General features: G+C 43.4%; 2 protein-coding genes across 7 annotated transcripts; both read left to right on the forward strand.

Moving 5' to 3' along the window:
* Positions 1 to 20,457: 20,457 nt before the first annotated feature.
* MEDAG (mesenteric estrogen dependent adipogenesis) lies at positions 20,458 to 48,969 on the forward strand. Its single transcript, XM_049867700.1, has 5 exons — positions 20,458 to 20,963; positions 37,890 to 37,999; positions 41,539 to 41,651; positions 42,282 to 42,567; positions 44,755 to 48,969. The coding sequence occupies exons 1-5, from the start codon at positions 20,698 to 20,700 to the stop codon at positions 44,877 to 44,879; spliced, it is 900 nt and encodes a 299-aa protein (XP_049723657.1). The 5' UTR covers positions 20,458 to 20,697; the 3' UTR covers positions 44,880 to 48,969.
* A 49-nt stretch (positions 48,970 to 49,018) lies between these two features.
* TEX26 (testis expressed 26) lies at positions 49,019 to 112,371 on the forward strand. 6 transcript variants are annotated; one of them, XM_049867701.1, is made up of 8 exons: positions 49,019 to 49,658; positions 53,539 to 53,806; positions 64,392 to 64,476; positions 87,259 to 87,424; positions 90,613 to 90,766; positions 104,864 to 105,040; positions 107,560 to 107,721; positions 112,218 to 112,371. In XM_049867701.1, exons 2-8 carry the CDS (start codon positions 53,740 to 53,742, stop codon positions 112,277 to 112,279), a joined length of 873 nt encoding a protein of 290 aa, XP_049723658.1. In that variant the 5' UTR covers positions 49,019 to 49,658; positions 53,539 to 53,739; the 3' UTR covers positions 112,280 to 112,371. The 6 variants fall into 6 exon arrangements, with proteins under 6 accessions (XP_049723658.1, XP_049723662.1, XP_049723659.1 ...); XM_049867705.1 differs by having other exon boundaries at positions 53,539 to 53,705; XM_049867702.1 differs by lacking the exon at positions 49,019 to 49,658 and having other exon boundaries at positions 53,445 to 53,806.
* Positions 112,372 to 144,179: the final 31,808 nt, after the last annotated feature.

Raw genomic sequence — 144,179 nt, forward strand, 5'->3', positions numbered from 1 at the left:
CTGTGAAGTGGGAACTATAAGGAACTCCATTTCTCAAGTGAGGAAACTGAGGCAGAAAAAAAGAAGCACGAGCCTAAAGCCACCAGCTGGCAAGTGGCAGAGCCCAGATTCCAAGCCAGTAGGGTGGGCCTGAAGTCCCCGTCCAACTGCGGACCAGGCCACACTGGCCACACAGCCAGCAGGTCTGTCCCGCTGCTCTGCCTTACACAGATAGAGAAGCCTGCCAGGTTTAGCTCTGGGCGAAGAGATTATGGGGGAGGAAGAGTTCCCTTCATTAAATAAAAATAGAAAAATGTTCAGTCAGTATTTTCTGATTCTTGTGTGCTTAACACATATCACTCAGTGGCAAAGAACTCAAAGTATTTGTAAACTTGCATCATTGTCAGATGCACCCGCAATGCCCCGGAGTCGAGTCAGACTCATAGTGACCCCACAGGGTTTCCAAGACCGCAAGGCTCTACAGGGTTTCCAAGACCGCGAGGCTCTACAGAAGCAGACTGCCACGTCTTTCTCCCACAGGGCCGCTGGTGGTTTTGAACCATCAGCCCTTTGGTTGGCAGTCAATTGTTTTCACCACTGCACCACCAGGGCTCCTTATGCTTGTCAGAAACAATGAGGAAATATTCACCACCCCCTACCTTTGTTCCTTTGCTTTGGTAATTCACAGGCCAAGATAGGATTAAGCCCGGTATGGCTCAGCATCCCTAGCCCCAGATCTCTGCTAAGCCCTTGATTGCAGAGTCTCGCAAAAAGACAAAATGTGTTTTTTTCACTCCATTTCTTTGTGAACATTCTGTGCCTGTCAGTTTTTCTTCTGAAAGCTTTACTGGGCTAGGCTCCTGTTCCAAAACTCCGAGAGGCGGCCAGGAGTCCCGCCCTTGAGGGACTCCAATCCCAGGCCTGTCAGCTGTGCTTTGCCAACAGCCTTGTTATTTCTGCTCCACGTTTTCTTAAAATCTCAGAGGGTCTGGGTGTAAGGAAAACTCTCATTTTTTTCAGACTCAAATCATTTTGGCTCTTGAGACTGTAACAAGCACCAAGAGGCCTGGAAATAGAACAATGGTTCCCGGTGACTAAATAGAACACACTAGGGGTTGCTTTTTTATTTTTGAGAAAAGATTTACTTTAATAAAAGTCAGTCATCAATATGGGATCAAATTGACAGTAACTCAAAAGATTAATTTATGTTAATGGGGGAAATAATTTGGAAAAGGAGGGTGAGAATGGTTGTACAACTTGAAGAATGTAATTTACATCACTGAATTGTACATGTAGAAATTGCTGAAGATGTTTGTTTTGCTGTGTGTATTTTCAAAACAATAAAAAAAAGAGTCAATCAGTAACATATAAGTTGAATATGCCACTGGCAATTGCTATCAGTAAATAGACTAAATTATTAGCATAAATTTCAATGTTCATCTGCTAAGATCTATTTGACTTTTTGACTGATTTTATTAACCAATTCTATGTGTGTGTGTTTTTTTAAGTTTAATTAAATTAATTAATTTAAACCCTAAAGAATGTGAAGCCCCTCCCTTCTCTAGAAACACCAAGGGGGAGCACCTGTCCCCCAAAAGCAAATCTTAATTGTTCTTCTTTAATGTGAAGGGAGTCCAGGTAGCCCCGTGGTTAAGAGCTTGCCTGTTAACCAAAAGGTCGGCAGTTCAAATCCACCAGCCACTCCTCTGAAACCGTATGGGACAGTTCTACTCTGTCCTTTAGTGTCACTATGAGTCGGAATTGACTAGACAAGAATGGGTTTCATTGTGAAGGGCACTTCAAACTAACCACAACAAAGGGAAAACCAAAAAAACCTTTGCTTTCGAGTTAATTTCAACTCATAACGACTCCACGTGACAGAGTAGAACTGTCCTATAGGGTTTTCTTGGCTATAATCTTTACAGGAACAGATCACTATGTCTTTCTCCCATGAAGGGGCTGGTGGGTTCAAACAGCTGACCTTTCAGCTAGCAGTCAAATGCTTGAACCACTCCACCACAAGGGCTTCGTAATTTCAGGACTGGGCTGCCACTTATTTTTTATACCTCTGGGGTTCGTTGGGAAGCTGCTGTCCCACTGACACACGTTCTGCCAACAGGCAGGGCCCTATACAACAGTTTGAAATGAAAAAAACAGGCATGTACCACAAATTACTGTTTTTACAGGGTAATACAGAGGTGGCGCTGAATCATTGAATTTTTGGTAGGAAAAATGTGAATTTTGAGTATTTTTATTTGGTACATAGATGTGCCTCCGGACTCTGCGGCAGAATTTGTGTTCATAAAGGGCACACTCACTCAGTATTCATCATGTCCTCCATTGCTGAAAACACATGGTATCCACAAAGAATTAAAAGGAAGGAGAGTGTTGGCCTGTGGGGTTGTTAACCAGTGTCATAAAACAAGATGTGTACTTAACTGTTTAATGAGAAGCTCGTTTGTTCTATAAAGTACAATTAACACAAAGAATTAAAAGGAAAAAATACCTGGGGTCACAAAAGGGTTAAAAAAAAAGGAAACCTTGTCCAACTAATATACAAATTCCAGCCCGATGAGAACTGTGAACCAACTATGGCCAAAATTCTGTCTGCAACAAAAATGACTTTTAACCCAAGCAGTAACAGAGTTACAGGAAATCTCTCTCTCCTCTCACTGACTCATAAGAGGTCTCTTCATTCATTAAGTCCTGGGTTGTCGTTGTTGTTAGCTGCCGTCGGGTCTGCCCCCAGCTCATGGGGACCCCATGTGAGTCAGTAGAGCTGTGTTCTACAGGATTTTCAAAGGCTGTGATCTCTCAGAAGTAGTTCTGAGGTGCTTCGGGATAGACTCAAACCTGCAACCTTTTGGTAAGCAGTTGAGCAGGTTAACCGTTTGTGTCACCTGGAGACTCCAAGCTTCCTGTTTAGGGTTTCCTTTTCTGAAAATCTGTACCAGTTTTACCAGCTCAAAGGTGGGCCTAATTAGATTCTTTAATAACAATGATGATGATAGCAGCTACAATTTTCTGTGCAGTTGTCCTGTGTCCTGCCCTCTACAAAGTGCTTTGCAGGCTGCCTTAGTCTCTTGGGGCTGCCATACCAAAATGCCACAAAATGGGCAGCTTGAAAGGACAGAACTTTATTTTTCTCATCAGTCTAGAGGCTGGAGGTCCAAGTCAGGGCCTCGGCCATGTGGATTCCTGCTGCGGCAGCTGAGAGAGAACTGTCCCAGGCCTCTCTCCTAGCTTCTGGTGGTCGCCAGCAATCCTTGATATTCTTTGCTCCTTTAGCTTCGTCTGCCTCTGTCATTAATGGTGCCCCTCGTCCCCCTGTTTCTGTGTCTGCCCTTTTCCTTTATGTCCCTCAGAATGGGTTAGGCTTAGAATCTACTCAGTATGACCTTGTTTAATTTAAGTAAGAACAGAAGCAAAACACTATTTTCAAACCAGGTCATATTCACAGGTACGGGGGTTAGGATTTCAATGAATGTTTTCAGGAGACACAATCCAATCCGTAGTACACACACACTAACTACTTTACTGACCACCCCTGACAGACACCAGAGGGAGGTAAGAGCATCCCACTATCTTAGTTATCTAGGGCTCTTGTCACAGAAATACCACAAGCGGGTGGCTTTAGAGAACAGGAATTTATTCTCTCACAACTTTGGAGGCTATTGTTGCTGTTGGGTGATGCTGAGTCAATTTAGACTCATAGAGGCCCTGTGTGACAGAGCAGAACTGCCCCACAGGGTTTTCTAAGCTGTGATCTTTACCGGAAATCAAAAGATGCATTGTATTGGGTAAATCTGCTGCAAAGGACCTCTTTAAAGTGTTGAAGAGCAAAGGTGTCACCTTGAAGACTAAGGCGCGCCTGACCCAAGTCATGGTATTTTCAATTGCATCATATGCACGTGAAAGCTGGACAATGAATAAGGAAGACTTTAGAAGAATTCACGCCTTTGAATTGTGGTGTTGGCGAAGAATATTGAATACACCATGGACTGCCAGAAGAACGAACAGATCTATCTTAGAGGTGCAACCAGAATGCTCCTTAGAAGCAAGGATGGCGAGACTGCGTCTTACATACTTTAGACATGTCAGGAGGGATCAGTCCCTGGAGAAGGACATCATGCTTGGCAAAGTACAGGGTCAGTGGAAAGGAGGAAGGCCCTCAGCAAGGTGGATTGACACAGTGGCTGCAACAATGAGCTCAAGCATAACAACGATTCTAAAGATGGCACAGGACTGGGCAGTGTTTTGTTCTGTTGTGCGTGGGGTCGCTATGAGTTGGAACTGACTTGACGGCACCTAACAACAACAACAACAATCTTTACCAGAGCAGATCACCAGGTCTTTCTCTCACGGAACTGCTGGGTGAGTTCTAGGATATGATGGCGCTTCTTGGGTCCACCCCTTCGCCATCTCAATCTACTCATCTTAGAGAAATAGGTTTTTAGAGTTGGAAGGCCTCTCAGAGGGCTTTTAGAGCAGCATCCTGTCCAAGATAAGAATCTTAAAAAAAAAAACAAAAAACTGATACTTTGTTGTGTTTTTGGTGAAGGTTTACATAGCAGTTTAGGTTCCCATTCCACAATATCCATAAAAAATTTTTCAGTGACATTGGTTACATTTTTTACAGTGCGTGAACATTTTCATTATTTCCGTTCTGGTTGTTCTGTTTCCATTAATTTTAGTTTCCCTGCCCCCTTACATTCTTATCTTTGTTTTAAAGTAACTGTTGACCATCTGGTCTCATATAACCAAGGAACCCACTGCTGTTCGGCCAATTCTGACTCATAGCAACCCTATAGGACAGGGTAGAACTGCTCCGTACGGTTTTCAAGACTGTAATCTTTATGGAAGCAGACTGCCACATCTTTCTTTAGCTGAATGTCTAGTGGGTTCCAACCACTGACATTTTAGTTAGTAGCTGAGTGCTTAACCACTGCACCACCAGGACTCCTTGGTCTCATATAGGTGATTTTTTTAAGGGAGCACAGTACTCACAGGTGATATTTTTTATTTTGTGAGCCAATCTGTTCTTTAGCTCCAAGATGACCTCAGGGGTTAGTTTCAGTTTAAGGTTTGAAGAGTATCTCAGGGAGTCCTCCGGTCTCAACTAACCAGTACGTCTTTTATTTTATTTTTTTAAGGAATGTGAGGTTCTGTTTGACATTTTTCTTCCATTCTATCAGGGTCCACCTATTGTGTCCTTGAGTAGAATGTTCGGTAGAGGTAGCTGGCACCATCTGGTTCTTCTGGTCTCAGGGTAGATGAGGTTGTGGTTTGCGTAGACTATTTGCCTGTAGACTAGTTTTTTCTCTGAGTCTTTGGTTTCCTTCTTTCTCTTTTACTCTTGACAAGTAGACCAAGGTAGGAATCTTATCTGCAGCAGCCATTACAGAGCACCACCCTACTCAAACGAGATTCCAACCACACCCAACCTGCGTAAAAGTTCTAGAGATGCCCTTGCTCACTTCTTGGACCACATCATCACTTCTGTCCCTGGGTTTCAGGGCCCTCCATCCTGACACTCTCCCACATACCTGATGTCCTCATGTCCCCCTACTACTCTCCATGCCCTCCTCCATCCCCTCCTCCAGCAGTGACTGAATGCCATAACTGGAGGACTTTGAGGCCCCTGGAGGTAGGGCACAGGTCTACCTCATCTTTGCATCCCAAGCACCCAGCCCATGCAAACATTCCGTCATTGTTTGCAGGATAGAATTGCACCCTTTTTCAACACTTGGTTCTTATCATCCAGAAACCAAACCAAACCCAGTGCCATCGAGTAGATTCCGACTCATAGCGACCCTATAGGACAGAGTAGAACTGCCCCATAGAGTTTCCAAGGAGCGCCTGGCGGATTTGAGCTGCTGACCCTTTGGTTAGCAGCTGTAGCACTTAACCACTACGCCACCAGGGTTTCCAAAAGGGCGTCTGCCTGCCCTTCGGGGAATCAAACCCCGGTCTCCCGCATGACAGGCGGGGATACTCACCACTATACTAACGAGGACGGCTCTCATCATCAGGCTCACTCTTCTCCACATGGTTTTTGCATCTCCTCTAGACTCTCTTAGGAGCCCTGGCAGCACATGGTTAAGTGTTCAGCTGCAAACCAAAAGGTTGTTGGTTCAAATCCACCCACAGGCTCTGTGGGAGAAAGACCTGGCAATCTGCTTCCTCAAGATTACACCTTAAGAAACCTCCTGGGGCAGTTCTACTCTGTCACACAAGGTCGCTATGATCAGAACTGCCTCAACAACACCCAACAACAACAACTAGACTCTCTTCACTTGCCAAATGTTTCTGCTGCAACATCCTAACCCACGTTTGCCTCATATCTTCCCACAGCAGACCAGCAATTAAAGTGGCTTATCCCAACCACCAAAGAATGTACCAGGGACTAGCCAACTGGCTGGGTAGGCATTCATGGGAACTCTGGCACTGAGAGGTAGTATTTATTTGGGCAGGCAGGAAGCAGTGAACTCAGAGGCTAACGCAGCCAGAGCCCAGTGAGGTAAGCAAGAGGGGGGGAAGTAAAATTTTCCATTCTAGCTCAGCCATGACTAAAGTTGTCAGGAATCAGACCAACAACTGTGAACTTGGACTGGTTTGCATGGGTAAATCCCCTTGTAGATCTGGGCTTTTGTCTTCCCGTACTTTCCTATTTTAACTTTACAATTAAAATTGCAGAAAAATGATTCAAAGCATTCTCCGGTATATTTTGCTCATTTATTTACTAAACGTTCAATGTTGTCTGTTGTCATTGGGTGCCTCTGAGTCGATTCTGACTCACAGCGAACCTATATGATGGAGTAGAACTGCCCCATAGGGTTTTCTAGGCTGTGATCTTTACAGAGAAGAATCCCCGGTGGGGCAAAGGTTAAATACTCGGTTGCTAATGGAAAGGTTGGCAGTTTGAACCCACCAGTGGCTCCAAGGGGAAAAGACCTACTGATCTACTCTCATAAAGATAACAGCCTAGAAAACCCTATGGGGTTCTACTCTGTCACATGGGATTCCTATGAGTCAGAATTGACTTGACGGCACCCAACAACAACAGAGCAAAGGCTGGGCATCTGAAGGTGAGGAGACAAGGCTTCAGGTGGGGCACAGATGATGGAAGGATGTTTGAACCTAACCCCGAAGTTTAAATGGAAGTTAACGGAAAGTTACCAAGAGATTTTCAACAGGACAGAGAGAGAATCAGATTGTACCAAGAGCATCTTGGTAACATGGGGAGGAGGGATGGAGAGAAGGAGGTGAGACAGGAGTCAGGAGAGCTGGTATGGGGGCTCCTGGAAAGTGATGGGAGGGAAGTGAATCAAGGTGGTAGGCATGGAAAGGGAGTGACAGACAGATGTGTGGAAGGCAGAACCGGCAGGTGGAGGCAGCCAGGTGGCTCAGAGGACTGGGGTAGGGTGAAGCAGGGGAGGGCAGATGGAGGAGGGAAGTGAGAGGGTAGGTCTAGGGTGATTTCGATGTTCCCTATGGGTGGGTAGTGATGACTCCTTGGGATAAGGCGCACAGGAGAAGGCACGCTTCTGAGGTGGGAAGGTGGCATGGCTAGCAACGGGCTGCCTTAATTTCCTAGTGCTGCCATGTTACAGATAGAATTGTGTTCCCCAAAAATATGCGTTGTAAATCCTAACCCCTATACATGTGGATAAGAAGCCCTGGTGGCACAGTGGTTAAGCACTCGGCTGCTAACTGAAAAGTTAGCACTTCAAGTCCACCAGCTGCTCCTCAGGAGAAAGATGTGGCAATCTGCTCCCAGAAAGACTACAGCCTTGAAACCCTATGGGGCAGGTCTACTCTGTCTTAGGGTCGCTGGGAGTTGGAATTAATTGGACCGCAATGGGTTTGGTGTGGTTTGGGCTTTACGCATGTGGAAGTAATCCCATCTAGAATAGAGCTTCTTTGTTACATGAACGAGGCCATGTCAGTGCAGGTGTACTGTAAGTTGATATCTTTGTGATAGGAAAGGAGCAGATGAGGCACAGGAGTAAGTGAGCACAGATGGAGGAGGAGAGATGCCACACCATGTGAAGATTGCCTAGGAGCCGAGGAACAGAAGCTGCAAAGAGATCTTTCCCCAGAGCTGACAGAGAAAGCCTTCCCCTAGAGCTGATACCTTGATTTCAGACTTCTAGCCTTTTAAACTGTGAGGCAATAAAATTTCTGTTCATTAAAGCCACCCACTTGTGGTATTTCTGTTTATAGCAGCACTAAGAAACTACAGAGCCCTGGTGGCATAAACCAAACCAAACTCATTGTCGTCGAGTAGATTGCAACTCACAGTGAACCTACAGGACAGAGCAGAACTGCCCCATAAAATTTCCAGGTGGGCGTGGTGGAGTTGAACTGTCTACCTTTTAGTTAGCAGCCATAGTACTTAGTGGTTAAGCTGCTAACCAAAAGGTTGGCAGTTCAAATCCACCAACCGCTCCTTGGAAACGCTATGGGGCAGTTCTACTCTGTCTTAGGGTCTGTGTGAGTCAGAACCAATTCGACAGCACCTAACAACAACAATAAGGAACTATGACATGCTGTAACAGAAATACCATGAGTGGGTGCCTTTAAAGAACAGAAATTTATTGTCTCACAGTTCAGGAGGCTAGAACTCCGAATTCAGTGTGTGGCCCTAGAGGGAATCCTGCTTCTAGTAGCGCCACCCATCCTAGGATTTCTAGGCTCGTAGATTCATCTGCCTCTGTTGTTATCAGATAAAGTCTGTCTTCCCTCTTTGTGCTCGTCTCTGTGTCTATTCTGGTCTTTTTATAACTCAGCAGTCATTAGGTCTAGGACCCACCCCACACTGATTTGGCCTCATTAACATAACAAAGAAAACCCTATCCCAAGTGGGATAGCGCCCATGGGAATGGGGGGAGGATTTCAACTCAAATTCTACAGGTGGCGGGGAGGGTATAATACAAGCCACAGCAGGGTCAGAGTCAGGTCTGAACCTCCCAAACCTTTGCACTTTTCACTGTAGTCTGCCTACATCTTCATAAAGTGAGGGAGGAGGGGTTTGCAAGGACTAGTGCGGGCTCGTGAGAGCACAACAGGAAGTGGCCATTAGAGTGGGTGACATGGAGGTCACTGGGGACTTAGTAAGGCCAGGTTCAGTGGTGTGATGGGGCAGAAGTCAAGTTATAAAGTCTTGAGTGAATGAGAAACCAAAACCAAACCAAACCCACTGCCATCAAATCGATTCCGACTCATAGCGACCCTATAAGCAGGGGATTATTTAGACAATTCTTTCAGGGAATTTGAGGAGAGAGAGACGGAGATGGGGAAGTATAAAAAGAGGGGCTATTGCTGGTTGTTGTTGTGTGCAACCCCACATGACAGAATAGAACTGTCCCACAGGATTTTCTAAACTGTAATCTTCACTGAAGCTGATCACCAGGTCTTTTCTTCCACAGAGCTGCTGGGTGGGCTCGAACCACCAACCTTTCTGTTAACAGCCAAACGTTTAACCATTGTGCCACCAGAGCTCCTTAAAACAAAAAGGGTGGGGTGGAATAAAAAATATTAAAAAAAATTTTTTTTGGTTAGCATAAGAGAGACTTGCAATTATTCATATGCTGATGGAAAGTCCACAGATGGGACAGTGGTGGTGGAGAACTGGTGTTCTGGCTGTTGTGAGTTCGGTTTATTTTAATCAGTGTCTTTGAGCCTCATGAACTTTGCACCCCCAAAGCAGAGAAACGGAGCCTGTAAACTGCTGATGTCACCAAAGCACAGTCTCCCCAGTGGGGCCAAGATCTTTACCTGGTCTTGCTTTAGCTGTAAATCCCCAAACCCAGTACAAACTGTAAATATACAGCACACAAGTCACCAATAGCTGATTGATTTTGCTGTCGTTGCTGTTAGATGCCCTCTAGCTGATTTCAACTAATAGCAACCCCGTGTCACAGACTAAAATTGCCATAGTTTTCTAGGCTGTAATCTCTATGGGAGCAGATCACCAAGTCTTTCTCCTAAGGAGCCACCAACCTTTCAGTTAGCAGCTGACCTCTTAACTGTGGGGCCACTAGAGCCCCTTTGGTCTGAGATACAAGGAATGTCACCGTATCCAAGCATAGCACGTGGTCGTTCACTGTTGTTTTGTGTCTGTCATTGAGCCAATTCCGACTCACAGTGACCCCGTGTAACAGAGTAGCGCTGCCCCATAGGATTTCCCAGGCTGTAATCTTTATGGAAGGAGCCCGGGGTGGCACAATAGTTAAATGCTGGGCTGCTAACCAAGAGGTCGGTGGTTCAAACCCACCAGCTACTCTTCAAGAGAAACATGTGGCCGTCTGCTTCTGTAAACATTACAGCCTTAGAAACCCCATGAGGCAGCTCTACTGTGTCCTATAGGGTCGCTATGAGTCAGAATCGACTTGATGGCAACCAGTAAATCTTTACAAGACCACCAGGTCTTTCTCCCGCAGAGCTGTTGGGTGTGTTCAAACCACCAACCTTTGGGTTAGCAGCCGAGTGTTTAATCATCGATCCACCAGGGCTCCTTTATTGAAATGAAGTAGGGTGGGTCCTAAACCTAATCACTTTTGAGTGATATTTTAGAAAAAGGAAAACTAGACACGGAGGGATATTTACACAGAGGGAAGACATCACGTGAGGATCGGTCTTGGAGACAGGTGAGTAATTACTCTGCTATAAACATTATCTAAATTTGAATGGTAACATCGCAGTGAAATGGTTACCCTCACTTAAAATCTAAGGAATACAATTATAAATAACTATGAGGTACTATACCTTTAGTATCAAAGATTTAAAACTATGATAATTCACTTTTGGTTAACAGCTGAACTCTTAACCACTATACTACCAGGGTTAAAAGCAAAATAAAGACTCTAAAATAAAAATCCTACAACTGTGTACGCAAACCAACAAAAGGAAACAAACAAACCAACCTGAAAATATCTTCACTAGCAGTGATTATGTCTGCATGTAGGTAATTTGATAATGCAAAAGAAATCAACCAGGAAAAGAGTCCCTATAGCTCTGTGTTGGCTAGCAACGGCTGACAGTAAGAGGGACACTATTATTTTGTTTTTTTCCCCATATTTTTTCTCTGGCATTTAGTGGTGCATAAATTAACCATAAAGAAATGTATTCTTTACCGGAAATGCATCAAATGAAAGCTCTAGATAACAGGAAAGTATTTTTAAAATATTTCTATTACTCCCTGTATTATTTTTCTGTATAAAAACAATACCCACTCATTTGGAAAATGCAGAAAAATTGTAAAATCAGAAAACTAGGGAAAAGAAAGAAAAATTTAATTTAGTGCTTTTTGTTGTTGTTGTTGTGAGTTGCCGTCAAGTTGGCCCCTGATTCGTGAAGATCCTATCCACAACGGAACGAAATACCGACCAGTGATCCACAGGGTTTTCATTAGCTGATGTTCAGACGTAGATCTCCAGGCCTTTCTTCCTAGTCTGTCCTGGTCTGGAAGCTCTGCTGAAACCTGTTCATCATCATAGCAGCACATAAGCCCCAATGACAGACTGTGCATGAGGTGTGTGGCCAGGAATTGAACATGAATATAATAAAAGATGTTGATATTTTCCTATAAAGGAAACAAATTCTGATGAGAGGGACTACGTTCATCAATAAGTGCCTGTAACTCTTCTCAACAAAGCTAAAAGGTCAATAGTGCAGGTTGAAGAACACTCAACGGTTGTGGAGCTCGGTCAATGCCGGGGCCGGGTGGGGCTCTGTAGTGGGTCTACCCTTAATGCCTTTGTTGTTCTGTTAATGTTAGTTCTACTCTGACACATGGGTTCCGACCCATAGTGACCCTATGTCCAACAGAACCAAACACTGCCCAGTCCTGCGCCATCCTCGAAATTGTTGTCATGCTTGAGCCCGTTGTTGCAGCCACTGTGTCAATCCATCTCATTGAGAGTCTTCCTCTTTTTTGTTGACCCTCTGCTTTACCAAGCATGATGTCCTTCTTCAGGGACTGGTCACTCCTGATAACATGTCCAAAGTAGATGAGACAAACTCTTGCCACCCTCGCTCCCAAGGAGCACCCTGGCTGTACTTCCTCCAAGACCGAATTGTTCATTCTTCTGGCAGTCCATGGTATATTCAAAATTCTTCACCAACACCATAATTCAAAAGCATCTATTCTTCTTCTGTCTTCTTTTTTCACTGTCCAGCTTTCACATGCGTATGAGATGATTGAAAAGATCACGGCTCGGGTCAGGCGCACCTTAGTCATCAAAGTGACATCTTTGCCGTTTAAGATTTTAAAGGTCTTTTGCAGCAGATTTGACCAAGGTAATGCGTTGTTTGATTTCTTGACTGCTGCTTCCATGGGCATTGGTTGTCAATCAAAGTAAAATGGCCTTAACGATTGGGAAGGCAACTTTTGCAGCTGTTATTATTGTCCTTGAGGTGGGATTCCACCAATACCTCAGAGACAAACCGTAACCAAAATATGACTAGATTTCAGCAACAGGTTTGGACGTAGTGCCAGCAGATTAGTTTATGCTGATCTCTGCATTCCTCCCTGTTATCTGAGAAAGGGGACTAACCCAAAAAAGAATGGGGACTATCATCTACTTATCATCTCTGTATCTCCAATGGAGTCCCTGGGTGGTACAAGTGGTTGACATGTTTTGCTGCCAACCAAAAGGTTGGAGGTTCAAGTCTACCGAGAGGCACCTCAGAAGAAAAGCCTGGAGGTCTACTTCCACGTAATCAGCCATAGAAAATCCTGTGGAACACAGTTCTACTCTGACATATGGGGTCGCCATGAGTTGGAGTTGGCACAACAGCAACTGGGTGGAGTATCTCCAGCAAATACTTGGACCTGGAACATAGTAAACGAGCACTAAGCCTTTGTTGAAGTAAACTAAAGGCTTGGGTTCAAATTCTTATCTTACCGCTTAGCAGCTAGATGATCCACTTACTTCTCTGGCTTCAACCACCATCTTGGAGCTTAATGACTTTCAAATCTAATCATTAACCCCATCTTCTCTCCAAAACTCCAGGCCCAGCTAACTAGCTGCCTCCTCGACTTTTCTACCTGAATGTCCCATACCCCTACCCCATTGCCATCAAGTTGATTCCGACTCATAGCTACCCTATAGGAAGGGGTAGAACTGTCCCACGGCGTTTCCAAGGCTGTAAATCTTTATGGAAGCAGACTGCCACATCTTTCTCCCATGGAGCAGCTGGTGGGTTCAAACTGCTGGACTTTTGGTTAGCACCTGAGTACTTAACCACTGCACCACCAAGGAGCAGCTGGTAGATTTGAACTGCTGCCTTTTTGGTTAGCATTCAAGCTCTTAACTGCTACACCACCAAGGCTCCACAGATGTCCCATAAGCAGTTCAAAATTAGTGTGTCCCCACCCTGAACTCAACATCTTCCCTCCTACAGCCTGTTCTTTCTCCCATGACCCCTAGCTTCATTAATGGCAGCACCATCTGTCTAAGCACCCATGCTAGAAACTCAATGTCTCTCTCTACTCCTTTCTTCCCAGCCCTCCCTCTTCCATTTATTTGTTCACTAAATCCCGCTGAATCCATCTCATAAAGGTCCCAAATTCAAATTCATCCAGTCATCTCCATTCCTACAGCTGCCATGTTAGTTCAGACCTTTACCATATACTACTTGGATTATTTCATCCATCTCCCAACTAGTCTCTGCCTCCGATCTATCCTGTTTCAAAACAAATGAGAAAGTTGATACATTGTAAAGACTGTAACCAATATTCCTGAACAATATGTGTAGAAATTGTGGAATGGGAACCTGTTTTGCTGTGTACACTTCCACCAAAAATGCAATAGAACAGTATTTAAAAAATAAAAAGTTGACAGCCGAGAAAACCCCATGGAGCAGTTCTACTCTGTAACACGCTGGGTTGCCATGAGTCGAAATCGGCTTGACAGTAACAGGTTTGGGTTTTTTTGGTTGGTTGGTTGGTTGGTTGTTGTTTTTTTGTATAAGGCTATCACTTCAGGATTGATGTCGCCACCCTCCGTCCCTGAGGCAAAACTTGCCGTTTACTTTAGAGGAAGTGTACTTGGGGAAGGAACACGATGTGAAGCTAAACTTGCAGGAGTGAAGGTGAGCTGGCCTGATACTCAGGGGCTGGAGCCCTTGTTTCCCCACAGAAGACCGGAAGCAAAGAGCAGAGGTAACGAGCTTTCACCTGGGCGTGCCTGCACCTGGCCCCGGAGAAGCCCTGGGTACTGCAGATAGGAGCTCTGGTCCAGCCCACTGAGTCTTGTGTGATGCCAAATAGACAGTCCTGCTGTAATTGTGGAAAAGACAAACCTAATGTCCTTCCTGCCGTGAACTCTGGTGCAATTTTATCAAAGTGGCCCCAGGCTTATGTCTTCTGTAGGCTTTTTTTTTTTTTTTAGGCTATTATTTATTTGCAGAGACTTCGTAAATCATAAATTTGTTTCGAGCTTTCCTTTTCCTTTACAGAGCAGCCTAAGCAAATTCCCCGGATGCCTGGGAGAGCGTCCAAGGTTGATAATCTTCTCTCCCACCCGCCTCTCCCCTAATCCTCTGTGCAAGAAGTAAAGGTTACTCTGCAGGTAAAATAAAACAAACGTATTTTATGTAGCCATTACTACAGGTATCTAACTAAACTCAGGCATCATTATATCACTTTCTTCCTTAAAAACGTTCAAAAACTCTCCGTTGCCTTAAGGATCTAAATTATTTGGACCACTCGGTGGGCTTGATACAATCTGGCTCCAATGTCTCTTCTCAGTGTCATATATTGTAAAACTCAGCCCCCTTCCTCCAAATAGGCACGGTCTGCTTTGTTGTTCTTCTTGGGTGCCTTCCAGTCCATTCTGACTCATAGTGACCCCATGTGACATAGTAGAACTGCCCCATAGGGTTTTCTAGACTGAGAGCCCCAGTGGCACAATGGTTAAGTGCTCATCTGCTAACTCGAAAAGTTGGCGGTTCAAACCCACCCAACAGCTCCAAGGGAGAAAGACCTGGTGATCTGCTCCCCTAAAGGTTAGAGCCTAGAAATCTGGACAAATCTAATTCCCCAGACACGTACTACTCTGTCACTTGGGGTCTCTATGAGCTGGAAATGACTTGACGGCACACAATGCCACCTGTTGTAGCACTTACCACGTGAATTGTTTTGTCGTTTTTGTCCGCATTGCTGCTCCCTGACAGGAGCTCCCTATTGTGTTCAAATTCTCTTGTCCTCTGAGGTTAAGGTGGTGTCTGGTGCTAGTGGTGCCTGTACAAAGGTGTATGGTGGAATGAACTCCCCAGTAGGGCCTAACTCCTGGCCCACATCCCTGCTCTGTGAACCCAACCCCACCCTCTGGTTCCTGCTGCAGGCCCAGCCCACCCCAGACCCTCCTCTGCACCCTGATTCTCCAGCTTCACTTGACAAGCACCCTGGGGTGCTTGTTTCACAAGCAAATTCCCCTTCCTTCCTTGCAAAATATTCTGATCCAGTAGTCCTCAGTACTTGTTTGGGGAATTAGATTTGTCCAGATTGATTTGGGGATTGATCCTGAGGCAAAGGAACCATGTCTAGAGAAAGAGATATGTATGACGCCAGAACAGAGGAAAAGAATGGAGCTCATGTATATTCTGGGATTTCAATGATCTAGGACAAAAGACCTGGACAATATATTTAATTAAACCTATGCAAAGTTTGTACTGAAATAATTTTAGGAGCCCTGGTGGTGCAATGCTTAAGCGCTCAGCTGCTAATTGAAAGGTCAGTGGTTGGAACTCACCAGCCGCTCCTTGGGAGAAGGCTGTTGTTGCCCGATTAGAGTTCATGCCCTGGAGCAGTCGAGCCAATGAAATGTACTCCAAGTCAGAAAGAGAGAGAAAGTTTATTAGGAAGTGACACCAACGGGAAGTCTGGCAACAATGCAGGCTGTCTTGATGCAGTCCCAAAAAGCAATTTCTACATCGGAGCTTATATATCATTCTTGCAAGGATTACATAGTGTCTTCAAGCACAGATGGTCGGATGAGCATATATCACAAGACAATTATAAGAAACTCTTCATCAGACTAAAAGTATGCATGCTGGACATCTGGACTCGGCTAGTGGAACTGGCCTGCCAAGTTTACTCTAACTGAGATAAGGAGCAAGAAGAAAGTTACAGATCAAAAGCTCCAGGCAGCCTTCTTAGCTGTCACCTTGCAGGGTGAAGGCCATCTCCCAAGAGAACAAAGGAGAGGAGAGAGATCAAGGCTGCAAAAGCAGAGAAGGTCCTGCTGGGATAGCTTAGTTTTCCCTATATCACAGTCCATTGGCTGCAAGAAGGGTCAGGTCACCTCTTTTTCAGTCACCCCAACAACTTGGATGCTGCTGGTAGAGGCAGTCCCTTCAGGCTTCTGGGTGAGTACCGAGAAGGCTGTTCCGGTATCAGTGAAAAAGTCTACTACTACCAGGGGGTCAGTAGGAGGGAAGTTAAAATTGTCTCCCCTGATCTCCATCATTCAGAGTCCTCCTTCTGCTCTTTCATAACTCCTTGAAAAAGCTTCTCCCCCCTTTATATCTTGCCTGGCCCTTTTCCGCTCCTCTTCTTCAGACACTCATTTTTCCATCGTCCCTCCTCCTTACAAAACGCACATTGGTTTTTCTTTAGCTGGACCCTGTCCTTACCCTGGGCTCATCGTCTTCCTCCAGTCGATCCTAGAGCAGTGGCTAAACAGATTGGCCTGTTTCTTCATATCTTGGTCTTTTTTCTTTGTCTTGGCCTCTTTTACCTGTTCTCTGTTGGTAAAGACCTTAAATGTCATTTCAACTAATTGAGTTAAAGACAGGGTCTCTAGTCCTCCTCCTACTTTTTGTGATTTTCTTCGAATGTCAGGAGCACTCTGCCCAATAAAGTCATACTGATCAGAGGACTGTTCTGGGGCATTTCAGGGTCGATGTTTGTATCCTTAGAGAACCCTCTTATGAGCAGTTCCAGAGAGGCTAATGGGTTTTCTTTTGATCCCTGAATAATCTCTTTGATTCACTGAAGTTTATCTGTCTAGGTGCCTCATGTTTTAGACCATGCAGAAGGAACCCTCGGTAAGCTATGAGATTCCGTCTGCTTTCTGCTGTATCGGGGTCCCACACTGGCTCCTTAGCCAGCACCACTTCATCTGCTGGTATTCCATCTATAGCCCCTTCCTCATTGTATTTTTCTTCTGTTTTTGCAAGACCACTCATCTTTCTTTTGCTATGAGGAGTGCATCTAATAAAGTATTAGGATGGTGGGTAGCGAAAATGTGGGAAAAATGTTCACTCATGGCATGTGGGTCTGACTGATACCCTGGAAGTTTTGCTTCCAACAGTACAAATCGAAAGCCGGGAACAGGTTATGGACCCACAGGATCTGAGGTGGTCCTCCTGCAGTGGGGACTGGCACCTCCTGGGGTGTGGGTAAAGCCCGCCCAGGGGAACTGGGCTGAATTGTATCCCACCCCTAGTATGGGATGGGAGACCATATCTATCCCACTTCCTCCACCTCCTTTAATGCCTTTCCATCCTCATCCTCTGATACCACCAGGGATGGGTCATGAATAGCTGTCAAGGGGGTTTTTCAAGGTGGGGGAATGAAAAAAACACCTAATCATTCTTCATCTTCATCTTTGGGCTGCATAATAGGGGCTAAAACAGAAGCTTTCTCCTTTTTCTCATGCCATAATGTCATAAAACATTGTACATACAGCTTTTCATCTCACTTGTTAGTTCGAGAACAAAACGGATCAAGCTGCAGAATAGTGTCAAAATCCCTGGAACTATTCATAAGCCATCTGACCCCATCAGGAAGTTGTTATTAAGACCACACTTGATTGCACAAAATTTTAAGACAGCTCTTAGTTAGGGGATCCCCTCTGAAATAAGTCCAGTTAGAAAGAATAAGGCCTAGTGTACTCTGAGCCAGAATCTTATTTCCCTGGGTACCCATTTGCAACAGGAAACCTCACTGGTCTCTTGTCCAACCTCATGGGACCTAGTCACCTGTTCTTGGATGGAGTCTATGAGAACCGATGCCCCTAATAGCTTTTATAGAGGATTTACCATCTAATGCTCAGTTACATACCATGGCAGGCAGAAAATTTCTCCTTCAGTCCAGAGCTCGCTGCCATAGAGCCCTCTCTTGTAGCTGAAACTTTGGGCCACCACGGGTTCAGATACCTCCACAACTCAAGAAAGGGTACACCTTCTCTTTCCCTGGTCCTTCCGGGGGCTCAGTCCTTAGGAAGATGGAACCAGGGCCAGAGTAATTTGAGCCCCACATTGGGTGCCCAAATTTGTTACCTGATTGAGGTCTGTGCTCTGGAGTAGTCAAACCAATGAAATGTACTCTAAGTCAGAAAGAGAGAGAAAGTTTATTAGGAGGTGGCACCAACAGGTAGTCCAACAGCAAGGCAGGCTGTCTTTATGGAGTCCAGAAAAGCAATTTGTACGTCAGAGCTTATATATCATTTTTGCAAGGATTACATAATGTCTTCAAGCATATAGCCCACAGATAGTCGGACGAGTATGCATCACAAAACAACTACAAGAAACTCTTTATTAAACTAAAGCTATGCATGCCAGACATCTGGACTCTAATCTTTATGTTTGTAACAGGCAAAAACAAAACAAAACAAAAAAAAACTTACATAAAAATCTCTCAGCTAGTGGAACTGGCCTGCCAAGTTACTCTGACCAAGATAAGGAGCAAGAAAGAAAGTTGCAGACCAAAAGTGCCAAGCAGCCTTTCTAGCTGTCGTCTTGCAGGCTGAAGGTCATCTCCCAAGAGAAAGAAGAGGAGGGAGACCAAGGCTGCAAGAGCCGAAAAGGCCACACATCCCTCTGGAAAGAGACCAGTGTAGCTGGTATAATAATAATAAAAAAAAAAGGACACTGACAGTGAGAGTGTACAAAATACCAAGCCCAAAAAAACAAAAACTTACAGGTTACTTAGTGTATCCTTATGGTGTTAGTTATGTCAAGCTCTCAGTCTTACATTTTGAAAAGGAGAAAACATGTTGCGAGGTATTAGGGTCACAACGCGGCAGTCTGTTCCAATAATGATTATAGCCTAGGAAACCCTATGGGGCAGTTCTACTCTGTCACATGGGGTCTCTATGAATCAGAATCGACTCCACGGTACACGACAACAACAGTTCATGGGGTCGCCATGAGTTCCAACCGAACAGCAACAAGGGTTCGTGCCGAGGGCAAACAAAGACAAATTAAAGCTATTACCCTAGATTCTACTTACCTTTTAGCTTAGAGTCTTAAGTCATATTACTTCAGGAAGGCTCCCTACTCCTCTACACTGGGCTAGATTCTCCTCCTGTAACATCCAAGGTTTACCCTCAGCAGAGCTTTCCATTACAGTGTATCATAATTGCTGGAGCCCTTGTCTGTCCCTCTCTTAGACTGTAAATTCAGACAAGGCTGTGACATGGTCATGCTAGTATTCTCAGAACTTCTCTTATCCTCTGCCCCTTAGTAGATGTTCCAGAAATAGCTGTTCAATTAAATGAAGTGTTACTCATTTCCAGGAGCCTTAGTGGTGCAATGCTTAAGTGCCTGAATGCTAAATGAAAGGCGGTTCGAACCCAGGCAGTGGCTGCTGGAGAGAAAGAACTGGCGATCTGCTTCCCTAAAGATTATAGCCTAGGAAACCCTATAGGGGCAGTGCTACTCTGTTCTCTAGGGTCACTATGAGACAGAATCTACTCCAGGGCACACAAACAACATTCCTCATTTCACACCTCAGGTGGCCAAGCACAATCATGTCCTCAGAATGAGCACCTCATTCACACTCAAGTATTTATAGACTAACAGAAGGACATGTTGGGGGATTCAGGGGGCTCGCACAGATGGGTGATGCCAGGAGGAGGTAGGAGATCCGGTCCCTTCTATCCACAATATGCGATAAACATGGTTTATGGTGCAACAGGCCCAGTAGAAAATTCGATGAAATCCACGGGGGTTCAAGAAGGCTCATGCAGAAGCGGCAAGATGGTCAGTGGAATTTCTAGGGTGCAAGGGGGTCCAGGGGGAGGAACCAGCTCAAGGAAAGGCTGAGGGGATAGAAAATGCTGGGTGTGTTCAGGAACTGAAAAAGCAGAAAACCGAGACTGGAAGACAGTGGCTTGACAAATGGCTTTGATTTGCTTGGGAACCCAAGCTCCTGCCACTGCCCCCTCACAGTTGCTGGGCCCTAAGTGGAGTGGGGGGGGGTGGGGTGGGGTGGGATGGTGCGCCTCCCTCCCATCAGTTCGCAGAGATGGGGCATCTTGGGTATGGGTGGGTGCTGCCAGCCCTCCTCTCCTCACCCCGGCCAGGCCCCGAACACCCGGAGGGGCAGACGTCCTCGCCAGCAGTGTACGCAGGCAGGGCGGGGACCGAGCCAGGGTGTAGAGCAGGCGCCCCGAGGGGGATGAGTAACACTTGGCAGCGCGCACGCTGGAGCGTGCCAATTCCGAGCGGTTGAGAGCCGGCGCCCAGCGCCTCGGGTCGGGCCGAGGGGATAAAAGGGGCGCGCTCCCCGCCGCGGCGATCCCCGCGCGGTGCCTGCAGCGCCCCTGGCGCGCCGGCGAGCGGGCGAGCACCTGGGCGGCCACAGCGTCGGGCCGGGCGCACAGCCGAGCCCGAGCGGGCGCAGGCAGGCGGGGCGCGCAGGCCTCTCGGGGACCCTCGGGTGCGCAGCTACCCAGCGCCGGGACCCTCTGGACGGCGGGCATGGCGGCGGCGGCGGCCCGGCCGAGCCTGACCTCCATCTCGTCGGGGGAGCTGCGCAGCCTGTGGACGTGCGACTGCGAGCTGGCCCTGCTGCCTCTGGCCCAGCTGCTGCGCCTGCTGCCGGGCGCCTTCCAGCTGCGCGGGGACCAGCTCGCTGTGCCGGGCCCCGGGGAGCCGGGGGCCGCGCGCGGGGGCTTCAACGTCTTCGGCGACGGCCTGGTACGCCTCGACGGACAGCTCTACCGCCTCAGCAGCTACATCAAGAGGTGGGTGGTCCCCGCCGAGGACGCCACCCAGCCGCAGTCCCCGGAAGCCTGACTCTCCTCTCTTCCCTCCATGCGGTGTCTACAGGTTCCCCCGGGGGCCACAGCGTTCTCCCGCCCTGGCTCTTTCTGTCCTTTGCACTGACTTTTTGCAGCTGCAGCTTGGAGCCGCCTAGAGGGTTACCTCGGCCGGGGCGCATGAGGGCGCCCAGGCTGAGAGTGCCGGAGCTTGATGCGTCCCCACCCAAGGCCCGTAACCGGCGGGTGATTTTCTCATCCTGGCTCCTTAACTGGGTCGGATGAACTCAAATTGGGGCACACCCTACAGGGGGTGTTTGCAGCTGAGAGAGCGAGAGACGCACACCCTGGCTTCAGATTTGCGGTGTGTGGGTTGGGGGAGGAAGCAAAATTCTTTTCAGCACTTGGCTGTGTCTGGTGAGAAGAGCTGCTCAGGAGGTGCCGGGGGAACACACAAAAGTTCGATTTCCCATCTTTGGCCTCTGGCTGTGTTTCTAGAGAAATAAACCAAAGGTGAGAAGAGGACAAATCTGAGAAGTCCAGCTCAGGGCTCTGTGGGCTGTTGAGTGGGCAGATAAGTTCTGGGAAAACAAGTGTGAGAGTGTAGTTGCCAGGATAGCCGGTGCAGAGCTGGGACCAAACCTGAAGCTGGATTTGATGGAGGCCCTGGGATGTTTAACTGCTGTGGCCGAAAGCACCGGGTTTTCCCTGGAGTGCTTTCTCAGCAGAGATGAAGCCGGCAGGAACACCATCTATCTGGGCAGGCTTCTATCTTGATCTTGCTTGGGTAGCAGCTCAGTTCCGCTCTGTCCTCAGGCTTCCAGAGGTCACCCTGGGGCCCACAGCCCCCTGATATTTGTGTGGGAATAGGGCAAGTTCAGTCTAAAGTTTGAGTCAGAGATGAGTAATGCCTTTGCTATAGGAAAGACAGCATCGGTGTGGCTCCCTGTGGAAGGGATGAAGCCAGGAGGTGCCAGCAAACAAAATGAGATATTTCAAATGCCTTCTTCAAAGGTGGGGGAAAAGACAAAACAAAACAAACAAACAAAACCCCCAAAACAACAACTTACTCTTCCGAACAAAGATGGTGAGGGCTTCGTATGCCTAAAACCCATTCCGCAGGAAGTAGTTCTCCTTACGTATATGTATTCTCCTTATGTATCTCTATTCTTGTGGACACATAAGAATGGAAACCCTGGTGGTGTAGTGGTTAAAAGCTATGGCTGCTAACCAAGAGGTTGGCGGTTCCAATCCACCAGGTGCTTCTTGGAAGCCACGTGGGCCAGTTTTACTCTGTCCTTTAGGGTCGCTATGAGTTGGAATCAACTCAATGGCAGCAGGTTTAGTGTTTTTTGGTTTTTTTACATAGGAATCATCTGGGGATCTGTTTTTCGTTTGTTTAAGTACCATTTTATTGCCTTAAAAATTTTTATTGTACTTTAGGTAAAGGTTTACAGAGCAAGCTAGTTTTTCATTAAACAATTAATACACATAGTGTTTTGTGACACTGGCTGCCATCCTATGACATGTCAACACTCTCCCCTTCTTGACCTTGGGTTCCCCATTACCAGCCTTCCAGTACCCTCCTGCCTTCTCGTACCTGCCCCTTGGCAAGTGTGCCCATTATGTCTCACTTTGTTTCATGGACCTGTCTAATCTTTGGCTGAAGGATGGACCTCAGGAGGGACTTCATTACTGAGCTATAAGGGTGTTTGGGGGCCATACTTTCGGGGCTTCTCCAGTCTCTGTCAGACTAATAAGTCTGGACTTTTATTTTTTTGTGAGTTAGAATTTTGTTCTACATTTTTCTCCAGCTCTGTCCAGGACCCTCTACTGTGATCCCTGTCAGAGCAGTCGGTGGTGGTGGTAGCCGGGCACCGTCTAGTTCTGCTGGACTTAGTCTGGTGGAGGCTGTGGTAGTTGTGGTCTGTTAGTCCTTTGGACTAATCTTTCCCTTATGTCTTTGGTTTTCTTCATTCTCCCTTGCTCCAGTAGGGTGGGATCAGTGGAGTCATTTGGGAATCTTGTTTGAAGTAGATTCTGATTCAGTATATCTGGGGTGGAAACACACATTCTTAGCAGGGGTTCTAACCAGAGTGAATCTGTTCAAAGCCACGGTTTGAACCCACCCAGCAGCTCCTTGGGAGAAAGACCTGGCTATCTCCTCTCATAAAGATTAAAAAATCCATTGCTGTTGAGTTGATTCCAACTCACAGCGACCCTATAAGACAAAGTAGAACTACCTCATAGGCTTTCCAAGGCTGTAATCTTTGCAGAGGCAGACTGCCACATCTTTCTCCTGAGGAGCGGCTGGTGTGTTCGAACCACTGACCCATTGGTTAGCAGCCAAGTGCTTAACCACTGCACCTCCAAGGCTCCTTCCTGTAAGGATTACAGCCTGATAAACACTGTGGGGCAGTTCTACTCTGTCACATGGGGTTATTATGAGTTAGAATTGACTGGACAGCACCTATTTGTTCAATACATAAAAGTGCTGACTCACGCTCTCACACACACACACACACATTTTCTCCTACGATACAGTAGGACGTGACCTTTTGGAAGCCGATCACCAAGCCTTTCTTCTGAGGTGTCTTTGGGTGGATTTGAACCGCCAACCTTTCAGCTAGTAGTCAAGTGCTTAACCATTTATGCCACACGGGGACTCCTCCAGCCTTTCTGGTCCTTGTCAAACGCCTGCCTGTCTGCCTGGATGCAGCCCCCACTGTCCCCAAGTCTTGGCTAAGCTGTGTCTCCTCTTAGGGTCCCCATTGTTCACCCCTTGGCAGTGTGTTTGGCCCAGCAGGATGCTCTCTTTTCTAGTTCCTGTCTCAGCTCAGTAGGTGGTTCTAACTCCAGGCCCTCTCCCCTTGCTCTATATGTTTGAATGGTTAACTAGTTTGTAAGCTTCTGATCGAGGACCCCGGGTGGTGCTTGGCTGCTAGCCCAAAGGTTGGTGGTTTGAACCCACTCGGCAGCTCTGCCAGAGAAAGAACCGGCGATCTGCTCCCATTAAGATTATAGTCTAAGAAACCCTATGGGGCAGTTCTGCTCTGTCACATGAGATGACTATGAGATAAAATCAATTTGAGAGCACCTAACAACAACAACTAACTTAAACCTTGGCAGTTTGAACCCACCCAGCAGCTCAGCAGGATAAAGACCTGACTCCTGTAAAGATTACAGCTTAACAAATTATACTGGGCAGTTCTACTTTGTCACATGGAGTCGCCATGAGTTGAAATTGACTTGATGGCACACAACAACAACACAACAAGCTCCTGAATGGCAGGACAATGTCTAACAGCAGTGCTTTTCAAACTTAAAATCAATACACAAATCTCCTAGGATCTTCTCAAAATGCAGGATCCAATTTAAAAAAAAAAAGGGCAAGGGGTCCAGGAGTCTGCATTTTTGCAAGGTCCCATGTGATGCTAATACATTGTTTTCCTTCAGAATATTTTTTAAAAATTAATTTTATTATTTTGTTGCGAATATACACAGCAGAACCTACACCATTTGACAATTTCTACACATACAATTCAGTGACATTGATTACATTCTTCGAGTTGTGTAACCGTTCTCATCCTCCTTTTCTGAGTTGTTCCTCCCCCATTAACATAAATTCACTGCCCCCTAAGGTTCCTATATATCCTTTCCAGTTGCTGTTGTCAATTTCATTCCATATAGATAGGTCTTAAAAGGGCTCAGTGCAACTCGAACAAATAGAAGAAAGGAAATAATAAAAATTAGAGCAGAAACAAATGAAATAGAGAACAGAAGAACAATAGAAAGAATCAACAAGACCAGAAGTTGGTTCTTTGAAAGGATCAACAAAATCGACAAACCATTGGCCAAACTGACAAAAGAAAAGCAGGAGAGAAAGCAAATAACCTGAATAAGAAATGAGATGGGTGATATCACAACAGTACCAACTAAAATAAAAAGGATCATAACAGAATATTATGTATGAACCATTGTACTCCAAAAAATTTTGAAAACTTAGAGGAAATGAGCAAATTTCTAGAAACACACTCTCTACCTAAACCAACTCAAACTGAGGTAGAAAAACTAATTGGACCTATAACAAAGGAAGAAATTGAAGAGGTAATAAAAAAAAAAATCCCAACAAAAAAATCCCTGGCCCAGATGACTTCACTGGAGAATTCTACCAAACATTCAGAGAACAACTCACACCAATACTTCTCAAACTATATCAATGCATAGAAAAGGAAAGAATACTCCCAAATTCATTCTATGAAGCTAGCATAACCCTGATGTGAAAGCCAGGCAAAGACACCACAAAAAAAGAAAACCACAGACCAATACCCCTCTTGAATATAGACACAAAAAGTTCTCAACAAAGTTCTAGCCAATAGAATTCAACAGCACATTAATAATAATAATACAACAAGGCTAAGTGGGATTCATACCAAGTATGCAAGGATAGTTCGACAATAGAAAATCAATCGACGTAATCCACCACATAAACAGAATAAAACAATCACATGATCATCTCAATCGACACAGCAAAAGCATTTGAAAAACTCCAACACCCATTCCTAATAAAAACTGTCAGCAAAATAGGAAGAGAAGGGAAATTCCTTAACAAAATAAAGGGCATTTATACAAAACCAACAGCCAACATTATTCTCAGCTGAGAAAGACTGAAAGTATTCCCCTTGAGAATGGGAACTAGACAAAGATGCCACTTATTACCACTTCTATTCAACATCATGCTGGAAGTCCTAGCTAGAGCAATAACGCCAGGAAAAGAAATAAAGGACATCCAAATTGGTAAGGAAGAGGTAAAACTATCTCTATTGGCAGATGATGTGATCTTATACACAGAAAAACCCAAAGAATCCACAAGAAAGCCACTGGAACTAATAGAAGATTTCACCAAAGTAACAGGATACAAGGTGCACATACAAAAATCACTTGGATTCCTCTACACCAACGAAGAGAACTTAGAAAAGGAAATCAGGAAATCAATACCATTTACAATGCCCCCCCGCCAAAAGATAAAATACTTAGGAATAAATCTAACCTGGGATGTAAAAGACCTGTACAAAGAAAACTACATAACACTCCTGCAAGAAACTGAAAGAGACCTACATAAATGGAAAAACATACCATGGTCATGGACAAGAAGACTGAACTTTGTGAAAATGTCAGTACTGCCTAAAGGGATGTATAGATATAATGCATTCCTGATCCAAATTCCAACAGCATTCCTTAATAAGATGGAGAAGCTAATCACCAACTTTATATAGAAAGAGAAGAGGCCCAGGATAAGCAAAGCATTACTGAATACGAAGAGCAAAGTGAGAAGCCTCACTCTACCTGTTCTCAGAAGCTACTATACAGCCATGGTAGTCAAAACGACCTGGTACCGGAACAGCAACAGACACGTAGATCAATGGAACAGAATTCAGAACCCAGACGTAAATCCATGCTGCTGATATTTGACAAAGGACCAAAGTCCATTAAATGGGGGAAAAGACAGTCTCCTTCACAAACGGTGCTGGCATAACTGGATGTCCATCAGTAAAAATGAAACAAGAACTGTACCTCACATCATACACAAAAACTAACTCAAAATGGATCAAAGACCTAAATATAAAACCTAAAACAATAACGATCATGGAAGAAAGCATAGACACAGTGCTAGGGACCCTAATACATGGCATAAATACAATACAAACCATAACTAACAATGCACAAACACCTGAAGATAAACTTGATAACTGGTAGCTCCTAAAAATTAAACACTTATTCTCATCAAAAGACTTCATCAAAAGGGTAAAAAGAGAAACTACAGACTGGGAAAAAATATTTGGCTACAACATATCCAACAAGGGTCTAATTTTGAAAATCTACAAAATACTTCAACACCTCAACAATAAAAAGACAAATAATCCAATTTAAAAATGGGCAAATGATAGACACTTCACCAAAGAAGACCTCCAGGTAGCTAACAGACACACGGGGAAATGCTCAAGATCATTAAGTATCGGAGAAATACAAATGAATGCTACACTGAGATGCTGTCTCACTCCAACAATACTGGCACTAAACACATACCAAAAACAAGAAACAAACAAAAAAAAAAACGGGAAGTAATAAATGTTGGAGAGGTTGTGGGGAGATTGGAGCTCTTGTGCACTGCTCGTGGGAATGTAAAATGGTACAACCACTATTGAAAACGATATGGCACCTCCTTTAAAAGCTAGAAATATAGATACCATATGATCTAGCAATCCCACTCCTAAAAATATATACTAGAGAAATAAAAGCTGTCACACAAATAGACATATGCACACCCATGTTCATTATAGCATTACTTACAATAGCAAAATGATGGAAACAATCTAAGTGCCCACCAACAGATTAATGGATAAACAAATTATGGTACACACACATAGTGGAATAAAGAACAATAATGGGATCCCAGAAACGCCTCACAACATGGATGAATCTGGAAGGCATTATGCTGAGCAAAATAAGTCAATCACAAAAGGACAAATATTGTATGAGACCACTATTATAAAAAACCCAAAAGAGATTTATACACAGGAAAAAAAAAACTTTGATGATTACAAGGGAGGGGAGGGATGGGAAGGGGAAATCACTAAGTATATAGTAGACAAGTGTCAACTTAGGTGAAGGGAAAGACAGCACACAATATAGGGGAAGTCGGCACAACTTTACCAAGGCAAAGTCATAGAAGCTTCCTAGACACATCCAAACACCTTGAGGGACCAAGTTGCTGGGGCTGAGGGCTGGAGAACATGGTCTCAGGAGATATCTAGGTCAATTGGCATAACATAGCTCATAAAGAAATGTTCTACATCCTACTTTGGGGTCTTAAAAGCCATCCAAGATACATCAATATGTCCCACTATGTCCGGAGTAAAGGAAAATGAAGAAAATCAAAGACAACAAGGAAAAAATAGGCCCAGAAGATTAAGGGACCACATGAACCAAAGCCTGAGCCCAGAAGAACTAGATGGTGCGCTGCCACCACCACGAACTGCTGTGACAGGAATCACAATAGAGGGTCCTGGACAGAGCGGGAGAAAAATGTAGAACAAAATTCAAATTCACACAAAAAAGACCAGACTTATTGGTCTGACAGAGACTGGAAGAACCCCAGAGACTGTGGCTCCCAGACTCAGAACTGAAGCCACTCCTGAAGTTCACTTTTCAGCCAAAGATTAGACAGGCCTATAAAACAAAGAAGAACACAAGTGAGGGATATGGTTCTTAGTTCAATCAAGTATAGGAGACCAAACGGGCAACTTCTGCCCAAAGGCAAGACAAGAAGGCAGGAAGGGACAGGAAAACTGGACAATGGACACAGGGAACCTGGGGTGTAAAGGGGGAGAGTGTTGGCACATTGCCAGAATTGCAATCCACGTCACAAAACAACCTGTGCTTAAATTTTTGAATGAGAGACTAATTTGCACTGTGAACTTTCTCTAAAGTACAATAAAATTAAAAAGAAAAAAAAGAGCTCAAGGCTGAAGGCAGACATTCTCTACTAATTAAGCTAATTAGTTTGGTTCAAAAGAGACTTTGGGGATATTTTTGGTTTAAGGTTTAAAGATCATCTCAGGCAATAGTTTCAGGGGTTCATCCAGCCTCCAGGGATCCAGGAAATCTGGATTCCATGGGAATTTGAAATTCTGTTCTGCATTTCCCCCCTTTTAATCAGGATTCTTTTATAGAATCTTCAATCAAAATGTTCAGTAATGGTAGCCGGGCACCATCCAGTTCTTCTCTTCTCCTGGTAAAGTAGGTAGTCATTCATGGAGGCAATTAGCTACACATTCTGTGTGCTCCTCCTATTCCTGACTCTCCTTCTTCCTCTGTTGCTTCAGGTGAATAGAGACCAATTATTGTGCCTCAGATGGCCACTTGCAAGCTTTTAAGACCCCTGGCTCTACGTGATACTAATGCTTTTGGTCCAAGCATCATACTTCAGATAACAAGATCTTACACGCCTATCATTTCATACTGAAATGGTTTATTTTCTTATCTGTCTCCCTAGTAGACTGTATGCTCCTTGAAAGCAAGGCCTTTTCTTTTTTCATCTTCGTGTACTAGGTGTCCAGCGCATAGTAGGTGCTCAGTAAGTGTTTAGTGTATGAATGAATGCGTGAATCGTTCTTTGCCTGCTCACCATGTTTCACACACTTAGCGTCAATAATCACATGGCTGACTGATGGCCTGAACGTATCCTCGATCTGAGCCACGGACATGAGCATGGTAAGTCTGAACAATTTGCTTCATTTTGCTCCAGCTGGGGCAGAAGAAAGAGGGGAGGAAGTGAAAGGGAAGGTATGTGTCATTTGAGAGTTTGGAGTGTGGTTGTGCAAAAGCTGTAAGTTAACACTGAAGACGCATGTCAGGGCCATCCTGTTTACCCCCAAGGGTAGCCTGTCCCTGAAAGCTTTACCTTAGTGTCACAGCTAGGGATTATGAAAGCCACCAAGCAAAGGCTGAGCATCCCACACCAAGACTATGGCCATGGCAGGCCTCTTTTTCTTGCTCCATGCTCCCCTTCTCTCTCTCTATTTATCGAGCCCTGGTGGCCCAGTGATTAAAGAGCTGTGACTGTTAACCAAAAAGTCAGCAGTTCAAACCCACCAGCCACTCCTTGGAAACCCTATGGGGCAGTTCTACTCTGTTCCTGTAGGGTCGCTATGAGTCAGAATCAACTTGATGGCAATGGGTTTGGTTTGGTTTGGGTATGTGTGTATATATATACATATACATATAAGTATTTTATTGTGTTTTCAGTGAAAGTTTACACAGCAAATTAGTTTCCCATTTAACAATTTATATACAAATTGTTCAGTGACATTGGTTACATTTTTCATAGTGTGTCAACATTCTCACCCTTTCCATTCTGGTTGTTCTGTTTCCGTTAATCTAGTTTCCCTGCCCCTCCCCCTGACCTTCTCATCTTTGCTTTAGTGTAAATGTAGACTGTTTGGTCTCATATGGAGGATTTTTTAAAGGAGCATAGTACTCACAGGTGATACTGTTTATATTATGAGCCAATCTGTTATTTAGCTGAAAGGTGACCTCCAGGTGTAGTTTCAGTTCAAAGTTTAAAGGGTATCTCAGGGTGATAGTTTCAGGGTTTCCTCTACCTTCAACTAGTCCAGTAAGTCTGGACTTTTTAAGAATTTGAGTTTCGTTCTACATTTTTCTGCCATTCTATCAGGGTCCATCAGTTGTGTCCCTGGTGAGAACAGATGGTAGTGGTAGCACCCATATTTTTTTAAATGCACACATACCCACATGTGGTAGCCATGGGTTTGAATTCCTATTTGTCTTTGAGCATTAAATGGTCAAAGCCAAGGAGAGTTAGGAGCAGAGGTGATTTGAGACCTCAAGGAGCTCTGGAGAAAGGAGGGATCTCAGCGGGTGGGGGGAGGGTGGTCTTTCAGACCCTCCTGATTTGCTAGAAACAAAATACAGTGCTCTTTTTTGATCCCATCTTTCAGATGCTGCTTTTGTTAAGCTGTTCCACTTAGCCCTCTAAAGTGAAAAAAGGAGGGAAGAAATTGGAGCAAGGAGGGAGAAACTCTTGCTCATTTGTCTTCCAGATTGTTCCTCATTGTTTCCTGGTAACTCAGATGGACACAGCCCTGGTTGTGTCAAAAGCTTAGAGAACTTCACCCCATAGCCAGCAGAGCTTGCCGGATTAAAGATGAACTAATGCTAATATGAACCCCTGGTGGCACAGTGGTTAAGAATTTGGCTGCTAACCAAAAGGTCGGCAATTCGAATCCATCAGCCACTCCTTGGAAACTCTATGGAGATAGTTTTACTCTTCTCTATAGGGTGACTATGAGTCAGAATTGACTCGACGGCAATGGGTTTTGCTTTTTTTTTTTTTTTTTGGTAATGCTGGTAGTTCAGTGGTAGATTTCTTGCTTTCCATGCTGGATGCCCAGGTTCCATTCCCAGCCAGTGCCCCTCAGGCACAGCCACCACCCGTCTGTCAGTGGAGGCTTGGCTGTTGCTATGATGCTAAACAGGTTTCAGCAGAGCTTCCAGACTAAGACTAGGAGGAAAGGCCTGGCAATCTACTTCCAAAAATCAGCCAGTGAAAACCCTATGGATCACAACAGTCCAGTCTGCAATTGATCATGGAGATGGCACAGGACTGGGCAGTGTTTGGCTCCAATGTACATGGGGTGGCCGTGAGTCAGGGGCAAGCTCAATGGCAGCTAACAACAGCAACGTTTACTGAGCATCTACTGTGGGCCCAAGTACATATTACACGTACTGCATTTAATCATGACACTGAAGGAAATACTACGATGATCCTTCTACAGATGAGGACACAGGTTCAGAGGCGTTAAGTAAACTCACTGAAGGTCACAGTAAGTTGTAGCTCTGGGACTGAGTTCACAGAGCCAGTGAATTACGACATGAATTGTCACTGTTATCAGGTGCCGTCGAGTGGATTCCGACTCATAGCAACCCCCGTGACAGAGCAGACTGCCCCGTAGGGTCTCCTTGGCTGTAATTGTTACAGAACTAGATTACCAGGTCTTTCTCCAGCAGAACCTCTAATGGGTTCAAATCACCTGCCTTTTAGTCAGCAGCCCAGGGTGCTGTCAGGACGCCTTATGACATGAATCAGATACATCTTATTTCTAATCCCTGTGTTTTCCACTATATTGTCCTGCTTTTTAATCTGGACTGAAGCCAGGCTTACAAAATTTCACTGTAGAGTCAAGGGAAAAGCAAAGAAGAAATGACAGTTTCATGAAACTGTTTTAAACTGTTTGCTTTTCATCCCTAATGATAACTTCAGTGACTACAATAAATATTCAACACACAGAAGTGTATTTGCCTTAGTAATTCAGAAATATTCACAGTTGAAGATTAAAAAAATAACTTAGTCCCTAAAAGCAGTCCTGATGATGCAACGGTTAGGTGCTCGGCTGCTCACCGAAAGGTCCTCAGTTTGAACCCGCCCAGCGGTTCTGCAGGAGAAAGACCTGGCCACCTGCTCCCATAAAGATTACGGCCTAGGAAACCCGATGGGGCAGTTCTGCCCTGTCACATGGGGTTGCTAGGGGTTGGAATTGACTCGATGGCAACAGGTTTGGTTATAGATAGGGAGTTCATTAAGTTTATTAAGTATGGAGCTTTCTTGACTGTAAATTCTGTTATCAGAGCTCTCCTGTGAGCAGCATCTGCGTACATCTGTGGCGCAGAGAAAAAGGGACACATTCTGTGATGACAGTTACAGCCTTATAACCCGTTGCCATTGATTCCAACTGATGGTGACCCTATAGGACACTGTAGAACTGCCCCATAAGGTTTACAAGGAGTGCCTTGTGGATTCCAACTGCCAGCCTTTTAACTCGTAGCTGAGCTGTTATCCACCGCCCAACCAGGGCTCCTACAGCCATATAAAACCAAAAAGCCAAACTTACTGCTGTCAAGTCGATTCAGACTCATAGCGACCCTACAGGACAGAGTAGAACTGCCCGATAGAGTTTCCAAGGAGCGCCTGGAAGATTCGAACTGCCGACCTCTTGGTTAGCAGCCATAGCACTTAACCACTATGCCACCAGGGTTTCCTACAGCCATATAAGAGCCTAAAAATGCCTTTTGAGTCATCAGAGGAAGATTGTTATGTTGGGCATAGTTTTATAATTCATGGCATTTTATTTAATTCAGACTCCAGAATGGGTCATTCAAGTACAGGTCATACATTGAACTCAGAGTGTGACCACCCAGTAGCCCTGTTCTTGGACCAAGCCAACTTACAGCTCTTTGAGTCTGATAGCACTCAACAAGGCATCTACAGAATTCTGGGGACAACTGATTATTCTCCCAACCAGTGGTCCTTTCTAAGTTGAGATTTTTATCATTTTCCTTTAAGCATCGGGTTCATTGGAACAAAATTGATGATTCTACCATTCAGGTGTAAACTGAATTTGTTGGCAGAGGTAAATAACACATTGTAATTGGTGTCATCAGAAAAAGGAATCAAAATTACAGATTTTCTGGATGCAATGTACCAAAAGCCATGTGCATGTCCTCAAACATGACAATCAGACTTCAGATATTGACGAAACAGAGGAATCGCCCTGAAGAAAATATTAAAAGAGCTTAAATGCCTATTAATTTGGCAAAGTCGTGCTTCAGCGGTAGAATTCTCATCTTCCACGAAAGAGGTTCGATTCCTGGCCAACGCACCTCCTGTGCGGCCACCACCCATCTGTTGGTGGAGGCTTGTGTTGCTGTGATGCTGAACTGGCTTCAGTAGAGCTTCCAGACTAAGAAGGACTAGGAAGAAAGGCCTGGCAATCTACTTCTGCAAATCAGCCAGTAAAAACCTTGTGGATCACAATGGTCTGATCTGCAACGAATCACAGAGATAGCACAGGACTGGGCACTGTTTTGTTCTGCTGGGCACGGGGTCGCCATGAGCCAGGGGGACTAACGGCAGCTAACAGCAACAGGTGCTTATCACGTAGCTCAGTGCTAAACAAGGTAAGAGGTGAATATGAAAACCACCCCACCCCAGCATCACATATCTGTCTTTTTGATATTTCCTCTGATCATACTTGCCCTTTTTTCTTTTCTACTTCTTCAAGGCATTTTTCCCCCTTTCTCCCTCTGCACATCCCTCCTCCCTCCCCGCCCCCTCAATGCAACAGCAGACCTGACCTTGGTTGCCTCTTTTCACCCCCCTCCCAGGACACCTTGCCTGCCCTGTGCAAGGTCATTGTTATCTGAATAGATGAATGGCAAGAGGGATTAGGAGACCGCAGGGGACCCAGTAGTGCCGCCCTTCCACCCCGCCCCCACACTTCCTAGGTCCCGAGTACCTCAGATGTAATAAGGACCATGTGAACACCTACCTGGTGCCTGGTGCCCAGCACACTGTCGTTGTCAGCTGCCATCGAGAAGCCCTGACTGATGACAACCCCATGCACAGTGAGAAGAAATAATACTGCCTGGTCCTGCACCATCCCCATGATTGGCTGTGGGTCAGACCATTGCAATCCATGGGGTCTTCACTGGCTGATTTGCAGAAGTAGAGCACCAGACCTTTCTTCCTAGTCCTTCTTAGTCTGGAAGCTCTGCTGAAACCTGCTCAGCGTCATTGCACCACGTGAGCCCCCAGGGACAGAGGTGCATTGGCTGGGACTCAAACCTGGCTCTTCTATACGGAAGGCAAGAATTCTAGCATTCACATAAAAAACCCTGAAAACCTGTTGCTGTCCAGTTGATTCCGACTCATGATGCCCCCATATGTGACTCAGTAGAACTGTTCCATAGGGTTTTCTCGGCCTTAGTCTTCGTGGGAGCAGACCTCCTGGTCCTTCTTCTGCAGTGCCGCTGGGTTTGAACCTCCAACCTTTAGGTTAGTAACCGAGAGCAAACCCTTTGCTTCACCTAAGGTCCTTTACCACTCCTACCAAAAAGCAAAAAAAGCCCGTTGCTGTCGAGTCAATTCTGACTTATAGCAACCATATAGGACAGAGTAGAACTGCCCTATAAGGTTTCCAAGGCTGTAATCTTTACAGACACAGATCTCCTTGTTTTTCTCCTTCGGAGCCACTGAGTGGGTTAGAACTGCTGATTTTCAGTTAGCAGCCGAGTGCCTAACCACTGTGCCACTAGGGCCCTTACCGCTCACATAAAAGGTGCTTAATGAATAGCTGTCGAAGGAATGAATAAAAAGAGTGAATAACTCAGCAAACGGTGGTCCTCTTTCTTCTTTCTGCACTTCTTTTCTCCAGGACCTTTTGGCAGATCGTGAGCTGGGAAGGGGAGGAAAATCCTCTCTCTGCTGATAGGGAACACAGCACCACCCCCTCCAGGCTTTCGAGGGTCCCCTGCCTCACCCCGTAGCGTTTTTGTTGTCTGATTTTCAGAAGTAGATCACCAGGCCTTTCTTTCTCACGGACTATACTCACACTTAAGTGCTCTCTGCACACTGTTCTGCCCAGGTGAGGGCGAGGCGGGGGAGGGAAGGGAGAACAACACGAGATCCTCCACCTTCCTTCTCTCACCCCATCCGATCCTTTATTACTCCACAGCCTCCCTGCCACCTTGTCTGTTCCTCCTGTTCGTGTTCTTCTTAATTACTCTTGCCCCGCCTCACCACTGGACAGTGACCCCTCGCCCACACCCCTAAACGTCAACACCTCCACCGTGTCCTTCTCTGGAACACTCCAGCCCCCCTCCCCCCATCCCACTGCTGGTCCCCAACACCACCAGAGCAGATGGGCTGGGAGGCAGAGACTGCTTTCAAGGCCTGGTGATCTTGAGGCAAAGAGTGTTGTAGAAGGCCCCTCAGGGGTCAGCTTTTCAAGCTCTCCAAAGCAGGTCTGACAAGCCTGGAGAAAAGATAATGACATGGATTTCTAAGACGCCAAGCTGGGGACAGACAAGCAGAAGCTGTGTTTTTCTGGCTTGGGGGTAGGTATGGCCAGGAGTGCTCTTGGTCTGCACACCTGGGCAAATGTCTTGCATGCTGGCCCCTCTGCGTGCGGTCCGGGAACTGTGCGTAGAGGAGGGGCTGAGGGGACAGTGTGGCCACAGCCCCTGAGACAGTTTGTTCTCCTCTGCTGGGATTTTCATATCAGGCACCATGAAGACAGGTAGCTGGAAAGAAATGCGTGCAGCTTGCTCTGCTCATGATTGCATATAAAAAACAAACACGCTGTTTGCTTAGCAAAGAGCCTCCTGAGCATGGCTCTACACCCCATTCATTCTGTGAAGATGCCCACAGCTGCAACTTGGATAAGCTCAGGGTTTAAGAGGGACTGGTGACCAACCCTGGTGGTGTAGTGGTTAAGTGCTATAGCTGCTAACCAAAGGGCTGGTAGTTCAAATCTACAAGGCACTCCTTGGAAACTCTATGCGGCAGCTCTACTCTGCCCTGTAGGGTCACTATGAGTCGAAACTGACTCAGTGGCAAGGGGTTTTGATTTTTGGTCACACTGAAAACCCTGTGGAGCACCGTTCTACTCTGACACAAATGGGGTCACTAGGAGTCAAACGCTATAGCAACTGGATTGGAGTCCTAGGTGGAGCAAACTATTAACGCGCTTGGCTGCTAAAAGGAAGGTTGTTGGTTTGAGTCTATCCAGAGGTACCTTGGAAGAAAGGCCTGGTGATCTATTTCCAAAAAGTCAGCCATTGGAAATCCTATGGACCATAGTTCTACTCTGATGCACATGGGATCACCATGAGTCAAAACTGACCTGATGGCAACTGGGGAAAAAAAAAAAGGAATTCAGGCAAACCTGCTTTTAAATCCTAGCTCTATCATTAACCACTCCCTGACCGGTGCAAATGGTTAAGTGCTTGGCTGCTAACTGAAAGGTTAGAAGTTCAAATGCACCCACAGGCACCTGGAAAGAAAGGCCGGGAAGTCACTGAAAACCCCATAGAGCACAACTCTACTCTGACACAGCTCCATGAGCTGGAGTCAACTCGATGGCACCAAGTTGGTTGGTTGCAGACCGTCCTCCCACCCACTGGATGCCACTTGATCACTGTATGGCCACATGGCATCTGAGCTTGAGTTTAGTTAGACAATTAGCCATGCTTTTGAAGGAAGCTCATTTGCACTGTGATCTGTCTTTTTATCAACAATGTGGGTAATGACATAGAAAAGCTGCTTGGAAATTCTGTAGGGCAGGGAGACAAAGGGAACTCGCTGGATGACAGGGTCAAGATTCAAAAATCTTCCTGGGCTAAAATAATAAACTAAAACCAAAGAGGCTAATTTTAATAAGGATATGAGTAATTGTGCAACATTAAAAAAAGTTTGTTTTAATTATTTTTAATGGCACAAGCTCCGGGTCAGGGCAGACATGAATTGGCAATAGTTCATATGAATACTGGTTGATTGTAGAGTCTATGGAGGGATTGGAAAGGGAGGGGAAGAAGGGAGGAGAAGGAAAAGAAAATCTCAGACCCACCAGTTAGATAGGACATCTCCAACAGAGAAACCCAAAACCAAACTGGGTGCTGGTCTAGTCAATTCTGACTCATGGCGACCCCATGTGTGTTGAGTAGAATTGTGTTCTGTGTTTTCAATGGCTGGCTTTTCAATAGTACATCTCCAGGCCTTTTTCCAAGGTGCATCTGAGTGGTCTCCAACACCAACTTTTGGCTTAGCTTGTTTTTAACTGTTTGTGCCACCCAGGGACTCACAATTCCACTTATTGAGTGAATGAAATTCATTCTCAATCTAGAGGGACTTAAAGTTCTCTTTTTTTCTTTATTGTGATGCAAATATATCTAACAAAACATATACGCCATCCCAACAACTTCTCCATGTACAAATCAGTGACATTGATTACCTTCTTCAAGTTGCGCCACCATTCTTGCTATCCTTTTCCAAATCATTCCATTACCGTTAACATAAACTCAATGTCCCCTAAGCAAAATCTTTCCCTTCTTCCCCCCTCTTCCATCCCTGGTAGATGCTAGTAATCTTTGATCTCTATATATTTGCCTATCTCATATAAGCAAGATCATTACAGTATTTATCCTTTTGTGGCTAACTTTCTTTGCTCAGCATGATGTTTTCAAGGTCCATGCATGTTGTGGTACACAGGCTTACAGCTCTAACAGCTTCAAATTCACTCTTAGAGCCTCAAAAGATGATGGTACTGATAGAGACTGCTCCTGAGAGCCAGTTATTGTTGTTAAGTCACTCCAAAGACCGTGGCCACTTTTAGGTTTGCCCAGGCAAGGGGGATATACAGTACAAAATATGGAAATGGCAGCCTCTGTGTAGGACACATTTTAGGGGACTTTCCTCAAGGTCTGTGGATGTGGCAAGCACTGATTTTGATGGGAGGGGACATTACATTTGCAATTATCTCTGCTTTTTCATAGATATGTGGAATTGACCAACTACTGCGATTATAAAGACTACAGGGAAACTATATTGAGCAAACCAATGCTGTTCTTTATTAATGTGCGGACCAAAAAAGACACCTTGAAAGGTCGGTAAATAAGTGTTTTTGATGTGGTTCTGCCTTGGTGGGCAAGGTAGATATCAGCTTGTGACAAGGCCAGGAGCAGGGCACCTAGGGTGTTAGGCCATCTGAAGCACAGCACCAGCCTGCAGAACAAACCTGCAAATGATTCCAGAGAAGAAGCCATCTGTCTCAGAGTTTTCTTTTATGCTTCCTGTCTAGGCAGGAAGTGTGCTGATGTTTCATAGTTCCTGTCTAGGCAGGAAGTGAGCTGACATTTTGAGCCTGAAAGGATTGCACAAATGACTGGAGTGATGATGACGACGATGATGATATATAGTATCATGTATCAAAGTTAGTCTTGGCAGCACAATAGTTAAGCAGTCGGGTGCTGACCAGAAGGTCAGTGGCTCAAACCCACCAGCTGCTCCATTGGAGAAAGATGTGGCAGTCTGCTCCCGTAAAGACTGCAGTCTAGGAAACCCTATGGGGCAGTTCTACTCTGTCATATAGGGTCGCTATGAGTCAGAATTGTCTTGATGGCACCTAACAACAACAAAAATCATGCATGTATAGACCACTTAACCACCTACTGTGTGTGAGGCATACTTTAATGTAATTTGCACAACAGCCCTGTGGGGCATATTATCCAAATGTGGACATTTTTAATATGAAAGTAGTGTTATTAGTAACTATGCTGGGTCAAAAGTATAAACTGGGACTAACCGATGTAAACTGGGATATGTGGCCATCCTATGGGGTCACCATCAGTTAGAATTGACTTGATGGCAACTGGTTTGGTTTTTTGGTTTACCTACAAGGGAAGTACTTTTACTTTCCCCATTTAACAGGTAAGGAAACTGAGGTAAAGAAAATAGTAGTTGTAGATGCTTTTATGCTTCATGCTATGGCTTTAGAATTTCAGTTTTAGATGCATCTCTGTATTATTTCCTCCAAGAAATGAGATTAATTAGTAACAACCATGTCAACTAAAATTCCAGTATAAACATGTCTCCCCTCTTCCTGGGCCCTGCTCTCTCAGAGTGATAGATGGGGAATGTTTTTAGTATAACGTTCTATGATAGAGGTTGAATTTGTTACATTTATTTCTAAACGACATTCCTAAAATGAGTCCAAGGTAATAAGGAATGATCTAAAAAGTCCAAATAAATCTCCTCGAGCATTCACTCTTTCTCACTTAGATTCGTGGAACTTTCTCTTGATCATTTCCTAATTCAGAGTCATGACTCCGCGGCAGGGAACAGAATGTACGGTGATGAGCGGGGCTCTTCAGAGAACCTGAGCCCTGATGTTATTTGCCTTGATGTTCTTTGACCAGGAAGCCAGATATTTCTGTAGGCACGTAGTTCACAGGTTTATCAAGGGGCACTTCCTGCTTCTATCAGGAGGAATCTAAAGAAAGAATAAAGGACCTCTCTATTTTAACATTTTAATGGAAGTATAAGGAGTGTGACATAGAGATATTTGTGGGTGGCCTACAGAAAGAATGCAATTGTCTGAAAACTATTGTTATAGTATTGGTTAAATGTGAGAAATGCCATAAAATGAAGAGGCCCAAATATATAGACACTTAAGATGATCAAGCTAATTGAAAATTGTGATTAAGGCAACATATCCAGCCCTACTATTAGTCCAAACTGCAAGTTTGTGCAAATTAGAAAAAGCCACCATTTTCTCCATTTCCTCAACACACTTTATTGATGCTTCCCAGAAACTTGTCATAATACATATACAGATAGACAATGTCCATGAACGCATATGGCAGCCCCTAGAGTTGTACAAATAGACAATGTCCATGAATGCACACGACACCCCCTAGAGTTGTACAAATAGACAATGTCCATGAATGCATGCGACACCCCTTAGAGTTGTACAAATAGACAATGCCCATGAATGCACATGGCAGCCCTACCAAAAAAAAAAAACCTGTTGCCAGCAAGTTGATTACAACTCATTGTGACCCTATAGGACAGGGTAGAACTGCCCCAAATGGTTTCCAAGGCTGTAATCTTTACAGAAGCAGACTGCCTCACCTTTCTTCTGTGGAGCGGCTATTGCGTTTGAGCTGCCAACGTTTCAGTTAGCATCTGGGCATTTAACCAATGCAACACAAGGGCTCCTTATGGCAGTCCCTAGAATTATACAAATAGACAATGTCCATGAATGCACATGGTGCCCCCTAGAGTTGTCCAGTGCACACCTGCCCAACCAGCACAACTGTGGAGTTTGGTGGCCTTGTGTGGAAATGAATTCAAGGTATCAAATAATTTGTTGTCTTTATTTGTCTATCCCTTGCCTCCAAGTGGATATATATTGTTAGTTTAATTATATCTAAAGTGCCCAGGATTAAACATAATTTGGGAGAAAGAAGAAAATAAGATGAATAAGGTTAGTTCCAAGGTTAGTTCAAGATGCATCCCTTGAGGACGTAACACTTATTGGTGGCCCATAGGTTTGGCTCTGAGATCTCTCAAAGCCAATGCAACGTGTTCAGTTCTCAAGGTCACATAATGACTGTCTGTGGCCTTTAACCAGAGGGTGACATGGAGATATGTGTGTCTTCCTAGACAAAAGGTTTGAATAACTAAGGTCACGGAGCTTGATTCTGAGAGCTGGAAGAGCTCAGAAGCACAAGTTAATAACGTTTCAAATTTCCTAAAGAGTAAACAACCTTCTTTTTGCTTAGTTTGCATAGAATTAAGTGTAAAGACCCTCAACGAGATGAACTGACACAGTGGCTGAAATAACGGGCTCAAACATACCTACTATTGTGAGAATGGCACAGGACTGAGCCCTGTTTCGTTCTGTTATACACGGGCTTGCTATGAGTAGGAAGCAACTCCATGGCACCTAACAACAACAAATTTAAGAGGTTACCAAAAAAGAGAAAAGAAAGGAACTGTCTGCCAGGACAGACACAGAATTATTTAAACAACAGAGGGACTTTTTCCCCACATGAGATTGTGCTAGCAGTGGGGGCAGGGAGGCCAATCAACCTCAGATTGCCTTGAGTCTTAGAACCCTAGACGAGCCACGTGGCCGAAGGAGTGCCAGGCCTGCGGGAGGCTGAGGGAGACCAGGAGGAGGGCACCAGGAACCTCCTTCCTGGGCTTGGCTGGTGTTCTGCTTTGCAAATGAGGAAACATCACAAAGAGCAGAGTCACTGCAAGGTGGCGACATGAAAACCAGCCATTTATCTACACTTTTCACGTTAGTGTCCCGTGCTAAAGACATTGGGTGGAGGCCCAGCCCTCATCACGATCATTCTAGAACAGGACAAACTGCAGCCCTGGAAGAGCCGATTTTCCAAGCCGCTTGCTCTAGCTATCCCCCAGAACTCCTGTCAAACCTGCACGATCATCAGGAATCTCATTTCTAGAAATACTATTTAGACTTTGCAGTCAGGGTCAGAAGGAGGGGAGAGGGAGGTTAGAAATGAATGAAACCTCCAAATCGCATGGGAATCACTGTTTTATCGAATCCTAAGGAGCATGTCCATGTCACGCGTGCGCACGTGTTTATCAATTCTGCTTCCTCATTTCTAGAGAAGACATACGCATTTCTTGTGAACACAAGGCACCCCAAGATAAGAAGACAGATAGAGCAAGGGATGGATATGGTGATATCCTCAGTGATTGGAGAGAGCTACCGACTTCAGGTGAGCATTAGCCTGTCTGAATCCAAGGCTGTTAAACCACATAGGGGTGTCCCTGCGTGGTGCAAACTGTTAATGTGCTTGGATGCTAACTGAAAGGTTGGCAGTTCAAGTACAACCAGAGGCACCTCGGGAGAAAGGCCTGATGATCTACTTCTGAAAAACCAGCCATTGAGAATCCTACGGAGCACAGCTCTACTCTGACATGCATGGGGTCGCCATGAGTTGGCGCCAACTCAGCGGCAACTGGTCTTTATCACATAGAAAAGGGCCTGGGCGTTTGATTCAAGAACTGAGTCCTGAGAGCCTTCAGTGAGCTATCTCCAGGCACTTCAGTTCTCCGTTGCTTCACTATTGCCACCAATAAATGCCTTAGTTCTTGGCAGCTTATTAGAAATGGGTTAAGGAGAAATATCATTTTGACCAAGCAGTTCAGCATTCTTAGGTGGAATGTGATACAAATGCAAAGGCTAAAAAAAAAAAAAAAAAATCAAGGAAACAGTGAAAAAATCTATCAGGGTGAAAGAGAAATAAGGAGTATGATGGTGTTGGACATTGGGCCATTGTTAATTCTGTAACGTCAATGTCATAGTTACACCCGTGGAATTAATTATGTATTTCTCTCTTGTTCAGTTTGATTTTCAAGAGGCAGTGAAGAATTTTTTTCCTCCAGGAAATGAAGTGGTTAATGGAGAAAATCTGAGCTTTGCCTATGAATTCAAAGCCGATGCGCTGTTTGATTTCTTCTACTGGTTTGGCTTCAGCAATTCCACTGTAAAAGTGAACGGGAAAGTGCTGAATTTGTCCAGTACAAGTCCAGAGAAGAAGGAGACCATTAAATTATTTCTGGAAAAGATGAGTGAACCTTTAATTCGAAGGAGCAGTTTCTCTGACCGAAAGTTTAGTGTAACTTCCAGAGGTATGTTCAAAATTCTGCAGTATGTGTGGGCAAAGTAGATAAATCAAAGGGTAGAATGATGTGACGGGAGATGTTGTTGTTGTTGTGTGCCGTCAAGTCAATCCCGACTCATAGCCACCCCATTCGACAAAGTAGAACTGCCCCATAGCATTTCCTAGGCTGTAATCTTTATGGAAGCAGATCGCCAGGTCTCTCTCCCGTGGAGCCACTGATGGGTTTGAATCACTAATCTTTTAGTTAGCAGCTGAGCATTGGAACCAGAGGAGAGTGAGTCAAATGAGAAGTCAAGGCCTATTGATGAAAGGGAAATATAATAGCATGTAATTCAGGAAATAAGAAGTGGGAAATGCTTCCTACCGAAAACAAATACAGTGACTTCTCCTTTTTGGCTCCTTTAAGTTTGCTGACAACAGGGGCAGTGGCGGTTCAATTTTAGAATTCACGCCTTCTATGCGGGAAACCCAGGTTCGATTCCCCACCAGTGCACCTCACGTGCAGCCACCACCCATCTGTTGGTGAAGGCTTGTGTGTTGCTAGGATACTGAAGAGGTTTCAGCAGAGCTTCCAGACTAAGACAGACTAGGAAGAAGGACCTGGCGATCTACTTTTGAAAATTAGTCAGTGAAAATCGTATGGATCACGATGTCCCCGTCTGCAGCCAATCATGGGGATGTCCCGGTCTGCAGCCAACCACGGGGATGTCCCGGTCTGCAGCCAATCACGGGGATGTCCCAGTCTGCAGCCAATCATGGGGATGTCCCCCTCTGCAGCCATCCGTGGGGATGACCTCCTCTGCAGCCAAACCAGTCAGCCTTTGGTTCTGTTGTGCGCGGGGTTACCATGAATCAGGAGTAACTAAGGCCAAGTTTTCTAACGTAACAGTTCTATGGTGCAGCACTACCCGATATAAAATTAAATAAATATTAATGCTTATTCAACTATTAGTAACAGTAATTTAAATATTATTAAAGAGTGTTGCTTTCCTGATGTGCCTATTCCGGGCAACAGAATGTTCACTGAAATTATCAGTTGGGGGAGGGGTCTACACGGTTGAGCTATCTACCTTTAACAAAACAGTGAAAACTGTGAGAGCCGGATGACAGAACTGCCTTGTTTTTCTGGATCTGTAAGTTTTCTGCCTTTGGGGGCAGTCTTATCACTTTTCTGTCGCTTGTTTCAGTGGAAAGTGTCTGTGTTTTCCTTCTCTGACAGGTTTCTGCCTTACACAAGCTCCGGCTTTTGCAGGTTTTACTGTATTTGGAAGGATTGTCAAGATTTTTTAAGGCCACACAAGAATAACTCCAGAATGTTTCATATACCCATTGCTGACCAGTCAATTCTGACTCATTGAGACCCTACAGGACAGGGTAGAACTGCCCCATAGGCTGGAAATTTTTACAGAAACAGACTGCCACGTTTTTGTCCCACTGAGCAGCTGGTGGATTCAAACCACCGATGTTTTGGCTAGCAGCCAAGCTCATTAACCACTGTACCACCAGCGCTCCAATTAAGTCTCTCTAGACTTTTTTTTAGACTTAACTGTCTTCTGCCAGCCCGTTCTTTCTGCTCCACGCTAGTCTGGCCTGGAAAACAGCTTCATTAAATCAAGACTCTTGTTGCTGATTGCAAAAACCACTGGTCTCTATGAACATAGAGTTTTTGAAATCCCTGTGGAGCACAGTTCGACTCATGGATAGAAACCCTTATGGAGCACAGTTCTACTCTGATGCACCTGGGGTTGAAACGGGTTGGGGTTGACTCAGTGCCAACTGGTATCAGGCACGCAGAGCCAGCACGCAGCCTTGGAGGGGCACAGAGCCACCAAGTCCGCTGGTACGGTCCCCGCTGAATCAGTTATCTCAGCTCTGTTCCCTTCTCCCCACCTGACTTCTGCCCTAGGTATCTATTCTGCAGAGGTGGGCCTTCTGGACATCCAGTTAGAAAGAGTCCATGCAACGCATACACAAACCCACCCCAGCCCACGGGAAATCTCGGCACCTATGTCCTGCCATCCTAGTCACCTCATCCTGGCAAACAAACAGCAACATGTTTCTGGTTAGCCTTTGAGTTTTCTGAGAAAGCCAAGATTCTCTATTGGTTATTAAAATTATTCTGCTTTATGTTAAAGTGTTAAAGGCATTTTTTGCAGTGATGGAAATAACACATGCCTTGTTCACTGTGTTTTAGGTTCAATAGATGATGTTTTTAACTGCAATCTGTCACCCAGATCATCTCTCACGGAGCCTCTTTTGGCAGAATTACCATTTCCAAGTCTTCTCGAAGCTGAGGAGACACCCAACCAGTTTGTCTGATTGAGTTTCACTTACACTGAAGAACTGGGCCAGGATGGAAGGTGGAGGGGACAAAAAGACATGGGGGCTGGTTCTCCCATCTGCTGGTCAATCTCTCCTCTCTTCTCCTTGGCTCTATGGCGGGTCCATGAGTGTGATGTCCAATGCAGTTGACTCTTGAATTGTGTGGTGACCAGGAAGGAGGGTCTTTGGTCCATGGCCTGTGACGGTGTCCTGGTCTTTCAACCCTTCCCCAAAGAGACAGAGGAGCAGCACAGTCCTGTCACCTGGATATTTTGCTTAGTGTCCTGGTATCTTGGGAATTTTCTGGGCAATCTTTGTGGGGGTAGTCTGACTTGAGGGTGGACCGATGGGTTTGGCCTTCTGCTTGTGAATTCTTGTCTGAGCCCAAATCCAGGAAGCGTGGGGTCAGCACCGCTGGTCTCTTCTCAACCTGGCTGGGCAAGAAGCCGTTGACCTCTTTCGTTGGGAGGCGAGTATGCTTTTCATCCTGCCTATAGGAAGGCCTTATGGGAAGCAGTCACGGTAAGGGCCACTGGAGGGTTGCCAGGCTAATAGGATGGTAACAGTGCCACCGCCTGTCTGAAATTTGAGCTCTCCTGGCCTCTCTCTCAACAAAGTGGCCCATGTACAATGAGGCCAGGTGATAAGGTACCAAACAATGACAGGGGAAGGATAACGGATATTCAGTGTTCTCCTTGCTAAAAGCACATTATGTCAGTTGGGTATTTCAGATGAGCTCTTAGGAATCATAATACTAAAAGCAAAAGGGAAGGAAGTTACCGCATTACCGTAATACATTGTTACATCAATACATTTTTCACCTCGTAGCTACAATGGAATTCTTCAAAAGGGAAGGAAAATCCTGTCTATATATAAAAACCTGCATGAATGAATCACTACATACGCTTATTAACGAGGAAGACTTATGGGTCCTGAGCATATTTTTCTATCCCTTTTTAAAAAGTATCCCTGTATTATGCATTTCGATAACACTACTCGTTGTCCCTTCGTTTATATTTGAGACGTCATGTACTACTTTGTACAATTAGAACTTTTCTTAGTGTTCAACATAGAATTGATTAAAGTTGCCACCGAGTGTGCGTGCCTCCTTTCCATCATGGTTTGTGGGTTATACGTTTGCCTTGTAACCTGACTAAATTAGGATAAGAATTGCAGTTTTTTTCACAGCCTGAGAAGAAAGATCCTTTTGAAGAGCAGAGCTCTGATGTATTTGGAGAAAAGAAACAAGATTTGATATTGATCTTTCAGAAAAGAAAAAAGGGATGCTACTTAATAACAGAAGATAAATATTTGTTATTCAATTCAGTAAAAAAGGAAGAGTGTTCACAATAAAATAAGTTTTAGACCAATGCAAACAAACTACTGCCCATCAAATATCTAATGCTTCCCAAAGGAAATGGTAGAAACTCTATTCACAAAAATTGACCCCAAAAAAGACTTTATTTTACAAATAGATGAATTGAGAAAAACCATAGTAATCACCCCACGAATAGACCAAAAACCTAGAAGGTTTCTTTCATCATTAAAAACTTTTTTTTTCGGGTCAACTCTCTAGACCAGGGCATTTACTCATTCGGTATTCATTCACCAAAGTTTTATTGATTGCCTGTAAGGAATACACTGTGCTAGTGCTAAGAGCAAAGATTTTATTAGCAAACATCACAAAGAAGTCATACTGGGCAATCTTTAAAATTGATGAAAAGTCTATGGGGACAGATCTTTCTAGGTAAAGAAGACCTCAATCTGGGTATAAATCTGGTAACTATGGTCTAACCCAGTTGCTGTTGAGTCGATTCCGCCTCATGGCAACTCCATGTGTTTCACAGTAGAACTATGCTCTGTAGGGTTTTCAATGGCTGATTTTTTTAGAAGTAGCTTGCCAGGTCTTTTTTCCGTGGCACCTCTGGGTGAACTCGAACCTCCAGCCTTTCCATTAGCAGCCGAGTACTTAACCATTTGCACCAACCAGGAACTAATACAGATATTATAACCATTTAAGATCCATAGAAATCTATAGGACAACAGTGATCTAAGCAATTCATTCATTCACTCAATGATTCATTCATTTAACAAATACTGTTGAGTGGCTACTATGTGCCCAGCACTGACTTGGATGCTGGTATATAAAGATGGTTAAAACATGGCCTTGCTTTCAAGGAGCTTTCAGCCTTACAAAAGAAGAAAGGTATATAAGAAAATAACAGTAAAATCAGTGCTATGAATGAAGTTCAAAAAGGAAAAATGTCTAAGACGCTTATGAACTTGTTTTGGAGATAAGATCAGTAAAATACAACTGTAAAATTTAGTTTTCAAACAAGTATGTAAGGGTTGACTTAGCCAAGTGAGTTTTTGCTCTTAATGAAATGGTCACCTTGGAGGCTATTAACTTGTTCCAATAAGAATGCACATCCTGAAATTATCTACAGAACGAGAGAATTTTCTTTTTTTCTCGATGACCTCATAGTGATAGTTTTATTTTGGCTAAAAGAGAGCATTGCCCAACTTGACTGCATACCTTAATTATCAGTTTGAATTTCTTTTTACTGTTTCAAATACCCAATCTACCCTCAGAGAACAAAGTTATGCTCCTATTTAAGAAATTCAAAAGAATGTGGGCCAGTTTCTGGAGGGAGTTTCTAAGGAATTTAAAAAATGCTATGGTAGCATCATTAGAATAGACAATTACTTTGAAGAAGAGGACCTTCTCTTGGATTTATAATAGCTGGTATGTTGTTGATGTTGTCAGGTGCCGTTGATTCTGTTCCGACGCACAGCAACCCCATGTGTAACAGAACGAAATGCTGCCCGGTCCCGCACCATCCTTACAATTGTAGGTATGTTTGAGCCCATGGTTGTAGCCGCTGTGTCAATCCATCTCTTTGGAGGTCTTCCTCTTTTTCACTCACTGTCTACTTTACCAATCATGATGTCTTTCTCCAGGGATTGGTCCCTTCTGATAATGTATCCAAAGTAAGAGAGATGAAGTCTCGCCATCCTGGCATCTAAGGAGCATTCTGACTGTACTTCTTCCAAGAAGTGCCGGTATAAGACATTTAAAATGAGTGTTCATGCTTAATATTCACAAGGCATTGGGAATTACTCAATGATTGGTCCAGTCAGCTTAGTTCTTAAGAGTTCAGAGAAGAGAAAAATACAAGAACCAGGGTGAGCAGGGGTGGACCAGGAGGTACGTCTGACAGATCGACAAGGTTTTGACAGAGGCAACAGGCTGAACTTGTAGTTACGTTTTTATTTGGATGAAACACAAGTGAGTTCGGTGAGCGGCAAGTAGAAGCAAAGTTTAGAATTTATCCCATTAAACTGAACTATCCTAATAAAATAAAGAATGTCATAGAATTCTCTCTTCTGGAATTTTAAATAAGAGCATATTGACCATTCTTAGACTACTTCACCAGTTAGTTAGTGGCAGGTATGAGCTGGATGACCTCAGGAAAACCCGAATCCATCCCAGGAATTGCGACGATGTTTTAAGAGCTACATCAATCAGTTAAAACAAAAAATAAGGGAGGAAGAGCAACATCCAAATAGAACAACCGAGCCAGAAAAACTTCCCTCGGTCCCTTCAGATCCTAAAGAGCAGGCATCATTGTCGTCGTTGTTAGTTACCATGGAGTCAGCTCTAACTCATGGTCACCTTACATACAACAGAACTAAACGTCGCCTGGTCCTGCGCCATCTTCACGATCATTGGTAGGTTCGAGTCCATTGTTGTGGCTACTGCGTCAATCTGTCTCATTGACCGTGTTCCTCATTTTCGTTGCCCCTCTACTTTACCTAACATGATGTCCTTTTTTAGTGACTGGTCTTCCCTGATGATTTGTCCAAAGTAATTGAGTCAAAGTCTCACCATCCTGGCTTCTAAGGAACATCACTGTGGTTCGTCTGTGACTTCTTCCAGGGTTTGGAGGCAGCCACCTGTTTGTTAATTCTTTTACACATCCTTGGTTGGCTTCTTTTTTCAATTTTTCCAACAACTATTTCCTATTCTCCTGCTTGCTCAGTGGATGACCTGGTCTCTCACAATATCTGGAGTAGTGCTTCTCAAGCTTAAATGAGCCTTGGAGTCACCGGGAGATTGTGGAAATGTAGATTCTCGTTCATTAAGTGGATCTGGAGTCAGACCAAGATTCTGCATGTCTAAAATCTCTAATGTTGATGCTGCTGGTCCTGGACCACAAGCAAGGCTCTAGATCTGCGCAGCCTGATCTTTATGGATCACCCGGGGATCTTGTTAGAAATGCAGACTCTCGGGCCCCACCGGGATAACTGAATCAGAATCCACGTTCTCACAAGATGCCCAGGTGCTGGTGTGTACACTAAGCTTGAGAAGCAGTACTTCAGTATATCTGTCTTCTCCAGGCCTGCATCCTATCTGCTCCCTCCTGGAGCTTCAAGCTCTCTCTCCACCTACTCCTTCCCCTTGGCCTATGAACTTGCCAAGTCTCTCCCATTTTAAATAATGAAGTCCCCAAGTGGTGCAACCAGTTAGGTGCTTCATTACTAACTGAAAGGTTGGCAGTTCGAGCCCACCCAGAGCTGCCAATCTGTTTCCACAATAGGGTCTCCACTAGTCAGAAGTGATTTGGCAACAATTGTTTGTTTTTTTCACAGGACCCTCTTTTCTCTTCCAGCATTAAGCCTTCTCCACAGCCCAAATCTGAGGGTTCCACACTGTCTGCTCCCCCTCACTTCCTGCTCCTGTCTCTACTACTTCACATCACATTACCTACCTACGTATGTATTTATGTGTGTGTGTGTGTCGAATGAAAGCTTTTGTAATAATTTTCATTCAAAATTGTCAACATTTAAACCGTTCAATACAACTCTTCTCAATTGTTTTTGATCAATTCATAACTCTGAGAAAGGCATATTGTAACCTAGATGGTTTAATGTCTGAGCGACTACTTTATTTTGGCAAGATGATGTGGAACCTGGCTATTCCTTCTTATTCTAGAAGGAGCCCCAAATTTACTTGAACTTCCATCCTGGCCCCTTCACTCAGTTGCTTAACTTCCTCAGTGAATCCACTTCACACTAGGGTGAAGTCCAAGCTTCCTAGCACGTCCTGCGGGGCCTCCCTCTCCAGCAGTTTCTCAAGTCTCCCCTACCCCCTCAATCTTTACAACGTGTCAGTACCAAACCACTCAGGATCTCTGGAGAACAGTCAACTTAAAGGTTGTCTGCATTCTTTACATACCTCACGCTGTGCCCTCCCGCTGGGTTGGCCTTGTGGCACCTCTCCTTCTTGGTGTTCTGGAGGATGTAATTATCTTAGAAATTAATAGAGAGATACTCAGGTTTGACCTGCATGAACTCGTTCAGTTTACTGCAAGGTAGACAAAAACCAAACCAAACCCGCTGCTGTCGAGTCAACCCCAACTCACAGCGACCCCACAGGACAGAGTAGAACTGCCCCACAGGGCTTCCAAGGCTGCAATCTTTATGGAAGAAGACTGCCACATCTTTCTACTGTGGAGCAGCTGGTGGGTTCGAACCACTGACCCTTTGGTTAGCACCCAAGGGCTTTAATCACTCTGCCATCAGGGCTCCTGTGTAAGACCTCACAACATTCATTTAGAACCTGAGAATCAGAATTAACAACTACAATTACAAGGTTAGTTCAACAGGTAGGAATCCAGATCTTTAGACTTCAGGCTTTTACCTTCAACAAGAGGCCTTGGGAAGAAGGCTTGACTACAGCTAGAACTCAGCGGAGGTCCCTGGTAGCTAGGGTCGGAGGCTGTCTGCTGTGGACAGAGTCTCAGCAGGCTCTTGGTGCTTGCCTCTGCCTTCTCTCAGTGAGTGAGCAGAAATTTAGGGTTTTGTGTGAATTTGCCTTGTGCAAACCTGCTGCAAAGGATCTCTTTAAAGTGTTAAAAAGCAAAGACGTCACTCTGAGGACTAAGGTGCACCTGGTATTTTCAGTCCTCTCAGACAAAAGTGAAAGCTGGACAATGAATAAGGAAGACTGAAGAAGAATTGATTCATTTGAATTATGGTGTTGACAAAAAAATATTGACTATACCATGGACTGCCAGAAGAATGAACAAGTCTATCTTGGAAGAAGTACAGCCTGAATGCTCCTTAGAAGTGAGGATGGAGAGACTTCATCTTCCATACTTTGGACATGTTATCAGGAGGGACCAGTCACTGGAAAAGGACATCACGCTTGGTAAAGTAGAAGGTCGGCGGAAAAGAGGAAGACCTTCAAGGAGATGGATTGACGCAGTGGCTGCAACAATGGGCTCAAGCATGACAACAATTTTGAGGATAGCGCAGGACAGGGCAGTGTTTTGTTCTGTTGTACATTGGGTCTCTGTGAGCCAGAACCAACTCGATGGCATCTAACAACACGTGAATTTGTCATCTTGGCTCCACATGACGAGGGCCAGGGTGACATCAAAGACTAGTATGTCTTTTCTCCAAGGTCAAAGAATAGCCAAGTGGCACATCTTTTCTTCCAGGCTAGAGATTAAGGAGGTTGTTTAGACTTATGTCTCAAGGCTAGTTTACAAGATTAACTATGTTATATCTTCTATTAGCACACCATGCCAGATCACAGTCAACTTAAAGGCTGTTTATATTCTTCACATGCTTCTATGTCTATTATGGATTGAATTATAACCCCCCAAAATATGTGTTGTAAATCCTAACCTCTATGCCTGTGGTTATAATTCCATTCGGAAATGGGTTGTCTTTGTTAGGTTAATGAGGTAGGATTAGTGCAGGTTGTATCTTGAGTCACTCTCTTCTGAGATGTAAAAGAGATTCAACAAGCGAGCAAAGAAGAGATGGGGTAAGGTAGATGCCAAGACATATGAAGATCTATGAGGAAGCAGGAAGCAGAAGCTGAAGAGACAAGGACCTTCCTCCAGACCAAGAGAGAGAGAAAGCCTTCCCCTAGAACCAGCACCCGGAATTCAGACTTCTAGCCTCCTAAACCAGGAGAAAATAAATTTCTGTTTGTTAAAGCCAGCCATTTGCGGTACTTCTGTTAGAGAAGCACTAGATAACTAAGACAATTAATAAAGAATGCCTGCCTTGAGGATTGTGCTGTTTTAAAATCTATCTACATGGGATCGAATTGACAACAGCAACTCGAAAGGTTAGATAGGAAGCTTAGAGGGCAGCGAGTTTATGTTAAAGGATGAAATAATTCAGAAAAGGAGGGTGGGAATGATTGTACAAATTGAAGAATGTACTCAGTGTCACTGAATCGTACATGTGGAGATTGTTGGTGTGTGTTCTGCTGTGTATATTTTCAACAACCACAAAAAATGAAGATCAGAAGAGCAATAAGAGAGCAATACCTCTGATTTGTGTGGCTTTAAAATGAATATAGCATCCTCGGAGTTACCAATCTTTACAGCCCGGTGAGGCGAGGGGGTACTAGTATATTCATCTTACATAGATGAGGAAACTGGGGCTGGTACAAGTATCTGATTTACCCTAAAGGTCCTAGGCAGAGAGCGACAGCAATCTTCTGGTTCTCCAGTGGGTGCTACCCCGCCAATTCACAGCTTGCAAAAGATTAGACAAATGTCAGATGTTATTAAGAATTCACTTTTGAAATTCTATATACTCACTGCTCTATTTTAAAAATATATTTCTCTAAAATGTTGCTACACTTATTAGCTCTCCCATTTCCAGACAGTTATCTGTTATTGGGTGCTGCTTTCTTAATTTAGACGTCACTACTCAATCCTAATTTAGAATTCATTCCTTTTAATAGCCTTGAGAGAAGTCTGTGACTTCTAACGCATTCCACCATTCACCGTTTCAAAATTCGAGTCTCAAACGTGCTATATTCCTTCTGCTGTATGGGTAGACTCCACCCTCAGAAAATTCTAGGTTAGCTCTTCATTTTAAAGAAATTCCTTGGATATATATTTGGATCTTTACTTTGATGCCAATTCTGTCTCCTTTGATAAATGCCTTTCTTACACTTCTCTGTTCACCTAAGGCCCTAAGGCCCTGTGTTAGAATAACTTTTTAAGGATAAGGACTTGTTCTAAATCGTTTTTCGATCATGTTGTCAGCAGTCTCCGAGGTGTACTTACTGTTTTCTCTGTGCACCCAAGGGAGTGATAGCTATATCCTAACTGGGAGGCATTCAGTAGTTATTAAATACCTATTATGTATGTTAACCAAAAGGAAACCCTGGTGGTGTAGTGGTTAAGAGCTACAGCTGCTAACCAAAAGGTCGGCAGTTCGAATCCACCACGCGCTCCTTGGAAATGCTATGGGGCGGTTCTACTCTGTCCTACAGGGTTGCTATGAGTCGAAATTGAAGGCAATAGGTTTGGTTTTCGGTATGTATATGTCAAATGAGGAGCCCTGGTGGCACTATGGTTAAGCACTTGGCTGCTAACTAAAAGGTCAGCGGTTTGAATCCACCCAGCAGCTCTGGGGGGGAAAGACCTGGTGATCTCCTGTAGAGATTACAGCCTAGGAAACCCTATGGGGCGGTTCTACTCTGTTCTATAGGGTTGCTATGAGTCAGAATGGACTCTACAGCACAGAATAACAGCGGCAACAGGTGTCAAATGGGGAGTCACTGGGTGGTGCAAAAGGTTAACGTGCTGGGACGCTAACTGAAAGGTTGTTAGTTCAGGTCCACCCAGCGGTGGCTCAGAAGAAAAGCCTGGTACTTCCTCAAAACCAGCCACTGAAAACTCTGTGGAGCACAGTCTTCCTCTGACGCACGCGGGGTCGTGGAGCACAGTTTTCCTCTGACGCACGCGGGGTCGTCCTGAGCCGGAGTCAACTCCACGGCAACCGGTATGGATCAAGTTACCAGGCAACTGCCAAGAATATGAGGTTAAAAGACCCTCCACATCCTGGGAAAACACTTTGTAGCATTCATGGGGATGGAAAGACAGGTCAGTCTACGGAAGTAAACAGCAATTCAGTCCACACTGGCAATATAATAGGGTGGGGGGCAGAACGGAGCCCGGGGCAAAGAAAGAAAGAAAGAAAAAACCCGTTGCCATCCAGTCCGAATCAACTCACAGCGACCCTGTAGGCCAGAGTAGAACCGCCCCATAGAGTTTCCAAGGAGCACCTGGTGGACTTAAACTGCCGACCTTTTGGTTAGCAGCCATAGCACTTAACCACTGCGCCACCAGGGTTTCCGGTGAAAAGAAAGGCTTGGCAAACTTCTTTGCCCACTGCTATCACCAAGCCCACTCTTCCCTCTCCCACCCGTTCCTAATTTCCCTACCGAGATGACACCTTTGATGGCATGAAACCAACACAGAAACTCTTATGACAGTTTTACTTACATTACTTGCCATCATATCCTCTTGCAAAGATACAACTTTGCCCACATTTGCTTAAGCTAAGTGGAGGAAAACTGGAAGCTGAGGATGACAATACTACTTTCTTTCCAAATCTACTCGCTTTTATAAATACATCTCCTTGCTTTCCACACGCCCACTCCCCTGTCCACCTAGCTAAGCCCAGTGCGCAGGCACACACTCGCCCCCGGCCTGGATGCGCAGACCGGAACCTGCGTCTCCATGGCGACGCGTCACAAAGTGGCCATGTGCGCACGCGCGCTGGCCGCAGCCCTGAGCCGAACTGGAGCAAGGGGCCCCCGCGGCTGCCTACAGGGCAAGAATGGCACAGCTTGGGCCCGAGGCTCCGTGCCCCTTTCAATGCCGCCAGAAGATCCAGCCAAGTAAGACCATCCAGTCAGCCGGGGGAGGGGGTGTTTCCTGGAGAGGGGGCACTTCAGTCTTTAAGGATGGTTGCCCTCCTCTTATGGGTCGTGCACAATTAATTAAGGGACAGCCTGGGAGTCAGGGAGAATGAGAGGGTGTTTATGACCCTGCCCCTTGCTAGACCTTTGCCCTACATGCTGCCAAGCCCTGCCTCCCTAAAACATCTTTTTGTTTTTAACACCCCCAGGAAATGCCTGGCTAGGAGGGAGCAGGAAAAGGGAACCCCGGTGGCACAATGGTTAAGCGCTCAGCTGCTGACTGAAAAGGTTGGCTTTTGGAACCCACCCAGAGGCTCCGCAGGAGAAAGACCAGTTGATCTGTAGAGATTACAGCCTAGGAAACCCTATGGAGCAGTTCTACTCTGCCACAAGGGGCCGCAATGAGTCGGGATTAACTAGAGGGCACCTAACAGCAACAACAGTGCCCTTCTTGAAGAACAGGACCAAAGGCAGAAAAGGTGGGGAAGCTCTGATAGGGTTAGGCCAGCTGGAGTCCTGGTCTCCCTGCCTGATCTGGGAAACAGCAGAGAAATGGGGCAGCTGCAGAATACAGGGAAAAGCCCTACCCCCTTCCTCAGGGGGTCTGCCAGGACACGGTCTCCCCACCTGGCTGTAGCAGAGGCTGGAGGCGCTGTCTCTTCTAATCTGGGCTGATTTTACATCTGTCTCTTCTAATCTGGCCTGATTTTTCTTTAAAAGGGTTTTGTATTTAACAGACGCAGTGCTTTAATACTAGTTCTGAATGCCAATGCAGCAGGTTTCTGAATTCTTTTTGGGACCGTGAAAGGGAGAACAACCCTAGCTGTCACGCTAGTTGCCTGATTACTGTGCAGTCAGCTCCGCCCTTGCCTTTCCAATGGCAATAACACCCCATTGCAGGTATCTGGGTGGGTTACTGCGGTTCCACAGCTACGGAGCAGCAAGGAATTGTCCAACTGCAAATTCCTGAGAATTGCGGTCCTGTGAGAATGAATGGAATGCATATTTTCATTCCATTCATTACTTTTAAGTTAAGAACAGAATATGAAAATAATTAGTACAAAGTACTTACAATACGCCCTTTCTGAGCTTCTGTTGATGGTGGTAGCACAATTTGGAAAAGCAGAGTGGTGATGGTTGAACGACATGATAGATGTAATTAATGTCACAGAACTATATACGCAAAAATTGTTGAATTGGCCAATGTTTTATTTTTTTTTTCTTATGACAGTAAAAAATAAAAAAAAATTTTTTTTTAAGTAGAATGAAAAAGATCAATTTCTGTATTATGTGAAGGTAGACAAGAGAACCAAACCAAAAAACCAAACCCATAGCTCTCTAGTCTATTCTGATTCACAGTGGCCGCATGGGACAGAGTAGAACTACCTCATGGGGTTTTCTTGGTTGTAATCTTTAAAGAAGGAGATGGCTAGGCCTTTCTTCTGCAGCACCCCTGGGTGGATTCGAACTACCAACATTTAGGTTGGTAGTCAAACACAAACCGTTTGAATCACACAGGTGCCTAGCAGGAGAGACAGAGGGGAGAAAGAATTTCTTGCTGTATGCCCTGACTACACTCCTTTTGAATTTCATTCTCACTTTCCGGTCACTCTTTCTTCATTTCTTTCACTGTTTCCTCTTCCCCTGCTCTTCCCGAAAATGTTGGAGTCCTTCAAGATTTATCCTTCTTGGTTTACATCCTCTATGTGAGTGACCACATCACATCCCAGGGCCACGTAAAGGTGCTAATGATTCTCTGATCTTTATGCTTAACTCTGACTTTTCTCCTACATTTCAAACGAAAATACCCAGCTGTCTACCAGAGAGTTCCATTTGGATGTCACAGAAGGGTCTCTAACTCAGCATGTCCACAGTTACAGTCCTTGTCCCTTTAAGCCTTCCAGACTTTGTGAGCTCAGTTAGGAGGCTCCCAGCTGCTCAGATTAGGATGGAAGGCAGCTTCTTGAACGTCTTAATCTGAACACCAGATCTCATTAATTCTACCTCCAAAATTCCCTTCCCCTGAGAGAACTCAAGACTCCCCCCTCCAAAATGAAATATGTGTCCAATCACCTTCATGAACAAATTCCTCCTTTGCCATGAGACCAGAATAACTGGATAGTGCCTGGCTACCATTACTGAGTGTTTAGATGAAGGATTTTACAGCAAAATTCTGATCAAAAGGGAGGAAATGTGAAACAGAATTTCAAATTCTCATGGAATTCAGACTTCCTGGAGCCATTGAGGCCAGATGACTCCTCTGAAATTATTACCCTGAGGAAATCTTTAAACCCTGAAACAAAACTATCCCCTGAAGTCATCTTTGAACCAAATAGTACTTTAGTCTAATTATAAAAGAACATCTACATAAAATTAAATGTATATTAGACCACTGCAACCATTTCAGGAGGTATCACATGATCAAGACCAATGGTACTGAAGGAAGAAGTCCAAGCTGCACTAAAGACACTGGAAAAAAACAAGGCTCCAGGAATTAATGGAATACCAATTCAGATGTTTCCATAAACGGTTGGAGTGCTGGAAGTGTTCACTTGTCTATGCCAAGAAATTTGGAAGACAGCTACCTGGTCAACAGACTGGAAGAGATCCATATATGTGCCTATTCCAAAGAAAGGTGCTCCAACTGAATGCAGAAATAATCAAACAATATCATTAATATCACACGCAAGTAACATTTTGCTGAACAGTGGCTGCAGCAGTACATCAATAGGGAATTGCCAGAAATTCAAGCTGGATTCAGAAGAGGACACAGAATGAGAAACATCATTGCTGATGTCAGATGACTCTTGGCTGGAAGCAGAGAATGCCAGAAACATGTTTACCTGTGTTTTATTGAGTATACAAAGGCATTTGACTGTGTAAATCATAATAAATTATGGATAACATGATGAAGAATGAGAATTCCAGAACACTTAATTGTGCTCATGAGGAACTTGTACATAGACCAAGAGGCAAGCAGTCATTCAAACAGAACAAGGGAATACTGTGTGCATCAGGGTTGTATCCTTGCACCATACTTATTCAATCTGTATGCTGAGCAAATAATCTGAGAAGCTGCACTATATAAAGAAGAATGTGGCATCAGGATTGGAGGAAGACCCATTAACAACCTGAGATATGCAGATGACACAACCTTGCCTGCTGAAAGTAAAGAGGATTTGAAGCACTTACTGATAAATATCAAAGGCCACAGCACTCAGTATGGATTACACCTCAACATAAAGAAAACCAAAATCCTCACAACTGGACCAATAAGCAACATCATGATGAAATGATTGAAGTTGTCAAGGATTTCATTTTACTTGGATCCACAACCAATACCCATGGAAGCAGCAGTCAAGAAATCAGATGATGTATTGCACTGGGTAAATCTGCTGCAAAAGACTTCTTTCAAGTGTTAAAAAGCAAAGATGTCACTTTGAAGACTAAAGTGTGCCTGACCCAAGCCGTGGTATTTTCAATTGCCTTATATGCATGTGAAAGCTGGACAATGAATAAGGATGACCAAAGGAGAATTGATGCCTCTGAATTATGGTGTTGGCAAAGAATATTGAATATATCACGATTGTCAGAAGAACAAACAAATCTGTCTTGGAAGAAGTACCGTCAGAATGCTCCTTAGAAGCAAGGATGGCAAAATTTCATCTTACATACTTTGGACATGTTATTAAAAAAAAAATGTTATTAGGAGGGACAAATCCCAGAACACTTAATTGTGCTCATGAGGAACCTGTACGTAGATCAAGAGGCACTTGTTCGGACAGAACAAGGGGATACTGAGTGGTTTAAAGTCAGGAAAGGTGTGCGTCAGGGCTGTATTCTTTCACCATACCTATTCAATCTGTACGCTGAGCAAAGAATCTGAGAAGCTGGACTATACGAATAAGAACAGGGCATCAGGATTGGAGGAAGACTCATTAACAACCTGCATTATGCAGATGACACAACCTTGGTTGCTGAAAGTGAAGAGGACTTGAAGCACTTACTACTGAAGATCAAAGACCACAGCCTTCAGTATGGATTACATCTAGACATAAAGAAAACAAAAATCCTCACAACTGGACCAAAGACCAACATCATGAAAACGGAGGAAAGATAGAAGTTGTCAAGGATCTCGTTTCACTTGGATCCACATTCAACATCCATGGAAGCAGCAGTCAAGAAATCAAACGACGCATTGCATTGGGCAAATCTGCTGCAAAAGACCTTTTTAAAGTGTTGAAAAGCAAAGAGGTCATCTTGAAGACTAAGGTGTGCCTGAAAAGCCACAGTATTTTCATTCGTATCATATTTTTTTTTTTATCATATGTATGTGAAAGCTGGACAGTGAATAAGGAAGACCGAAGGAGAATTGATGACTTTGAATTGTGGCACTGGCAAAGAATATTGAGTATACAAAGGACTGCCAAAAGAATGAACAAATCTGTCTTGGAAGAAGTACAACCAGAATGCTCCTTAGAAGCAAGAATGGCGAGACTGCGTCTCACATACTTTGGACATGTTGTCAGGATGGATCAGTCCCTGGAGAAGGACATGATGCATGGTGAAGCACAGGGTCAGCGGAAAAGAGGAAGACCCTTAACGAGGCGGATTGACACAGTAGCTGCAACAATGAGCTCAAGCATAACAACGATTGTAAGGACGGCGCAGGACCAGGTAGTGTTTCGTTCTGTTGTGCAAAGGGTTGCTATGAGTCAGAACCAACTCTGCAGCACTTAACAACAACAACAACAAGAGTCCCTGAAGAAGGACATCATGGTTGGTAAAGTAGAGAGTCAGCGAAAAAGAGGAAGACCCTAGACGACATAGACTGACACAGTGGCTGCAACAATGGGCTCAAACATGGCAACGACTATGAGGATGGTGCAGGACCGGCAGAGCTTTGTTCTGTTTTACATCAAATCACTATGAGTCAGAACCATCCTGATGGAACCTAATGACAACAGAACAACACCTGAGGGTGTAGCCCAGCTACAAGACCTCATAAACCTGCTGTGGCCATTTCTCCCTCTGCTCTACTCACGATGGGCCATTTGTCCCACCACATACCCATACCCCATGCTACTTCCTCTGTGTGATGCTTTACTTCATAAACTCCTATGTTCCCCTGTCAAACTTCTAATAAACTCAGTCTCAGCTCAGAGGTCACCTATCCTAGGGAGCCCCTCCTGGACCCTCCCTCTCTGCCTTCTCTCATCCAAGCAGAAAAAACGAAGCCCCCCTCAGGGTGCCCTTGGCACTTTGTACATAAAAAAAGATGTCTGCAAATGCGGAAGCATGTGCTCCTTGGGTATTTGTTATCTCCTCCACTGGCTTGTGCATTCCCAAGGCCCAAACAGGGCCCTCATATCTCCAGACCCTAGGATGCGACTTTGCCAATGACAGGGGTTCAGGACTTGTTTGTGGAATGAACAGAGAATGAGCGAAGGAAGAAACAAACAAGAAGACAGAAGAATAATGGGTAAGAGAGACACCGAATTACAGGCAGGACCCTGATATATCAAGAATAAAGGCAAAAGAAAGCGATGGCATACAGAGAATACACTGGAAACAGATTTTTTTTCTTAGAATACTATGATTGCTGTTGTTGTGTGTCGTCCAGTCGATTTTGACTCACAGTGACCACATGGGACAGAGTGGAACTGCCCCATAGGGTTTTCTAGGCTGTTATTTTTATGGAGCAGATTGCCAGGTCTTTCTCCCTCGGAGCTGACGGTGGAGTCAAATGGCCTACCTTTCAGTTAGCAGCTGAACGCTTAACCATTGTGCCACCAGGGCTCCATATTATGATGGAAGATTTTTAAATTAATATTTAAGCTAGGCTGGATACTAGTTTAATTTAAATATTAATTAAATTAATGACGAGGATTAATTCTAAATCTGTTTTCAGAAGAGTTGTCAACAGAAGTAAAAAGCATACAAATACAGACCTGACAAAATAGCTGTAGTAACCATGAAACAATACGTACGGGACACTGGTGGTGCACACATTTAACGAGCTCAGCTGCTAACCGAAAGGCTGGACGTTTAAGTCCACCAAGAGGCACCTCGGAAGAAAGGCCTGGTGATCTACGTCTGAAAAGTCAGCCATTGAAAACCCTGGAGCGCAGTTCTGCTCTGACACACACGGGGTCGCCATGAGCTGGAGTCGACTGCAAGGTCACTGATGCTGGAAGTGATACTGGAAATCAAGTACGTATCTAATCATTTTAGTCATCCAAGGGGGTTAGGATTACCGAAGAGGGAGGAAGCACCTGACCTGTGCTTAGGTAAAAGGATGGCTTGGTCTCAGGTCCTGGAAGCAGCTAGGCGTACCCCCTCCTGTCTCTACAGCCTTCTGAAATGGACTTTTAGTGATAGGAGGCCATCAGCCACCAGCCCTCAGTATGTCCTCAGAAGGGGGAGAGACTGCGGACAGGCACACGGAGAGGACTGTCTTGTGACGGATGGGAGATGCTGCCTGGGGCCATGTCTTGCAAGGGTTTTTGAGGCTTCTCTGGGCCTGACAGGAAAGTGATCTGGGCTTGATTAGTGATGTCTGCCTCAGGAAAAGGAGGGCAAAGAGGTGAGTGGCCTCTGCACAGAGGATCCATCCTGATGCTTCCAGGAGGCAAACCTGGAGGTTCAAATCAGGTTAAACGAAGGCTTCTTTTCAGAGCAGCATTCCTCACAATTTCTTTCCATTTACTTGTCCACACTTGAAATTTCCTTTAACAAAGAATATTTGGTCCTACTATCAGAGCCCTGGTGGCAAAGTGGTTAAGGGCTCAGCTGCTAACCAAAAGGTCTGCTGTCAAATCCAACAGCTGCTCCTTGGAAACCCTATGGGGCAGTTCTACTCCGTCCTATGGGGTCGCTATGAGTCGGAATTAACTAGAAAGCAAAGGGCTTTTTTTTTTTTTTTTAATTGTAATAAAGAGGCCCGTGGAGTAGTGGTTGAAGTGCTTGGCTGCTAACCAAAAGGTCAGCAGTTCAAATCCTCCAGCTCCTCCTAGGGAGAAAGACGTGGCAGTCTTCACCCGTAAAGATTTACAGCCTTGGAAACCCTATGGGGCAATTCTACTCTGTACTATGGTGTCACTATAGTTGGAATTGACTCCATGGTGATGGGTATTGGAATAAAACACTTTTTAAGCATAAATTGATTCCAAGTAAAGTAGAAGCCTCATAGGGTAATGTCAGATACATTGCTATCTTTCCTGTCACTGAGTGTCTTAGCTTCCTACCGCCGCCATAACAAAAATACCATAAATGGGTGACTTTAAAGAAAAGAAACTTGTTTTCTCATAGTTCAGGAGGCCAGAAGTCCAAGTCAGGGTGTCAGCAGAGCTGGGCTTTCTCTCTCTCTCTCTCTGTTGGCTGCAGGGGAAAAATCCTTTCATGTGTCTTTCAGCTCCTGGCAGACCCAGGTGTTTCTTGGTGTCCTTGGCTTGCAGACGGGTCCTCACATGGTGTCTTCCCCCTGTGTGTATGTCCCTCCGTGTCTGTTTTTCCTTTTTATAAGACACCACTCAGAAACGATTAGGCTTAGGACCCACAATACTCCAGTAGAGGGGCCCTGGTAGTACAATGGTTAAGGGCTTGGCCACCAACCGAAAGGTTGGCGGTTTGAACCCACCCAGCAGCTCCATGGGAGAAAGACCTGGCAATCTGCTCCCGTTAAAGATTACAGCCTAGAAAACCATATGGGGCAGTTCTACTCTGTCACATGGGGTGGCTATGAGTCAGAATCGACTGGATGGCACCTAACAACAACTATATGTCCAGTCATGGCATATAGTTTAAGAATATTGGGAAACTGAAGATGTACTTGAGAAAGGAACTTCACAACAGTTATATATAGAGTGCATGAGTGGGAACACACACAGGCAATGAGGTGGCTACAGTATTTAAGGAGGAGGTGATAGATGCTAGACAGCACCATGTACTCAAGACCTAAAGGCAACATTTCAACCCAGGTTCTACTGAAATGTAAGAAGCAACCGGTAACTGCCTGGATGTGAAGAATGAGAGAACGAGGTGGCTACAGTATTCTAATGGGGAGGCGATAGAACGACTGAATTGAATTTAAAATGTATATTCCCAAGTAACTTGGTGCACCTTTGTTGTCAGTGGGACGTTGGGCAGATAAATTCTATTGTCGTGGCTGTTGAGTCAATCCGACTCATGGCAACCCTAGGTGACAGAGTAGGCCGTGTTCTTTACAGGAGCAGATTGCCAGGTCTTTCTTCCACAGGGCTGCTGGTGGGTTTGAACTGCCAACCTTTTGGTTAGCAGCTGAGTGCTTAACCATTGCACTATCAGGGCTTCTTTTGCCTAATGGTTAATTCTCAGTCCTCGCCCTCCTGGACCCATCAGCAGCGTTTGCCATAGGTGACCCCTCCCTCCCTCTGGAAACACTGTCTTCCGTTGGTTTCCAGGACACGCCGTCTTCCTGCTGTTTCTCTCCCTCGTGGCCCGCTCCTTCTCAGCGTCCTCTTCTGGTAACTTCTCATCTCCCCAACCTCTGAACGATGGAGTGCTCAAGGCCTCAGGCTCTGGAAGCCTTCTCTTCTGTATACAGTCTCTCTTGTTCCTTCTCACAGCTTAAAAGAACATGGACACCACAGAGCTTTCCCACAGTCACGAAGAAGAGCAGTTAAGAGCTGCCCCAGACAGGAAAAGAACATTTTGTGTGATATGAGCTCATTTTTGTAAAACATCATGATGAGAACTAAAACCCCATATGTCTATGCATTTATGTACGTATGATATGTATCTAATAAAGGAGCCGTGGTGGCGCAGTGGTTAAGCACTCTGCTTCTAACCGAAAGGTCAGTGATTCAAATCCACCAGCCGCTCTGCAGGAGAAAGATGTGACAGTCTGCTTCCTTAAAGCTTTACAGCCTTGGAAACTCTATGGGGCAGTTCTACTCTGTCCTGTAGGGTTGCTGTGAGTCAGAATCAACTCGGTAACAAAAATATGGTATAGAGTAAGACTTCATCTATCTTCATATATCAGCATGGATAACGATATGAAAAGAAGTGGGCACACTTGTTAACATGGGCTACCTTGGAGGACGAAGGCGGGGAGGGTGATAGTGATGGGGAGAAGGAGCCAGGAAGGTGTCCAGGATAAAACTTGACGCTCTGGATATAACCCCTTTGTATTTTGTGTATGTGTATATATGATATGAGTATGTATGATATGTGTATGTTGATATTGACATACATGAAAAGTTGATCACTAAACCAGTAATAGTGGTGATCTCAATATGATATTTATTGCCGTCAGGTTGATTTTGACTCAAAGGAACCCTATAGGACAGAGTAGAACGGCCCCAGAGAGTTTCCAAGGAGCGCCTGGTAGATTCAAACTGCCAACTTTTGGTTAGCAGCCAAACTTGTAACTACTACGCCACCAGGGTTTCCAATCTTAAGATGATAGAACGTAAAAAAAAAAAAAAAAAAACCCAATTTACTTATAGTTTTATGCTTTGCTTAAATTCTTTAAAATAGCATGAGGAAAAACAATAGAATGATTTTTATTTGGGGGTAGGGTGGGAAGGAACCCAGGTAATTAATCTTCCCCTGTTTCCTATTAAAAGCCACAAATTGACCTTTACTTCTCTAGACTCGAAAGTTGAGAGTAAAATTGCTATTTGAAAGGTTTTCCTCTTGCAAAATTATTTGGATTTTTAAAACATCATTTGATCAGAGTACTCCGGTTTGCCACACTGAAAAGTGCTTTGTTATACTCGCAGCAGGTGACACCAACTGGGATTCCTACGCAACAACAATGAGGAGGGCGTTCACACCAAAGACGGCAGTGGTGCCCGATTTAATTCGGTGAGATCCTTGTTCAAGTCAGATTGATAGACACACTTTAATTTGTCTGCTTGTGTTCTATTAGCTGGAGCCCCGGTGGTGCAATGGGTAGGAGCTCAGCTGCTAACCAAAAGGTTGGCAGTTCAAATCTACCAGCTGCACCTTGGGAACTCTATGGGGCAGTTTACTCTGTTCTATAGGGTCGCTATGAGTCGGAATTGAATCAAAAACAATGGGTTTTTGGTTTGGGCTGTATTAGTATCTGAAACAAACAGTGTTATCAGAGAAGGCTTGCAGAAGTGCTTCAGGAAAATGGCTGTGGGGTAGGATCTATTGCTTGCCCAGGTCTCCTGGGAGCATCAGATTTCCTCCCCTCAAACAGTAGGGAAAACTCTTACAGGGAAACTAAGAAGATTGACACATTGGTTCTTCAGAGAGTTACCGTTCCATGGTTTACAATAGCGCCATCTACGGGTAAAGGGGATCGCACTACTTAAGCCTGATGTGGGATTTGAATCTATTACTTAACACACTGAAACCTGTGAGAGCCGGAACTCAACGGAATTGCCTCGTTTTTCCGGGTCTTGCAAGTTTTCCACCTTTGACAGAGGTGCAGTCTTACCACTTTTCTATCGCTCTCTATTAAGAATCTTACCTCCTAGGGATGTGCTGTCTCGTTAAGGGGAGAGTGCCTGGGAGCGCACAGCGGGGTGTGTGTGGCTTCTTGCATGAGAGACTGACTTGATTTGTAAACCTCCACCTAAAGCACAATAAATAAATGCCAAAAATAAATAAATTAATTAAAATATGTCAAAATGTTTTACAATAAATAAATAAAAAGAATCCTACCTCCTAAACACCCAGAAAAGGTTTCTTTTCGATTTTACAGGGCTAGAAAAGACACTAAACCATTTTGTATCACTTGCATGTCTGTCTAAATTATGTACAGATACGTGCATATGCTATTCAAAGATATGGGTAAAATTCACTTTTTATTAAAAAAATCTAATGTCTACTGTTTAGTTTGGGTTTTTTGATGAAGTTATTGAAACAAATTTCTAAATCCACAGGCTTATCAAAAAAGCTCTTGGCCTCCTTTAACTGTTCCAAAGTCCTTCAGAGCCTGTATAGAGCCGAACGCTTGTGTTTCACTTGAAGGCTCTGGCCCTCTAATGGGAAGTCTTCATCATCTTCAACTTCAGGTTGCTTGGGGCCACAATTTCCGGCTGGTTTATACCGTCCATTTCTGTGGCAATTTCCTTGTCAATACCAAGCCCTGAGCCTGTTTTCTCCAACACCACTGTAAATGCCATCTATTGTGTCTTGAACCTGCATGACCTTAGCGGGATCCCTAACGGTTCCGTTTTGCATACTGTCCCCACTGCCAGATAAGAAGCCCCAATTCTTAGAGCATTTTCTTAGGGTTTCTTCCTTAATCGTTTTGCTTGAGTACACACATCGGATGAGTTCAGTGAGGAAATGCTTTACTATTTTGGGGGCAAAACAAGACATTTTGAACAAAAGAATTTCAAGGAAATAAAGGAGCAGATTTTGAAAATCGTAATAATGTGTATCAAAATTGCAAGCACACAAAGCGAAACCTAAAAATTAAAAATAAGGGGAAATAAAGGCTGCTTTGCTAGACTTTAATGAAAATAGAGACTTCATTCGTATCTCTTACCTTCTTTGAAACGTATGGATGTTGTTCTTCGCTGGAAAAAATTTACGGGCAAAAAAAAAAACTAAAAGACAAAAATGTAAAGAAGAGACATACTCACAGAACAGTAGGGACGCACAGCACGCCTTCAAACACACAACAACACAAACGGAAGTGGAAGAGTGAACCTTCCTCTCTGACTGTTGCACTTGTTGGAACTATTTCCGGCTTTTGCGTCTGCACTTCCTTCTATTGGGGTCGCAATACCAACAATCTTCTGATTCTGTGTGCATCTCACAGGATCCGGCTTTCAGAGAATATTTATTAGGCTGAAGTAATCATTTTGTTGGAAAAATATTTGTGTTTTCCTTCTCTGACAGGTTTCCCCCATACATAGGCTCTGGCTTTTTTTTTACTGTACATGTTGTTGTTGTTGGGTCCTAGAGTAAGTTTTCAACTCATGGCGACCCAGTGTGTCACAGAGTAGAATTGCACCATAGAGTTTTCTGGGCTGTCATCTTTATGGGAGCAGATTGCCCGGGTTTTCTCCCACAGACCTGCTAGGTGGGTTGGACTGCTGACCTTTCGATTGGCAGCTGAGCACTTAACCGTTGTCCCACCAGGGCTCCTATTACTACATATGAAAACCAAACCAAACCTGTTGCCACTGAGTCAATTCTGACTCATAACAGGCAGGTAATGACTATTGAATGGTTGGGTGAATGGGTGGGTTGTTACCACTACTCATCACCAATGCTAGTCTTGCCAGATATTTATTGTTGGCTGCCATTGAGTCATTCAATTCGTAGCAACGCTACGTTCAACAGAAAACACTGCTCCGTCCTCACATTCATTGCTATGTTTGAGCCCGTTGTTGTAGCCACTATGTCAATCCATCTCTTTGAGGGTCTTCCTCTTTTTCAATGACCATCTACTTTACCAAGCATGATGTCCTTCTACAGACATTGTTCCCTCCTGATAACACGTCCCAAGTATACGTGAGACGAAGTCTCCCCATCTTTACTTCTAAGGAGGATTCTGGCTGTAGTTCTTCCAAGTACAAAAATTTATGGTCTCACAGTTCTGGAAGCTAACTGGGAGATTTTCAACTGACTGTAATGATTACACCAGGTAACTCTTGACTGAAGAAGAAGAAACATTTGGGAGGAAAGCCAAAACCAAATGGATACTCAAGGAGCCTGTGTTGCTAGACTTCAAAGTCACCTATTTTTTAAGTTCACATACAAGTTCTCAGCCTGAATTTAAATAGTTACAAAAGATAACATTTCCAGCACATCCCAAGTATTGACATTTGAAAATAAGGCTGTTAAAACACATCTTTAAATATAGCCACCAGTTTAAACAGAAAAAAGCATTCTTTGATGGTTACGAGGGTAGAGAAGGGAGGGTGAAGGAAACGCGTTAACTAGATAATAGACAAGGATCAACTTCAGTGAAGGGAAGGACAACACACAATACAGGGAAGTCAGCACAACCAGGCCAAACCAAAAGCCAAGAAGTTTCCGGGACACATCCAAACACTCTGAGGGAGAGAATAGCTGGGGCTGGGGCCTGGGGACCATAGTTTCAGGGACATCTAGGTCAATTGGCATGACAAAGTTTATCAAGAAAATGTTCTGCATCCTACTTTGGCGAGTGGAGTCTGGGGTCTTAAAAGCTTGTAATAACCACCATCTAAGATGCATCAATTGGTTCCATCCCACTTGGAGCAAAGGACAATGAAGAACACCAAAGCCACAATGAAAATATTAGCCCAAGAAACTAAAGGACCACACAAACCAGAGACTCCACCAGCCTGAGACCAGAAGAACTAGATGGTGCCCAGCTACCACCAGTGACCACCCTGACTGGGAACACAACAGAGCGTCCCAGACGGCGCAGAAGTGTGGTGTGAAACTCAAATTCACGTAAAAAGACCGGACTTAATGGTCTGACACAGACTGGAGGAACCCCCGAAACTATGGCTCCCAGATGCTCTGTTAACCCAGAGCTGACACCGTGATGGAAGTCCACTCTTCAGACAAAGATTAGACAGAACTATAAAGCAAAAAAACAATACACATGAGGAGTGTGCTTTCTAGTTCAATCAGACACAGGAGACCAAATGGGTGACTCCTGTCTGGAGGCAGGATGAGAGGGTAGGGAGGGACAGAAACTGGTTGAATGGGCACAGGGAACCCGGTCCGGAAAGGGGGAGTGTGCTGTCATGTTGTAGGGATTGCAACTAATGTCACAAAACAATATGTGTATAGATTTTTGTCTGAGAACTTGAGTTGTAAACTCTCACCTAAAGCACAACGAAGAAAGAGAGAGAGAAAGAAAGAAAAAAGAACAGCCAGTGGCTACTGTAAATAGGTACCCATCATGTTCCTTTTTGAAAACACACAAACAAACTCATTAAATGTCAGATAATTTATTTCATCCCTTTTGCTTCTTGAACTCTATTTTCATTCCACTTCCTCCACAGAATTTTACCTGGCTGTAATATATTTTATGTTTGAAAGTAATTTACTGATCCCTCTATTAATACTTCTCAGCAACTACTTTAGTATATTAATTTAAATTAAATTTTAAACATGTTATGTGACCCCAAGTATTGAGTTATCATGCTTATTTTTAGTACACAGTTGCTCAAGACATTACATGCTTTATAAATGTTAATAATCACTAAATATAAAAAGTAAATCTTTTGGAACTGCATCTTCATGAGATAAATAGAGCTGTTTCGTTTTCATAAGGAGGCGTGGTGGTACAGTGGTTAAGTGCTTGCCTGCTAACCGAGGGGTTGGCAGTTCAAACCCACCAGCTGCTCCTCGGGAGAAAGGCCTGGTAATACGCTTCTTTAAAGATTACAGTCTTGGAAACCATGTGGAGCAGTTCTACTCTGCCCTGTAGGGTCGTTGTGACTCTTAATGATGTGACAGCAATGGGCTTAAGTCTTTGATAAAGTGGGAAAAGGAGAATTATGAAAGAGTGTGTGGGAGAGAAAGAACCTGCATAAATAGGCAGCATAAATATGCAGGTTTGTTCTCGGGGAGGTGGACTTTAGGAAAGAGTAGATTTAGAAAGTGAGGCCTGAAACTTGATTTCTGTAAAGCCTGGGGTCTCTGTGAGTTGAAATAGACTCCACGGCAACGGGTTTGGTTTTGTTTTTAATTTGGGCTGTGTCCCCTTTGGAAAATCTTCGTGTTCCTTCAGTCACTCCGGTTTGATTTACGACCACATCCTCCATGACCCCAAACATCCGAAGGACAAAAAAAATAGCCAAAAACCCAAATACCTCCTATTTCCACATGTTTGGCACCTTATCGACATAGCAACCTGAATCTACCCAGTTCTTTAAAAAAAAAAAAAGTATTAATATGAAATATTTTAGACATACACAAAAGGATACACAATAAATCCCCAGCTACCCCCTGGCTATAACAATCAACAACACATGGACACACAAACCTTTCCCGCTGGATTATTTTGAAGCTAATTCCAGTCCTGATCACATTTCAATTTTCAATATTCTGTATGCATCTCTAAAATATAAGGATTTATATATAGGAAGCCTGATGGTGCAATGGTTAAGGACTTGGCTGCTAACTGAAAGGTTGGCGGTTCAAACCCTCCCAGCTGCTTCTCAGGAGAAAGACTTGGTAATCTGCTTCTATAAAAATTACAACCTAGGAAACCCTACGGGTCAGTTATACTTTGTCACATGGGGTCGCTATGTGTCAGAATTGACTTGATGGCACTCAGCAACAACAAATGTATATAATGATATGGTCATCTCACGTTAAAAATTTTTTTTCTTTGATATAAATACCCAATCAGCGTTCAAATTTCCCCAAGTCTCTTAATTAGAAAACAAACAAAAGTTGGTTCAATCCTTTCAATTGGTTACTGTGTTTCTTGTCTCATTTAATCCACATGTTCCCCCTCTTTTCTTCCTCCCTCCCCGCTGACAACTTCTTTCTTGAAAAAAACCAGATCATTGTTTTAGATTCTTCTGATTTTATCTCCATCCTGGTATTTAAAATGTTTCTCTCTTCATTATATTTCCTGTCATCTGATACACTAAAGACTTCATCTGATTCAGGTTCGGTATTTTGGCCAAAATATTTCACAGGTGGTGTTGTGTATGTTCATTCAGGAGCATGTATTACCTGGTGGTCTCTCTTTCTGAACTATAGGTCTCATGTTGATTGTCGACTGGATGCATGATTTCATTGTTGTTGTTAGGTGCCATCAAGTTGATTTTGACTCACAGTAACCCACATTTGACAGAGTCTAACTCCCCATAGGGTTTCCTAGGCTGTGATCTTTATGGAAGCAGATTGCCAGGTCTTTCCGTTTGGAGCTGGCGGGTGGGCTTCAACCAACAACCTTTTGGTTAGCAGCCAATATGGCTCCTTATTATTATTTCATTAGGGGTTTGCAGACAGATATCCTGATTCTTATATTTCTTCCTTTTATTAGCTGGAGTATTTCTGTTGTTGTTAGGTGCTGTCGAGTTGGTTCCAACTCATTATACACCTTATGGACAACAACAAAACACTGCCCGGTCCCATGCCATCTTTGCAATGAGGCTTGAGCCCATTGCTGCAGCCACTGTGTCAGTTCATCTCATTGAGGGTCTTCCTCTTTTTCACTGACCCTCTACTCTACCAAGCATGATGTCTTTCCCCAGGGCTTGATCCCTCCTGGCGACATGTCCAAAGTACATGAGATGGAGTCTTGCCATCCTTGCTTCTAAGGGGCATTCTGGCTGTATTCTTCCAAGATAGATTCGTTTGTTCTTCTGGCAATCCGTGGTATATTCAATATTCTTTGTCAATGCCATAATTCAAAGTCATCAATTCTTATTCAGTAATTCTTATTCATTGTCCAGCTTTCACATGCATATGAGGCAATCAAAAACATCATGGCTTGGGTCAGGCACACCTTAATCCTTAAAGGGACATCTTTGATTTTTAATACTTTAAAGAGATCTTTTGCAGCAGATTTGCCCGATGTAATGGGTTGTTTGATGTCTTGACTGCTGCGTCCATGGTGTTGCTGGTGGATCCAAGTAAAATGAAATCCTTGACAGCTTCAATCTTTTCTCCTTTTATCATGATGTTGCTCATTGGTCCACCTGTGAGGATTTTTGTTTTCTGTTGAGGTGTAATCCACACTGAAGGCTGTGGTCTTTGATCTTCATCAGTAAGTGCTTCAAGTCCTCTTCACTTTCAGCAAGCAAGGTTGTGTCATCTGTGTATAGCAGGTTATTAATGAGCCTTCCTCCAATCCGGATGCCGAGTTCTTCTTCACATAGCTTCTCAGATTATTTGCTCAGCATACAGATTGAATAGGTATAGTGAAAGGATACAACCCTAACACACGCCTTTCCTGACTTTACACCACACAGTATCCCCCTGTTCTGTTCAAATGGCTGCCTCTTGATCCATGTACAGGTTCCTCACGAGCACATTTAAGCATTCTGGAATTAACACTCTTCGCAATGTTATCCATAATTTGTTATTATACACACAGTTGAATGCCTCTGCACAGTCAATAAAACACAGGTAAACGTCTTTCTGGTATTCTCTGCTTTCTGCCAGGATTCACCTGACATCAGTGATGATACCCCTGGTTCCACGTCCTCTTCTGAATCTGGCTTCAATTTTCGGCAGTTCCCAGTCGATGTACTGTTATAACTAGTTTAGAATGATCTTCAGCAAAATTTTACTTGTGTGTGACATTGATGATATCGTTCGATAATTTCCATATTCTGTTGGATCACCTTTCTTTGGAATGGGTACAAATATGGATCTCTTCTGGTCCTTTGGCCAGGTAGCTGTCTTCCAAATTTCTTGGCATAGATGAGTGAGCATTTCTAGTGCTGCATCTGATTGTTGAAACATCTCAGTTGGTATTCTGTCAATTCCTGGAGCCTTGTTTTTTGCCAATGCTTTCAGTGCCAACTTGGACCACTTCCTTCAGTACCATCAGTTCCTGATCATATGCTACCTCCTGAAATGACTGAACGTTGACCAATTCTTTTTGGTACAGTGACTCTGTATTCTTTCCAACTTCTTTTGATGCTTCCCGCATTAGTATTTTCCTCAAAAATCCTTCACTATTGCAGTGCAAAGCTTGAATATTTTTTTCCATTCTTTCAGCTTGAGAAATGCAGAGTGTGTTCTTCCCTTTTGGTTTTCTGTCTCCAGGTCTTTGCACATTTTATTATAATACTTTATTTTGTCTTCTCAAGCCACTCTTTGAAATCTTCTGGTCAGTTCTTTTACTTCATCATTTCTTCCTTTAGCTTTAGCCACTCTATGTTCAAGAGCAAATTTCAGAGTCTCTTCTGGCATCCATTTTGGTCTTTTCTTTCTTCCGTTTAAGAAAGAAAAGTCTTTTTAATAGGTCTTTTTAAAAGGTTTTTATTTTTTCTCCTTGATAATCTTTATTATTATTATTACATTATTCCTTTCGCTACTGAGGTGGTAGGTAGACTTATCTGAAATATTTTACCACACTGAAGTTTGTTGTTGTTATTAACTGTTGTCGTGTCACTTTTTGACTCATAGCCACCCCATGTGACAGAGTAGAACTGTCCCATGGGATTTTCTAGGCTATAATCTTTTCTTTATTATTATTTTTATTGTGCTTTAAGTGAAAGTTTACGAATCTAGTCACTCTCTCATACAAAAATTTATATACACCTTGCTATGTACTCCTAGTTGCTCTCCCTCTAATGAGACAACACACTCCTTCTCTCCACCCTGTATTCCCTGTGTCCATTCAGCCAGCTTCGGGCCCTCTGTGCCTTCTCATCTCCCCTCCAGACAGAAGCTGCCCACATAGTCTCATGTGTCTACTTCAGCCAAGAAGCTCACTCCTCATCAGTATCATTTTCTACTTAAAAGGTCTTTTTAATGACCTTTTGTTTTCTTCACATATGATGCCCTTGACGTCATTCCACTACTCATCTGGTCTTTGGTCGTTAGTGTTCAATGCATCAAATCTATTCTTGAGATGGTCTGTAAACTCACATGGGATATACTCAAGGTTGTACTTTGGCTCTAGTCAACTTGTTCTAATTTTCTTCAAATTCAACTTCAACTTGCATATAAGCAATTGATAGTCTGTTCTGCAGTCCGGCCCTGGCCTTGTTCTGACTCATGATATTGATCTTTTCCATCGTCTCTTTCCACAGATATAGTCAATTTGATTCCCGTGTATTCCATCTGGTGAGATCTACTGTATTTTTTTTTTTTATAGTCGCTGTTTATTTTGGTGAAAAAAGGTATTTGCAATGAAAAAGTTGTTGGTCTTGCAAAATTCTATCATGCAATCTCCAGCGTTATTTCTATCACCAAGGCCATAGTTTCCAACTACCAATCCTTCTTTGTTTCCAACTTTCACATTCCAATCACCAGTAATTATTAATGCACCCTGATTGCATGTTTGATCAATTTCAGGCTGCAAAGTTGGTAAAAATCTTCAATTTCTTCATCTTTGGCCTTAGTGGTTGGCGTGAAAAATTGAATAATAGTCGTATTAACTGGTCTTCCTTGTAGGCATATGGATATTATCCTATCACTGACAGCATTGTACTTCAGGATAGATCTTGAAATGTTCTTTTTAATGATGAATGAGACACCATTCCTCTTCCAGTTCTCATTCCTGGTATAGTAGACATATGATTGTCTGATTCAAAATGGCTGATACCAGTCCATTTCAGCTCACTAATGCCTAGGATATCAATGTTTATGTGTTTCATTTCTTTTTTGACAATTTCCAATTTTCCTAGATTCATAAATTCATACTTTGTACATTTCAATTATTAAGGGATGTTTGCAGCTGTTTATTCTCATTTTGAGTTGCGCCACATCAGCAAATGAAAGTCCCAAAAGCTTGACTCCATCCACGTCATTAAGGTTTTTGAGAAGGCAGCCTTTCCCCAGCTGTCTTTTTAGTGCCTTTCAACCTGGAAGGTTCATCTTTTGGCACTATATCGGACAATGTTCCACTGCTATTAATAAGGCTTCACTGGCTAGTTTTTTTCCAGAAGTAGACTGACAGGTCCTTCTTCCTAGTCTGTCTTAGTCTGGAAGCTGAGCTGGAACCTGTCTACCATGGGTGATCCTGCTGCTATTTGAATACTGGTAGCATGGCATCACAGCAACATGCAAGCCCCCAGAACACAACATACCAACAGACACAAGGGAGGAACACGTCAATAGAGAAAAAAACATTTTTCCCCAACTATTTGGTTGCATTAAGGTATAGTTTGTACAGGAGAGTACTTGGATCCTAAAATATTAATAAATTTTAGATTGCTATTCTTTAGTTCCATTTTATACCTCCCATAATTTTTTAAAGAGTCATCTTAGGATACAGAATTGTGTCTCTTTAGGAAGCTGGGAATTAAATTACTTCTGGAATCAAGTCTTAAGCCAAATAGTCTTTGAAGAACACAATGAGTGGGAGGCCAGGCCACGATGGTGGAGTAGTCAGACCCTTCTGGTGGTCCCTCTTACAACAAAGACTCAAAAAAAACACATGTGAATTGATTAAATATATGACAAGCTAGGAGCCCTGAACATCAAAGGCAAAGTTAAGAAATCAGACTGAGCAGCAGGGGGAGGGAGAGACGGTCCAGAAGCAGCAAGGAGTTGCCATACCTGACTCGGCACAATCATGGCAGGGCTGGTGGTAGCATTCAGGAGGTGGTTTCCTCAGCAAGAGAGCAAGCAGTGCAGGCCCAATCTCCTGGTGCTACCACGCAGGTCTGGCAGTAACATCTGATACGCGCTTTCCATAGCAAGAGAGAGCGAGCAGGACAGAGTCAACTCATGCCTCCAGAATCAGCAAAGAACAGCACTCTTGGTGAAAAATAAGTCCTTACATCTAATCTACAGCGCAGATCAAAAAGTCCCGCTTTCGAAAGAACTCTCTCCAATTAATCTGATCCCTCCTCCCTCTCCCCCAGCCTCCGAGACAGCTTCGGTAGTGGTTGATTTCCTTGGGCCTGAGATAGGTCCTGCTGCGTGCCCTGAGCTATTCTCCCAGCCTTGGAGAAGGAACAAATTAACAAATGGGAAAAAATAATCTGCCTTCTCCCCTTAACTGGGAACTCTGGGCACAAGTGGCCCACAGATTCTGCATACCCTTCATCCCTGAAGAGACCTGCATGGGCCCATTTCAGCACCTTAGGCCCTTGTTGGCACAGTGCAACAGTGTATGTGCCTGAGGTCTGACTTCAACTGTTCCAGTTGTGTGGTGGAGAGGAGGGTTTTTGATGCTTGACACTGCTCTGCCTGTTAAGCAGGGTTCTCACTTACCCACATCAGGGATCTGAGGACTGGTGGCTCCACCCAGGCCACCTAGCCACCCACGAGAGGGGTCCAAGGATAAGTGGTGCCTCCCAGTCCTTACAGCCAAAAGCACTGTGCACCCATGGTCCAGCTGCAGAGCCCATCCACCTGTGCACTCTAGAGAACAGGGACGTACTTTCCTCATAGACACTTGGGGGACAGTTGTCAGCCCCATGCCTTGCTCAGAGTGTGACCCCCTGCTGCAACCAGATACCTGTGCCTACACCAATCACCCCTGATCCTCTAAGACCAAAGGTGAGAGCCTGCACCACACACTTGGTGACTGACTACCTGGACACCTGAGCTGAATCCATGCAAGAAAAGTGAATGGACTTCTAGGCTTATATACCTGGTCACAGCTCTAGCTATCTGGTGACAGGACATTAAAGCTTCAAAGGTGACAATAATCAAGCTAGCTCACTTGAGCAGCCTATTTGGGTATATCAAAACAAAACAAAGCAAGAAGCTAGGATACAGTAAGCAAACATAAAATAAATTAATATAATAACTTATAGATGGCTTGGAGACAATATTCAATATCAAATCACATAAAGAAGCAGACCATAATAACTTCAACAAGCTCCCAAAACAAAGAATCAAGGAATCTTCCAGATGAAGATATTTTCCTGGAATTACCAGAGGTAGAATACAAAAGATTAATATAGAGAACTTGTCAAGCGATCAGGAAGTAGATCAGGCAAAACACAGAACAAGCCAAGGAACACAGAGACAAAGCAGCTGAAGAAATTAAGAGGGTTATTCAAGAGCATAGTGAAAAACTTAATAGGCTGAAAGAAACCTTAGAGAGATAAAAGAAAAGAAAACAAAAAAAAACAAACCCATGCCCTCAAGTCAAGTCTGACTCATAGCAACCCTATAGGACAGAATAGAACTGCCCTATAGGGTTTCTAAGGAGGGCCTGGTGGATTCGAACTGCTGACCTTTTGGTTAGCAGTTGTAGCACTTAACTACTATGCTACCAGGGTATTCTTAGAGAGAAAAAAAAAAAAAGATAGCAATCAGAAATTCAAAGGATTAACAATAAAATTTCAGAATTAGAAAACTCAATAGAAAATCAGAGGAGCAGATTTGAGGAAATGGAAGTCAGAATTAGTGAGAATGAAGATAAAACACTCGGCACCAATATAATAGAAGAAAAATCAGAAAAAAGATTTTTCTTTAAAATGAAGAAACCTTAAGAATCACATGGGGCTTTATCAAGAGAAATAACCTATGAGTGATTGGAGTACCAGAGCAGGGAGGGAGAACAGACAATAGAATTGTGGAAGAGTTGTTGGCAGAAAATTTTCCGATATCGTGAAAGACGAGAAGATATCTATGCAAGATGCTCATCGAACCCCACACAAGGTAGATACCAAAAGAAAGTCACCAAGACATATTATAATCAAACTTGCCAAAACCAAAGATAATGAGAGAATTTTAAGAGCAGCTAGGGATTAATGAAAAGTCACCTACAAAGGAGAGTCAGTAAGAATAAACTCAGACTACTCAACAGAAACCATGCAGACAAGAAGGCAATGGGATGACATATATAAAGCCTTCAAGGAAAAAACTGCCAGCCAAGAATCATATATCCAGCAAAACTGTCTCAAAAATATGAAGGGGAAAATAGGACATTTTCAGATAAACAGAAGCTTAGGGCATTTATAAAAAACCAAACCAAAACTACAGGAAATACTAAAGGGAGTTCTCTGGCTAGAAAATCAGTAACATCAGATAACAACCCAAGACTAGAACACAAGACAGAGCAACTAGATATCAACCCATATAGGGAAATCACAAAAATAAATCAAGATGAAAAAAATGCTCAAAACAGGGTAACAGTGATGCCATTCTGTAACAGATGGCACTAAATCAATAAAAGTACTAAAAAATGTAGTCATAGATTTTTCCTATGGAGAGGAAGGCAAGGCAATATAAAGAGATAAAAGTTTGGTTTAAACTTAGAAAAACAGGGATAAATAATAAGGTAACCACAAAGGAGACTAACAATCCTACACATCAAAATAAAATACAAGAAAGACATAAAGACTCAGCAAAAACAAAATCAACAACAATGAAAAGAAAAGAAAAGACAATATCTAAAGAAAAACTACTCAGCACAAAAACTTAAGTAGAAAAAAGAAACCCAACAATACACAGAAAAAGACATCAAAATGACAGCACTAAACTCATAAAAAAAAAAAATACCTATCCATAAATACACTAAATGTAAATGGATTAAATACACCAATAAAGAGACAGAGTGACAGGATGGATAAAAAAATACTCTATTTGCTGCCTACAAGTGACATACCTTAGACTTAAAGACACAAACAAACTAAAACTCAAAGGATGGAAGAAAATATATCAAGGAAACAACAAACAAAAAAGAGCAGGAGTGGCAATATTAATTTCTGAAAAAATAGACTTTAAAGTTAAATTCACAAAGGATAAGGAAGGATGCTACGTAATGATTAAACAGACAATGTACCAAGAAGATATAACCATATTAAATATTTATGCACCCAACAACAGGGCTTCAAGATACATAAAACAAACTCTACCACCACTGAAAAGTAGGATACACAGCTTCACGATAATAGTAGGAAATTTCTTTGCACCACTTTCGGTGAAGGACAGGACATCCAGAAAGAAGCTCAATAAAGACACAGAAGATCTAAATGCCACAATCAACCAACTGACCTCATAGACATATACAGAATACTTCACCCAACAGCAGTCAAGTATACTTTCTTTTCCAACATACATGGAACATTCTCTAGAATAGAACACATATTAGGTCATAAAGCAAGCATTAACAGAATACAAAACATTGAAATATTACAAAGCATCTTCTCTGACCATAAAGCAGTAAACTAGAAGTCAATAACAGAAATATCAGGGAAAAGAGTTCCAACACATGGAAACTGAACAACACCTTGCTCAAAAAATACTAGGTTATAGAAGAAATTAAGGACAGAATAAAGAAATTCATAGAATCCAAGGAGAAATACTTCCTATTAGAACTTTTGGGACACAGATAAAGCAGTCCTAAGAGGTCAATTTCTAGCAATAAAAGCATACATCCAAAAACAAGAAAGGGCCAAAATCAAACAATTATCCCTACAACTTGAACAAATGGAGAGCAACAAAAGAAACCCTCAGGCACCAGAAGAAAGTAAATAATAAAAATTAGAGCAGAATTAAATGAAATAGAGAACAGAAAAACAACTGAGTTAACAAGACCAGAAGCTGGTTCTTTAAAAAGATTAACAAAATCGATAAACCACTGGCCAAACTGACAAAAGAAAAACAAGAGAGGAAGCAAATAACCCAAATAAGAAATGAGATGGGCGATATCACAACGGACCCAAGCGAAATTAAAAGAATCATATCACATTACTATGAAAAACTGTGCTGTAACAAATTTGAAAACCTAGAAGAAAATGGGCAAATTTCCAGAAACACACTACCTACCTAAACTAACAGAGGTAGAACAACTAAATAAACCCATAACAAAAGAAGAGATTGAAAAGGTAATTAAAAAACTTCCAACAAAAAAAAAAGCCCTGGCCTTGATGGCTTCGTTGGAAAATTATACCAAACTTTCAAAGAAGAGTTAACACCACTACTACTAAAGGTATTTTAGAGCATAAAAAAGGATGCAGTACTCCCAAACTCATTCTATGAAGCCACGAAAACCCTCAACAAACTTCTAGCCAATAGAATTCAAAAACATATCAAAAAAATTTCAGTTGGATCACCTTTCTTGGAAATAGGCATAAATGTGGATCTCTTCCAGTCAGTTGGCCAAGAAGCTGTCTTCCGTATTTCTTGGCATAGACAAGTGAGCACCTCCAGCGCTGCATCTGTTTGTTGAAACATCTCAATTGATATTCCAGCAATTCCTGGAGCCTTGTTTTTCACCAATGCCTTCAGACAAGCTTGGACTTATTCCTTCAGTACCATTGGTTCCTGATCACATGCTGCCTCTTGAAATGGTTGAACATTGACTAATTCTTTTTGGTACAATGACTGTGTATTCCTTCCATTTTCGTTGGTTGCTTCCTGTGTCGTTTAATATTTTCCCCTTAGAATCCTTCACTCTTGCAACTCGAGGCATGAATTTTTTCTTCAGTTCTTTCCACTTGAGAAATGCCGAGCGTATTCTTCCCTTTTGGTTTTCCATCTCCAGCTCTTTGCATGTCATTATAATACTTAACTTTGTCTTCTCGAGACACTCTTTGAAATCTTCTGTTCAGTTCTTTTACTTTATCAATTCTTTCTTTTGCTTTAGCTGCTCGACATTTGAGAGCAAGTTTCAGAGTCTCCTCTGACATCCATCTTGGTCTTTTCTTTCTTTCCTGTCTTTTAAATGACCTCTTGCTTTCTTCATGTATGATGTCCTTCCACAACTCATCCAGTCTTCGGTCACTAGTGTTCAATGCGTCAAATGTATTCTTCAGAGGATGTACTCAAGGTCATATTTTGGCTCTCATGGATTTGCTCTGATTTTCTTCAGTTTCAGCTTGAACTTGCATATGAGCAATTGATGGTCTGTTCCACAGTGGGCCCCTGGCCTTGTTCTGACTCATGATATTGAGCTTTTCCATCATCTCTTTTCATAGATGTAGTTAGTTTTATTTCTGTGTGTTCCTTCTGGCGAGGTCTATGTGTATAGTCACCATTTATATTGGTGAAAGAAGGTATTTGCAATGAAGAAGTCGTTGGTCTTGCAAAATTCTATCATTCGATCTCCGGCATTGTTTCTACCAGCAAGGCCATATTTTCCAACTACTGATCCTTCTTCTTTGTTTCCAACTTTCACATTCCAATTGCCAGTAATTATCAATGCATCTTGATTTCATCTTTGATCAATTTCAGACTGCAGCAGCTGATAAAAATCTTCTATTTCTTCATCTTTGGCTCCAGTGGTTGGTTCGTAAATTTGAGTAATAGTCATATTCACTGGTCTTCCTTGTAGGCATATGGATATTATCCTGTCACTGACAGCGTTGTACTTCAGGATAGATCTTAAAACATTCTTTCTGATGATGAATGCAACACCATTCCTCTTCAAGTTGTCATTCCCAGCATAGTAGACTATATGATTGTCCAATTCAAAATGGCCAATACCAGTCCATCTCAGCTCACTAATGCCTAGGATATCCATGTTTATGCGTGCATTTCATTTTTGATGATTTCCAGTTTTCTAGATTCCTACTTCGTACATTCCAGGTTCTGATTATTAATGGATGTTTGCAGCTGTTTCTTCTCATTTTGAGTCGTGCCACATCAGCGAATGAAGGTCCCAAAAGCTTTACTCCATCCACATCATTAAGGTCGACTCTCCTTTGAGGAGGCAGCTCTTCCTTAGTCATCTTTTGGGTGCCTTCCAACTTGGGAGGCTCATCTTCCAGCACTATATCAGACAGTGTTCTGCTGCTATTCATAAGGTTTTCACTGGCTGATGCTTTTCAGAAGTAGACTGCCGGGTCCTTCTTCCTAGTGTGTCTTAGTCTGGAAGCTCAGCTGAAATCTGTCCTTCATGGGTGACCCTGCTGGTATCTGAATACCAGTGGCATAGCTTCCAGCATCACAGCAACATGCAAGCCCCCACAGTACAACAAACTGACAGACATGTGGGGGACACGAAAGTGGAAATTATAGAACAATATCATTAATATAGGAAACCCTGGTGGCGTAGTGGTTAAGTGCTATAGCTGCTAACCAAAGGGTCAGCAGTTTGAATTCTCCAGGCGCTCCTTGGAAACTCTGTGGGGCAGTTCTGCTCTGTCCTATAGGGTCGCTATGAGTCGGAATCGACTCGATGGCACCGGGTACTGGGTATCATTAATATCACACGCAAGCAAAATTTTGCTGAAGATCATTCAAAAACGGCTGCAGCAGTATATCAACAGGGAACTGCCAGAAATTCAGGCCGGTTGCAGAACAGGACGTGGAACGAGGGATATCATTGCTGATGTCAGATGGATCCTGGCTGAAAACAGAGAATACCAGAAGGATGTTTACCTCTGTTTTATTGACTATGCAAAGGCATCCGACTGTGTGGATCATAACAAATTATGGGTAACATTGCAAAGAACGGGAATTCCCGAACACTTAATTGTGCTCATGAGGAACCTTTACATAGATGAAGAGGCAGTTGTTCGGACAGAACAAGGGGACACTGATTGGTTTAAAGTCAGGAAAGGTGTGTGTCAGGGTTGTATTCTTTCACCATATCTATTCAATCTGTATGCTGACCAAATAATACGAGAAGCTGGACTATATGAAGAGGAACGGGGCATCAGGATTGGAGGAAGGCTCATTAACAACCTGCATTATGCAGATGACACAACCTTGGTTGCTGAAAGTGAAGAGGACTTGAAGCACTTACTAATGAAGATCAAAGACCACAGCCTTCAGTACAGATTACACCTCAACATAAAGAAAACAAAAATCCTCACAACTGGACCAAAGACCAACATCATGATAAAGGGAGAAAAGATTGAAGTCAAGGATTTCATTTTACTTGGATCCACAATCAACAGCCATGGAAGCAATCAAGAAATCAAAAGACCCATCGCATTGGGCAAATCTGCTGCAAAGGACCTCTTTAAAGTGTTGAAGAGCAAAGATGTCACCTTGAAGACTAAGGTGCGCCTGACCCAAGCCATGGTATTTTCAATAGCATCATATGCATGTGAGAGCTGGGCAATGAATAAGGAAGATTGAAGAAGAATTGATGCCTTTGGATTGTGGTGTTGGTGAAGAATATTGAATATACCATGGACTGCCAGAAGAACGAACAAATCTGTCTTGGAAGAAGTACAACCAGAATGCTCCTTAGAAGCAAGGATGGAAAGACTGCATCTTACATGATTTGGACATGTTGTCAGGAGGGATGAGTCCCTGGAGAAGGACATCATGCTTGGCAGTGTACAGGGTCAGTGGAAAAGAGGAAGACCCTCAATGAGGTGGATTGACACAGTGGCTGCAACAATGAGCTCAAGCATAGCAACGATTGTGAGGATGGCTCAGGACCAGGCAGTGTTTCGTTCTGTTGTGCACAGGGTCGCTATGAGTCGGACCTGACTCAATGGCACCTAACAACAACAACAACATCAAAAAATAATTCACCATGACCAAGTGGGACTCATACCCGGTAAGCAGGGATGGTTCAACTTAGAAAAATAATCAAAGCAATCCATCATATAAATAAAACAAAAGACAAGAACCACATGATCTTATCAATTGATGCAGAAAACGCATTTGACAAATGCATTTGACATTCACAATAAAAACTCTCAACAAAATAGGAATAGGTGGAAAATTTATCAACATAATAAAGGGCATTTATACAAAGCCAACAGCCAACATCATCTTAAATGGAGAGAGTCTGAAAGCATTTCCCTTGAGAACAGGAACCAGACAGGGATGCCCTTTATCACCACTCTTATTTAACATTGTGCTAGAGGTCCTAGCCAGAGCAATTAGGCTAGATAAAGAAATAAAGGGCATCCAGATTGGTAAGAAGTAAAAGTATCTCTATTTGCAGATGCTACGATCTTACACACAGAAAACCCTAAAGAATCCTCAAGAAAACTACTGAAACTAATAGAAGATTTCAGCAAAGTATCAGAATACAAGACAAACATACAAAAGTCAGTTGGATTCCTCTACACCAACAAAGAGAATGTAGAAGAGGAAATCACCAAATCAATACCATTTACAATAGCCCCCAAGAAGATAAAATACTTACGAATAAATTGAACCAGAGACATAAAAGACCTATACAAAGAAAACTGCAAGAAACTAAAAGAGACCTACATAAGTGGAAAAACATACCTTGCTCATGGATAGGAAGACTCAAGATTGTAAAAATGTCTATTCTACCCAAAGGGATCTACAGATACAATAGAATCCTGACCCAAATACCAATGACATTTTTTAACGAGGTGGAGAAACAAATCACCTACTTCAAATGGAAGGGAAAGAGGCCCCGGATAAGTAAAGCATTACTGAAAAAGAAGAACAAAGTGGGAGGCCTCACACTACCTGATTTTACAACCTATTGTACCGCCACAGTAGTCAAAACAGCCTGGTACTTGTACAACAACAGACACATAGATCAATGGAACAGAATTGAGAATCCAGATATAAATCCATCCTCACATATGAGCAGCTGACAAAGGCCCAAAGTTCGTTACAAAGGGAAAAGATAGTCTCTTTAATGAATGGTGCTGGCATAACTAGATGCCCATCTGCAAAAAAATGAAACAAGACCCATACCTCACACCATGCACAAAAACTAACTCAAAATGGAGCAAAGACCTAAATATAAAACGAAAACAATAAAGATCATGGAAGAAAAAACAGGGACAACACTAGGAGCCCTAATACACGGCATAAACAGTATACAAAACATTACTAACAATGCCCAAACACCAGAAGAGAAACTAAATAACTGGGAGCTCCTAAAAATCAAACACTTATGCTCATCCAAAGACTTCAACAAAAGAGTAAAAAGATTGCCTACAGACTGGGAAAAAGGTTTTGGCTTCGACAAATTCAATCAGTGTCTGATCTCTATAATCTGCACGATACTTGTCGTGGATTGAATTGTGTCACTCCCCCCCCACACACACAAAATATGTGTCATCTTGGTTAGGCAGTGATTCCCAGTATTGTGCGATTGTCCTCCATTTTGTGATTGTAATTTTATGTTAAAAGGATTAGGGTGGGATTGTGATACCACCCTTACTCAGGTCACCTCCCTGATCTAGTGTAAAGGCAGTTTCCCTGGGGTGTGGCCTGCACCACCTTTTATCTCTCAAGAGATAAAAGGAAAGAGAAGCAAGCAGAGAGTTGGGGACCTCATACCACCAAGAAAGCAGCACCAGAAGCAGAGCTCATCCTTTGGACCCAGGGTCCCTGCAACTGAGAAGCTCCTTGTCCAGGGGAAGATTGAGGACAAGGACCTTCCTCCAGAGCCAACAGAATGAGAAAGCCCTCCCCTGGAGCCAATACCCTGAATTTGAAATTTTAGCCTACTTTACTGTGAGAAAATAAATTTCTTTTTATTAAAGCCATCCACTTGTGCTATTTCTATTATAGCGGCACTAGATGACTAAGACAATACTGCAAAAACTCAACAACAAAAAGACAAATAACCCAATTAAAAATGGGCAAAGGATATGAACAGGCACTTTACCAAAGAAGACCTTCAGATAGCTAACAGATACATGAGGAAACGTTCATGGTCGTTAGCCATTAGAGAAATGCAAATCAAAGCTACAATGAGATACCATCTCACCCCAACAACAACAACAACAACAAAAAAGCTGGCATTAATCAAAAAAACACAAAATAATAAATGTTGGAGAGGCTGTGGAGAGATTGGAACACTTACACACTGCTGGTGGGAATGTAAAATGGTACAATCACTTCGGAAATCAATTTGGTGCTTCCTTAAAAATCTAGAAATAGAACTACTGTATGTCCAGCAATTCCACTACTTGGAATATATCTTAGAGAAATAAGAGCCCTCACAGGAACAGATACATGCATACCCATGTTCACTGCAGCATGTTTGCAACAGCAAGAAGAAGGAAGTAACCAAGGTGCCCATCAACGGATGAATGGATAAGTAAATTACGATATATTCACATAATGAAATACTACACAACGATTGAGAACAATGACGAATCAGTGAAACATCTCATAACATGGAGGAATCTGGAAGGCATTGTACTCAATGAAATTAGTCAGTTGCAAAAGGACAAATATTGTATGAGACCGCTATTATAAAGACTCAAGAAAAAGTTTAAACACAGAAGAAAATATTCCTTGATGGTTATGAGGGTGGGGAGGGAGGGAGAGGGGTTTGTCACTAATTAAATAGTAGACAAGAACTATTTTAGGTGAAGCGAAAGACAACACAATACAAGCGAGGTCAGCACAACTGGACTAAACCAAAAGCTAAGATGTTTCCTGAATACAACCAAATGCTTCCAAGGCCAGAGTAGCAGGAACGGCATTCTGGGGACCATGGTTTCAGGGGACATCTAGGTCAACTGGCATAACAAAGTTTATTAAGAAAACATTCTGCATCCCACTTTGGTGAGTGGCGTCTAGAGTCTTAAATGCTAGCAAGCGGCCATCTAAGATGCATCAATTGGTCTCAACCCACCTGGAGCAAAGAGGAATGAAGAAGACCAAAGACACAAGGTAAACATGAATCCAGGAGACAGAAAGGGCCACATAAACCAGAGACTCCATCAGCCTGAGCCTGGAAGAACTAGTTGGTGCCCAGCTACTACCAATCACTGCCGTGACAGGAAACACAACAGAGAATCCCTGATGGAGCAGGAGAACAGTGGGATGCAGACCTCAAATTCTCATAAAAAGAGCAGACTTAATGGTCTGACTGAAACTAGAAGGACCCCAGAGGTCATTGTCCCCAGACCCTCTCTTAGCCCAGGCCCGGAACCATTCCCAAAGCCAAATCTTCAGACAGGGATTAGACTGGACTATGAGACAGAAGATGATACTGGTAAGGAGTGAGCTTCTTGGCTCAAGTAGACACGTAAGACTATGTGGGCACCTCCTGTCTGGAGGTGAAAGGAGAAGCCAGAGGGGGTCAGAAGCTGGTTGAATGGACATGGGGAACACAGGGTAGAGAGGAGGAGTGTGCTGTCTCATTAGGGGGAGAGCAGCTAGGAGTACATAGCAAGGTATGTATAAGTTTTTATATGAGAGACTGACTTGATTTGTAAACTTTCACTTAAAGCACAATAAAAAAAAAAAAGCAGAGAACATTTCCTAGCTGATCTGAGAAAGAGTTGATGACGAAAGAAGGAGGGAAGATTCAAATAGAGAGAGGGACTCACCCTGTTGTTTGTTGTCTTTGAAGACAGAGGAAGGAGGCCACAAGAAATGCAGGCAACTTCAAGAATCTGGCGATGGTCCTCAGCTGACAGTCAGCAAGAACACAGGGACGGTAGTCCTATAACCACAAGGAACTGAATTTTTCCAACAACCCTAGTGAGCAAGAAAATTTATCTCCCCTTAGAGCCTCTAGTGAGATTCATCACAGGCTTCTGACCTACAGAAATGTAAGATAATAAATGAGTGCTGCTTAAGCAAAAAAAAAAAAAAGTTAGCAATTTTCACTTTACTCATTCACTCTAGATTATGCTTACAATGACATCAGTAGAACTGGTACAAGGACACAGGAATCAAAACTCTGCCAGACCAACAATCTAACCAACCTATAATTCATTTTTAGTAGTACATTGTTATGGATTGAATTGTGTCCCCCCAAAATACGTACTGTAAATCCTAACTTCTATGCGTGTGGTTACAATTCCACTTGGGAATGGGTTGTCTTCGTTATGTTAATGAGACAGGATTAGTGTAGAGTGTGTCTTAAGTCAACCTCCTTTGAGATATGAAAGAGATTAAACAAGCAAGCAAAAGAAGCAGAGATGGGAGAAGAGAAATGCCAAGGCACATGAAGATTGCCCAGGAGCAGAAGTTCAGGAGGGACAAGGACATTCTTCCAGAGCCAACAGAAAGAGAAACCTTGCCCTAGTGCCAGCTGTCTGAATTCAGACTTCTAGCCTCCTGAAATGTGAGAAAATAAATTTCAATTTGTTAAAGTAAAAAAAAAAATACGATGAGTGAAATTATTTGACATACATACTGTTGAGATTTTGCATTTAATCCCTTACTGTACTTTCTACTGTCTTTTATTCATAGACAAAAAAGTATCAGAAGATTAGGATATACATACTCGCTTAGCGATCCTATTCCCAACCAGACACATTACAATGATGAGTACAGCTGGAAATCCTATTCTAAAGAAGATTTGATCAACCCTGGGACTGACAGAGGAATCAGAAACCACAAACTTCACCCCAGTCAAGTAAGATAATATCTGTAGATCTTTTTACTTGGATGCTGTAGCATCACACCTAAGAATGTGAGTTTGAGTATGCTGCAAAGACCCTGGGATACGAGGTCCTTCTCATCCTGCCTACCTTCTCACATTTATTTCTAACCACATCCCCCCATCCCTAGTCCCCATGACCTGTGTTTTGCGCACTCTCAAACCTCCATGCTGCCTTGTATAATTTCATTGCCTCTATCTAGAATGTGTTTATCCTATCCATCAAGGCCAAGTTTAACGAGAGCCATCTTTAACTGCCTTCTCTCCTGGAAAGAAGTACAGGCAGTCCCCAGATTATGAACGAGTTCTCCTCCTAAGTCTGTCTTTAAGTCAAATTTGTATGTAAACCGAAATGGTTAGGCACTGTTCATATTTAACATCAGTTAGTCAAATGTTTGTCTTAGTATATAGCATATAGTGTACCTTTCTATGCCTAAAAAACATTAAAGAAGCAATTCCAGATACACTAAAATATCTTTAACATAATACGGTAGTAATAGTAATGTTTTGATGCGTGTTGCAAAGTAGCTCCCACTTGTTATTACAAACCATTATATGTACCTCAAATTTTTAATAAAATAGCCTTTACAGTGGTTGATTCGTGACTACAGGTTGTATGTAAGTCGGACGTTCCTAACCCGGGGACTGCCTATAACTGATCCTCTCTGTGTTCAGTTGGCACTGTACAACCTTCTCTCATCATAAAAGGCAACGCTCAGTTGTATTAAAGGGTTCCATTTACTTATCTGCCAGCTGGGATGAAGCCAATTGGATGCATCCAATGAGTGTTACAGTGGCAGAGTGGACAGGATCTTGATGACTGAAAAGATGGGAGAGATAAGGAAGAGGAAAGAGCCAAGGGCGCTGTTCATATTTTGGAGGTGGACACCTGAGTATATGCTGATGTTGTTTGCTGACCTGGATCACAGGGGAGAGCCAGTCTTGGTGGAGAAGGGAGAAGAAGAAAATGAATTCAGTGTAAGTCATGTTGGTTGACGCTGTGTCCAGCAGGCAGTTGAATATGCTGGTCTGGAGCCCATGTGAGTTGGGTGAGGTGGACGTGTGGACTTGGGAACCATTAGGGCACACATACATCCCCACTTAACTGGGTTTTTCATTATAACTCTATTAGTCTCTTAAATATTTTCCTTAAGATTTTTAGTTAATGTAAAATAATTAATTATAATATTTCATTGTATATATATACATGTACATACACGTAAGCATATAGTTTCCCTGCTAACCAAAAGGTCGGCGGTTTGAACCCACCCAGACATTCTACAGGAGAAAGACCTGGCAATCTGCTACCGTAAAGATTACAGCCTAGAAAACACTCAGGGGCAGTTCTACTCTGTCACATGGGGTTGCTATGAGTCAGAAATCGACTCAATGGCACCTAACAATGACAACAATGGGATGGGGGGAAAGTAGGGTGAGGAGGGAGATTTCTTTTTAAGACAGAGAAATAAAGGTGTTAGATAGTGACGCTGATGGCAGTGACCCAGTACAGGAGGAAAAACTGAAGTTGCAGAAGAGAAGTGAGAATAGCTGAAGAGATGTGCTGGGGCAGACAAAAGGAGTGGGACCCCGTGCACCATATGGGGCTGGCCCTTCACCCTCTCTAGGAAGTGCACCTGTGAGTTTGGACAGAGTGGCTAAGAGATGCATTGTGGGTTGTGGGGTTCTCTTCCAAAGTCCTCTGTATTCTCAGGAAAACAGGAAGTAAGGGTATCAGAGAGAGAGAAAGGATGGTAGGAGGTGGTGAGGTTTCATTTTATCATCATAAAAACTCTAGGTGAAAGGAGAGAAAGCCTGCACCTCTCCTGTTTTACAGGATGTGGGTGAGGCTCCCACCTGTGGGACAAGGTTTCTCTCTGGGCCTGGGGTGTCCAAGGGATAAGGAGCTTGGTTTTCTCTGCTCCTTAGGCACATGCGGCCAGAGCTAGAATTAACACGGGTTTTCTTCGCTTCTGGTCTTGTGAGCGACATAAGTGGTTAAGTGCTCCATTACTAGCAGAAAGGCTGGCAGTTCAAATCCACCCAGAGGTGTCTTGGAAGAAAAGCCTGGCAATCTATTTATGAAAGATCACAGCCACTGAAAACCCTATGGAGCACAGTTCTGCTCTGACACAGGGGTTCGCCATGAGTGGAACTGACTGGACAGCAACTGGTTTGGTGTTTCTTTTTGGGGTGTCTTATCTGTAGGAGAGTCTTGGCTGGAGGCACAACTCTTTGGGCTTAGCAATCATGTTTTCTGGTCATCAAGTTGACAAGTTCAAGAAGTGGATGAAATGTGTGTTCGAGTTGGGTTAACCGATGACTCCTGTTGACAGGCAGCTGCACACAGCAAAATTGCAGCATTGTAGCTGGATGTGATGGGGTCAAAAGACACATGCACACAAACTCAAGTTCTTGAGTCCATTCGGGTGAACAAATGCGGATTTTCCTGAACGTTGTGTTTGTACCGATAGGGACTGGTTATGGGCTGAATTGAGGAGCCCTGGTGATGCCGTGGTTAAGCTGCTAACTGAAAGGTTGGCAGGTCGAACCCACCCAGCAGCATTGTGGGAGAAAGACCTGGTTCCATAAAGATTACAGCCTAGAAAACCCTATGGGGCAGTTCTCATCTGTCACATGGGATCTCTATGAGTTGAAAATCGACTCTACAGCAAACAACAACAGCAACAACAAAAATATGTGTTGGAATCCTAACCCCTATACCTGTGGATGTGATCCCATTTGGAAATAGAATTTTCTTTATTATGTTAATGAGGCTGTTATTGTAGAATGTGCCTTAAGCCAATCACCTCTGAGATATAAAAGGAGCAGATTAGGCACAGAGACAAGGAAGCACAGATGGGGGAAGACTAATGCCACATGAAGATCACCAAGGAACCAAGGAACGGAAACTGAAAGAGTCAAGGACCTTCCCCCAGAGCCGATACAGGGAGAAAGTCTTCCGGTAGAGCCGGTGCCCTGAATTCAGACTTCTAGCCTCCTAAACTCTGAGAAAATAAATTTATGCTTGTTAAAGCCACCCACTTGTGGTATTTCTGTTATGACAGCACTAAGAAACTAAGAATTAATGCTATGACAGACACATGCCTTGATTGTATTCTGTGAACAAGTACGAATTTTCCTGAATATTATGTTTGTATTCATAGGGATTCTTGCAATGGACCCTGCCTCCAGGTCACTCTCCAGCCTCAGTGAACAGCTGCCTCCCTTGGAAAGCGGCATCAGTGGAAGAAATTAGGAGAGCAATGTCAAATCAGTTTGTTTCCATTACAAAGAGGGACTTTGTGGACAGAACAAAAGGTAAACGTGATGATGTTTCCCTGTTCCCCAGGAATGTGCCAAGGGCTGGAGTTGCAATCTTGTGTGCTGGTGAGTCTATTTTAAACTTATAGAGACCTCATGTGACAGAGTAGAACTGCCCCCATAGGGTTTCCTAGGCTGTAATCTTGACAGGAGCAGATCACCAGGTCTTTCCCCTGCAGAGTTGCTGGGTTCGAACTGCCAACCTTTCTGTTAACAGCTGAGCGCTTAACCATTGTACCACCAGGGCACCTCCAGTTGCAGTAGGAAGCCATATAAATGCAGTCCCTTCCCTCAAGGAACTCCTAGTCTAGAAACCACAACAGGAAATTTAGCAAACAAAAGATCCCGGTCTAGGAAATGGCAAGCATCCCTGGGTGGTGCTAGCGGTTAAGGAAGTCAGCTGCTGACCAGAAGGTTAGAGGTTTGAATCCACCCAGGGATGCCTCAGAAGAAAGGCCTGGTGATCTACTTCCAAAAATGCATCCACCGAAAACCCTGTGGGTTGCAGTTCTTCTCTGACACACATGGGGTCACTATGAGTCAGAGTTGACTCCATGGCAACTGGTTTGGTTTGATTTTGTGGGAAACGCAAAGTGGTTAAGAGCTCCGCTGCTAACCAAACGGTTGGCTGCTCCTTGGAAGCCCTATGGGGCAGTTCTACTCTGTCCCGTGGGATCGCTATGAGTCAGAATGGACTCGATGGCAATGGGTTAATGCAACAGATTTATAGGCGCACACTGCAGGACATCTTGTCTAATGGAGGGGAATGGGCCAGGAAACGATTCCCAGCAGAAGTGAAGCCTGGAGGATGGGGAGGAATTAGCCGGCGAAGATGAGGGGAAGAGTGCTCCAGTACCGTGAAGACATAGGGTGAAAGAGCATGGCGTGGTCAGGGACTAAATGAATGTCAGCATCAATGGGGCAGATCGTGCCTGGAGGAGACTGAGAGAGGAGACCACATGGGCAGAGAGGACCCAGTCCCGAAGGGTCTTGTTAGGCATGTCAAGGGGTATGGAGTTCATCCTAGAAGCAATGGAAAGGTTTGACCTAGAATAGTGAAACCATTCAGTTCTGAGTTGTAGAAGACATGCACTGGCTGTAGCATGAAGAATAGAGGTAGGCTAGCCTGGAGGAAGGAGGCCAGGCAGGAGGCTGTCACTGTAGCTTAGGGAACAGAAGAGCAGCTGGAACCAGTGCCTTGGCAGTGGGGATGGAGGGAGAACCAGCAGGATTATATAATGTCTTAGGCTGGGTTCAAAAACAATAAAGCATATAAATATCTATGTAGAGAGATTTATATAAAGGAAATGGCTCCCGCAGTTGCAGAGGCTGGAACGTCACAAATCCATGGGTCAGGCTGGAAGCTTCTCCTGATTCACGCAGCCGCAGGGACTGGTCAACCCAAGATTGGCAGGTCAGAGAGCAGGACTCTTGCTCACAGGCTGAAAAGATAGAGGAATCCTAAGATTGCAGCAAGACCTCAGGTAAGTTGCTAGCTCAAGTCCCAAGAACCAGAGGTCAGACAAACAGGACCCAGCTGCAGGATCCACAGTGAGCAAAAGCCCATGAGCCTTGCCAGGATGTCCACTTATCTTCAATACAAGCCACATGCCCAAGGAAACTCCTTTTAACTGACTGGCTACTCACAGTAGCTCCCACCATGTAGGTGATCACATTATATCAAATCTCATCATGGAAGTGATCACATTGTTGAATCACTGCCAAACCACTGAGAATCATGCCCCAGCCAAGTTGACACACAACCCCAATGATCACATGCAATAAGCACTTTAGTAATCTATGAACCATGGAAAGGGTAGGAACTGTGGCTCTTTGGCTCACCATTGTGTTACCAGGGCTCACTCCAGTGCCTAGTTCATCATAGTCAGTGAAAATCTATATTGGTTTCTCAACAACAGCAACAAAAGCTCTGGCCTAGATGGCTTCACTGGAGAATTCTACCAAACATTCACAGAAGAGCTTACACCAGTACTACTCAAACAATTTCAGAACATAGAAAAGAAGCAATACTTCTGAATTCATTCTATGAAGCCAGCATAACCTTGATACCAAAACCAGGCAAAGACACCACAAAAAAAGAAAATTACTGAACAATGTCTCTCATGAACATAGACACAAAAATTCTCAACAAAATACTAGCCAATAGAATTCAGCATCATATCAAAAAAATAATACATCCACAACCAAATAGGATTCATACAAGGTATGCAAGGATAGTTCAACATTAGAAAATCAATCACCATAATCCACCACATAAATAAAAGGAAAGAAAAGAATCAGATGATCATCTTGGTCGATGCAGAAAAGGCATTCGACAAAGTCCAACACTCATTCTTGATAAAAACTATCAATAAAATTGGTATAGAAGGGAAATTTCTCAACATAATAAAGGGCATCTATGCAAAACCAACAGCCAACATCATTCTTAATGGAGAGAGACTGAAAACATTCCCTTTGAGGACAAGAACAAGACAAGGATGTTCTTTACCACTAGTCATATTTAACATTGTGCTAGAGGTCCTAGCTAGAGCAATAAGACAAGAAAAAGAAATAATGGGCATCCAAATTGGTAATGAAGAAGCTAAACTGTCCCTATTTGCAGATGATATGATGGTATACATAGAAAGCCCTCCATGAGAAAACTACTGGAACTAATAGAAAGATTTGGCAGAGTAGCAGGATACAAGATAAACATACAAAATCCGTTGGATTCCTATACATCAATAACGAGAAAGATGAAAAGAAAATTGGAAAAACATAACAGCCCCTGAAAAAATACATACTTAGAAATAAATCTAACCAGGGGTGTAAAAGACCTATACAAAGAAAACTACAAAACACTACTGCAGGAAACCAAAAGAGATCTACATAAATGGAAAAACATACCATGCTCATGGATAGGTAGACTCAATATTGTGAAAATGACAACTCAGAGCAATTTACAAATACAATGCAATCTCAATCCAAATACCAACAACATTCTTAAAAGAGATGAAAAAACTAATCATTAACTTTACATGGAAAGGGAAGAAGCCACGAATAAGTAAAGCACTATTGAAGGAGAAGAATAAAGTGGGAGGACTTGCATTACCTGACCTCAGAACCTATTATACAGCTGTAATAGTCAAAACAGCTTTATACTGGTATAATGACAGATATACTTACCAATAGAACAGAATTGAAAACCCAGATGTAAATCCACCCACCTATGGTCACCTGATCGTTGACAAGGACCCAAAGTCCACCAAATGGGGAAAAGACAATGTTTTTAACAAACAGTGCTGGCAAAACTGAATGTCCATCTGCAAAAAAATGAAGCAGGACCCATACCTCACACCATACACAAAAACTAATTCAAAATGGATCAAAGACCTAAATATAAAGCCCAAAACTATAAAGTTCATAGAAGAAAAAATGGGACTAATGCTAGAGGCCCTAATACACAGCATTAGTAGGATACAAACCATAACCAACAACACACAAACTCCAGAAGTTAAGGTAGATAACTGGGATCTTCGAGAAATGAAACACTCAAGCTCATCAAAAGACTTCACCAAAAGAGTAGAAAGAGAACCTACAGACTGGGGAAAAAATTTTGGCTATTACAAATCAGACAAAGGTCTAATGCCTAAAATCTACAAGAAAACCCAACACTTCTACAACAAAAAGACAAATAATCCAATTAAAAAATGGGCAAACGAAATGAACAGACACTTTACCAAAGAAGACATTAAAGTAGCTAACAGACACATGAGGAAATGCTTGAGAAAACTAGCCACTAAAGAAACGCAAATCAAAACCACAATGAGATACCACCTCACCCCGGAGTTACTGGCACAAATCAAAAAAAAAAAAAAAAGGAAATAACAAATGTTGGAGAGGCTGTGGTGAGATCAGAACTCTTATGCACTGCTGGTGGGAATGCAAAATGATACAACCATTTTGGAAAACGATATGGTGCTTTCTTAGAAAGCTATAACTAGAAATCCCATATGATCCAACAATTCCATTCCTGGGAATATATCCTAGAGAAATAAGAGAATAGCCATATGCACACCCATGTTCATTGCAGCATTGTTCACAATAGCAAAAAGATGGAAACAACCTAGACGTCCATCAACAGAATGGATAAACAAGCTATGGTACATACACACGATGGAGTATTACACAACGATAAAGAACAATGATGAATCTTCGAAGCATCTCATAACATGGATGAATCTGGAGGGCATTATGTTGAGTGAAATAAATCAATCACAAAAGGACAAATATTGTGAGACCACTACTATAAAAACTCATGAAAAGGTTTACACACAAAAAGAAACAATCTTTGAAGGTTATGAGGGATGGGAGGTGTGGGGATGGGAAAACACTAAATAGACAAGGTGAAGGGTAAGACAGTACACAATACTGAGGAAGCCAGCACAACTTGTACAAGGCAAGGTCATGGAAGCTCCGTAGACACGTCCAAACTCCCTGAGGGCTGAATTACTGGGCTGAGGCCTATGGGGACCATGGTCTCAGGGAATATCTAGCTCAATTGGCATAACATAGTTTATAAAGAAAACGTTCTACATTCGACTTTGGTGAGTAGCATCTGGGGTCTTAAAAGCCTGTGAGCAGCCGTCTAAGATACTCCACTGGTCTCACCTCTTCCAGAGCAAGAAAGAATGAAGAAAAGTAAAGATGCAGGGGAAAGATTAGTCCAAAGGACCAATGGATCACAACCACCCCGGTGTCCACCAGACTGAGTCTACTACAAATAGATGGTGCCTGGCTACCACCACTGACTTCTCTGACAGGGATCACAATAGAGGACCCCAGACAGAGCTGGAGAAAAATGTAGAACAAAATTCTAATTCACAAAAAAAGACCAGACTTACTGGCCTGACAGAGGCTGGAGAAACCCCAAGAGTATAGACCCCAGACACACTTTTAGCTCAGTAATGAAGTCACTCCTGAGGTTCACCCTTCAGCCAAAGATTAAACAGGCCCATAAAACATAACGAGACTAAAGGGGCACACCAGACCAGGGGCAAGGACTAGAGGCAGGAGTGGACAGGAAATCTGGTAATAGGGAACCCAAGGTCAAGAAGGGAGAGTGTTGACATGTCGTGGGTTTGTTAACCCATGTCATAAAACAATATGTTTACTGTTTAATGAGAAGCTAGTTTGTTTTGTAAACTTTCATCTGAAGTAAATAAATAAAAAGAAAATATATATTGGTTGACCAAAGGAAAGTATGTATCATAGGAATAAGTGACTGATGGACTATAGGAATGAGGGAGTAAAAGGAGCCAGATATGTGGCTTGGGGATCTGTGTGGATGGGATGGTGCTATCTCCTGCAGATAATAAATAGGGAAACCAGAGGAGGGTAGAGCAAGGGCTGTTTTAGTCTCTCCCTAGGTTGAATGAAAGGAGCCCTGGCGGCACAAACGATTAAGCACTCAGCCGCTAATGGTTGGCGTAGTGGTTAAGTGCTATGGCTGCTAACCAAAGGGTTGGCAGTTCGAATCTGCCAGGTGCTCCTTGGAAACTCTATGGCGCAGTTCTACTCTGTCCTATAGGGTCGCTATGAGTCAGAATCAACTCGACGGCAACGGGTTTGGTTTTTTTGGTTTAGTGGCTCTGGGGAAGACAGACCACTTGGCCATCTGCTCCCATAAAGATTACGGCCTAGAAAACCCTATGGGGCAGTTCTCCATCACATGGGGTCTCTATGAATTGGAATTTACTCGACTTGAAGGCACACAACAACAACAGACAGAATGGAAAACTCTAGCACTCTTCTCATTCTGCTGCTTAGAAGAACACATGTCTCCTTCTGGGGTAGGAGCCCTGCTCTGCAGATTTTTCTCCAGAAGAGTCTAGATTCTTCCATGAGTCACCTTGGCTCTATCTCAAGGTCTGTAGGTAAGCAAGCTTATGACTGGTTCTCTGTGAGGGTAGGTAGAGGTGACACCATGACTTTGTCTCTAACTCGCCCCCACTTCTCAGAGGCCAAAAGTGAGTTCAGTAAATCTGGACATGTTTTGCAGAAATTACCTATTTGCTGATACAGTACAGTCCTGTTATTGCATGTCAGCAGGAAAGTTCCTTCACTGAAAATTCATGAATGTTGATTGTAGATATTTTAAAACTCAAATAAGGAAACAGTTCCCTAAATTACTGAGAAAACAGTGTTTGCTGGGTTACTACCAGTGGCCTTGAGACAAAACGGCTATTGGAGGATTAGTCATCTCCTGCTTCTTTGGTTGTTAACATGACACCCAACAACAGCTGAGAAAGCCTGGACGCTTTAGTGGGAACTGAACACAAACCAGAGAGCACCTAGGAACGCAGTCCTCCTAAGTGTTTCTGTGACTCTAGAGAGGATAATAATGAATCTCAAAGCCTAGGCTTCTTCACCTTTGTTCTTCCTCCTCCCTTGAGTCTTAATCAAGTGTGCTATGGATCAACCTCCCTGACCCCTTATTAGGTGCCGTGGAGTTGGCTCCAACTCATGGCGACCCCATGTACAACAGAACGAGCCACTGCCCAGTCCTGCGCCATCCTCACAAACATTGCTGTGTTTGAGCCCATTGTTGCAGCCACTGTGTCAATCCAACTCATTGAGGTTTTTCCTCTTTTTCACTGATGCTTTCCTTTACTACACATGATGTCCTTCTCCTGGGACTGGTTCCTTCTGATAACATATCCAAAGTATGTGAGACTTTGCTTCTGAGGAGCATTCTGGCTGTACTTCTTCCAAGACAGATTTGTTCGTTCTTCTGGCGGTCCATGGTATATTCAACATTCTTCGCCAACACCATAATTTGAAGGCATCAATTCTTCTTCAGACTTCCTTTTTCATTGTCCAGCTTTTGGACGCATACCCTCACGAAGACCTTTATTCCTGTTATCCATCTTTTTCTACATCATAATCTTTCCATCTCTAAATGACTAATCCCACCCTGCCAGCACACACATCAGCTCTAGTATTTCATTAAAAAAAAAAAAAAAGACTTGCCCTTGACTCCACATCTCCCTTTAGCTGCTGCCTCATTTCTTTGCTTCCCTTCATAAGCTGCTACATTTTCTGAGCTCTTCCAACGTGCTTTTCATAAATTAACAACTTTAATTCTCACAACAACCCATGAGGTTATTATTCCCAATCAAAGACGAGGAATCTGGGGCTCAGAGAAGTTAAGCAACTTGCCTGGGATGACGCAGGTAATAAATGGTAGAGGCTGGGATTTGAACCCAGGCACTCTGGCTCCCCTTTCACACTACCTCCTTCACAGCTAAAATGTCTTTAAGAGAATTTACACAAGCAGTTTCCAATTCTTAACTTCTCCTTTTCTATTTTTAAAATTAAAAAATTTACTTTCATTAAACTAATACAGGCTACTGTTAGGTGCTATGAGTCATTACCGACTCATGGCGACCCCATGTGATAGAATAGAACTTTGCCGTAGAGTTTTCTTGACTATATCTTTACAGAAGCAGATCACCAGGTCTTTCTCCCACAGAGCTCCTTGGAGGGTCTGAACTGCTAACCTTTTGGTTAGCAGCCAAGCACTTAACCATTTGTGCCCCCAGGACTCCTTCAAACTAATGCATTTATCTACTTAAATCAAATGGCTGCTTGTAGGCTTATAATGAAATAAGAACAGTTCCTGGACACCCCCCCTTCCACTCCCAGTCCTACTCCCTATAGACAATCAATTTCAATCCTTTTAACTCTTTCGTCTCACCTGATCCTTCATATTTTTAAATAATGTGCTTGTACTGCTATTTTTTGAGTCTTTAGTTTTAGACATTATTTTTGACTTCCTGTTGTGGTAGCTGAGGGTTTAACTCCCTACTATTTCTCACTCCCTATCCATCCGTGTTAATATGTTACAAATTTGCATCTAACAACAACAACAACATGTTAGTACGATTATGTAAACATTTGCTGCAGAGCCAGGTGGTACTTTACGGTAGTGTTTCCTTTTTCTTTTTGTTTTGCTTTTACTAGAGTTAATAATTGACTTTTTTTTCATGTGCTTAGTTCTTCTATGCGTCTGTCACTAATTTTTTTCCAAATACTTTATCACACTCTTACCAAGATTTTTCCCCAAACACAGTTTCAAACATTTTATCAGTTTCAGTATTTTCCCTGGAGATTGTCACTCTGATGTCCTCTGCCACTCTCCCCTAGTCTAAACTGGTTGTTCTGTAGGTGTGCTGCCCCACTCTGCCTTGGCACTTCATTTTTGCACCATCCTAGGAAATTCTCTTGCCTCTCTCCTGTATTGGATCCCCTAGTTCCTGAATCCACATCTTCCTCTTTCTTGTCCTTCTACCTTCTTTTTGCTGAGCAAAAAAAAAAAAAAAAAATTTTTTTTTTTTCCTAAGAACTGGTGCATGGAAGGTTCTTTTTGAATGCGTTCTTGCATATTTAGAATTGTCTTTTATTCCACCTTTACACTTGATAGTTTAACTGGGTATAGAATTCTAGGTTGATAATCATTTCCCTCAGAATTCATTTTTCCAAAGGCCTACTAGCATCCAGGATTGCTATTGAGAAAATCAATGCCATTTTGAATCCTCATCCTTTTGGATAGCTTTTCTCCCTTAGAAGCTCTTAAAAGCTTCTCTTTATTCCTGACATTCTGAAATTTCACTATTACATGCATTGGTAGGAATCTTTTGTCATTTATTATGTTGGGTATTCAGGGGTCCTTTCAATCGGGAGATTCATCCTGGGAATGTTTTCCCGTATTTTTTTAATACTGTCTCTCATTTCTTTTCTCTGTTCTTTTCTGGGACTCCCTTTAGTTGGATCAATCCTCTAATTTTCTTCCTTTTCTCCCAGTGTTCTTCTCTTTGTATTTTTGTTTTGTTTATTTGAAAAATTTATTACTTTTTTGTCAAACTCTTCTATCGGTTCTTATTTCGGCTCTCATATTCTTAATTTCCAAGCTCTCTTTTTTCCTCTCTATGGTTATTTCTTGTTTTCTAAATGCAGTGATTTCTTATAAATCTTAGGATATTAATGATATACCTAGGATATTAATAATGATATACTTAGGATATTAATGATATATCTAGTTTTTTAGTATTTTCATCTGTTCTTGCATTGTCTCTATTTTCACTGTCTTAAAGGTCTAATGAAAATTTGACCATCATGCTTACAAAGGAGCAGAGGCAGATTTACTATGAAACTAGGAGTCCTGGTGGTGCAACAGTTAAGCGCTTGGCTACTGAGAAATTCCACATTTGTATCCCCTCCCTAAACCTCTCCTCAGACCCCTAGTTTTATGTATTTGAGTACTGAGTAGAAGTCTCACGTGGGTTCAGCTCGTAATATTATCTTTCCCCCAGCAACTGATCTTCCTACATTACTTGTTGTTGTCATTGTGGTTGTTGTTAACTGATGTTGAGTTGAACCCCAACTCATGGCAACCCCATGAACAATAGGACAAAATGCTGTCTGGTCCTACACCATCCCCGTAATCAGTTGGAGATTGGACTGTTGTGATCCACAGGGTTTTCACTGGCTGATTTTCAGAAGTAGATCACCAGGCCTTTCTTCCTAGTCTGTCTTAGTCTGAAAGCTCCCCTGAAACCTGTTCAGCATCATAGCAACATACAAGCCTCCACTGATAGGCAGGTGGTGGCTGAGAATGGTTGGGAATTAAACCTGGGTCTTCCACATGGAAAGTAAGAATTCTACCACTGAACCTCCAATACTGCACTCAATCTAGTATAGTATCACATTTCTCAAGTGAAAAAGAAAACAGAAGGAGATGAGCTCCTGATGAGTTAAAGACTCCTGGGGAGAGGCCAAAACCTTGTGGGTGTGATTGGCATTGGACCAGGGTAGCTCTGGGTCTTGTTTATCTTGTCTGTCCAGACTTCAGACCACCATGGAGACTTCAGAGTTTGGTTGGGCCCCTTGTTTCAGAAACCTCTCTTCTTAGTAAAGCCAGAAGGAGCTCATAAACATGAAATTTTATAAAGACAAGTTGAGAAGTACTAAGCCCACACTATGGAATGAACGATATGCAGCTTACTAAGAGTTACCTAAGCACATATTACATATGCAGCCACTAGAGTTTGGTTCAGATATTAATTGCTAATCTATATCAATTATGTTTCTAGTTTTTTTCATCACTCATTAATTTAGTAATATTTAATGAGGTCTATTACTGTGATAACAGCTGAGGATCAATGAAGAATGAGATTTTATTTTTGTTTTTAAAGAAACTCACAGTAAATCTGTTGTTGTTGTTGGGTGCCATCAATTCCAACTCATAGCAACCCTGTATGACAGAGTAGAACTTCCCCGTAGTGTTTTCTCGGATGTAATCTTTACAGGAGCAGATCGCCCGCCAGTTCTTTCTTCTGTACAGCCGCTGGGTGTATTCGAGCTGCCAACCTTTTGGTCAGTAGCCAAGGCTTAACCATTGTACCACAAGGGCTCCTTACTACAGTAAGTCTAGGTCCTGATTTTTGTCTCTTCTGGGTCTTCTATTCCATTTACTCCACTTCTATACTTGTCCACTTTGAATCACATGGACCAACCATTCAAGACCCTTCACAGTCTGGCTCCAGCTTAGCTCTCCTGCCTCACCTCAACTAGTCCTCCCTGAATACCTTGCACTTCCACCAGGCAGACCACGCTGCACGCACTCACTGTTGGCCCTTTGTCAAAGCATGCCCTTCTCTGCATCCTCTTGTTGGGTGCTTGTCTTCCTTCGTGCCCCAAGAGAGCTCACCACACTCTCTCTGGGCTTCTGTAGCACGTTATTCAAAGCTCTGAGTCAGTGGTTCTTGTGAACAATATAAATGCCTGGAATCGACTTCTAGAGAGTCTCAATATCTGGGATGAGGTTCGTCAGATATATTTTGAAAAGAACCTTCCCAGGTCATTCTGATACATATCTCCGTATGCAAACCACAGTTTCAAGTGTTGTGGTTGCAAGACTTATCACATTCCACATCTGTTCTGTATACATCTCTCTAAGCACACTAGTGTGATGTTGTCTTAAGATAGAACGATGACTTAATTATCTTTATTCTCGGTATATAGGCTAAATCTATATGTAGCCTATATGCAAGGGTAAATGGAGCCCTCGTGGTGCAGTGGTTAAAGCCCTCAGCTGCTAACTGAAGGTCAGTGGTTCAAAGCCACATGCTACTCTGTGGAAGAAAGATGTGGCAGCCTGCTTCTGTTTGGAGACCTTACGGGGCAGTTCTACTCTGTCCTATAGAGTCACTGAGTCACAATTGACTCAAGGGCACACAAACCAACATACCCATGTGACATAACGGTTAAGTGCTTGGCTACTAACTGAAAGGTTGGCAATTGAAACTGATCCAGAGACATCTTGGAAGAAACGTCTGGCGATCCACAGCCATAAAACCTGATGGAGCACAGTTCTACTCTACACACATGGAGTTGCCATGTGTTGGAATCAACACAAAGGTAATTACTGACATATAGCATAAAACACATGTAGGAATGCAAAACATTTGCTACTGAATGAGGAGGGAGATAAGAACGTGTGTGAAGTATTTTAATAGGATTTTCTCCTATAAAAATGAAAAAAAAAAAAACCCTGTTGCTGTCAAGTCGGTTCCGACTCATAGCGACCCTATAGGGCAGAGTAGAACTGCCACATAGGGTTCCAAGGACAGCCTGGTAGGTTTGAACTGCCAAACTTTTGGAAAGCAGCCTGAACTCTTAACCACTGTGCCACCATGGCTCCACCTTAGTTTTCTAAAAAAAAAAAAAAAGAAAAAAATTTTTTTTTTCTTTTTTTTTTTTAGTTTTCTAGGGGTACCTTAATACAAACAACGCAAGTCAGTTCTTCACAGAAATTTGTTTTCTCACAGTTCGGGAGGCTAGACGTCCAAATTTGGGATTTTGACGCTACGGGAAGGTCCTTCGTTGTCTCTTTCAGCTTCTAGTAACTGCCAGCAACCCTTGGCATTCCTGGGTTTACTCCTCACATGGCCTCTTCTTCCTGAACAAGTGCATGTGTGTCTATTCTGCTCTTTAGATAAGACATCACTCAGAAGAGATTAGGTTTAGGACTCACCCTACTCTGGTATGGCCTCATAAACATAACAAAAAAAAAACCTATTTCCAAAAAAAAAAATTTCCAGACAGGGTCTTATTTATGGGTACAGGGGTTAGGACTTCCACATTATTTTTCTGGGGACACAATTCAATCCATAGCACTGGGCCTCCTGTGTTTTAAAAGGCAATCTTGTTGTTGTGGGCTGTCAAGTTCGATTCCGACTCATAGCAACTCCATGTGACAGAGTAGAACTGCCTCATAGGGTTTCTAAGGCTGTAATCTTTACAAGAACAGACCGCCAGGTCTTTCTCCTACGGAGCAGCAGGTTAGCAGCTGAAGCTTAACCATTGTGCCACAGGGCTCCTTTCACCTTATCCAAAATCTCCCACTCTGTCCCCTAACCCAGGAATGCATTCTATACCCACTGAGCACAACAGAAGGGCGCTCTTAACGGACATACAAACATACTCATTAGAAATGACTTCTAATCATCTCAGCATATACTTCCTATGAATGACAAAGTAGCAAATTATTTCTTGGTTGTAGTTGCCACAAAAAGCACGTGGACCATAGTTCTAAATGCAAGAAGAGTGAGTGTTAGTGCAATCAGTTGGAAGCTACTGCCAAAAGCAAATGGAATGACAATATGATGCTCCTTAGAAATAGCTGTTGTTGTTAGTAGGTGGTGTTGAGTTGTCAATTCCAACTCATAATGACCCCATGTGACAGAGTATAACTGCCCATAGGGTTTTCTAGGCTTTAATTTTTACAGGAGCAGATCTCCAGGTTTTTTCTCCCACGGAGTCCCTGGGTGGGCTCAAACCACTGACCTTTGGGTTAGCAGCTGAGCACTTAACCATTGCACCACCAAAGCTCCTTAGAAATAGCTTCTTGTTCTATTGGTCCCTGCTCGTCTGGACCAAAACAGAAAGAAGGAAACCAAGGACTCAAAGAATAAACTAGTCTATAGAGCCAATAGTCTACACGATGACATCACCTACCTTGAGACCAGAAGAACCAAATGGTGCCCGGCTGCCCCTATGGACCATTCCGACCAGAGACTCAATAGGTGGTCCCAGATAGAATGGGAGAAATGTAGAACAAAACTCAAATTAAAAAAAACGCCAGGTTTGCTGGACTGATAGAGATTAGATGAACCCCTGGGACTATAACCCTGAGATATTCTTTAAACTTGGAACTCAAACCACTCCAAGAGGTCATCTTTCAGCCAAATGACAGATTGGCCCAAAAAGTAAATAACATCATCCATGAGTACTGTGCACCTCAAAATAATTTCATCTAAATGAAACCAAATCGTAAACATTTACCCTAGACCAAAGATGAGAAGGCAAAGGAGGACAGGGAAGCTGGATTAATGGAAACATAACCAGCATGGAAATAATGAGAATGTTGATATATTTTGAAAAATGTAACTGATGTCTACAAATTGTTAAATGAGAACCTAATTTCCTGTGTAAACTTTCACCAAAAACACAATAAAATATTTAAAAAAAAAGAAATAGATTGTTGTCATTGTTCAGTGCCATCAAGTTGGTTCCAACTCATAGTGACCCTTTGTACAACAGAACGAAACACTGCCTGGTCCTGAGCCACCCTCACAATTGTTGCTGTTTGAGCCCACTGTTGTAGCCACTGTGTCAATCCATCTCATTGAGGGTCTTCTTTAATCATATCCTGAGTACCTTCCAACCTGAGGGGCTCACCTTCCAATATTATATCAGACAGTGTTCCACTACTATCCATAATGTTTTCATGGACTAATTTTTTTTTTCAGAAGTGGGTTTCCAGGTCCTTCTTCCTAGTCTGTCTTAGGCTGGAAGTTCCACTGAAACCTGTCCACCATGGGTGATCCTGCTGGTACTTGAAATAACTGGTGGCGTAGCTTCCAACATCATAGCAACACACAAGACACTACGGTATGACAGACTGATAGACGAATGGTGAATGGCTTACAAGGACTAATTATTGCCTTCCATTTCTACTCCCAAACCCAGCTCAGAAGCTTAAGGAAAGTTCTCAAGTGTCTCTTGAATGGAAAAAGTCACTTCCCCGACCTCTAGACACGGAATTTCGACGGAATTACCAAGTTCCCGCTAAAATGCCTGAGTATCAGGATTTTAGTTTCAAATATGGATGCTACTCAAGCCTGCCGGTTGCTTCTCGAGGCATAGGTAAGGATATCTGTAGCTTTTAAAACAACTTCATCCATCTTATGCCCCCACTCCAAGAGTATTCAATACATAGGGAGCTTGCAGGCGATCTTGACAAGTCAGAGAGAATACTGGCAACGCTTGCATGGAATCAAAAACTATGCCTCTATGGTGCCTAGCCTCAAACCCAGGGGACGAGTAAGTCTCAGAAGAGAATTGACTGCATATGTTGCAAATTGAGGTCATATTCTGCCTGGGAGGGGCCGTTGTTGGGATTAGGAGACACCTCCCCATTATAAAATGAAAGAACAAAAAAACCTAAAAACCCATTCCCATCGAGTTGATTCCAACTCATAGCGACCCTATAGGACAGAGTAGAAATGCCCCAAAGTGCTTCCGAGGCTGTAACCTTTATGGGAGCAGACTGCCATATCTCTCTTCCATGGAGTGGCTGGCGGGTTTGAATGACCAACCTTTTGAATAGCAGCCGAGCCACCATTGTGCCACCAGAGCTCCTTTCAGCGTCCCTGCTTAAACTCTTCAGTGGAGTGCTCCATCCCCCAAGGCAGCTTCTCTCCATTGTCACATAACTCCAACCTCTTAACGATTCTCAGTAGAATCTTCCTTACTAAAACATTGAGTCAATGATTCTGCTTCTTCCCACAGAGGTTACATATTATAAATCTATTATTCTATTAAAACAAAACAATGCAAAGCCAGTTGCCATCGAGTGGACTCCAACTCATGGCTACTCCATGTGTGTCAGAGTAGAACTGTGCTCCACAGGGTTTTCGATGGCTGATTTTTTGAAAGTAGATTGCCTTTCTAAGGAGGTGCCTCTGTGTGGACTCAAACCTCCAACCTTTCAGTTAGCATCTGAGCACATTCATTAATCATTTGCACCACACATGGACTCCTATCATTCTATGAAAACCTTATCATGTGCCTTCTAAGTCTGGTCATCAATATTTAAAGCATTCCTAGACCCTATGAACACTCTTCTCGAGTCCCCTCACCAGCCTGGTTCCTCTCTTTGGCCATGCTCCTGTTAGAGGGCACAGCTGGCACTGAAAGCACTTATTTAAGGTGTCTGTAAGGTTTACAAAGATTGAGTAGGTGGTAGAAATTGGATTTTCACATCACATCTTCATTATTTGGCTTCATAAAGATTCCATTCACATCAGAAGCCACAGTAAATGAACAATATTCAGAATCAAATATAAGTGGTTTTTTTGGGTTGCCTGCACTTCATACCTCCATTAGTCTGAGTGGACAATGAGTGTTGGCTGAAGCTGCTGCCTTCGTTCTTCCAAACTGCTCGTCCTAAGGTACTGCAGTCCCTGGAAGTAAGTCTCTTAGGGTGTCAAGTCTGCACAAGGGATGTCATGAAAGAAAACGCAGCTTCTATGAAGGTTTCTTAGTCTGGGTTCTCTACAGGAGCAGTGAGATGTGTATGTAAATATATACAGAGAGATTTACTTCCAGGAAATAGCTCATGCAATTGTGGGAGCTGGCAATCCCAAGTCCATAGGTCAGGCAGCAGGCTAGAGACCTCTGTTGGCTCATGGGGTTGAAGGAGCTGGTGAATCCAATATTTGCAGGTCAGGTCTCAGGCCGGAGACTTCTGCTGGCTTACGTCCCAGAAATCAGAGGTCAGGTGACGAGATGAGTACAGGATGGAGTGAGCTTTGCCAGGATATCCATTTATATACTGGAGGCAGGCCACACCCTCAAGGAAACTCCCTCTTTCATCTGGTTGGTTGATCACATCAGATCATAGCATGCAAATGATTACCTCACCTCACCTCACCTCACCTCACCTCACCTCACCTCACCTCACCTCACCTCACCTCACCTCACCTCACCTCACCTCACCTCACCTCACCTCACCTCACCTCACCTCACCTCACCTCACGGAACAGCAACTAGTCCACTATCTGGCCAAACCACTGAGAATCATAGTTGACACATAACATTAATCATGACAGAAGGCATTAGCTTATTAAGCAGGTGGTGAATATTACCATCCAAACACACTGACCTGCTTAAGAGTAGAGTTCAGGAAGAACTTTTTTTCTGGAAACGGTGGTCAAACTCAACCTTCTGGCCATTGTCTTCCACTGCTCCCATTTTCAGCAGGAACAGTCCCGAAGTTCCAATAGATCTGCACAAACAAACAAAAAATCCCAAACCCGTGTTAAGTCATGTTAAACAGAGTAGAATTGAGCTCCACGGCGTTGTCTTGACTGTAATCTTTATCACCGGGCCTTTCTTCCGTGGCATCAGTGAATGGATTCGAACCACCAACCTTTAGGTTAGTAGTCAAGTGTAAACCATTTGCACCATCGAGGGACGACAGTCCCTAATTAATGCAAGAATCAGTTTAATGCCATTTCTTAGTTTGCAATATCATTAAGGATGCCAGTTTAGCTCCCAGTTGGACTCAGGGTTGCCCAACGACATGTTCAAAAAATAAAGGCAAGAATTCTTTGCTTTGGTAACAGCCACTATTTCTCTGTTTCCTTTACGTGTTTCCATAGTTCCTTCTGTGCTCCATAGCTACATGAGGAATCAGGAGCTTACCAAGAGTCAAACCACATACCAGAGTCATTACGGGAATGCCTACTTGGATTTCTTGATGATTTTAAACTCAGTCAACCCCTCTCAAATCACGGAGTACCTGAATAAGGTTTCCTACAAAGGTAAGAAGAGGTCTTGAGTTGCTATTTATGCCTTTGCAGAGCATAATAAATTGCTTCAGGCCAAATAGAAGTTGGTCGCATTCCAGCCCACTGGGGTTTGATGTCCACAAAAAGGAAAATATTGCCTCCAAAAAAAATCCCATTGAGTTGTGCAAACCTGAGTCCATTGAAAGCAATTTTTTTTCTTTAGAAGGCTTTTCGTTCATTTTCAATCTCATTTTGCCTGTGGTTGAATTGCGCCAGGATGACTTTTCTTTTGCTTACAGCTAATCGTTTTCTCCGGTGGGTGTTTGTACTATTCCGTGGTTTTGTTTAATCTTTCCTTCCCATTTGGCGGTACTTTTTTTGTGGCAGCCTTTTTATTTTTTTATTGTGGGAAGTATACATACATCAAAACATTTACCATTTCAACATATTTTTACGTATACAGTTCAGTGACATTAGCTACGTTCGTGTTGTACAGTCACCACCCTTAACAGAAGCTCAGTGGCCCCTGCCCAATGGTCCCCTCGCCCCCCTTCCTTCTTGTTGGATGCTGTAAAGTGAGTTCCGACCCATAGCGACCCTGTGTCAAACACAACAAAACGCTGCCCTGTCCTTCGCCATCCTCACAATCATTGCTAAGTTGTAGCCGCTTGGTAACTACTCCCACCCTTGGTAACTACTAGTAAACTTTGGTCTCTACACACTTGCCTATTTTATGTATTTCATAGAAGTGGGATCCTACACTGTTTATCTTTTTGTGACTGACTTATTTCACTCCGCATAGTGTTTTCAAGGCTCACCCAAGCTGTAGCCAGTATCAGGACTTCATTTCTCTTTATGGCTGAGTGATAGTCCATTGTATGTGTACACCACGCTTTGTTGATCCATTTCCTGTGTTGATGAGCATTTGGGTTGTTTTCACCTTCTGGCTACTGTGAATAATGCTTCAACGAACATTGGTGTACGTGTGCCTGTTGGTACCCCTGCTCTCAGTTCTTTTGGGTCTATACCTAGAAGTGGAATTGCTGAGTCATAGGACTGGGCAGCGATTCGTCCTGTTTTACATGGGGTCGCTATGAGTCAGAACAGATTCGACAGCACCTAACAACAACGTGGTAATTCTATGTTTAATTTTGTGAGGAACCACCATTTTACAATCCCTCTATCAATAAACGAAGGGATTTTTAAGGTACATGAAAAACCTGTTGCTATGGAATCGATTCCCACTCATAGCAACCCTACAGAACTGCCCCATAAGAGTTTCCAAGGAGCGACTGGTGGATTTGAACTGCCAACCTTCTGGTTAGCTGCCAAGCTCTTAACCACTGTGCCACCTGAGTTCCTAAAGTACACGAGAACCTTCATATATCACATCTTCAAAGAGGGCAAATGCTATTCCAGGGCAGTTTTGCTTCACTCCACACAAGATGATTTAGCCAGTTCAGGGCCTGGTGACTGGAATCTATTGGGGAGCATCTTCAGGACAACTAAGAAGCCCGGCCTGGTGGAGTAATGGTTAAACACTCACCTGCTAACCGCAAGGTCGGTGGTTCAAACCCACCCAGCACCTCCATGGGAGAAAGAATTGGCAATCTGCTCCAGTGAGGATTACAGTGTAGAAAACCCTACAGGGCAGTTCTACTCGGTCACATGGGGTCAAAGTGAGTCGGAATTGACTTTACTGCACCCAACAGCAACAACATCGGGGAAACTAGTCAGTCTAACTGAGGGCGTGTCAACTCAGACAATAGGAGTTAGAGGAGAGAAAACTAAGCACTTCTCGCAGCTGCTCACAGCACCCCATGCCAGTGACCATGTACCCCACTCACTCATTGTTTTGAGTACATGTCCCCACTGCAGATTCATGTTTATATAAAGTGTATTCAGATGCCACTAAGGAAATACAGTGAAACCTGTGAGAGCCGGAACTCAACGGGACTGTCTTGTTTTTCCAGGTCTCACAAATTTTCCACCTTTGACAGGGTGCAGTCTTATCATTTTTCTGTCGCTTGTTTTAATGGAAAATATTTGACTTTTCCTTCTCTGACATGTTTCTGCCTTACACAGGTCCTGGATTTTGCTGGTTTTATATATTTTACAAAATGTTAAAAGAAGTAATAAATATAGGGGTTCTAGTATTTCTTCCTGCTCTGAATGGGCCATCTTATGCACCCCACTTTGTGCCCTGGGAGTCGCTAACTGGCTTTGTGTCCTGTGGTCAGGACTAAGCTCAGGACCTCTACCAGCTACCCACTCTGGAGACTGCTCTTTCTCCTACCTGACTCAGGTCCCCAATCTCCGTCCTTCATCTGTCCGCAGCCAAAATCAGTAAACCTTAAAAGAAAAAAACCAAGCTTATCGCAGTCGAGTCTATTCTAACTCATAGTGACGCCACGTGACAGAGTAGAACTGCCCAATAAGGTTTCCAAGACTAATTTTTACAGAAGCTGACTATTACATCTTTCTCCCGTGGAGCATCTAGTAGGGAGAAAGATCTGCAATCAGCTCCGGTAGAGATTGCAGGCTCGGAAACCCTATGGGGCAGTTCTGCTCTGTCACATAGCGTGGCTATGAGTCAAAATTGACAGCACAAACAACGCTCTCTCTCTCTCTGTATATAGTTAAGAGCTAGGCTGCTAACCAAAAGTCAGAGGTCAGCAGTTAGAATCCACCCGCCGCTCCTTACAAACCCTATGGGGCAATTCTCCCTTATCCTATAGGGTCACTATGAGTTGGAATCGACTCCACAGCAAGAGAGTTTTTGGTATACACACACACACACACACACACACACACACACACAGAGGTATGCATCACTTTAACATCCACCATACATTCTATGCAATGAGATGTTATACGGTTTAGATGTTGCGGGAACACCATATTATACACAGGAGAGAGGCTCGCAGGATGGTTAATTGGCCGGCCTGGGACTTGGGCCACCATCACTGAGCCAAGGGACTTTATGAAAATTTGGTTCCAACAACACCGGTCCTGCGTGGTCGCCAACCAGTCTCCGAGAACGGCGCCCAGCCTCCACAGTGTGGGCACTTGCCCTCCAGCTGGCCGCCTCCAGGGAGGCCTCTGGCTCCCTTCCCTTTCTTCCTCCTTGCCTGCCTTCCTCGCCCCCCAGTGGGTTCTAAACTCTACCAACCCTGACCGCCCCTCCTCTGTCTTCTGCCTCGAGGGCCTCTTCTGCTCCTTCTCCCACCACCGCAGCAGCCCGGACCACCCCGCGGCAGCCTCCCTAGGAAAAGCCACGGTTTCAGGCCTGAGCGTGATGCGCAGGGCATCCTGGCCAAGTGGGGCAGCTGTGAGGGGCAAACTACTCTCAGTGACTCCAGCGACATCTTTGTGGTCCCTGTCTGAGGGGGGTGCGGTGGGACAGGCAGCCACAGATGGGCACCAGGACTCCCTTGCCTGCCTCTCCAGATAGGATCTACAATACCTAGCAAAGTATGTCCCATTCTCCCATCAGGATTTCTTAACTCTATTACAACTTTAGGGAACCATGGGCGTACGTGCAGTCGGAAGTTGCCCGAACAGACGCTATGCAGCACAAACCTGTGTGTACACACACACACACACACACACACACACATTTACCACAACAGAAAAAAATAATACGTAATCAGGACTAGGGAACAGGAGATGTTCAGAACTAAACAAGACCGCTTCATTTTACTGATGAGGAGATGGAGTTCAGGGAACTAGCTGGAAGGCCTTCCCATGGTCAAACAGTGATCGCTCAAGGGTAGTAAAGCCTGCCAACTTTGGTGGGTAGGAAAAAATGATCCCGCCTGCTGTGAAACTTTGGGGACAATAACCTTTATTGTTTGTTTACTATCACTGTTTATCACTTTGCTGTTGTTGGGCGCCGTGGAGTCAATTTCAACTCATAGTGGCCAGTGTGACAGAGTAGAACTGCCCCATAGGGTTTCCTAGGCTGTAATCTCTGTGGAAGCAGATCCATAGAGCTGCTGGATGGGTTTGAACCACCAATCTTTCGGTTGGCAGCCAAGTGCTGTACTATTGCATCCCCAGACCTCCTCACTGTGAAAGGATAAGATAAGATACCGAGTGTCGTTTATGGGCCGTGCACTTTGTAGATAACTCACACATGGTGTTGCTAATCCATTCAACAAGTGTGCGAGGTAAGTACTGTTGACTGTACTCAAAGATGAGGAGATGAAGAAGCAGAGAGGTTAACTGACTTCCTAATACTTGCCAGCATAGCACTGAAACCTAAAGTCTGTTTCATTCTAAAACTCATGCTCTTCCCGCTAAGACTTACAGATCCTTGAATATTAACTTACTCTTTTTAATCAATAATTATGCAATTATGCCTTTTTAGGTCTTAGACATAATGTCCTTTGGTTATTCTGATGCCTTATTAAATTTGTACCTATACCATTATTATCAGATATTTGCCTCCTTCAGTGATAGAATTCTTCTATTTGTCATTTAATTTAATGGACATTTTTATCTTGTTTTTTCTTGGTAATTTTCAGACAGACAGATTCTTGAGCGCTTCATTCGGTCTCACTGTGACATTGACCAACAGAAGACATGAAAAAGGAAACTAGATCAAGTGAAGACAGTCCGAGAAGCAATAGAAGCACTAGGGCAGACTTGGTCATCACTGAAAATTAAGATGCAAATTGCTCGAATTATGTTGTGGTATTTGTGTCTTTGTGTTATCTCGTTTAGCCTTATTTCTTATATATAATTTTATTTTTTTGTTGTTGTTGAGAATATACACAGCAAAATATACACCAATTCAACAGTTTCTACATGTATCATTTAATGACATTGATTGCATTCTTCAAGTTGTGTAACCATTCTTAGCCTCCTTTTCTGAGCTATTTCTCTACCATTAATATCACTGCCCCCTAAGGTTTCTCTCTGATTTTTAGAGTTGCTGTTGTCAATTCGATCCCATATAAATAGTTCTTAAAAGAGCATAGTGCTGAAGACAGACTTTTTTTTTTTTTTTTTATCAGTTAAGCTAAACTATTGTTTAGTTTTAGGACTCCAGGGAATACTTTAGGTTTAAGATTTAAAGATTGCCGTGCAGTGAACGGAAACCCTGGAGGCGTAGTGGTTAAGAGCTACAGCTGCTAATCAAAAGGTCAGCAGTTTGAATCCACCAGGCGCTCCTTGGAAACTCTACGGGGCAGTTCTACTTTGCCCTATAGGGTCGCTATGAGTCAGAATCGACTAGACAGCAAGCAACAGGTTTGGTTTGACTGTTGCAGTGAACTACTTAATATGGCCCTTTTAGCCATAGTCTCTGTAATTTCCACCAAAGGACTGGGTGGGACTATGCAAATAAGATGCTTGTGGCCCACCAAGAGGATTGGATAGCTTGCTTATAAGGTAATAAAATGCATGGCACCTTTGTGGGGGTGCTACCATGCAAATAAGGTGTATGGAACCCTAACAAGGGAATTGATCATCCTGCTAGGCTTAAAATGAACCAAGCCAGAGGCAAGAAGGGAGGATCTCACCACCACTAAGGAAGAAGAGCCAGGAGTGGAGCGCATCCTTTGGACCTGGGATCCCTGCACTGAGAAGCTCCTGGACCCAGCAGACTGAGTGAAAGAGAGAGAGCTATAACACTAAAGATGGTAAGAAGTGGCGGCAGAGAAATGGCAGCAGCAGAGACAGGAGGCTGGCAGGAAACTGCACAGTGGCCTTCCCGGCCCATAGAGCAAGAAAGCTGAGCACCTTCAGGCAGGAGGTTTACTGGTGGAGTAGGGTGCCTCTGGGCACTTGGTGGAGTTAGGTTTGCGGACCCACGGAGCTAGAGCTGAGCACCTACATGCTGAAGCTTACTGGTGGAGTGGGGTACTTATCGGCAGAAATAAAAGAGCTTTCTAACACTTGCCCAAGCAGGGAAGAGGTCAGGTCAAGGGGCCAAGGGCCAGAGTAAGACCTGTCTGTAACACGGCTGAGATGAGGCTGTCCTGATCGAAGAACTGTATCCTGAACTTTCCTGAACATGAATTATAACCTGTTACTTCCCTGGTAAACCCCATAATTATAAGTATGGTCTGCGAGTTCTGTGTGACCATTGCAACAAATTATCAAACCTACCAGAGAAGTAGAGAGTGCCATAAGAGGGACAGTTGGTATCAGAATTGGTAAAAAGATCGGAGGCGAGGTATGTCTGACCTCCACCTCATAGAAATCAGCCTTTGCCTGTTGCTCTTGGTTCTCCTTCCCCCTTGTGAAGTTAGAGGAAATCAGAGGCCCTGCCACATCTTTTTATACAGATTATCTAGTTTAGCTTTATTTTTAAACAAACAAAATTATTTAAGGCTATCAATTTTCTCCTGAACATAACTTTAGCTGTATCCAGTAGGTTTGGGTGTAACGTTTTTTCCCCTTTTCAATAATTAATTTGTGATATCAATTTTGATTTCTGATTTGAAATAATAATTATGTGGAAGAGGAGTTATTAATTTCCCAATAATTAGAATATTTAAAAAAATCTTTTGCTGATTTCTTGTTGGAATGGACTAAAGTAAAAAAAAATCTCTGCTTCGGGAACTTTATCAGTATATCATATATTGATCGCATATCATGTATCAATCAGTATATGATTAATCTTTGTGGGTGTTACATGAATATATGAAGAGAAAAAATATAGTGTTTATTGTATTTTTCAAATCCCTTATATCTTTGCCTTAATTATTCTTGAACAGTCAAATTGTGAAAGATAAATGTTAAAAATATTCCACAATAAATATGTTTTAGTCAATTTCTACTTGTATTTTTAGGATTTTTTTGCTTTATATCTTTGGCTGCTATGCTGTTTTTCTATTAAGGTTTAGGACTTATTTAGAGTTTATTGATTAACTTTTTTCCCCACTACATGTTATTTTTCTCTTTGTCCTCATAAGCTCTTTTGTCATGAATTGTATTTTAACTGATACTAGTATTTGCACTCAGGCTGGGTTTTTTTTGGTTTTCTTTTTTGCATTTTTTTTTTAGTATATCCTTCGCTTTTCTTAATTTCCCACCTTTGTAACTTTGTTTTGGTGTATTTCTAAAAATACCTTGTGACTGAGTTTTATATTATAATTAATATGACAACCTGTGTCATTTTATAGGAGAATTCAGTGAGTACACGGTAGTGTTCACACTAGATACATTTGATTGTATGTTTTCTGTATTATTTTTTGTTTGCTCTTTGCTACTGTAGTTCTTTTTAGTTTTGCTCTTCCTAATTTTCTTCATTTCTTTCCTCCACTATTTTAAAAATATACTGTGTTCATTCTAAGTACTTTTTTTTTTTTTTTACCACTTGTCTTCTATTAAGTGAGACATTAAAGAGATTTGAAAAAATAAAAAATTGTCAGTGTTCTCACTAAATTTTGTTTTGGAAAATCTATTTTCATAAAAATATTTATGCTGTGATGAGTTTATTTTTTAATATTTTATTGTAGTAGCTACTTTTTTTATCCCACATGGTTATTACTAAATTTGAATTTCTCCACTGGTACGTAAAAATTACATAATTCCTATGCCTCCAGTACCTTTTACTTCCCTATAATTCCCACCCCTCCCACTTCCATATTGTACTTCCTATTCCATCCCCTGAGTGTGTGTGTGTGTGCCCACACACACACGTCATTGCTGAGCTAGTTTGGAATATTTGTTCCCAGCTTTTATTAGGGACTTCCTCGTAATTTCCTTTTCTGATTAAAGAAGCCTTAAGGCATATTATAAATTTTCATTGACATTATTGATACCATTTGCATTTAACTATCACTGTTCCTTTCACACCCTCATCTTTCCATATCATGAAATCCATGTTCCGATTTATCAGAATACTTTCTATGTATTTCCTCAGGTGAATTACAACAGCGGCAACATACTAAATCTTTAGTTGTCCAAAATGCCATTCTTTTGGTCTAAATGATGACATATTGGCTGGGTATAAAATTCTTGAATCTTACAGTTCTACTGTCTCAATAGTCCAGTGTCATTGTTCCATTTTCTTCCAGTTCAGAGTATTATTTATAAGTCAGTTACTGGTCTGATTATATTACCACTATAAGTGGCCTGTTTGTTTGTTTTTCCTTAAAGTTTATAATATTGTCCCTTTATCTTTGGACTAATTTTTTTGAGGCTATAAGTCTTATCTGGGATCATTTTTTAGCTTCAGGAAATGTCTTCTATTTTACGTATTTAATTTTTTTTTTTAACTTCCCAAATGGGATTACATCTACATGTATAAGGGGTAGAATTCCAACACATATTTGGGGGGGACACAACTGAATCTGTTGTTGTTGTGTGCCATTGAGTCAAGTCTGACTCATAGTGGCCCCATGTGACAGAGTAGAACTGCCCATAGGGCTTCCAAGGCCTTGATCTTTACAGGAGCAGATTGCCAGGTCTTATTCCCTCAGAGCCCCTGGGTAGGTTTGTACTGCAGACCTTTTGGTTAGCACTCAAGTGCTTAACCATTGCACCACCAGGACATCTGCCAAATGGTGAAGAAATTTTAAACACTGGACACTTTTATGGTCATGAGGCCAGTAGCCACTGCTCAGGTTAATGTGCCAGAGGATGTAAATGATCACTTTAATACGGTTCCTTCTCAGAGCAGATCGTTAAAAGCAAGTCAGTTACTACACCTGGCATGAGTTAATTATGCAGTACTTGTACTTCTATTATTTGAAAAATAGTAGTTTTTCAACACAGATAATGATCCTAAAAAGTCTTCTCTTGTGGTATCTACTGAGGGCTCTTTTGATGTCCTTTCTACACCTCTGGAAAACATACTCCCAACCCCACACACATACCCTACAAAAAAAAAGTACATATAGCCAGATTTCGATGTTTTCAGAAATATCTCTTCTTTGCTTTTAGCCTCTTGAGGAAACTGTTACTTATGTAAACATGTTTAAACTTGTTCCCAGTGGTTTGGCCAAATGCTAGTCTAGCTGCTGTTCCATAACGTAACCTAATGTAGTATAATGTAATCACCTTTCATAATATAATCTAATGTTATATAATCAATCCTTTGAAAAGGGAATTTTCTTAGGGTGTGGTCTGTCTCCAGACTACTAATAAATATTTTGGCAGAACTTGCTGTCTTCACTTTGCACAAGAGAAGCTGTAAACTTGCAATTTATCCAGCTTGCTGCTGCCATTGTTGTTTTAAAAATGGGAACTATGCCCTTTCCAGCTCTCTAGATTCCTGAGCAGAGAGCAGAAGTCAAAAATATGGCTTTTATTTGAAATCATCTTTTAACAGTTTCCAACTAATTCAAATTTTAAAAATGTGCAGGCCAAAATCCATCTGGGACACGTATAGCCCCTGGGTACCCATTTGTGGCCTCTGCTCCAGGGGTCTTGTTATATAACAGTATGGACCAGTTTGGGGCCAGGCAATTCTCCAGTCCTGCTTAGACAAACTGAAGGTATAAGTCTTAAGACAGGAGTCTTTTCTTGTTTATTAAATTTTTATAATTAATTGATGGATGTCAAGGCACCTTGGTGGTACAATGGTTAAGTATTTGTTTTCTTAACAAAAGATGGGTGATTTGAACCCACCCAGGGGCTCCACAGGAGAAAGACCTGGCAATCTGCTCTCTTAAAGATTCCAGCCTATAAAACCCTATGGGGAAGTTCTACTCTGCCACATGGGGTCGCTATGAGTCAGAACTGGCTAGATAGTACCCAGCAACAACACAACAGTTAGTTATTAATTAGCATTGATTAGTTTATTGGTTTTATTTTAATTTTTACGGTAACTGTACACACACAGTGCTGTAGAGTGGACTCTGACTCGTGGTGGCCCCACGTATGTCAGAGTAGAGCTGTGCTCCATATGGTTTTCAGTGGCTGATTTTTCTAAAATAGATCACCAGGTCTTTCTTCTGAGGTGCAGGAACTATTTTTAAAAAATTATAGTTAACTGTTTTTTTTTTTTTTTTTGTAGCTAACTATAAGGAGCTCTGGTTGGCAGTTAAAACCCACCAGCAGCTCCGTGGGAGAAAGATGTGGCAGTCTGCTTCCATAAAGATTTACAGCCTTGGAAACCCTATGGGGCAGTTCTACTCTGTCTTATAGGGTCACTATGAGTCGGGATCAACTTCATGGCAGTGGTTTTTTTTTTTTTTTTTTAATAGTTAACTATAAACTATAGTTTATAATGATATAATTTATAACTATAAATTACAGTTATAATAATTTATAACTGAACAGCCAATCTTTTGGTTAGGAGCTGTAGCTCTTAACCACTGTGCCACTGGGGCTCCTTATGTTGTAGTTAGGCGCTGTTCGGTTGGTTCCCATTCTGGTTCATAGCGACACTACAGGACAGAATAGAACTGTTCCAAAGGGTTTCCAAGGAACAGCTGGTGCATTTGAACTGCAGACCTTTTGGTTATCCACCAAGCTCTTAACCACCACACCACCAGGGCTCCAGGGCTCCTTATAGTTAACTGTAAGCCCCATAAAAGAATTTGGATAACATTTAATTAGAAATGTGCAAGACTTATATGAAGAAAACCTACAAAACTGTTGTTGTTGTTGGGTGCCATCGAGTCAATTCCCATTCATAGTGATCCCGTGTGACAGAGTTCAACTGCCCCATAGGGTTTTCTAGGCTGTAACCTTTATGGGAGCAGATCAACAGGTTTTTCTCCCATGGAGCTGCTGAGTGGGTTCAAACCATCAACATTTTGGTTAGCAGCTGAGTGCTTAACCTTTGGGCCACCAGAATACCTTCATGAAACTACGAAGGGATATAAAATAAGACTTGAGTAAACAAAAAGGCATTATATTGTTATTCAAGAAGATTCAATATTGTATTGAAATGTATTGTATTCAAATGTCATTTCTTCCTAAATCGACCTGTAAATTTAATGCCAATAAAAATTCCAACAGTATTTTTTTCCTGTGTTTATGTAACTTGATTAAAAATTTTAAAACTCATTTGTAAAAGGTAAATATCAAGAATAACCAGGAAATTATCAATACAGAATGGGAGTAATTAGGAGAAATCTCCCTTTTTAAATATTGAAATTCATTATAAAATTACTATATTAAATCAGAACTTTGGTGGCACAGTGATTAAGTGCTCTGCTGCTAACCGAAATGTAGGCAGTTTGAACCTACCAGCCACTCCAAGGAAGGAAGATGTGGCAGTCTGCTTCTGTAAAGATTACCCCTTGGAAACTCTATTGGGCAGTTCTACTCTATTCTATAGGGTTGATATGCGTCGAAATTGACTTAACAGTAAGGTTTTTTTTTTTTTTTTTTTAATTAAATTACCACCACCTGTCTGTCAGTTTGTTGTACTGCGGTAGTTTCCATGTTGCTGTGATGCTGGAAGGTACGCTACCAGGATTTCAAATACCAGCAGGGTCACCTATGGTGGACAGGTTTCAATGGAGCTCCCAGACTAAGACAGACTAGGAAGAAAGGCCTGGTAATCTACTTCTGAAACTTAGCCAGTGACAATCTTACGAATCACAACAGAACATTGTCTGACTCGCTTTCTTTGGACCTATCATCAGGAGGAAGCGACTGCTGAAGGAGAATATCATGTTTGTTGCAGTAGAAGATCAGCGAGGGGAAGGGAGATGCTCAGTGAGGTGGATTGGCCCAAAAGCTGCCATGATGGACTCAAACATGCTGGTGATCGTGAAGATGATGCAAGACCAGGCAAGAGTTTCCTTCTCTGGTATGTAAGGTCGCAATTGACTCAATGGCAGCTATCTAATATTACTAGTTTTGGGAAGGGTGAACAGATTAATGGAAGAAAAAAAGCCTCCAGAAGTAGAAATAGACTCAAATATATATACACACACACACACAGCAGTTAGGTATATGATAAAGGTGCCATTACAAAACTACGGGGAGAAAATGGCTTGTTGAATAACTGTTATTTAAAAAGCAACCATTTTTTTTTTTAATGATGTATCTGCATGTCAAACCTGTAATAAGGATAAATTCCAGATGGATGAAATAAATAAATGTAAAAAATAAAATCATCCAAGTACTAGAATTTTTTTTTTAATGTCAGGTAAGGAAGCCCTTTCGAAGTATGTTTCAAGAACCAGAAGCTTAAACAGAAATACGATAAATGTGTCTACCTAAAATTAGAAACTTCTCTATGACCAAAACAAATATGCAAACCAAAACAATTCCCCCTCGCTTGGAAAATAGAAAAAAAAAAAAAAAGGCCTACCATAAAAATGTTTGAAAGACAAATAACTGAAAAAGTATTTGCATTACATATAACAAAGTATTATTATATTCAAATCATTCTTAAAAATCAAACACTCAAGTGGAAGCACGGGTGAAGGTCGGCCATACTGGCAAAGATTAGCCAGACGGTGCTGGCAAGCGTGTGCAAGGGCACGCTCGTATGTAGTTGGAGTGCATCTTAGTTTCCTGGTGCTGCTATAGTACAAATACCACAAGCGAGTGACTTTAAAGAACAGGAATTTATTTTCTCAGAGTTCTGGAGGCTAGAAATCCAAATCAGGGTCTCCATCACGTTGATTTCTTCCTTGTCAGTAGCTCCGGGCATTCCTTGGTTCCTTGGCCTGTAGATGACCCTCACGTGGCATCTGTCTTCCCCTTGTGTGTGTCCCTGTGTCTAGTCTGGTCTTTTTATAACTCAGAAGTAATTAGGGCTAGGATCCACACTACACTGGTACATCCCCATTAACATAACAAAAGAATCCCTATTAACAAGCAGGATCCTATATACAGGTACGGGGTTAGAATTTAACACGTATTTTGGAGGAACACAATTCAGTCCATAACAGAGTGTAGGTTGGAAGAATCTTAATAGTTTCACAGTTTGTTCCAGTATTCCGCTTTTATGAATTTACCCTTGTGAGATACTTGCACAATTGGGAAAATTATATGTCCAGTTTTTTTTTTTTTCTTCTTTAATCATAGCTCTATACGAAAGGGAAGAAACAAGTCAATGACATTTATGTTCATCAACAGAGGACCTTTAAGTAAATTCAGAAATGGAACACCATTGAGGTTTCTATTTATAGATATGGAAAGATAGTCGAGATATTGTGCTGAGTGAAAAGAGTAGGTTACAAAATGGCATGATCGCATTTATATAAAATGCATATCTACACATAAATGCTGAGACTGGAAAAATGTTCAGCAAATTCAGTCAGATGAAGCAAAACAAGCAGAGTAAAGAGATTGAGAGTCACAGGCGTTGATATTTTAGGTAGGGTTTCAGGGACGGCCTCTCTATATGATGGTATTGAGCTTGCTCCTGAGGGAAGGGGGGCAGAGGGGAGAATCTTGGGGGTACCTGGGGGGACAGCCTTGTGGGCAGAGGGAGCAAGGGCAGAAGCTCTGCACCTGCTAGAAGAGGTCAGTGTGGTCCCAGAGAAGTAACGGGAGACAGGTAGGTGGTAAGGTTGGACAAGTAGTAAGGGCTGATCTTGCAGAACCTCAGAGGCCAGGGAAATAGTGCCCAATGCTATAACTATGGAAAACAATACCTAGGGCAATTAGTGTTAAATAGCTAAATGATCTCTCATAGCTGCAATGGGAACTGTGATGACCAATAGAAATAGCTAATTGCTGTCCCCATAGAATCCTTCACTATTGCAACTCCGGGCTTGAATTTTTTCTTCAGTTCTTTCACCTTGAGAAACACCGAGCGTGTTCTTCCTTTTGGTTTACCATCTCCAGCTCTTTGCACACATCATTATAATATTTTTGTCTTCTCGAGGCATGATTTGAAATCTTCTGTTCAATTCTTTTACTTCATCAATTCTTCCTCTTGCTTTAGCTGCTCAACGTTCAAGAGCAAGTTTCAGAGTCTCCTCTGGTCTTTTCTTTCTTTCCTGTCTTTTCAATGACCTCTTGCTTTCTTCATGGATGACGTCCTTGATGTCATTCCACAACTCATCTGGTCTTTGGTCACTAGTGTTCAATGCATCAAATCTATTCTTCAGATGGTCTCTAAATTCAGGTAGGATATATTTAAGGTCATATTTTGGCTCTCGTGGACTTGCTCTGAGTTTCTTCAGTTTCAGCTCGAACTTGCATATGAGCAATTGATGGTCCATTGATGGAGAAGGACATCATGCTTGGCAAAGCACAGGGTCAGCGGAAAAGAGGAAGACCCTCAACGAGGTGAACTGACACACTGGGTGCAACAATGAGCTCAACCATAACAATTGTAAGGATGGCGCAGGACCAGGCAGTGTTTCGTTCTGTTGTGCATAGGGCCGCTATGAGTCAGAACCAATTCGACCACACCTAGCAACAACAACAATTCCTGTCCTGTCTCAAGAGGACCCCAGGGAACAGCACAGGATGCCCAGGGTACGGTGCCCTGTCTGCTCCCCTCCAGTTAAGCCTCTCTCTGGTAAGGCCTCTGGATTTTATTTTGAATGAGATGGGCAGCATGGCAGGGCTTTGAGTAGAGGACTGACATTTTCTACCTTCCATTATAAAATGATCACTGTACATAGAATGTACTGTTGTTATTGTTCTTGTTAGGTGCCATCCAGTCAATTCCAACTCAGCGACCCCATGTGACACAGTAGAACTGCCCCACAGGGTTTCCAAGGCTGTAATCCTTATGGGAGCAGATTGCCAGGTCTTTCTTTGTCAGAGCTACTGGATGGGTTCGAACTAATGGCCTTCTGATTAGCAGCAGAGCCCTTAACCGTTACATCACCAGGGCGTTGTAACGTAGGTGTTGTCCTCGAGTCAGTTCCGACTCATAGCGACCCTATGCACAACAGAACAAAACACTGCTGAGTCCTGAGACATCCTTACAATTGTTCTTATGCTTCAGCTCACTGTTGCAGCCACTATGTCAATCCACCTGCTTGAGGGTCTTCTTTTCTGCTGACCCTGTACTCTGCCAAGCATGATGTCCTTCTCCAGGGACTGATCCCTCCTGACAACACGTCCAAAGTATGTAAGAAACAGTCTTGCCATCCTTGCCTCTAAGGAGCATTCTGTTTGTACTTCTTCTAAGACAGGATTGTTCATTCTTTTGACAGTCCATGGTATATTCGATATTCTTCACCAACAGCACAATTCAAAGGCGTCAATTCTTCAGTCTTTCTTATTCATTGTCCAGCTTTCACATGCATATGATGTGATTGAAAATACCATGGCTTGGGTCAGGCGCACCTTAGTCTTCAAGGTGACATCTTTGCTCTTCAACACTGTAAAGAGGTCCTTTGCAGCAGATTTACCCAATGCAATGCGTCTTTTTTTTTTTTTTACTTCCATGGCTGTTGATTGTGGATCCAAGTAAAATGAAATCCTTGACGATTTCAATCTTTTCTCCGTTTATCATGATCTTGCTCATTGGTGTCCAGTTGTGAGGATTTTTGTTTTCTTTATGTTGAGGTGCAGTCCATACTGAAGGCTGTGGTCTTTGATCTTCATTAGTAAGTGCTTCAAGTCCTCTTCACTTTCAGCAAGCAAGGTTGTGTCATCTGCATAACGCAGGCTGTTAATGAGTCTTCTTCCAATCCTGATGCCCCGTTCTTCTTCATACAGTCCATCTTCTCGTATTATTTGCTCAGCATACAGATTGAACAGGTATGGTGAAAGAATACAACCTTGACACACACCTTTCCTGACTTTAAACCAATCAGTGTCCCCTTGTTCTGTCCGAACAACTGCCTCTTAATCTATGTAAATGTTCCTCATGAAGACAATTAAGTGTTCTGGAATTCCCATTCTTCGAGTGTTATCCATAATTTTTTATGATCCACACAGTCAAATGCCTTTGCATAGTCAATAAAACACAGGTAAACATCCTTCTGGTATTCTCTGCTTTCAGCCAGGACCCATCTGACATCAGCAATAATATCCCTGGTTCCATGTCCTGTTCTGAAACCGGCCTGAGTCTCTGGCAGTTCCCTGTCAAAATACTGCTACAACCATTTTTGAATGATCTTCAGCAAAATTTTACTTGCGTGTAATATTAATGATGTTGTTCTATAATTTCCACATTCGGGTGAATAGGCATAAATGTGGATCTCTTCCAGTCAGTTGGCCAGGAAGCTGTCTTCCAAATTTCTTGGCATAGATGAGTGAGCACCTCCAGCGCTGCATCTGTTTGTTGAAACATCTCAATTGGTATTCCATCAATTCCTGGAGCCTTGTTTTTCGCCAGTGCCTTCAGAGTAGCTTGGACTTCTTCCTTCAGTACCATTGGTTCCTGATCATATGCCACCTCTTGAAATGGTTGAACATCGACTAATTCTTTTTGGTACAATGACTCTGTGTATTCCTTCCATCTTCTTTTGATGCTTCCTGCGTCGTTTACTATTTTCCCCCATAGAATCCTTCACTATTGCAACTCGAGGCATGAATTTTTTCTTCAGTTCTTTCAGCTTGAGAAACGCTGAGCGTGTCCTTCCCTTTTGGTTTTCCATCTCCACCTCTTTGCACATGTCATTATAATACTTTGTCTTCTCGAGCTGCTCTTTGAAATCTTCAGTTCTTTTAGTTCATTAATTCTTCCTTTTGCTTTAGCTGCTTGACATTCAAGAGCAAGTTTCAGAGCCTCCTCTGACACCCATCTTGGTCTTTTCTTTCTTTCCTGTCTTTTCAATGACCTCTCGCTTTCTTCATGGATGATGTCCTTGATGTCATTCCACAGCTCATCCTGTCTTCGGTCACTAGTGTTCAATGCTTCAAACCTTCAGATGGTCTCTAAATTCAGGTGGGATGTACTTAAGGTGATATTTTAGCTCTCGTGGACTTGCTCTGATTTTCTTCAGTTTCAGCTTGAACTTGCATATGAGCAATTGATGGTCTGTTCCACAGTGGGCCCCTGGCCTTGTTCTGACTGATGATATTGAGTTTTTCCATTGTCTCTTTCCACAGATGTAGTCAATTTCATTTCTGTGTGTTCTGTCCGGCGAGGTCCATGTGTATAGTTGCCGTTTATGTTGGTGAAAGAAGATATTTGCAATGAAGAAGTCGTTGGTCTTGCAAAATTCTATCATTCGATCTCTGGCATTGTTTCTATCAGCAAGGCCATATTTTCCAACTACTGATCCTTCTTCTTTGTTTCCAACTACTGATCCTTCTTCTTTGTTTCCAACTTTCACATTCCAATTGTCAGTAATTATCAATGCATCTTGATTTCATCTTTGATCAATTTCAGACTGCGGCAGCTGATAAAAATCTTCTATTTCTTCATCTTTGGCCCCAGTGGTTGGTTCGTAAATTTGAATAATAGTTGTATTAACTGGTCTTCCTTGTAGGCATATGGATATTATCCTACCACTGACAGTGTTGTACTTCAGGATAGATCTTGAAACATTCTTTTTGATGATGAATGAAACACCATTCCTCTTCAAGTTGTCATTTCCAGCATAGTAGACTATATGATTGTCCAATTCAAAATGGCCAATACCAGTCCATCTCAGTTCACTAATGCCTAGGATATCGATGTTTGTGCATCCATTTCATTTTTGATGATTTCCAGTTTTCCTAGATTCCTACTTCGTACATTCCAGGTTCTGATTATTAATGGATGTTTGCAGCTGTTTCTTCTCATTTTGAGTCATGCCACCACATCAGCAAATGAAGGTCCCGAAAGCTTGACTCCATCCACATCATTAAGGTCGACTCTCCTTTGAGGAGGCAGCTCCTCCTCAGTCATCTTTTGGGTGCCTTCCAACCTGGGGGGCTCATCTTCCAGCACTATATCAGACAATGTTCTGCTGCTATTCATAAGATTTCCACTGGCTAATGCTTTTTGGAAGTAGACTGCCGGGTCCTTCTTCCTAGTGTGTCTTAGTCTGGGAGCTCAGCTGAAACCGGTCCTCCATGGGTGACCCTGCTGGTATCTGAATACCGGTGGCGTAGCTTCCACCATCATAGCAATACGCAAGCTCCCACTGTACGACAAACTGACACTGTAACACTGTAGGGATGCAAAAATTGAAATAGACCATTTAGGAGGCTATTGCCCAAGTCTAGGCGAGAGACCTAGGTGCCTGGATGAGGAAGTATTGGCAGAGAAGGTAAGGAGTGGTTGGATTCTGGATATCCTTCAAAGGTAGAGCCAACAGGATTTGCTTGTGGACTGAATATGTGTTTGAGAGAGAAATAGAGGAATGAAAGATGACTCCAAGGCCTCTGCCCTAGACGACTGGAAGAATGGAGTTGCCATCTGAGGCAGAGCAGAAAGGGAGGAGCAGCTGTGGGTAATCCAGTGTTCTTTGTGGACATGGATGCCACCCAAACGAACTCATTATTATCGTCCATTGCGCTCTGACTGGGCAAAATGGTAAGAGTTCTCTTAATAATTGCTGTTGTTCTGTGTTGTGGAATCGGTTCCTACTCAGAGACGTCATGTAACAGAGTAAAACTACCCCATAGGGTTTTCTTGGCTGTAATCTTTATGTGAGCAGAGAGTCAGGTCTCCAGAAAAGCCTCTGGATGGGTTCGAGCCACCAGCCTTTCGGTTAGCAGCTGAGTGCTTAACCATTGTACCGTCAGAGATCCTTCTTTTAATAATGCCAGGGTTATTTTTTTCCTCTTTGCTCACTCCCCAGTGGCATAGTGGCTAAAGAGCTCGGCTACTAACCACAAGGTTGGCAGTTCGAATCTACCAGCCGCTTCTTGGAAACCCTATGGGGCAGTTCTACTCTGTCCTATATTGTCGCTATGAGTAGGAACTGACCCGGCGGCAACAGGTCGCTTTTTTGCTCACTCCCTGGCATCGGTTACCTTCACTTGTGATGGGACTAGCATACCTGGGGAGGGGCTCAGAGAGGAGAGACCTGCCTTGGTGCTCCAGTCATGAAGTAGCGCTGACAGTAGGAGACAAGCCACCACGATGCTAGAGCTCGGTATCAGCTGCTTCCAGCAAGAACATAGCAAGGTTCTCTTCGGACTGCATCTCTCTGATTGTTAGTAATTGCTCCAGAAAACTGAGTGGACTCAATTCCAGTCAGCCAGGGTGTCACTAGGAAGTTCTCCTGTCTGATAGGCATGAATTGGAGAGGGAGAAGGGCAAGTTCTGTTTTGGGATGGTTTGAAACATCTCGTGTTAACATGCAAGGAAAAGTTATCCCTTCTTGCCTTTTTTCCCCTCACAGAATGTTCTAGAATTCTGTGAGCTTGGGGTACAAGCAGAGAGCTGTTTGCTGTAAAAACTGGTGCTATAAGGGGACTATTTATGTTGTCAAGGAAGTAGAATCTGCTCTGAGAAGGAAGGTAGAGAGAGGTTAACCCCATTCCTTATAGGGTCTGACCATGCTCCCTCTGGGCCCAGCTCAGACAATGGTTCACAGTGATCCCTCAGGCTTCGGTGTGTCTCACTGGCTGTTGCTATGGAATTTTGTCCTTGTAATCATTTTTTTTTTAATCATAGCTTCTGCCTTGATAAGTTAATTGCACTTAGGAAAAAAAAAAAAGAAACTTGAATTTGAGTACATCCCGAGAATATCATGAGGACTTTTTTTATTTTTTGATTAATGTGAAATTAAAGCTCTTCCAGAAGCATTAATTGAATAAAAAGAATTCTACACAAGGAGCTGTAGGGACTTCCTGAACAATTTGAAGGTAGAGACTCTACAGCCATTATCTTAAAATCTGGTTAATGAAGGTGACAAGTGTCATTCCAAACAACATTTTGACTTCAGGGTTCTTTATTTATATTTCAGTTTCTATCAAATCTTCTTCTTGTCCTGTCCATTAGGTATCTCTTCTTCCCCCTCTCACTTTGCCCCATGATGAATCTTTCCCATTTTAGCAGAAAAGTAAATCCTAGAATATTTCCAACTCACTCTTTCAACCCATCCTTCTTACTGGGTGAAGGCTGATGAAATGCTTTAATTAAGAGTGGTCCATATCCTCTGAGATGACTAAAATAAAACATGATTTTCATTTTGCAGGAGAATTTGTTTTTTCGCTGTTGAAGGAAGCAAATTTCAAGTATAATATTAAAGTCATATTAAGATTGAGGAGGAGCCCTGGTGGCACAGTGGTTTATCCCTCAACTGCTAACCAAAAGGTCCACAGTTCAAACCCACCAGCCGCTCCGAAGGAGAAAGATGTGGCGGCCTGCTTCCTACAAAGATTTACAGTTTAGGAAACCCTATGGGGCAAGTCTACTCTGTCCTACAGGGTCGCTATGAGTTGGAATCAACTCAATGACAACGGGTTTGGTTTTCCAGTCATACTGTGGTGGCTTGCATGTTGCTGTGATGCTGGAAGCAATGCCACTGGTATTTCAAACATCAGCAGGGCCACCCAGGGCCAATCAGAGTGGACAGGCTTTAGCAGAGCTTCCAGACTAAGATAGACTAGGAAGAAAGGCCTGGTGAACTATTTCCAAAAATTAGCCAATAAGAAGTCTATGAATCACAACAGAATATAGTCCAGCTGGCGTGCTTTGGGCACATCATCAGGAGGGATCAATCACTGGAGGAGGACATCATTTTTGGTGAAGTAGAGGGCCATCGAGGGCAAGGGAGACCCTCGGTGAGGAGGGCTGGCACAGTAGCTGCAACGATGGACTAGACTATGTCAGCAATCCTAAGGATGATGCAGGAACGGTCAACGTTTCATGCTGTGGTTCATAGGGTTGCCATGAGTCAGACTTGACTCAACAGCAGCTATCTACCTACTTGCTGACAACCCCCCAAATCACCGTCTTAGCACAGACCTCCCTTCTGAGATCCATATTTGAACATATAACTGCCCACTTGACTTCTCTACTTTCACATCTCAGACACGACATGCCCAAAACCAACTCTTCCACAGACCATCCCATCTCAATAAGTGGCATCTCCAACTGTCCAGCCACCCAGGACAGATCCCTGGAGCCTGTCTTGATTCCGACCTTCCCTGACTTCACAACCACCTTCCCTTTTTTATTGTGTTTTAGGTGAAAATTTACAGAGCAAATTAGTTTCTCGTTAAACAATTAATAAACAAACTGTTTTTGCAACATTGGTTGCCACACCATGTGTCAACACTCTCCCCTTCTTCGCCCTGGGTTCCCTGTTTCCATTTGTCCAGTTTTCCTGTCCCTTCGTACTTTTTCGTCTTTGCCTTTGGCTGGTGTGCCCATTTAGTCTCGAGTACATGGTCGAACTATGCGTGTTACTGTCTGTTTTATAGACCTGAAGGGTGAACCTTGGGAGTGATTTCAGTACTGAGTTAAAAAGGCATCCAGGGGTCATATTCTCAGGGTTTCTCCAGTCTCTGTCAGATCAGCAAGTCTCGTTTTTATTTTTCTTTTTTATGAATTGGAGTTTTGTTCTACTTTCTTCTCCTGCTCTGTCTGAGACCCTCTATTGTGATTCTTGTCAGAGCAGTCGGTGGTGGTAGCTGGGCATTACCTAGTTGTCCTGGGCTCAGTCTGGTACATTCACCTTTCTTTTGTTCAACACAGCATCTAGCATGCCACTCCGAGGACCCAGCCATAGTAGGTGCTCGTCAATACTTGTTGAAAGTTGGTTGAATATAATTGCATAGTACACACCTGGACTGAGAAGTAGAAACATGGAGGTTGGAAAGAGCTGAGAGTAAATAACGTGTGGCATTCTGATAAAACTGCTTGTGTTAGGATGGACTGAAGTGAAGGTTTACAATGCTACTGAGAGTAAATGCTACCCTTTCCCCCGACTCCATCATAACCTCACCCATCTTTGGACAGGACTGCCATGGGCAAAAAGGAGCCCTGGTAGCACAATGGTTCAAGCACTTTGCTGCTAACCGAAAGGTTGGCTGTTCAAACCCACCCAGCCACTTAGTCTGCTTCCCTAAAGATTACAGCCAAGAAAACCTTATGGGATGTTCTATTCTGTCACTTGGAGTCGTTCAGAGTCAGAATCAACTTTGTGGCACAAAACAACAACACAACCATGAGTATTAAAGGGGTAAACAAAAACCAAACCAAACCCATTGCCAATGAGTCCATTCCGACTCATGGTGACCCTACAGGACAGAGCAGAACTGTCCCATAGTGTTCCCAAGGAGTGGACGGTGGATTCGAACTGCCAACCTTTTGGTTAACAGCCAAGCTCTTAACCACTGCACCACCAGAGCTCCACTAAAAAGGTGGTGAGGATGAAATCTTACAATTTGCGAAGAGTTTCCCATTGATGCACTGGCCTCCATAATACTCTTGGTGGCCATGCCACTTTTGATGGGGCAGTGCACAAAGAGGGCCCCATGGCAACCAAAATTCTAATGCGGGGTCTGGGTTTTCTCTCAACACAGCTGTGATCAGGAGGTTGTGCTGGTCTTTTCCATTGTTGATGGTGCTGATTTCCATGATGTTGGAAAGATGGAGGGTTCTATCAGCTACCCGCTGCCTAACAAGCACCTACTCAATGGTGGCATATTCCAATGAGCATCTGCAGGTGACTGGGGTGGCTCATCTAGGCTGGCATTGTTGGGGTAGTTCTTCAAGCTGCAGATCTGGCTAGGCTTGACTGGGGTGGCTCAGCTCCGTCTATTCCAGGTCAAGGTTGATGGGGCAACGGCTACCCTAGGAAAGCTCGAGAGGGCAAGTGGGAATGCACACAGAACTGGTCCACCGCCACTTCTGCCAATTAGCCAAGGCAAGCTACAGGACCAAGCCCGAAGTCAAGGGCAGTTCATGGTACCTTTTGTGGGAGGGTCTACAGAGTTATACGGCAAAGAACATGGATACAGGGAGGGGTGGCAAATATGAGCAGTACTTCCATCTTCTCAAGGATGTAAACCTAAACGAAATCAATCTCATTGCCGTTCAGTTGATTCTGGCTCATGGTGACCCCATGTGTGTCAAAGCAGAACTGCTCCACAGGATTTTCTTGGCTATAAATTTTTAATCTTTATGGAAGCAGATTGCCAAGACTTTCTTCTGTGGCACCACTGTGCCACAAAGGAGTGGGCTCATACTGCCAACGTTTAGATTAGTAGTCGAGCACAAACCATTTGTGCCCTTAGGGAGCCACCCAAGGATATACTACACATAAAAAAACAGAAAAACACAAAAAAAGAAAACCAGAAGGGAAAGCCTGGGGTTCAGGCTGAGCTGAGCCGGTCCAGGATGGAGCCACATTACCCCCTCTTCCTGTCTGCTTCTCGCCTTAATTCAAACTCTACCTTATGGCCTCTTTGGAATAGACCACCCGACACAGGTCCCATCTTTCCCCAGTTTGAGTCTGTTTATGATTTATTCGGTAATGCCCTGACCCCTTCCCCAGCTTGTGCCCGAGATGCGGATTCCTCAAACATGGTTGTTATGGGAAACATTTCATTTCGCATCTGCTGACACAATTTGCTGTCTCTCGAAAAAAAAAAAAAAAAATCTTTTTAAAAAAAGGAGAAAGAGAAAGTGTGGCTCCTACTCCAATGGCCATAAAGGATAACGAGTAATTTATTCAGAGCTACATACAAATCAGACGGCCGTCTTCCAGACAGAATCAATAATATAATTTTAAGCCCATACACATTTACAAATGCTAGCACTTCAGTGCAGCTGGGTTGCCATGGGCAACGGGGGCATGCCAGCCAGGGATCTGAAGCAGCCGACGTATCCCCAGCCTCTTAAACACATTCAGCAGACAGAATTCAAGGGAGCCAAGGACGTTCACTCGCTCGCACTGGCTCTGATCCGACTGCCACTCAAATGCACCCCTGCGATGGTCTGGATTACCTCTTGTCTGAATTGCTTAGCTTTATTTAGACTTCTCTTCGCACAGGAATTCTGTACCACCCCTTCCACGCTGCCTGTGTTTAAGCAGGCTGGGGGGTGGAGGGGAAGGAGTGGGAAGGGGGCCGTGAGGCTGGGGCAGGTAATGAGGGCTTTCACCCATCGTGGCCGGTGGTCTGGGAAACTCAAGGTGGTGCTCAGGTCCAGAGGGGGTGGGGTCTGCTGGTGAGTCAGCCAGAGAAGTGGGCCCAGCGGCTCTTCATAAAAAGAGGACCCAAGCTGGGAGCTGGAGTCTATCTGCTGAAAAAACAAAAGGAAGACACAGGAAGCTATGAAGGGGAACTGGGAGGTCCACTGGGAAAATACAGGCACTGGGAGTGTTGGAAGAAGCCCTAGTGGTGCAGTGGTTAAGCGCTCGGCTGTTAACCGAATAGCTGATGATTCAAACGCACCAGCCTCCGAGGGAGAAAGGTGTGGCAGTCTGCTTCTGTAAAGAATACAGCCTTGAAAACCATAGAGCCAGTTCTGCTCTGTGTTGTAGGATCGATATGGTAGGAATCAACTCAAGGGCAATGGGTTTGGCTCGGGCACCCAGAAATCATCTCCCGGACCGATACAAAGGGTCTCCCGGCCTCGAATCTCTGCCCCAGTCAATCTGTCCTTCATGCTTGTTATATACATGAGCCAAAGATGGCCTCGGGTACGGGCCCCACGTTGCTTACATCTTCGTAAAATCTGAAGCCTGTTAGCCCAGAACGCCTGCTGGCACCAGACTCAAATATGTACACATGCAATTATTTTTAAAATAGCCCCAGTGAGCAGATTTTTAGTCACATAGAGGCAGCCTGCTTTACACACCCTGGGAAACTCTGCCCAACATTCGTGAGCCTTAGATAAGATAAAAGGTGCTCTGGTAGCGCAGTGTTTAAGCACTCGGCTGCTAAATGAAATGGTCAGCAGTTCAAACCTACCAGCGGCTCCGTGGGAGAAAGACCTGATCTGCTCTCATAAAGATTACAGGCTTGGAAACACTACAGGCAGCTTTACTCTGTCACCTGGGGTCCCTATGAGTCTAAACTGACCCAAGGGCACCCAACAAAAACACTCTGTTTGAACAGATTAAAGGAGTAAGGAGGAATTGGGGGGAGGGGCAAGCATCGAGAAAAGGCATGGATTTATTAGGGCATGAAAGGAAAACGCTGACAACATTTATCCAAGGAACAATAGGACTATAAGACAGCCTGTTTTGCATGTGTGATATGTTATCAGAACCCTGGTGCCAGAACAGTTGAGCACTCAGCTGCTAACCTAAAGCTCAGCAGTTCGAATCTACCCAGCAGCTCCATGGGATAAAAGTCCTGGCTATCTACTCCCTGGAAATCCTGGTGGTGTAGTGGTTAAGTGCTATAGCTACTAACTAAGAGGTCGGCAGTTCGAATCCACCAGGTGCTCCTTGGAAACTCTATGGGGCAGTTCTACTCTGTCCTATAGGGTCACTATGAGTCAGAATCGACTTGACGGCAGTGGGTTTGGTTTTTGGATCTGCTCCCATAAGGATTACAGTCTAGGAAACCCTATGGGGCAATTCTACTCTGCCACATGAGGTCGCTATGAGTTGGAATTGACTGAGCTTGATCTAACAGCAATAGTACATTCTAAGTAGAGTGATCATTTTATTATGGAAGGTGGAGAATGTCAATCCTCTACTCAATGCCCTGCCATACTGCCCATCGCATTCAAAATAAAATCCAGAGGCCTCACCAGAGCTGGAATCGACACACAGTGGCACCCAACAACAACGACATTTGGTAGTCACGTCTTTTTCCTTGACCAGCCCCAAATTTCCTCAAACTCACTACAATGTTGCAGACAGAAGGGTCTTAGATGTCTTGCTGAGGTGGCTCCTCATTTTAAGGATGAAATCCAACCTCCTTCATATGACGTATGTGGCCTTTTAGGATCTGATCCCCACTAATTTCTGGTCTTTTTCCTCCTGGCTGGCAGCAGCATTTCCCTCATGCTTAACTACTTACAAGGAGCCATGGTGGCACATTGGTTAGGCACTCTGCTGCTAACCAAACGGTTAGTGGTTTGAACCCAGCCATTGGCTCCCAGGGAGAAACACCTGGTAATCTGCTCCCATAAAGGGTACAGTCCAGGAAACCCTATGGGACAGTTCCACTCTGTCAGATGAGGTCACTATGAGTGGGAATTGACTCATTGGCACACAACAACTAGCTACTTACAGCAGCATGACTATATCCAGCCCATTCTTGCCTCTGCTCTGCTTTACTTGTCATGACTCTTCCCAGAAGGCACTGCCCCCTTGTCTGCCCAGAAAACTAATACTTATCCTTCCAATGTCTTCTCCTTTGGGAAGCCCACACTGCCCCTGACCTCTCCAGACAGGGCTAAGTGCTTCCTCTGTGCATTCTACTCGCGATCCAAGGGGCATGCCAGTACCATAGCGCAGATCACAGTGTTAAAATAGTTGGCTCACCACTCTGTCTCCTGTTGCTGCTGTTGGTAGGTGCCGTTGAGTCAGCTCTGACTCATAGCGATGCCACGTATAACAGAACGGAACTCTGCCCGGTCCTGTGCCACCCCCACAATTGTTGCTATGTTTGAGCCCATTGTTGCAGCCACTGAGTCAATCTATCTTGCTGAGGGTCTTCCTCTTTTACGCTGACCCTCTACTTTACCAAGCATGATGTCCTTCTCCAGGGATCGGTCCTTCCTGATGACATGTCCAAAGTAAGTGAAACAATGCTCCTTCTAAGGAGCGTTTTGGCCATACTTCCTCCAAGACAGATTTGTTCATTCTTCTGGCAGACCATTGGCATATAGACTGTCTCCTACAAGACTGCAAATTGCAGAAGGACAAGGACCATACTTTATTTGGTCCAAGTCTCAGCATCTAGAACAATGCTTGGCATAAAGTTTAAGCTTCATAAATGCTGATCAAAGAAAAGAATAAATAAAGATGAATAAAGAATCTCAGCAATGCTATGGAACCAGACCCACACCCATTTGGGAGGGTTATCGCTTCCAGGATTGAACCTGCCCTTGACTTAGGGATTTACCAACCTTCTCAGACTAGCTTTTGTTTCGGGGGTACAGATTCTGCTAAGCTGGAGCACATGTGGGATGACAACACCATTTAGAACTAAAATTGAAGCTGGATATTCCTTAGCCCAATTTCTCATTTCATGGACAAAGCTCAGAGGGTCAGGCAGCGTGGCCAACGTCACACAGCTGGATAATGGGGAAGCCACTCGACACAGACCTGACTCAGAGTTCATTGCTCTTTTCCCATATAAACTTTCTCCTCACTGCAAATGAGTGGGTTAACTCTTTTATTTTAATACTTTTTTTCCAGTTGCAAAGTAAGTTGTTCATCATGAGTCGAAACGGACTCCGTGGCAACTGGTTTGGGGTCCTGGGTGAGACAAGCTAATGCGCTCAGCTGTTAACCAAAAGGATGGAGGTTCGAGTTCACCCAGGAGTGCCTCAGAAGATAGACCTGGTGATCTACTGCCAAAAAATCAGCCATCAAAAACACCATGGAGCACAATTCTACCCTGACGCACATGGAGTCGCCGTGAGTTGGGATTGACTTGACAGCAACTGGTTTCTACAGAAAATTATAAGTTGGTTGTATAGGTTCATTGTAAAAAGTATAGACTAGAGAGGAAAACAAAAAGAAGAAAATAAGAGCTGCGATGGACCCTCTGCCAGGGACAACCAGTTCCTTCAGTTTGGCTTTTTGAATTGCAAGGGACAGAACCCCCTCAAGCCAGGGGCTCTGTGGTGGGACGTACACAGAGTACCAGGTATCTCACGGAACCCGTAGAGCAGGAGGATGTCTGCGGGCTGGGCTCTAACGAGGCTGGAGCGCGGAGGGCCTTTGGAATCACAGGAGGCACAGGGATCCAGAAGAGCTCCCGATGTGAGATCTGTAGCATCGCTGCTCACATAACTCAGCTCACTCCACGTGTCTGCATCTTTCTGTTCTGCCACCAGTCCCTGGGGACTTTCCACCTTTCCGAGTTTGAGCACTGAGGGAGAGACTCACACTGGCCCAGCTCATCTTTTCCATGGGCCTCAGGCTGATGGAGAGGTCTTATGCCTCCTCAGCTGCAGGCAAAGGGGGCAAGTGTGCTTGGTTCCACCTCTCTTAGGATGGCCGGAAGCGGAGCTGACTCTAACGATCATAATAGCTAACACGCATGGAGCATCTGGAGTTCCTGGGTGGTGTAAATGGTTAAGCACCAACCAGAAGGTTGGAGGTTCAAGTCCACCCAAAGGCACTGTGGAAGGAAGGCCTGGTGATCTACTTCCAAAAAATCGGCCATTGAAAACACCATGGGGCACTATTCTACTCTGATATACCTGCGGTCTCCATGAGTTGGAGTTGACGCCATAGCAACAGTTGGTTTGTTTTAAGAAGCACCTACTATGTGCCTTGCGCTGCTCTGAATACTTGACATACATCATAATGTTTACCTTACTTCTTACCCTACAAGGTAGGCACTATGATTTTCACCATTTCTCGGTTGGGGAAACGGCATCTTGTAAGCCATGTAGCCCAAAGCCCATTGCAGCTGAGTTGATTCTGACTCATCATGACCCTATTGGACAGAGTAGAACGGCCCCAAGAGTTTCCAAGAAGCACCTGGTGGATTCGAACTGCCAACCTTTTGGTTAGCAGCTATAGCACTTAACCACTACACCACCAGAGTTTCCAGGCCATGTGGCACTTCCTCTATATTCCACCGCCGCAGGGGAAAATGTCGAAGCCCTCTCTCTTTCTATTCGTGCTTCTGCAATGCTTCCCGCTCCTAGCCCTTCTCTCTCCCCTTCACCCTTCTCCTGGCTCTCATTCTAGTTGCTCAACATTTAAAAGCCCCATCCATGAAAACTGTCCCTACTCCTTCTCTCCCTTCTCTTACGCATCCAAGTTCACCCCTGCCTTCTAACCCCTCCCTGGTTTGGCTGTTTGCTGTGTGCCAAAAAACCAAATCAATGCCCATCAAGTCCATTCTGACCCATGGCGACCTCATGAGTGTCAGAGTAGAGCTCTGCTCCATAGGGTTTTCAGTGGCTGATTTTTGGGAAGTAGATTGCCAGGCCTTTCTTCCAAGGCATCTCTGGGTGGACTCAAACCTCCAATCTTTTGGTTAGCAGCCAAGTGTATTAACATTCACACCACCCCAGGACTCCTGTTTGTTGTATAGGGCTTGCCATTATTAGAGGGGCCTTGCCTCTAGGATGGACTCTACATTGTTTCATTTGGTCACAATGAAATCAAATTCATAAAAAATCTCACATGAACTATGGCCCCATCTTTTCTGAGACCAGAAGAACTAGATGCTGCCTGGATACCACTACCAACCATTCTAATCAGGGACACAACAGATGAACCCTGACACAAGGGGAAAAAATGTGAAACGGAACCTCACATTCCTAAAGGAAAAAAAAAAAAAAGACTGGACTGGTTGAGACTGAAGGACTCGGAGAGACTCTGGCCCTGAGGTACTCTTCAAACCTTGAACCAGAACTAGCCCGAGGTGACCTTATAGCTAAGTAACAAATCAGCTCACAAAACAATGAATACTCACCTGTAAGTACTGTGCTCGTTTAAAAAATCACCTGTGTGAGACCTCAACTTTAACACAAAGATGAGGATGTAAAGGGGCAGGGAAACCAGATTAATGGAAACAACCAGAACAGAAATCGTGAGAATGCACACACTTTGTGAAGAATGTAACTAATATCACTGAAGAACTTTTGTAGAAATTATTGAATCAGAACCTAAACTGCTGTGTAAACCTTCACGGAAAATACAATAAAATATTATTAAAAAAAAAAAAGCATAAGTCTCTCGATTTTTCAAAGATTTTCATAAGGCCCTATGGTCTCCATTACGATGTGCAACGTCCAAGCAGCATCCAGTATTACCCAAAGTGCTTCCAGCCTTCAACCTAAAGAGGGGACACCTAACTATCCAATAATCCTCACCTTGGAGATGGCAGTGATGACGGGGGAGGGGAGATTGCCGGTCTTGCCCACAGCCTACAGCTGAGCCCCTAAAGGGATGGCTGGTCTACCTTTCCTGTTCCTTTCCCCAGAGCCAAAATTATGGACCCATCAAGATGAAATGAGATACAAATTTCTCTTGCCTTGTTTGGCAATCAAAGACATGAGGCTCTCCCTATTCTGTTTTTCAAAAAGATCCAGCAACAAGATTCTTAAAGCAAGGAAGTTTTAAGCAAAGGTCTTGGAGGGGCAATTGTCTCAGAGTACAGATAGGAAAGGGCCCAGCGCTTAAGACCCAAGGTCTACAATACATTGTTGCCTTTGTCGTCTTCCCAAGGGGACGCTGACCTGGAAGAAGCAACATCTCAGGCACCTTTGGGGATTTGTTTCTGAGCATCTCCCCTAACACTGTTGTAAAATTAATAGTAATTAGGAGTGTTGCTTAAACGACCTGTCATTTATATCCAATCACCATGGACAACGATAAAAACCATCATGGAATGTGCGTGTCAGATTCACTGTGTTGCAGGAGTTATTTAATTACAGCCCGTAACTTCCATGGACTTTATCTTAATCGTTTGTTGCTTACTTGTTGTATTGTCTCTTCAGAACTGAAAATACAGAAAAAACTAGTGGTTCTGGACTGGTATCCTGGATCACTTTCGTCTTTTTTCTTGTTTGTTTTTTGTTTTTTTAGTCTTTCCTAAAGCAGGGTGGGAAGGGCTGTACTTGAAATTTGCCTCTTTGGTCAATTAAGGTGACACCCCGTCCCTCAGGCCCCAAAGGGCCTATAGGACTTCTGAGGGTGTAGGAATCGCAATCTCCTTAGACTCCTCTTCAGGGCCTCCTCTGAAGGCGGTGCTCCCGCTGCCCAGGACTGAATCGCATCTGGAGTCACCACGGGCAATGGGGGTGGGCCGCGCAGCCTCCTTACAGAGACCCCCTAAGGGGCTGTGTCTTGGGGCGGGGCCACACATCATCCTGGACACCTCTACGATTCTGGAGAGGCTGAGGGTACTTCAAGCTCAAACCTGACCCGCTGAGCCTCCAGGGGCTGCCCGGGCCCCAGCCTGGCCGCTGAGGGTCTGCATCACTGAGCGGAGGACGCGGAGCCATTCACTCCAACAGCCTGGGGGATCTGGCCCGGGAGAGGACTGCACATAAGGTGGAAGGACAGGGCGGGCGTGCCCCGCCTGGGTGGGACAGTGGGGTATCAGGGTCCTTGCCCCACTACCAGGCTGGAAGCCCTGCAGAGCCCATGTTCAGGAGGCCAGCCTGTCTCCAATTGCCCAGCTTAAAGCTATCGTCCATGTTAGGGGTGTTGCAGCCTCCTCCCACTTACACCCCTATCCCTACCGCTCTCTACCTCCCTCCCCCAACATTCACTCACACATACACACACACACACACACTGTGGCCTGACTCCTTCAGCTTTCTCCCTTCTCTGTCTCTTTCCTACCCCTTGTTGTCCAGCATTTTCATTTTTCCTTAGGTCCACTGCCTTTCCAACCCTGTTCTTTGCCTTCCAAGGTAACAACTGCCTGTTTGGATGAATCAGACTCATAGGAGTAGAGTGAAACCTCTGAGAGCCAGACTCAGTGGGACTGCCTTATTTTCCAGGTCCCGCAAGTTTTCCGCCTTTGAAAGGGTGCAGTCTTACCAGTTTTCTGTTTGCACGTTTTAGTGGAAAATATTTGAGTTTTCCTACTCAACAGGTTTCTGCCTTACACAGGTTCTAGCTTTTCACAGATTTTACTACATATCCAGGTTATGAATAAATTCCAATTAATCCATTTCACTTGATGTTAATTTGGCCAACATTTGTTAACGCCATGGATTGAGCTCTAGAGAAAAATCAAACTTAAAATCCAGCCCCTCAAGACTTTGCATAGTTACCTCAGCTCTTCCTCAAAGGACACCTTCCATGATGAGATCTTTTTCTCTTAATAATAAAAACCAGTTGCCTTCCAGTCAACTCCAACTCATGGCGACCCCATGTGTGTCAGAGTAGAACTGCACTCCATAGGCTTGTCAATGGCTGACTTTTCAAAAGTAGATTGCCAGGCCTTTCTTCTGAGGCACCTATGGGTGGACTGGAACTTCCAGCTTTTGTATTAGCAGCCAAACTTGTTAACCATTTGCCCAGCCCAGGGAATCTAATAGTTGTACATTTATTTTAATGTGCCCTAAAAAATATAATGAGCACATCAAACCCATGATTACTATCATTGAGAATGAGGCTAAAGAGGTGTATATAAAATAACTGAGCCCGCTTAAAGAAAAATATTAAGTAATGAACACCGGGCAAAATCTGTGCAGATGAGAAAATCATGACTGATTTTTAGGAAATGTGAGTTAATTAAGAGAGAAAGACTTGTATTCAAAAGACACGTACTCACTGCTACAACCAAATAACTAATGGGGAGATGAGGAGAGGAAATTGCTTCTGATTTGGGAGACAAGGAAGGCTTCATGGAAGAGGTGGCATTTGTGGTAGGCCTTGAAGGATGGCTAGATGTTTTTCCATGGTCGTGTGATATAAAGTCTAGCCCACTTGGAGGAAACAGCAAGGCACGTAAGTGATTATTCTTTACTTGAAGTAAAGGGGGCCCGAGGAGCAGAAATGGACTAAGGCTGGGAGGTGAAGTTGGAAATGAATAATGAGTTGCTAAGAATTAGGTTTTGTTCTTTTTGCCTGGGGAATCTGTGTAGATAACATCTCAAAGGGGCTTCTTCCAGGGCAACAATTTTTTTAAATAATTTATTATATTTTTGTTGTTGTTGAAAATATACACAGCAGAACATGCACCAATTCAACAATTTTAATGTGTTCAGGGCCATTGATTAAATTCTTCAAGTTGTGCAACCATTCTCACCCTCCTTTTCCAAGTTGTTCCTCCCCCATTAACATAAATTCACTGCCTCCTAAGTTTCTTCTCTAACTTTTCCAGTCGTTGATGTCAATTTGATTCCATACCCATAGCTCTTTAAAAGAACACAATGCTCAAGGCAGACCTTCTCTACTAATTGAGCTAAACTATTGTTCAGTTTAAAGAAGACTTCAGGGCATATTTCTGGTTTAAGGTTTAAAGATTATCTCACGGCAGTAGTTTAGGGGGTTCATCCAGCCTCCACGGCTCCAGAAAGTCTGGATTCCACACAAATTTGAAATTCTGTTCTGCATTTTACCTCTTTCGAGCAAAATTCTTCTGTAGAGCCTTTAATCAAAACATTCAGTAATGGCAGCCCAGCGTGAGATCATTTAATGGGTCAGGAAAGTCATTTACTGGGATATAAGTGGCATTTAAAAGAATGGCAGACAATAGTTAAGATCATTGTGCATCCCATAGAATAAGCCAAGTATTGTATCACGAAGCTTGTTTTCTAAGTACGCGTTGTGTCATGATGTGAAATGGGTTGCAGCCAGAAAAGTCTGGAATGCTTGCCCCCATGTGATAGGGATTTCAGGCACTGTGGGAACTCACGTTGTTGTTGTCGTTGTGCTTGGACAAGGAGGTATTGGCAGAGAAGGTGAAGAGTGGTTGGATTCTGAATGTCCTTCAAAGGTAGAGCCAACACTTAGCTGGTGGACTGAATGTGTGTTTGGGAGAGAAACAGAGGAATGAAAGATGACTCCAAAGTCTCTGCCCTAGGCAACTGGAAGAATGGAGTTTAAATCTGAGATGGAGCAGGCAGGGAAGAACAGCAGTGGGTAACCCGGGGTTCTTTGTGGACATGGATGCCACCCAAACAAAGTCATTATTATCGTTCATTGCACTCTGGGCAAAATGATAGGAGAGTCCTTTTAATAATTGCTGTTGTTCTTAGGTGCCATTAAGTTGATTTCGACTCATAGTGATCCCATGTGACAGAGTAGAATGGCCCCATAGGGTTTTCTAGGCTGTGAATTTTATAGGAGCAGATGACCAGGCCTTTTCTCCTGCAGAGGCTCTGGGTGGGTTTGAACCACTAACCTTTCAGTTAGCAGCCAAGTATTTAACCACTGTGTCACCAGCCTTCTTCTGTAGGAACTTACAAGGACTCTCTTTCTGGTCACCCCTCAAGTAGCACCTACAGATGTCATCCCTGTAGAATCTACCCCAAACTTCCCATGATCCGTGAAACCCTTTTCCATCTCCTGGGATTAAGTGAAGACGTTTCTGGAACTATCAGAGGATGGCAGAGCTGCGTGGGGGCCTTTCGTGGTTGAGGGTGAGTTTTTAGTGATCTGCAGCTCACCTGGGCTTTGCTCCGTAGCTAATTGGGTTAACCAGTTTGGGGACTGCGGTTGCGCAGGCCATATTGCTTGTTACTGATTGTGTTTGTCGGGTGCCTCTGAGGCCTGAGGCTCCTCTCGCCATCCCAGAATAGTGACAGGAGCTGGAGCTCTGGCATGATGTGTGTGTGGGATGGTGCAAACGGTAGCAGGGCCGCGCGGGAGGCAGTGGGATGATGCCACTTCAAAGCAAAAGGGGCGCCGCGAGTGGCACACATTTAAATTAACTGCAGAAACAGACACATGGGAGCTATTTTTAATTTGTGTTAGAACATGGAAGAGGCAGCGTTGCCCAGGATGGAGTATGGCTTTGGAGGATGGAGATGGATACATTCTCAGCTCCACCACTACCTTCTTTGTTAACGGAGAGTGGGAAACAGCCCAGGGAAGGTGGTGGATAGCAGGACCGCCCATCTGTGAGCTGGTACGAGATTATCGTTGCTGTCTCTAGACTTCTTTCTTCTTTGAGGGCCCCCACCTTGTTCCTGTACCAGCCCGGGTCAGCTCCTTTATATAATACTCCTCCCTCTCTTAAGATATGCATGCTCTCGGAAGATCATCTATGAAATTCTGTCTCGGTCTGGTGTAAAAGTCTGATAATAGCTTAAATTTACTTTTATTGTTAGCTCTTGTTGTTAACTGCAGTTGAGGCAGCCCCCTACTTGTGACGATCTCATGCACAATGGAACTAAACACCATCCCCATGATCAGCTGAGGATCAGACCATTGTGAGCCATAGGGTTTTCATTGGCTGATTTTCAGAAGTAGATTGCCAGGCCTTTCTTCCTAGTCCTTCCTAGTCTGGAAGCTCTGCTGAAACATACAAGGTGTCTTGGTTATCTAGTGCTGCTATAAGTGAAATACCACAAGTGGATGGCTTTAAGAAACAGAAATTTATTCTCTCACAGTTTAGGAGGCGAGAAGTCTGAATTTAGGGTACCAGCTCTAGGGGAAGGCTCTCTCTCTCTGTCAGCTCTGGAGGGAGTCTTTGTCTCCTTTCAACATCTGTGGGCCCAGCATTCCTTAGGGATCTCCATGTGTCTTGGAATCAATCTTCCCCTGGATCTAGGAGGTTCTCAGGGACCCCAGATCCAAAGGACTAGCTCTACTTCTGGCTCTTCTTTCTTAGTGGTAGGAGGTTCCCTCTCTCTCTGCTTGCTCCTCTCTCCTTTTATCTCTTGTAAGATAAAAAGTGATGCAGGCCACACCCCAGGGAAACTCCCCTTACATGGGATCAGAGCTGTGACCTCAGTAAGGATGTTGCATCCCAAATGATTGGCTGATTATATCAGATCACATGGGGGATGATTACATCATTACACAACTACCAAACCATTGAGAATTATGGCCCAGCCATAATTCAATCCACGACACAAGCCTCCACTGACAGATGGGTGGTAGACGTGCATAATAAGGTGCACTGGCTGGGAATTAAGCTCAGGTCTTCTGCATAGAAGGCACGAATTCTACCACGGAACCATCAATCCCTCCAATTTACTTTTATAGACATTTTGATTTAAGGAAAACTGAGTACTACATGAATCCAAAGGCATGATGCTCTAGCTGGACTCTCTGGTGTCAGTCACTGGGTAGAGCATCTATAAGGGTTGTGGGGACTTTCTTGACACAATTCAAACCCAGCAGGTAAAAAAAAAAAAAAAATAGGAGCTGCTTATTCCACCTACACACAAAGCCAGATTTGCTTGGCGCTATTTAGAATCAGATTTTTAAAGGAGGAAAGAACCTGGTCAAATTTCCTTTCCTTAGAGGTAGAGAAAGGAGCACTGGTAGCGCTCAGCTGCTAACTGAAGGTTGGCAGTTCAAACCCAGTAGCTCCACAGGAGAAAGACTTGGTGATCAGCTCCTGTAAAGATCACAGCCCGGGAAACCCTATAGGGGCAGCTCTACTCTGTCACAAGGGGTTTCATAGAGTTGGAATCGACTCGATGGCACCACCACCAACAGCATTATTAGAAGAACTCTCTTCTCATTTTACCCAGTCAGAGTGCGATGAACAATAACCATGACTGCATTTGGGTGGCATCTGTGTCTGAAACTGAACCCTGGATTACCCGCTGCTGGCCCTCCCTGCCTAGCCTATCGCAGATGGCGACTCCATTCCTCCAGCTATCTAGGGCAAAGACCTTGGAGTCAGTCATTTTTACACCACTCTTTCTCTCTCACATGTTGGGTCTACCAGCAAATCCTGATGGCTCTACCTTTCCTTCCCTTAGAGATAAAGAAAGGAACGCTGGTGGCACAATAGTTAAGCACTCAGCTGCTAACCAGAGTTGTGGCAGTTGGAGCCCATTCAGTGGTTTCAGGAGAGAAAAGAGCGGGCAATCTGCTCCTGTAAAGACTACAGCCTAGGAAACCCTGTGGGGCAGTTCTACTCTGTCCTACAGGGTCGCTATGGGTCAGAATCGACTCGATGGCAACAGGTTTGTTTTGGTTTTTGGTTTATGAATGGTGACTTATAAATGGTTTCCACTGAGACTA

The sequence above is a fragment of the Elephas maximus genome, chromosome 23 (assembly GCF_024166365.1).
Source record: "Elephas maximus indicus isolate mEleMax1 chromosome 23, mEleMax1 primary haplotype, whole genome shotgun sequence".
Lineage (NCBI taxonomy): Eukaryota > Metazoa > Chordata > Mammalia > Proboscidea > Elephantidae > Elephas > Elephas maximus.

Bases quoted from the DNA above. Each gene is read 5' to 3' on its own strand.
- MEDAG (XM_049867700.1), top strand. From the start codon at position 20,698: ATGGCGGCGGCGGCGGCCCGGCCGAGCCTGACCTCCATCTCGTCGGGG. The intron at 20,964-37,889 runs GTGGGTGGTCCC...GCTTTTTCATAG, and splicing joins CTCAGCAGCTACATCAAGAG to ATATGTGGAATTGACCAACT. The intron at 41,652-42,281 runs GTGAGCATTAGC...TCTCTTGTTCAG, and splicing joins GAGAGAGCTACCGACTTCAG to TTTGATTTTCAAGAGGCAGT.
- TEX26 (XM_049867701.1), top strand. From the start codon at position 53,740: ATGAGGTTAAAAGACCCTCCACATCCTGGGAAAACACTTTGTAGCATT. The intron at 53,807-64,391 runs GTCAGTCTACGG...TTATACTCGCAG, and splicing joins TCATGGGGATGGAAAGACAG to CAGGTGACACCAACTGGGAT. The intron at 105,041-107,559 runs GTAAGGATATCT...GTGTTTCCATAG, and splicing joins GGTTGCTTCTCGAGGCATAG to TTCCTTCTGTGCTCCATAGC.